The sequence below is a fragment of the Bubalus bubalis genome, chromosome 23 (assembly GCF_019923935.1).
Source record: "Bubalus bubalis isolate 160015118507 breed Murrah chromosome 23, NDDB_SH_1, whole genome shotgun sequence".
NCBI lineage: Eukaryota > Metazoa > Chordata > Mammalia > Artiodactyla > Bovidae > Bubalus > Bubalus bubalis.
In genome coordinates, this window is record NC_059179.1 from 36,723,644 (window position 1) to 36,840,405 (window position 116,762).

The 116,762-nt window shown below is 37.8% G+C and overlaps 1 protein-coding gene across 1 annotated transcript; it reads left to right on the top strand.

The window, feature by feature from the left end:
* The first annotated feature begins 437 nt into the window (after nucleotides 1-437).
* CCDC172 (coiled-coil domain containing 172) lies at nucleotides 438-62,160 on the top strand. Its single transcript, XM_006071677.4, has 9 exons — nucleotides 438-521; nucleotides 968-1,112; nucleotides 1,284-1,369; nucleotides 31,596-31,712; nucleotides 32,937-33,102; nucleotides 36,648-36,749; nucleotides 39,489-39,591; nucleotides 60,955-61,042; nucleotides 61,867-62,160. The coding sequence occupies exons 2-9, from the start codon at nucleotides 1,034-1,036 to the stop codon at nucleotides 61,906-61,908; spliced, it is 783 nt and encodes a 260-aa protein (XP_006071739.3). The 5' UTR covers nucleotides 438-521; nucleotides 968-1,033; the 3' UTR covers nucleotides 61,909-62,160.
* The last annotated feature ends 54,602 nt before the right edge of the window (nucleotides 62,161-116,762 follow it).

Below are 116,762 nucleotides of genomic sequence, written 5' to 3' on the forward strand. Positions count from 1 at the left end.
AAAAATACTTTATTTTTTAATATAAAAATCCCATACCAAAGTCCCAAAGGTGCCTTTCATGTTTAAGCTTTAATTAGCAACCACTTTGGTCTCTGACACATATTACGCAGATATTGAAGTGTTAATATTACCGCAGCTTGATTACAAAAGGCAGTGATTAATTTAAAAGCAGACAAAAAAGATATGCCCTGATTACAAAGGAATGATTAAGGCGAATGTCAGACATTGTACATTTATAGCAGTCTTTCCCATCGTCAAATGATAAGACTTTGCAAAAGTTTATATTTAGAATCACAGGTACTTTGTACTTTATTATAAGACTGGGTTTGTGCCTTGGAGACAGATCACTCCAACTCCCAGGACGACCTGAAGACTGCTGGAGGCCACATTGCCAGAGCGGAACCAAGCAAAACAACTGAACGCCGCGTAATGGGCCCAACGAGACACCGTAGGCTCAGTTCCCAGAGAGCCCCGCGAGGTGAGGCCTTCTGCTAGGTCTGCAGCCCACTATATTGTTGCAAGTACGTATTTTGCTGAGAGAGTGCTTTGAGGACTTTCTATTTGAGACTGGGTGTTGCGGAGCAGGGAAATGAGAGGCAAAGCCCGAGCCCAGAAAGGGCTGCTGTCCAAACTGCTCCAAAGCTCAAGCCTCGGTGACTCCATTTTTTTTTCCCCACCCCCAACGAGAACGAAAAAGAACCCCGCACAGGGGCCAAGGCCTTGTCTGAGGGGAGCTGTGCTCAGCCAGAGGAACAAGGCAGTTTGAGACAAGTCACAGGAGAAACGAAGGCGCACGGAAGGGAAAAAAAGTCTGTCCAACTTGAGGCCCTGGAGCCTTGGGCCTCACCTCACCCCGTAGGGGCCCCGTCCCTGTCGGGCGGGGGGCGGGGGAAAGACAGGCCGGGGACAGGCCTCTGGAGGCCGAACCAGAAATGACCCTGGAATCAGGCTTCTTTCTGCTTTCCAGGATCCTCAGACTCGGTTATAAAATATTTTAAGGACGAAGACGGGAGCGGCAGGAGCGCGGCCTGAGATGAGTCTGGAGTCTTTGTTCCAGCACATCATATTCTCCGAGCACCAGGCAGAGGAGAGTCGCCGCCTGATGCGGGAAGGTCAGGGACTCTGCTGTTTGAGTTGGGGGCTTGGAGCCGGAGGGAAGGCCAGGGGCAGTGGGCAGGGTAGTGAGGGGTCGGGGAAAGACAGCCGAAAGGTGTCTTATCACAGGCCCCAGAATAGGGACTCCAGAGAGATGGACGTGTTTAAGCATTTAATTTTTATTACAGTAAGGTCGGAAATAAGCAGATGTCGTGAGAAAATTAAGAAAGCAGCAGAGCAGCTGAATAAAGAGAAAATCCAGTTGGAATCTAAGGTATTGACATGCAGAACTTGCTCATTATCGCTTTAAAAGGTGTTTTTATTTGACTTTTTGAGGATTTGGTACTATTGAACTAGTTGTCCTTCCATGTGGTGGTTATGATAAAGAATCCTCCGGCCAGTGCAGGAGACCCACGAGATGCAGGTTGGATCCCTTGGTGGGGAAGATCCCTTCCAGGAGGAAATGGCAACCTACTCCAGTATTCTTGCCTGGAGAATCCCATGGACAGAGGAGCCCGGCGGGCTACAGTCCATGGGGTCACAAAGAATCGGACATGTATGAGCATGTACAAAGACACACAAACTCACACACAAACACACACGCACCCACCCACCATCATGAAGCATGCTACTATGTTAGTGAGTGTTCCATGCTGTCTGGTAATATTTTAAGTTCTGAATCTGGTGACACCTTCCACCCTAACATGAATTTGTCCTATAGAAACCAATGTAAGTCATGAAGAATTCATTGTCCGTGTTGTGGAATGGTTAACGTTTCAAAAGAGCATAATGCCATTGGAAAAAGAATGATTCAATTAAGTAGTTGGTGTGGGAAATAAGTTTAGAAGAATAAATAAATTAAGAAGTGTGTTGTGTTGATGAAACAATTGAATGTAACTTGCAAAGGAATCTCTACCTTTTTTTATTATAATGACTTTCTTTTTTTCACATTTTATTTTAATTGGAAGATAATTGCTTTACAATATTGTATTGGCCTCTACCATACATTAACATGATTCAGCCGAGGGTACAAATATGTCCCCTCCCTCTGGAACCCTCCTTGCATCTTACCATTTATTTTTCAGTTTTCTGCCACATTTTGGACATGTCTTTCATCCAGAGGAATCATTTTTTTTCCTCTAGCATTTCAGTCTTTTCTGCAGCATTTGTAAAGTTCTGTTATATTACACAGAAACAAAGGAATCTGATGATATCTTGAAGGTGGATTTTGAAATGTGGATAGAATTTTGGAGAGGCAGAGTGAAATATAATAGTAAGAGAAAAGTATTTGATGCAGGGGGGAATATGAACAAAAGGGAGGCATAGGCAAAGCATTTGTGGCGAGAAATCTCTCAAAGCAGGGGTTGATGCCTGGGAATAGGAAGAAACCATTGCAGGATTTTGATTAGGGAATAGTGTGATAAAAGTGGGTTTTGGAAGATCTCTCTGAGCTCTGGGAGGATGGGAACTAAGCACATCATCCAAATAGGTCACCCATAGCCTTGCTATGAGTGGAGGGTAGACAGCCATACAAAAATATTTATCCAGCTCCTAAAGATAAATTATGTGAGCAGTGTGCAATGGGAAATCTGTTTGACGAAATCTGTTTGCTAAAATAAGTCAAATAGGCTTAACACTGTGAGAAATTTCCAGTTGTCTTTTTGGATAAAATAATCATAGATTCTTTCTCCACCTCTCAAGCTTCTTCAGTTCTTCCTTTCTTGTTCAAACACCACCCGAAAGCCCTCCCTTGTACATCCTGGAAAGATTGTTTTTATTGTAGCATTTGGGATATCACTTTATCATTAAACAGAGCATACTTGTATTTGTGTTTGTATCCCTCATTCTTTTGTGGGCAGTGTATTTGGAATTTTTTTCTTAACCATCTTTTATTCCCACAGCCTGTATTCCATAACACACAGTATACATTAGTGTTTTGAATGAAAGAGTACTAAAGGGAGATAATAAGGAGAGTTCAGTTCAGTCGCCCAGTTATATCTGACTCTTTGCGACCCCATGGACTGCAGCACGCCAGGTTTCCCTGTCCATCACCAAATCCCGGAGCTTGCTCAAACTCATGTCCATCGAGTTGGTGATGCCATCCAACCATCTCATCCTCTGTCAGCCCCTTCTCCTCCTGCCTTCGATCTTTCCCAGCGTCAGGGTCTTTTCCAGTGAGTCAATTCTTGGCATCAAATGTCCAAAGTATTGGAGTTTCAGCTTCAGCATCAGTCCTTCTAATGAATATTCAGGAAGTACTGTCTTTTAAAATAGAATTTGGAAATATGGTTCAGTGAGACCTTAGGTCCTGTTTTGCCTGTGAGTAGTAGATAAACTAACTGCTAAAAATAATTCTAAAAGCTGATGGCATGGGCGAAGTTTTGAGAATGTCATGGTGGAGCTTAATTTCCTCTTTAAAAAGAATTAAGATACTTTCAGAATTGTTAACTAGAAGCTAATACAAGTAATAGGCAAAACATATGCAATTAAGTAATGCATAGCTAACACTTATTGCACACTTACTGTATTTTGGGCACTGTTCTAGATGCTTCCCTCGTATTAACTCTTTTAATCCTGCTGGGAATACTGTGATGAGGCACCATCATTAATTCCCCTTTTTGGGGGAGGAAAAAGAGAGGTTAAATGACTTGTTCATGGTATATAATTTAAAAACAAATGGCAATAATGAAAGTAGTAATTGAGTAATGACAGTGTATTTTATTAAAACATTTTTTAAAGCTCATCTTAAACTTTTTTATTCATGGAATTCATGTATAATAGGGTCTGAAGCTTTTGCATCTAGTCTAGGGCAGTATTTTTAGAAGGATAGTGATGTAAGTTTTTGTGCAAATGTGTATTTCCTGGATTGGCGAAAATATTGACCTGGCAGATAACAAATGTTAAGAAAAAAAAAGGTTTATTCTTGAATATCTTTAGAAAATAGTAGGTTTACTCTTTGTAATATTTTCTCAGTTAAAAGCCTATTTTGCTGAAAATGGAAATGTAGTTTGTTGATATATACACATACATAAAAAGCTGATTCAAATAGTTTTATTTGAGAGAAGAAAGAGCAAATCCCTAGCATTGCTTGGAAACATTTGCTGAAATTACTAATTAATATAGGCTCATGAATGCACATTGCTTTTTAATCAGCTCATCTATGTGGGTAATAATACAATTGCTTTTACTAATACAATTAACATATGAGGTTCACAGTTCATACAGTACTAATTTATAGCTGAAATAATTTGATTTATTATATAGTCAACATGGGGTGTGTGTGTGTGTGTATATATAAAGATCTTTAAAGTGGAACCACAATTACAATGTAAATGACGAATGGGAAGAACTGAAGAAGTAATCATAAATTGATTTCTTGTTTCTTTATTCTCAGAGTTAATTATATGTCTGCCAATAACAATGAAAATATATTTACTTGCATATTTGACTTGGCATTTATTGACCAGTTTATCAAGTAGAAGCAGCATAAGGAGAAACTAGAACATAATTTGAATAGGCCAAGTGCTTGAGCTATTTGCACAGTGATACATTCAGAAAGTATTTTGGGCATTTATTTTGGAAGTTGCTTTGTGGTCAAAAAATGAATTCAGGAAGTATAGTATTTATATTTTTCTGTTCTGTAAAACCCAAGTAGCATGTAATTAGAACCTGAATGATAGCATTTGCCTTTCAGGGCTCAATGAGTACTTTAAAATATATGGTTGCAAAAGTCTCAGATTATGTAGTATGAGTACTTTGTGAATTGGAGAACTATGATATGCCTGGTTAGGTTTGGTAATGTGAAAACAGAAAGACAAGAACATGCTCTGGATTTGTGTTAATGCTTACCAATACCTATAGCTTCTGATCATCAAGGAAAGGTTTTATAATATTGATGACAGGAAAAATCAAAATTAGGGACTCTAGGACATTTATTGTTTTTTTTAAGCATCTGAAAGAGTTTTTCTTTTAAAAATAGTAGTATATGGTTAAAATTGGGACATTTTAATCTTTAGAAACATATTACAAAAAACCTAACATAAATCCATCCTCCCTCAAGAGGAAGTAAATGGAGGAAAATCTGAGGCAGTTTTACTTTTTTCTTCTTCCAGTTTTAATCTATTACATAAACATCATAACACTAATGAAATAATATTTCATGAATTTTTAAAAGAAAATGGTAGTGAAATAAACAAGTAACTTAAGATGGCTTCATTTACTTCTTTACTTCAGAATGTATGCTTTCATTTTTTTTCAATTGATAAAAATTATGAACTCTCCTAGAACAGCAGGCAGAGTCTTAATCTGTTAGGACTGATGCTAAGGCTGAAACTCCAATACTTTGGCCACCTGATGCAAAGAACTGACTCATTGGAAAAAACCCTGATGCTGGGAAAGATTGAAGGCAGGAGAAGAAGGGGATGACAGAGGATGAGATGATTGGATGGCATCACCGACTCAATGGACATGAGTTTGAGCAAGCTCTGGGAGTTGGTGATGGACAAGGAAGCCTGGCATGCTGCAGTCCATGGGATCGCAGAGAGTCTGACACAACTGAGTGACTGAACTGAACTCTATTACCTAATTAGGGAAAGAACAAATCACAAATTATTATTTATAATACTGAAGCTGTGTAATTAAGATTTTTCCCCTTTTTAAGAAGTTTAATCAAAAATTTATATACTACTTATGTTTCATTTTATTGTTGATGAAAAGTTGCTTAAAACATAGATAAAAGAAAGGCATTTCTTTTCTCCAATTAACATTTGTTTAAATAACAATACATTTGAATTATTTAATCTTAATTTTGAAAAATAAAGTTCAAATTCTCCTTACCATAGTTTAATATATACCTGTAGCTGTGTTGATTGTGACCAAGACACTTTTGAGGGTTCAGTTCAGTTCAGTGACTCAGTCGTGTCCGACTCTTTACGACCCCATGAATCGCAGCACGCCAGGCTTCCCTGTCCATCACCAACTCCTGGAGTTTACCCACACATGTCCATCAAGTCGGTGATGCCATCCAGCCATCTCATCCGCTGTCGACCCCTTCTTCTGCCCCCAATCCCTCCCAGCATCAGGGTCTTTTCCAATGAGTCAACTCTTCGCAAGCTTCAGCTTCAGCATCAGTCCTTCCAGTGAACACCCAGGACTGATCTCCTTTAGGATGGATTGGTTGGATCTCCTTGCAGTCCAAGGGACTCTAAAGAGTCTTCTCCAGCACCACAGTTGAAAAAGATCAATTCTTCAGCGCTTTTGAGGGTAGTTATACTTAATTGCTTTTAATCTCTGACCTTTCCACATGAAATTACAAAGTTCTCTTGTCTTAAACATGTATAGCTGATTTTTTAAAGTTGTCATAGAAGTTTAGGTGTATTTCCCCTTTTTTATTCACCTTTGTCAGTTGTATAAGTCCATGTCCTTCTTGGAGCAGGGTATGGCAACTCACTCCAGTATTCTTGCCTGGAGAATCCCATGGATAGAGGAGCCTGGCGGGCTACAGTCCATGGGGGTCACTGAATCTGGAGTCTCTTGTATGAAAAATAATTTTTCTTTCACATCCAAGGTACCTCATAATTGATGGTTTGATGGATATTCTCTTCACTCCCCAGTGCTGCTTCTAGGACATTATTTCTCTACTTGCTTGTGGTGGTTAATCCTGTATTCTAGACTCTGCCAACTTTCCTCCCTGCTCTTTTCTGTCATTTTACTTACTCAGTGGGTAATCTCCCTTGTTCTTTAGAATTTGGCACCTGGCTGTCAGGCTTCCACTCTATCTCAGCTCTTGCCAGCATCTTGTATGATGTCATTGTCTATGTACTCTTCAGCTACCTTCCTGACCTGTTGGTTCTTTGGTCTCCACATGTTCAGTGACCTTATTCTTCATTCTATCTCAGCTACCTATTTCCAGAATTATAGGAATGGCTATAATTGGATGAGCCATTATATAAAATGGCTATATAAATGGCTATAATATAAAATGGCTGAGTCGATTATTTACTACTATGCCAACACTCAGGAAATTCTAGGAGACATTTGATCCAATATATATATACATGGATGTTGGCTTTAGTCTCAGCTGAGACCTCCACACTGCCTGGAAAACTGCTGCATTTCTCTTTCTCACTCTCTGCAGTGACTGTTGTAAACCTTTTACTCTCGTGTATTTTGTCCTTCTTCTGAACTACTTAACTGTCATGATAACTTTGCTTTGTGATAAAAAAAACAAACTATAAAAGTTACATAAGCATGATACCATTTAAAAACACACAGACCAAATAATGCATCTTGTAAGGGATTTATATGTATATAGTGAAATTATAATGCCACACATAGGAATGATAATAGCACATCAACTTAGTGATTATCTCTGATGGGAGTAGAAGGTAAATGTAATCAGGGAAGGATAAACAGGGTATTTCAGCTGTATCTATAATGTTTTATTTCTTAAGCTGGGGAACATAACTGTGAGATTAAAAAATAAAGATATGTCTTAAAAGTTGCAGAGCGGTGGCTTTTAGTCCATTCAAAAGGTTGTGCAACCATCACTATCTGAGCCCAGAATATTTTCATCACCCCAAAAAGAAACTGTACCCATATCAGTCACTCCTTCCCATATTAGTCACTCCTTCATCTCCCTCAAACCTCATGAGCTCTCGGTCACCACTAGTCTACTTTCTGTGTCTGGACATTTCATGTAAGTGTAATCATACAATAATGGCCTTTTATGGCTGTCTTCTTTCACTTAGCATGTTTTCAGGATTCATCCATGTTATAGCATGTGTCTGTACTTGATTCTTTTTCATGGCTGAATAATATTCCATCATATGGATGCACTTTGTTTATCCATTCATCAGTTGATGGACATTGGGTTATTTCCACATTTTAGCTATTGTGAGTAACGGTGCTGTGAACATTTGTGTACAAGTTTTTGTACGAACATTACATTTCTGTTCTCTTGGGTATTCCACCTAGGAGTAGAATTTCTTGGTCATATGGTTAATTATAGGTTTAACTTTTTGAGGAAATACCAAGTTTTCTGTAGTGGCAGTATTACATTGCCACCAGGAATATATGAAGGTTCCAGTTTTTCTATATACTCACCATCACTTGCTTTCTTGGAATTTTTGGTTTGTTTGATAGCCATCTTAGGGGCTGGGAGGTGGTAGTTCATTGTGGTTTGTATTTCCAGTTTCCTAATGAGATTAATATTGAACATTTTTTCAGGTGCTTATTGGCCATTTTGCAAATCTATTTTCTAGATGGCCTACTTAATTAATAGTCATATAATTGGTTGCAGTTCTTTTATGGGAGGGTCTTGTCTCTGAGAAGTAGTAATCTTTCTCTATATTAATATAACTGAAATGATTTTATTTCTAAATGAAATAAAATATTATTACATATAACATTTGTTGGACTCCTTTTTCTCAGCTTTGTTTTCATGATCTTAAGAAAATCTGAGTAATATTTCATGGTAATAGCAGTATAGAGCAAACCATATAACAGTATGCCAGATAGCCTTTCTATTTGCAAATGCGTATAAATCACAAACGTTGCACATTTCCTGGCTTGGATCCATAAAGTAGAGAATCTACTGCATTGTTTCTAATTGTTAAATCTACTAGTGTGCTTCTGTTCCTTTTTTAAAAAGAGCTGCTGCTAAGTCACTTCAGTTGTGTCCGACTCTGTGTGACCCCAGAGACGGCAGCCCACCAGGCTCCCCTGTCCCTGGGATTCTGCAGGCAAGAACACTGGAGTGGGTTGCCATTTCCTTCTCCAATGCATGAAAGTGAAAAAGGAAAGGGAAGTCGCTCAGTTGTATCCGACTCTTAGCGACCCCATGGACTGCAGCCCACCAGGCTCCTCCGCCCATGGGATTTTTCCAGGCAAGAGTACTGGAGTGGGGTGCCATCGCCTTCTCCCATTAAAAAGAGCTACTCTAAATAAATTGTTTACCCTGAAATGTTAGAAGCATTTTAAACAGAAAAGAAATACTTCCTATCCAGGAACTGAGACAATGAGCTTCTAATTAAAGACAGTAAGTTTGTGGCTCGGTATGCAGAAAGCATGAGGTTAACATTGCGTTTGCTAGCCTCCTAAGAATATACAGCACAAAAGAATACCTCTTAAAAAGTTTACCTTTTGATTTGTGATTTCCTGGAAAATCAATTAGCTATGCTCTTCACTTCTGTTATTCATTCACTCAACAAACATTCATTGAACAACTCTTAAATGAAAAGCAAAGGAGAAAAGGAAAAATATAAGCATCTGAATGCGGAGTTCCAAAGAATAGCAAGAAGAGATAAGAAAGCCTTCCTCAGCGATCAATGCAAAGAAATAGAGAAAAACAACAGAATGGGAAAGACTAGAGAGCTCTTCAAGAAAATTAGAGATACCAAGGGAACATTTCATGCAAAGATGGGCTCGATAAAGGACAGAAATGGTATGGACCTAACAGAAGCAGAAGATATTAAGAAGAGGTGGCAAGAATACACAGAAGAACTGTACAAAAAAGATCTTCACGACCCAGATAATCACGATGGTGTGATCACTGACCTAGAGCCAGACATCCTGGAATGTGAAGTCAAGTGGGCCTTAGAAAGCATCACTACGAACAAAGCTAGTGGAGGTGATGGAATTCCAGTTGAGCTATTCCAAATCCTGAAAGATGATGCTGTGAAAGTGCTGCACTCAATATGCCAGCAAATTTGGAAAACTCAGCAGTGGCCACAGGACTGGAAACGGTCAGTTTTCATTCCAATCCCAAAGAAAGGCAATGCCAAAGAATGCTCAAACTACCACACAATTGCACTCATCTCACACGCTAGTAAAGTAATGCTCAAAATTCTCCAAGCCAGGCTTCAGCAATATGTGAACCATGAATTTCCTGATGTTCAAGCTGGTTTCAGAAAAGGCAGAGGAACCAGAGATCAAATTGCCAACATCCGCTGGATCATGGAAAAAGCAAGAGAGTTCCAGAAAAACATCTATTGCTGCTTTATTGACTATGCCAAAGCCTTTGACTGTGTGGATCACAACAAACTGTGGAAAATTCTGAAAGAGATGAGAATACCAGACCACCTGACCTGCCTCTTGAGAAACCTGCATGCAGGTCAGGAAGCAACAGTTAGAACTGGACGTGGAACAACAGACTGGTTCCAAATAGGAAAAGGAGTACGTCAAGGCTGTATACTGTCACCCTGCTTATTTAACTTATATGCAGAGTACATCATGAGAAATGCTGGGCTGGAAGAAGCACAAGCTGGAATAAGATTGCCGGGAGAAATATCAATAACCTCAGATATGCAGATGACACCACCCGTATAGCAGAAAGGGAAGAAGAACTCAAAAGCCTCTTGATGAAAGTGAAAGTGGAGAGTGAAAGAGTTGGCTTAAAGCTCAACATTCAGAAAACTAAGACCATGGCATCCGGTCCCACCACTTCATGGGAAATAGATGGGGAAACAGTGGAAACGGTGTCAGACTAGTTTTCTGGGCTCCAAAATCACTGCAGATGGTGACTGCAGCCATGAAATTAAAAGACACTTACTCCTTGGAAGGAAAGTTATGACCAACCTAGATAGCATATTCAAAAGCAGAGACATTACTTTGCCAACAAAGGTCTGTCTAGTCAAGGCTATGGTTTTTCCTGTGGTCATGTATGGATGTGAAAATTGGACTGTGAAGAAGGCTGAGTGCCGAAGAATTGATGCTTTTGAACTGTGGTGTTGGAGAAGACTCTTGAGAGTCCCTTGGACTGCAAGGAGATCCAACCAGTCCATTCTGAAAGAGATCAGCCCTGGGATTTCTTTGGAAGGAATGATGCTGAAGCTGAAACTCCAGTACTTTGGTCACCTCATGCGAAGAGTTGACTCATTGAAAAAGACTCTGATGCTGGGAGGGATTGGGGGCAGGAGGAGAAGGGGACGACAGAGGATGAGATGGCTGGATGGCATCACTGACTCGATGGGCATGAGTCTGAGTGAACTCTGGAGTTTGTGATGGACAGGGAGGCCTGGTGTGCTGCAGTTCATGGGGTCGCAAAGAGTCGGACATGACTGAGCGACTGAACTGAACTGAACTGAACTAAATGATACCAAGAGTAACTGGCAAATAAATTATGTAACAAACTTCTGCCTTAAATAGAGGGTTGACATTAAGCAACTTCAGCTATAGAAACCTAACTGTAAATTCAAAATTCTTGATGTTCTCGCTTTTTAAAAATTCTGTAATTACTTTAAATTTTCTGTGTAGTTCTCTAAAGCAAGCCTTATAGTGTTTGTCATGAATTCTTTTCTAAAATGGGGAACTAGAATAATTCACCAGATATTTTAATGTAGCACTGGCATTTTCTAGTAGCTTACCACTAGAGATAATCTGATTTTCTAGGGTGTGTACCTTTGCAGTGGGTTTTTAAATTCTTGATTGAAAGAATGTTTTTGAATGTACCAGCCGTTCTTTGACCTCAGGGCCTTTGCACTTGGTGTCTTCTCTGCTTGAAATGCTTCTCTCAGCTATTGGTGTTTTATACACACTTCTTTTAGCTCTCTCCCAGTAAGGAGGCCAACCATTCTATGAGAATGTGAGACTTTCAGTTCTCACGTTGGAACAGTCACATGTAAATCTTGATGGTTGGTTACCTTACCTCTCAGCTTAGTTGGCACTTTAGAGCAGTGGGTCTCAAAGTGTGATCTATGATCCATTGTTGTTCTGTCGCTCAGTTGTGTCCAGCTCTTTGTGACCGCATGGACTACAGTACTCCAGGCCTCCCTGTCTTTCACTGTCTCTTGGTGTTTGCTTAGACTAATGTCCATTGAGTTAGTGATGCCATCCAATCATCTCATCCTCTGTTGCCCCCTTCTTCTCCTGCCCTCTATCTTTCTCAGCAGCAGGGTCTTTTCCAGTGAGTCAGCTCTTCGAATCAGGTGGCCAGAATACTGGAGCTTCAGCTTCAGCATCAGTCTTTCCAAAGACTATTCAGGGTTGATTTCCTTTAGGATTGACGGGTTTGATCTCTTTGCTCTCCAAGGAACTCTATGCCATACCACAGTTTGAAAGCATCAGTTCTGTGATCTACAGGAAGAATTTTGTGAGGTCAAACTATTTTCTTAATAATATAAAGCTATTATTTGTCATTTGCACTGTTCTGATATGTACATTGATAGTCAAAGGCAAATATTGGCACCTCAGAACAAATTAAGGCAGTGGCAACAAACTTTAGTAGTCATTGTACTATTCACTGCCACACGCTCACAGTGAGGAAGCAAAACCCACCAATTTCACTGTATGCCCTTGATTAAAGTGTAAAAAATATTGTTTTGAAACTAACCATTCTGTGTATGTATTTTTAATATTGTGTGGGATGAAATGGGAAGTTCACATAAAGTACTTCGATATTCTGAAGTACAATGATTGTCTCACAGGAGAGTATTTATATGATTGAGTTTCAATATGAACTAACTATTCTTTTTCTGGAGCATCCTTTTTACTTGAATAATTGACAGATAAGTGTAGTTATTTAAACTTGAGTATTTGGCATCATTTTCTCAAAAATGAATGAAATGACCCTGACATGTCAAGGCAAATATTATTATTTTGCCAGTGATAATATTCAGCCTTTCACACAAAAATTACAATGTTGGAAGACTCAGATTTGTCACTATATGTGCAGTTTACGTGTCAGTCTGTGTTCACTGTATGTGTCACTATTTGTCGCTACATGTACAGTTTCCCAGTACATAAAGATTTTTCTGAGTTAGTAGGTGATGTTAATAATGTTAGTTTTTAATATTGCATTATGGAGTGTATCAACTTTTGGAGGACCTGAATAATTCAGTGAAGGAATGTTTTCGAAATGACCAGCACATAGTTTTAATTGTACACGGATAGAAGATCCACTCAAAGCACAAAACAGACCAGTAGTTTTTATTGTAACAGGATGAAAAATTTATTGAAATGGTTTCAGATCCCACATTGCAACTAACCATTAAGGAACTACCACTCATTAAGTTCCTGAAGAATATGGCATAATTATTCAGTTAGGGTATTAAAATACTCCTCTCATTTCCAGCTCTACATATGTGTGAGGCTAGATTTTCTTCATATACTTCAACCAAGAAACAGTGCAAGAGATTGGATACAGAAGCAGATATAAGAATTCAGCTGTCTTCTGTTAAGCCAGACTTAGAAGAGATTTGCAAAAATGTAAATGCAATGCTTCTTCATTTTGCTTTGGAAAATGTTATTTTTATAAAAATACATTTATTTTAATATACAACAAATTTATTGTCATTATTCGTAAGTGAATTAAATATTTTCAAAGTTTCTCAGTTTTAATCTTTGATACTGAAAATATTTATAGATACAACTCACAAAAATAATTAAATAAAAATCCTCAATAATTTTTTAAGGCTATAAAATCTTAAAGACCAGAAGTCATAAGATCAAAAAGTTTGACCCTCCCCTAAGTCCATATATAAAATAACATATAAACCATATATAAACCTCATGCCATCTCTCTCTCTTTCCTGGCTTCTGCTTTATTTTTCTTTGTAGCTCTTAATTTCTTTTGACGTATTTTTATATTGATCTGTTTACCATTTATCTTTTCTTGTGCTGCATGTGTACTAAGGTGCTTCAGTCCTGTCCAACTCTGTGTGACCTTATGAACTGTAGCCTGCCAGGATCCTCTGTCCACGGGATTCTCCAGGCAAAAATATTGGAGTGTGTTGCCATGCCCTCATCCAGGGGATCATCCCGACCCAGGGATCAAACCTGCGTCTGTTATGTCTCCTGCTTTGGCAGGTGGGCTCTTTACAACTAGCACCACTTGTGAAGCCCTTGCTAATGTAATGCGAAGCCCTTGTGCATGTAAACTTCACACGGAATACATATTCATCTGTTTTGTTTACTACTGTTATTCTTACTATCTAGAACAGTGCCTGAATTACAGTAGGTGTTACATATTATTGAGTGAATAAATTAACTTTTTTTCTCTTAGAATTCACTGTTTCTCTTTGCTCTTCTGTGAATTCTGCTTGTGACATCTGTTGACGTTTTCACATGGTGGTACATTTTTTTATGAGCCTTAAAATTTTTTATTGTGAACTTACCTTTAGCAGGACTTTCCTTTCTTGGGAGTCCTACCTAGTCTTGATAAAAAAAGATGTTCCTAAGGAGCAGTTTCAGCCCTGCTGCCAGAACCATGCAGAGTTCATTTGTTCAGGATGAATTTTCATGTTAATTTTTGGGCTCAGTATTTCTGCACTGCCTGGCTAGGAGACATTTGAATCTCACACCCATGAACAATTCAAGTGTGGGTTTGGGGGTTCTACGGTATGATTCTTTTTCTATTCATGGATCAACAGAGGCAGCTCACTTTGCTGCTGCATCTCTAAACTGGTGGTGGAGTTTTCTTACTCCACGTGCATAGCCAGCATAGGCACTTTTTTTTTTTGCAAAGAACAAAAGTCTGATAGTGTTGAAGTCATTATACCTACTCCTCTGCCTTATTTCCAGACTGAGAGGTAGTCTCAGTCAGCAATTTCCTGTAGGTATTTTTAAAAATTGACATATGGTTAATTTATGATGTTGTGTTAGTTTCAAGTGTATAGCAAAGTGATTCTATTGCATATATATAATACATATATGTATATAACACATGTTATCCCTATATGTATCAGTTCAGTTCAGTTGTTAGTTGTGTCTCTTTGCTACCCCACGAACTGCAGCACACCAGGCCTCCCTGTCCATCACCAACTCCTGGAATTTGCTCAGACTCATGTTCATCGAGTAGGTAATGCCATCCAGGCATCTCATCCTCTGTCATCATCCCCTTCTCCTCCTGCCTTCAGTTTTTCCCAGCATCAGAGTCTTTTCCACTGAGTCAGTTCTTCACATCAGGTGGCCAAAGTAGCATCAGCCCTTCCAATAAATATTCAGGACGGATTTCCTTTAGGATTGACTGGTTGGATCTCCTTGCAGTTCAAGGGACTCTCAGGACTCTTCTCCAACACCACAGTTCAAAAACATCAATTCTTCCATGCTCAGCTTTGTTGATGGTCAAACTCTCACATCCGTACATGACTAGTGGAAAATTCATAGCTTTGACTAGATAGGCCCTTGGTGATAAAGTAATCTCTCTGCCTTTTAATATGCCATCTAGTTTGGTCTAGGGCTTCCCTCATAGCTCAGTCAGTAAAGAATCTGCCTGCAATGCAGGAGACCCAGGTTCAATTCCTGGGTCGGAAAGATCCCATGGAGAAGGAAATGGCAACCCACTCCAGTATTCTTGCTTGGAGAATCCTATGGACAGAGGAGCCTGGCAGGCTGCAGTCCATGGGGTCACAAGAGGTGGACACAAATTAAAGACTAAAGAGAGAGAGGATGGTCATAGCTTTTCTTCCAAGGAGCAAGTGTCTTTTAATTTCATGGTTGCAGTCACCATCTGCAGTGATTTTGGAGCCCAAAAAGATAAAGTCTGTCCCTGTTTCCATTGTTTCTCTGTTTGCCATGAACTGATGGGACCAGATGTCATGATCTTACTTTTTTGAATGTTGAGTTTTAAGCCAGGTTTTTCACTCTTCTCTTTCACTTTCATCAAAAGGCTCTTTAGTTCCTCTTTGCTTTCTGCCATAATGGTGGTGTCATCTGCAAATCTGAGGTTATTGATATTTCTCCCACCGATCTTGATTCCAACTTGTGCTTCATTCAGCCTGGCATTTTGCATGATGTACTCTACATATAAGTTAAATAAGCAGTTTGACAGTATACAGCCTTGACATACACCTTTCCCAAGTTCGAACCAGTCTGTTGTTCCATGTCCAGTTCTAACTGTTGCTTCCTTACCTGCATACAGGTTTCTCAAGAGGCAGGTCAGGTGGTCTGGTATTCCCATCTCTTTTAGAATTTTCCACAGCTTTTGTTGTGATCCACATAGTCAAAGGCTTTGGCATAGTCAATAAAGCAGAAGTAGATGTTTTTCTGGAACTCCTTTGCTTTTTCTGTGATCCAACAGATGTTGGCAATTTGATCTCTGGTTCCTCTGTCTTTTCTAAATCCATCTTAAACATCTGGAAGTTCTCGGTTTACATACTATTGAAGCCTGGCATGGAGACTTTTGAGCATTACTTTGCTAGTGTGTGAGATGAGTGCAATTGTGTGGTAGTTTGAACATTCTTTGGCATTGTCCTTCTTTGGGATTGGAATGAAAACTGATCTTTTCCAGTCCTATGGCCACTGTTGGGTTTTCAAAATTTGCTGGCATATTCAGTGCAGCACTTTAACAGCATCATCTTTTGGGACTTAAAATAGCTCAGCTGGAATTCCATCACTTCCACTTGCTTTGTTTTTAGTGATGCTTTCTAAGGCCCGCTTGACTTCACAGTCCAGGATGTCTGGCTCCAGGTGAATGATCACACCATTGTGGTTATCTGGGTCATTAAGATCTTTTTTGTATAGTTCTTCTGTGTATTCTTGCCACCTCTTCTTAATATCAGAGAAGGCAATGGCAACCCACTCCAGTACTCTTGCCTGGAACATCCCATGGACGGAGGAGCCTGGTAGGCTGCAGTCCATGGGGTCGCGAAGAGTCAGACACGACTGAGCGACTTCACTTTCATGCATTGGAGAAGGAAATGGCAACCCACTCCAGTGTTCTTGCCTGGAGAATCCCAGGGATGGGGGAGCCTGGTGGGCTGCCGTCTATGGGGTTGCACGGAGTCAGACACAACTGAAGCGACTTAGCAGCAGCAATAGCTTCTTAATATCTTCTGCTTCTGTTAGGTCCATACTATTTCTGTCCTTTATTGAGCCCATCTTTGTGTGAAATGTTCCCTTGGTATCTCTAATTTTCTTGAAGACATCTCTAGTCTTTCCCATTCTATTGTTTTCCTCTATTTCTTTGCATTGATCACTGAGGAAGGCTTTCTTATCTCTCCTTGCTATTCTTTGGAACTCTGCATTCAGATGTGTATATCTTTCCTCTTCTCCTTTGCCTTTAGCTTCTCTCCTTTTCTCAGCTATAACATATATATGTGTGTGTGTATGTGTGTGTATATATATTCTATTTCAGATTCTTTTCCATTACTGGTTCTTATAAGATGATGATATTCCCTGTGCTAGACAGTAGGTCATTGTTATTTATCTATTTTATTTATAGTAGTATATATATATGGTAATCCCAAACTCCTGATTTATCTCTCTGCTCTGTCCTACTCTCCCCTTTAGTAACCATAAGTTTTTTTTTGTGTCTGTGCATCTGTTTCATAAATAAGTTCATTTGCATCACAGATTCCACAGATAAGTGTTATCGTATGATATTTTTCTCAGCTGACATACTTCACTTAATATGATAATCTCTAGGTCTATACATGTTTCTGTAGATGATATTATTTAATTATTTTTTACGGCTGAGTATTATTCCTTTGTATTATATATGTATACCACATCTTCTTCATCCATTCATTTATCATTCTTGACATGCTTCCATGTCTTGGCTATTGCAGATAGAGCTGCTATGAACATTGAGGTGCATGAATCTTTTCAAATTATAGTTTTATCCAGGGATATGCCCAGGAATGGGATTTCAGAATCATATGGTAATTCTATTTTTAGTTTTTTAAGGCATCTCCAAACTGTTTTCCATAGTGGCTGCACCAGTCTTCATTCTCACCATCAGTGTAGGAGAGTTCCTTTTTCTCCACACCCTCTCCAGTATTTATTATTTGTAGACTTTTTAATGAAGGCTACTTTGACTGGTGTGAAGTGATACCTCATTGTAGTTTTAATTTGCATTTCTCTAATTAGTGATATTGAGCATCTTTTCATATGCCTCTTGGGCATCTGTATGTCTTTTTTGGAGAAATGTCTATTTAGGTCTTCTGCCCAATTTTTGATTGAGTTCTCTTCTGATATTAAGCTGTATGAGCTCTTTATGTGTTTTAGAAATTAATCCCTTGTTGGTAGCATCATTTGCAAGTATTTTCACTCAGTCCATTGGTTGTCTTTTGTTTTGTTTATGGTTTCCTTTGCTGTGTAGAAGCTTATAACAACCCATTTGTTTGTTTTATTCCTGACTTTATCAAGTTTCATCTCCCTTTGGCTTTGACTTTGAGTCATATTTGAGCATTTTTAAAATCCTAGCCCCTGTTGCCTGTATCCAGTCTCAAAGATACCCTTTGGACTTGAATTCTAGCGTGATGACTTCTGGCATGATATTTCTCTCTTGTTTTTTGGCTTCCCTATGTTAATGATATAGGTTTTAAATTATTTATATTTTATCCAGGATTTCTCTGTCTTTGAATAGAAAATGAGTCTTTGTTTGCTCTTATTTTTTTGTGGACATATCTTTGTTTGCACCTCTTGAGGACATCAAGTGGTTGATTAGCAAAAAAAATGTGTACTTTATAGTAAAATTATTATAGATATATATAGTATTTTATCTCTGTAATTCTCCAGGCAATTCTCTTTTTCTCTTCTGTTATAGGGTTTACATTGTTATTCTGTGAGAACTCTTCAGACTTACATTTTGCCAACAGTTAGCATATATAAATTGTTCTTTCCCCCATTCTTGTTTTCTTGAGTTCTTGAAGAATGAACTGTCTTCTTGGAACTAAAGCTGCTGTTTGACAAGTTGATGTGAATATCTCCAACCTGTTTCTAGCATTATTGTGGAATACTTGACTGAGGTCTGATCTTCTCTTGCTTGTGTGCCAAATTTTCTTATTATGAGCAGGAAAATGTATGTTTTAAAGAAGCTGTGACATTTTATAGATCTTCCGTTAAAAGCAGTACATGAAAATTCACTACCCTCAGCATTCCATTGTTTTATATCCTGACAGAACAGGAAAATGTAGTGATAGGTAAGGTAAGGTTCTGCTTCCTAAGTTGTCAAATTGTACAGAAGTCACCTTATTTCAAGTAGCTCCCCAGGGAGAGTCTTTCAGATTAAGAAGTATCATCACAGACTGTTCCTGGCCTACCACTATTTGTATTTTACTATTCTTTCCCTAGTCAGATTAATGCCTAGCTGAATCAGCAGTTCTCTGGAAATGGGAGTTTTATTTGAGGAAAAGGAGAAGAAGAATTTTGAAGATGGAGGGCTATTTTGAGAAGGTTGTCTATGGACTTTGGAATCCCAGATAGGTTCAGAAAAGGTGAACGAAAACGGTCAAAGGTAAACTGGCTATGTATAGCTGTGCCTGTCATCTCAGTGCTGCTGGGAAGAATTTCTTATAGCCTTTGGTGCTTGTGTGTTCTTATGAATTGTTATAGCCTGAATTAATATTTCAAGATTAGTTGAAAGTCTGCCTACCTCAGCTTCTTTGGTTCAAGCTAGTTCCATGGTTATAAATACAGTCCAGTTTTTCTTGGTTAAAATTCTAATCAATTCCTCCCAAGAGAAGACAGAAAAGTGGAAGGAATGGGAGATATGTGACCACCACAATAGGAAAATAGATTAGGCTATTACTCTCAAATGTTCTTTTCCTCTTTATTATCAACTCCTGATCCTCTCAGTCTTTTTTTTTTTCTTAATATATATATTTTATTGAAGTATAGTTGACTTCTAATGTTTCAAGTACACAGCAAGGTAATTCAGTTATACATATATACACATATTATTTTTGAGATTATTTTCCATTATTGGTTATTACAAGATACTAATTAGAGTTCCTGTGCCATACAGTAAACCTTTGTTGCTTAATAAGTGTCTTTTAAAATTAGGAATCTAGTATTCTGTTCTTATAAGTCAAACAAGTGAAATCAGAATGTCATAAATTTTTTAGCTAGGCAAAAATTCTTAAGTTTTCTAAAATACATGTACATACTATTTATGTACATATATACAAAAGCTTTTCTACTACACTTGATAAAGGCTTGAGAAAGAACACAAAAAAGGAGATGGAGAAATTGGAAAACATAAACTAAATGAAATGGGAGCACTGAATATGAAATAGAAAAGGTGAAACAACCTAGATAAAGTAAAAGATCATCATATAGTCGAGTTGCTTTCCAGTTGCTTTTAATCATGGCTGCTCATTAGAAACATATCTGGAGCTTTGGAGAAAAAAAGCAATACCTGGGCATTTGTATTTTTCAAAAAATACCAAGATAATTCTGATATGCATCTGGGTTTTTAAAAAGTGATTATAAGTTTTTCTATTGAATTATATAGATTTGGTGATATAGAATTCTATTATTTTTCTGTTGACCAATCATGATACAATGGCATTAAAGTGAGTAATAGTTACATAATCACAGTAGTAAAAGAGGTTTATCAGTTTTCACAATCAATAGCCAGACAAAAAATAAAATACAGTTGTAAGCCATAATGGGAACATTAACCTAACAGTATAAAATAATTACATGCAATTTGTGGGGTCAAGCAAAGTGATGTGGTAAGTGGAAATGCATGCATGCACATGTTTTCATCCACCCAGCCAGTCTGTGTCTTTTGGTTAGTGCATTTTAATCCATCTACATTTAAGGTAATTATCAATATGTATGATCCTATTGCCATTTTATTAATTGTTTTGGGTTTATTTTTTGTAGTTCTTTCCCTTCTCTAGTGTTTCCTGAGTAGAGACGTTTCTTTAGCATTTGCTGTAAAGCTGGTTTGCGTTGTGCTAAGAATCGTGTCCAACTCTTTGCTATCCTGTGGACCGAAGCCCACCAGGCTCCTCTCTCTATCCATGGGATTCTCCAGTCAGGAATACTGGAGTGGGTTGTCATGCCCTCCTTCAGGGGATTTTCCCAACCCAGGGATTGAACTCACATCTCTTAGGTCTCCTGAATTGGTAGGTTGGGTTTTTTGTTGTTGTTGTTTGTTTTTGGCCACTAGTGCGACCTAGGAAGGCCAAAGCTGGTTTTGTGGTGCTGAATTCTCTTGACTTTTGCTTGTCTGGAAAGCCTTTGATTTCTCCATCAAATATGAATGAGAGTCTTGCTGGGTAGAGTATTCCTGGTTGTATGTTCTTCCCTTTCATCACTTTAAACATATCATGCTGTTCCCTTTTGGCTTCTAGAGTTTCTGTTGAAAACCAGCTAATAACCTGACTAGAGTTCCCTTGTATGTTATTTGTCACTTTCCCCTTGTTGCTTTTAATATTTTATCTTTGTCTTTAGTTTTTGAAAAAGCAAGAGAGTTCCAGAAAAAAATATATTTCTGTTTTATTGACTATGCCAAAACCTTTGACTGTATGGATAAACTGTGGAAAATTCTGAAAGAGATGGGCATACCAGACCACCTGACCTGCCTCTTGAGAAACCTATATGCAGGTCAGGAAGCAACAGTTAGAACTGGACATGGAACAACAGACTGGTTCCAAATAGGAAAAGGAGTACGTCAAGGCTGTATACTGTCACCCTGCTTATTCAACTTATATGCGGAGTACATCATGAGAAACGCTGGGCCGGATGAAGCACAAGCTGGAATCAAGATTGCCAGGGGAAATATCAGTAACCTCAGATATGCAGATGACACCACCCTTATGGCAGAAAGTGAAGAACTAAAGAGTCTCTTGATGAAAGTGAAAGTGGAGAGTGAAAAAGTTGGCTTAAAGCTCAACATTCAGAAAACTAGGATCATGGCATCTGGTCCCATCACTTCATGGCAAATAGATGGGGAAACAGTGGGAACAGTGGCTGACTTGATTTTTTGGGGCTCCAAAATCACTGCAGATGGCGATTGCAGCAATGAAATTAAAAGACGCTTAACTCCTTGGAAGAAAAGTTATGACCAACCTAGATAGCATATTGAAAAGCAGAGATATTACTTTGCCAACAAAGGCCCGTCTAGTCAAGGCTATGGTTTTTCCAGTGGTTATGTATGGATGTGAGATTTGGACTATAAAGAAAGCTGAGCGCCGAAGAATTGATGCCTTTGAACTGTGGTGTTGGAGAAGACTCTTGAGAGTCCCTTGGACTGCAAGGAGATCCAACCAGTCCATCCTAAAGGACCTCAGTCCTGGGTGTTCATTGGAAGGACTGATATTGAAGCTGAAACTCCAATACTTTCACCACTGGATGCGAAGAGCTGACTCATTGGACAAGACCCCGATGCTGGGAAAGATTGAGGGCAGAAGGAGAAGGGGACGACAGAGGATGAGATGGTTGGATGGCATCACAGACTCGATGGACATGGGTTTGGCTGGACTCGAGGAGTTGGTGATGGACAGGGAGGCCTGGTGTGCTGCGGTTCATGGGGTTGCAAAGAGTTGGACATGACTGAGTGACTGAACTGAACTGAACTGAACTTAGTTTTTACCAGTTTGCTACTATGTGTCTTGGGGTGTTCCTCCTTGAGTTTATCCTGCCTGGGACTCTGCGCTTCCTGAACTTGGCTGACTATTCCCTTTCCCATGTTTGGAAAGTTTTCAGCTATTATTGCTTCAAATATTTTCTGAGGTCCTTTCTCTCTCTGTCCTCTCCTTCTGGGACCCCTATAAAGCAAATGTTGGTGCATTTAATGTTGTCCCAGAGGTCTTTTAGGCTGTCTTCAGTTTTTGTTTTTGTTTTTCATTATTTTGTCTATATTCTGTTCTGGGGCAGTGATTTCCACCATTCTGTCCTCCAGGTCACTTGTCTGTTCTTCTGCCTCAGTTACTCTGCTATTGATTCCTTCTGGCGTATTGCTATCTCTGTTTGTTTGTTCTTTAGTTCTAGGTCTTTGGTAAACATTTCTTGCATCTTCTCTTTTCTGTTTCCAAGATCCTGGATCATCTTCACTATCACTATGCTGAATTCTTTTTCTGAAAGATTGCTATCTCCACTTCATTTAGTTGTTTTCTCGGGTTTTATATTGTCCCTTCATCTGGGACATAACTCTCTGTGTTTTCATCCTGATTAGCTTTCTGTAATGTGGTTTTTGTTTTAGCTGCTGTGGAATTGTGGTTCTTTGTGATTCTTCTGTCTCCCTCTGGTGGATGAGGCTAAGAGGCTTCTGTAAGCTTCTTGATGGGAGGGACAGGATGGAAAAAACCAGGGCTTGATCTAGTGGGCAGCACATTGCTCAGTAAAGCTTTAATCTAATTATCTGCTAATGAGTGGGATTTTGCTCCCTCCCTGTTAGTTGTCTGGCCTGAGGTGACCCAGCCCTGGCCAGGTCTGTGGGCTCTCTGGTAGGGTTAATGCTGACCTTCAAGAGGGTTTATACCAAGGGGGACCTTCTAGGACTGCTGCTGCCAGTACCCCTATCCTGTGTTGAGCCGCTGCCAACCCACACTTCCACAGGAGACCCTCCAATGCTAGCAGGTAGTTTTGGTTCAGTCGCCTGTGGGGTCACTGCTCTCTTCCTCTGGTATTGGGGTGTGTAGGATTTTGTTTGTGCCCTGCAAGACTGGAGTCCCTGTTTCCCGCAATATAGTGGAAGTCCTATAATCAAATCCCACTGGCCTTCAAGGTCAGATTCCTTGGTATTTCCCAGTCCCTTCATCAGATCCCCAGGCTGGGAAACCTGACGTGGGGCTCAGAACCTTCACAACAGTGGGAAAACTTCTTTGGTATTATTGTTCTCCAGTGTGTGAAACACCCACCTGGCAGGTATGGAATTTGATTTTATCATGATTGTGCACGTCCTACTGTCTCATTGAGGTTTGTTCTTTGTCTTTAGATGTGGGACATCTTTTTTTAGTGTGCTCCAAACCAGGTGGTCTGGTATTCCCATCTTTTTAAGAATTTTTCACAGTTTGTTGTGATCAAACAAAGACTTTAGCATAGTCAATGAGGCAGATGTTTTTCTGGAATTCTCTTTCTTTCTTCTATGACCCAGTGGATGTTGGCAATTTGATCTCTGGTTCCTCTGCCTTTTCTAAGTCCAGTTTATACATCTGGAAGTTATCAGTTCAGGTACTATTGAAGCCTAGCTTGAAGAATTTTGAGCATTACCTCGATAGCATGTGAAATGAGCACAGTTGTGTGCTGGTTTGAACATTCTTTGGCATTGCCTTTCTTTGGAACTGGAATGAAAACTGACCTTTTCCAGTCCTGTGGCCACTGCTGAGTTTTCCAAATTTGCTGGCATATTGAGTACAGCATTTAAACAGCATCATCTTTTCAGATTTGAAATAGGTCTGTTGGAATTCCATCACCTCCTCTAGCTTTGTTCATAACAATGCTTCCTAAGGCCCATGTGATTTTGGACTCCAAGATGTCTGTCTCTAGGTAAGTGATCACACCATCATGGTTTTCTGGGTCATTAAGATCTTTTTTGTACAATTCTTCTGTGTATTCTTGCCACCTCTTCTTAATCTCTTCTGCTTCTGTTAGGTCCTTATCATTTCTGTCCTTTATTGTGCCTATCTTTCCATGAAGTATTCCCTTGGTATCTCTTATTTTCTTGAAGAGCTTGCTAGTCTTTCTCATTCTATTGTTTTCCTCTTTTTTTTTTTTTTTTTTTTTTTGCATTTTCCACTTAAGAAGGCTTTCTTATCTCTCCTTGCTGTCCTCTGAAACTCTGCATGCAATTGGTATATCGTTCCCTTTCTTCTTTGCCTTTTTCTCCATTTACTATACCTTGGATGTATCAGTAAATATATATCTAAGTAAACAATTTTTAATGGTAGCATAGTTTCCCATTAAATGGCTATGATATATTTTATGTAACTGATTTTCTATTTATAATGTGATTATTAATATCACTGTGATGATACTTTTATACATACATCCTTGTATACTTATTTTTTTGGGGTAAAGTCCTAGAAATCAAATTGGTAGATACAGTTGATCCTTGAACAACATAGGCTTGAACTGCATGGGTACGCTTACATGAAGATTTCTTTTAAATAAATCCTGCAATACTGCATGATCTGATTGATTGAATGTGAGGATTAGAACTGTGGTTATGGAGATCTAACTATAAATTATACATAGATTTTTTACTGTACCAAGGACCAGTCCCCCAACCCTTGTGTTGTCCAAGGGAGGGTCAACTGTATTCTTAAGGCTTTTGATAATTTCCAAATTGTCCTCAGAAAAGTTCCAGATTGCATTTCCACAATTTCACTATTTATACAAGAGAAATAATTGATTTTCTTTACAAATGTATCAACAGTGATGGCTTTTATGGTTTTAATTTGAACTTTTTAGGTTACTTATATTTTCATTCTTGAGGATTGTTCATAGTTACCTTATGTATTGCCTAATAATATCTTTTTCTTGTCTTTTTCTCACTGAATTCTAGCTTTTTATATGCAACAGATATTAACTCTTTCTTTGTCATTTGTTGCAAATTTTATTATTTGTAACTTTTTTAATCAAATTTTAGAATCTTTGTGTTACTAGAAATTTTAAGTCTTTTGTTTGTTTCTGAAATTCATTGTTTAACCAATGTCTTTTTCCAGTACTTTTACAAGTTTTTTTCTTACTCATAAATAAAAATGATTGCCTATTTTTCTCCTGGGTAAATGTCACATGTTTCTCATTGACTGGAAACACCATCTTTATGATGTAGTTTTTTATATATATATATGTTATATATATACCAGCTTGTGTTTTTGTGTGAAACTGTATATTTGTGTCTATTCTAATATATTCTGTATAATTCTGTTAACCTATTTGTTTTTTCACCAGTATCACATTCACTTAACTTATATTAGCTTTACAATATCTTTGATGCTCTGAAAGAACAATTTCTTTTTTAGAATTTTCCTGATTCTCTTTGTTTGTTTGTTTTCCAAAATGGATTTGAGATCATTTTATCAAGATCCAACAAATGTATTGCAGTTTTAATTAAGATTATACTCAGTTTATATGGGGAGAACTGATATGTTTACAACTATGAATTTTCACATTCATGAATACAGTGTATCTTTCTATTTATTTATACTTTCTTTTATGTTCCTCAGTATAGGTTTTTTCACATAGGTCTCAGATACTTCTTGTTAAGTTTACGTGTGGTTTTATTTATTTTGTTTTTTGCTGTTATAAATGGGATATTTTCCTTTTTTTTCCTACTTGTTGGTAAATAGAAAAAAATACTAGTTTTTGGTATTTATTTTGTTACTAGCCTTTTTACTGAACTCTTTATTATTTCTAACAGTGTCTTGGATTTACTAAGTATACAATAATCATATTTGCTCAAAGAAATGAAAAAGAGAGAGAACTGTGTGCCAGGTTTTTGAATCATCATATCTCTTGCAGAACAGACCTGCATAGCAGTGGTCTTATCAGGCATCCTTATAATCTTTAGTGAAAAGAGGAGAGATGAGCCACGACTTGACTGAGATGAAGGAATGAACCATGAGGAATCTGGAGAAAGAGATTTCTGCAGAGAATAGCCAGTTCAAAGGCCTTGAGGAGAGAGTGTGGCTGGATGTTTGGGGAATAACAAGGAGACCAGTGTGGCTAGAGAGGAGTGATTGAAGAAGAGACTGGTAGAAGATAAGATTATAGACGGAATCAGTTCAGTTCAGTTGCTCAGTGTGTCCCACTCTTTGCGACCCCATGAACTGCAGCATGCCAGGCCTCCCTGTCCATCACCAACTCCCGGAGTTCACCCAAACTCATGTCCATCGAGTTCGTGATGCCATCCAGCCATCTCATCCTCTGTCGTCCCCTTCTCCTCCTGCCCCCAATCCCTCCCAGCATCAGAGTCTTTTCCAATGAATCAACTCTTCGCATGAGGTGGCCAAAGTATTGGAGTTTCAGCTTTAGCATCAATCCTTCCAAAGAACACCCAGGACTGATCTCCTTTAGAAGGGACTGGTTGGATTTCCTTGCAGTCCAAGGTAATAAGCATCAATTCTTCGGTGCTCAGCTTTCTTCACAGTCCAACTTTCACATCCATACATGACCACTGGAAAAACCATAGCCTTGACTAGATGGACCTTTGTTGGCAAAGTAATGTCTCTGCTTTTGAATATGCTATCTAGGTTGGTCATAACTTTCCAAGGAGTAAGTGTCTTTTAATTTCATGGCTGCAATCACCATCTGCAGTGATTTTGGAGCCCCAGAAAATAAAGTCTGACACTGTTTCCACTGTTTCCCCATTTATTTGCCACGAAGTGATGGGACTGGATGCCATGATCTTAGTTTTCTGAATGTTGAGCTTTAAGCCAACTTTTTCCACTTTCTTCTTTCACTTTCATCAAGAGGCTCTTTAGTTCTTCTTCACTTTCTGCCATAAGGATGGTGTTATCTGCATATCTGAGGTTATTGATATTTCTCCTGACAATCTTGATTCCAGCTCTTGCTTCCTCCAGCTCAGCGTTTCTCATGATGTACTCTGCATGTAAGTTAAATAAGCAGGGTGACAATATACAGCCTTGACGTACTCCTTTTCCTATTTGGAACCAGTCTGTTGTTCCATGACCAGTTCTAACTGTTGCTTCCTGACCTGAATACAGATTTCTCAAGAAGCAGGTCAGGTGGTCTGGTATTCCCATCTCTTTCAGAATTTTCTACAGTTTGTTGTGATCCACACAGTCAAAGGCTTTGGCATAGTCAATAAAGCAGAACTAGATGTTTTTCTGGAACTCTCTTGCTTTTTCCATGATCCAGCGGATGTTGGCAATTTGATCTCTGGTTCCTCTGCCTTTTCTAAGACCAGCTTGAACATCTGAAAGTTCACGGTTCACGTATTGTTGAAGCCTGACTTGGAGAATTTTGAGCATTACTCAAAATTCTTTATTTACTGGAACCCAAACACTAATTTCACATCCTTAGTCATTCTCAATTTTCAAGTTATTTTGGTGGAAAAATACCTAAGGGTGTCCCAGTGGCAAGAGTAGTGAAGAGTCCCAAATAATGCCCATGCTGAAAACTGACCTAGTTGACTAGATAAGTCCACTCACAGGGAAAGCTACAAGCTCTATTGACAGCTCAAACATCCCAGGAGAAATAAGACAGGGGAAGAAACAAGCAAAATCTTTATTGCTGAAAAAGGTAAAATTAACCAGAGTATTAACACTGTTATAAATTAAAAATTTTCAAAACAGCAATATTTTCTGACAAAGCTTGGCTGTTTGATTCTAGAATATAATTTTACAGCTGCACACAGATATTTTCATTTCGTTTGTAGTCAGAGGAAGGAACAAGATGAGAAAGAGAAATCTGAACCTTCCACCCGTTTCTTTTTATTGTTTGTAGCCCCTTGAGATCCCTGGGTAATTTAGCAGATATAGCCAGTAGTTTCTTTTTGTAAGTAGGTCTTTTTGTTTGTTTGTTTCTTTGCTTTTATCATGGATGTCCAGGCTACTATGAGTGTAAGATAGTGCCTCAATTCAAACCTGACTCAGAGATAAGTTCAAAAATATCTTTTTAAATTACAATTTTGAATCTCTTTTAGTATCTTTACAATTCTGATTCCTACGCATACTTTTGCAAAAAAAGAAAGATGAGAGAAATCTCTAATGATGATTTATTCTGTGAAATGACCTTATCTTGTGACCCTATCAGTATCTTCAGGGTTATATTTGGAATATTTATACAGTAGTAGATATGGTTTTAAAAAGTCAGAATGTGAAAAATAATTTAAGAAATTAGTTGTGATAACAGAAAGAACAAAAGGAATAGCGAGAAACACATTCCACAAATAGGTGGTCTTGAAAAGCTTTTTTAGTAGTAAAATTAATAACTTATACTTGGTAGATGGAACTGGATGGATCCTAAAGCGTTTGACCCCTTAGTTACAATAAAATAGAAGGCCTGATAACATTAGACCCTATGTAGTTCCCACAGCCATAACTTATTGCCGTCCTCAGCTTGTGAGTCAACATATCATAGGCCTCTGTTCTTTCTTAACCTTCCTAACTTGAGCTTTTCCAAAGTCCTGCTTCTTTCTTCTATTGCTCTCTTTTCCCTACTTGCCAATTCTATTATGCATTAAATGTTTTCATCACAGATCCTAAGTAAATTTAAAAATTAATGTTACTGTAATCTTTCTGTAGTAATTGATTCTCTGGGACTTTTTAGGTCTTGATTAAAAGAGGAAGATGTATGAGAAGATAGAGTGTAAAACAGAAAGTAAGAATGAAGAGTACACCAATAATGAGTTAAAGCAAAGAAGTAAAAAGACCTCAAAGTGGATAATTTACATAGAATTTTAGGGAAGAGAAAATTTTCAGCTATACCTTTCTTACAGATCTTTTAAAAAGTTGTGTAATTTTCATTTGTTGTATTTAGATTTCATTTTTTTCAGGTTATGGTGAAACATTCCAATTAAATGACAGTATGTCTAATATCTGTCTTGAATTATTATTTTCCCTTTGAAGAAAGAAGACATGAGTTCAGTGATAATTTAGGTCTTAGTGATGGCTGTGGTAGCGCAGCTTACCTTCTGAGCCCTTAACATACGGCTTTTCTGAATCTGAGTAATGAATTTGTCTTATTTTAAACTTCCTTAGTTTACTAAATAATATTTTCTCCATTTTTGGTTTTCATTGCAGGTTTGACTACAGATAGTGGTAGAAGCAGAATCAGAATTTAGGAATTTTGATTCTGAAAGGCACGTTACATAAAATACCTAATTGGATTAAACCAAAATTTATCCAGCCTGATGTTTGGTCTCAAAGCATTTTTGTTGGCATTGATGGTTCTTGTTCATAATTGCAACTCTGAGAGTTAGGAGTATACTGCAAGCAACCTTTTCTCAATGAGTTCTGATAGATCTAGTATTTGGTAATTTTTCTGTCTCTTATCCTGTATACTTTGAACTTATACTGTTGTCAGAGACTGAAGTCCTGTTTTAGTTCCAAAAGTATCTTTATATTACTGTGAAATAGTTCTAGTATTTCCATAATAGGATAATGGTTTAGAAGCAATAAAGTCAGAAGAACTGAATATTAGTCCTGGGTTTTCCCCTAATTAATTATATAACTTTTGTTAAGGTATTAACATCTTTGGAACTCATTTTACTCTCATTTATATAATATATATTAGATAGCTTAGAAGTATTCTTATTTGAAATAAATGTGATAGAATTCATGATCATAGCTTTGCTCACCATTGTTACCAGTTTGTATATGATTTTATAGATCAGACATATGTTTTCTAATTTCTGTCTTCTCAGACAGTAAAACACTGCCCCATTCTCCCCTCCCCCAATTCTGAAAGTATTTTCTGAATCCCTTTGGTCATGTAAGTTGCACCTTTCTAATCTTTCTTTATTGATGATAGAGTTGATGACATCAGCACTAAGTGCTGAAGGTATGGGCAGATGTGCTATGATATTATATAAATGTAAGATCATATTTTATGTTTTATTTCAGCTGCTTATTTTTAATGCCAGTATTTGTAGGGCTTTTTAGCTATATCATTTCAAAAATGTCTTTTAGGCCAGCCCTTTGGGTCTGGACCAGACTATTCCTAAGCTCTCTACTATTCAATATCTTCTGGGACAGAGATTTCACAACCTGTCTCTCACCTTGAAGAAGCTCTTATAGCTAACATAAATCTTGCTTTTGCAATTTAAGTTCAGATTTATTTCCTTTTTCTTTTCTCTTTGGAGATGGGAACAGCCCCAAACTTGAAGTGATGCTTTCTTATGAGGGCCAGTACTGAATGTAGTGGAAGGATTGTTTCCAGTCTGGCATCATTTTTAGCTTTTATATATTAAAGCTTCCTGACTTTCATTTCAATATTCATGGTCTCAAGAGATGCTATTCTTTATAGCCCAAATGAAATAAGTTACCAATCTAATATTAATGTTTATTGTATCTTTTGCTAGTTAGAACCAAATGAGGTACTAAAACAAAAAATGAGTTCTCAAAACCCATTTGAGAACTTTAACAGATTTGTGTTTTATTGGGTATAACTATGGTCATGGGAGTGGATTTTTGCCTGTGGTTTGTAGATTTGATCTCATTATTTTATTAGTCATATTGTATACATGATTTCTCCATCATATTTTCTAGTAATAAGACTAAAAACTTGTTCTTTAAAACAAGCTGTCTTGAAGCGAATTTCAATGTGTGTCATCAAAAAGCTTTAGTATCTAAGCTACCAAATGTACTGCTGCTGCTGCTAAATCGCTTCAGTCGTGTCCGACTCTGTGCTACCCCATGGACTGCAGCCTACCAGGCTTCTCCGTCCATGGGATTCTCCAGGCAAGAACACTGGAATGGGTTGCCATTTCCTTCTCCAATGCATGAAAGTGGAAAGTGAAAGTGAAGTCGCTCAGTCATGTCTGACTCTTAGCGGACCCCGTGGACTGCAGCCTACCAGGCTCCTCCATCCATGGGATTTTCCGGGCAACAGTACTGGAGTGGGTGCCATTGCCTTCTCCCACCAAATGTACTAGATATCAGGAAAAAGCAAATGCATTCTCTGCCCTTGATGCGCCTATAGTTTTATTAGAGGAAGAGATTATAAAAATTATAAAGCACTTATAAAATAATTTAAGATAGAACATATAAAGTAAGATATTTAATGTGAATTTTATTTTGCATTTTAAAGGTTGATATAAGAATTTTTATACTATACAGATCTATTCTATTAACTAAGATACCCTGAAATGTCTAATTGTTTAATTCTGATTCCTTTTTTTTTTTTTTTTTGCTTTAAAGGTTCAGCAGTTTTCTGAAAAAGCCTTCCTCTTACAGCTTTTGAAAACGCATGAAAATGCCTTAGAAAGACAGTGCGATGAAATTACAAACCAAAGGAATATGCTTCTCCAAACCTTTGTACGTTTCCAGCCACTTGGAAAGTTTATTTTACTAATTGTATCAAAAATTTGTATAAAAATATGCTTTAGATATATGTTTAGAAAAATCATCCATATGCATATTGGCAGGTAGTCCTGTTGAGATATGGAAAATTATTAAGTGCTATTTTAAACCAATTGGTAGAGTAATATAGTTTGAAAGAATTAAATTGTCAGGATGCACTATAGAAATTATTTGCTATTGTAATAAGCATAAAATAAACATTGAAACTGAGTTGAATTGCTCAGGCTTCAAGATCTTGGTTTTAATGCTTTTGAAAGGCACAGAGGTTCAAACTTGTGGATGTGGGTGCAAAGATAGATTTTGTTTATTTTTTTAAATCATAAATCACAGCAAACAGACTCAGTAGCTTTAAATGACAAGAACAGCTTAGGAATATAATCTATAACTAATTGACTTTTTGAAAAAATACATTTTAAACTGTTAAAAATATATATCCAGAGTCAGAATCAACCACCAAATGGTTATGAATGGCATGGCAAGTTTCCAGCTGTAGCTCTTAGTTATGTTTCTTGGAAAAAAATTGGAAAACACAGTAATGTTTAGGTTCTACCATTGTCAAAAAGTTTAGGTTCTAGCATTGTTTAAAGTTTCTGGAAATTCTTATTTCTTTCTACTTCATGTTGAAATTTTATGAAATTTAAACTGTTATTTAGAACTGTATTTGAAATGACCATGTAATTTTACCTTGTCTACATTTTAAAAGATTTTCTTGGAATTTACACTCAAAGGACAGTAATTCCTTTGAGTGTAGATCTGCATGTTCAACTTTGGTCATTTAATTCTTTTACCATCCAGTTGCAATGTAATTCCTTTGAGTATAGATTTTCAACTTTGATCATTTAGTTATTTTACCACCAATTTTGCAATGACAAAATGGCATATATGCCTGTGAGTTTAATACACAAACAGACACATACATAATGTTTGGTGGTAAAATTTCTACCTCAATAATTCTCCTAAAATATTAAGGATAAATCTTTCACATGAAAATAGTTGGTTGTTATCATGTAATAACCTAAGTTTTTAAATTAATATTGCTGGAGGAATATAGCATTTTAGTACCAGGAATATAATTTTCTGTTTTGTTCTCAGTATTTCCAAATGATTGAATTTTAATCAGTAAAGAAGAATATTGTTGCAATTAACACCTATATTTGGTCCTGTGTTTCCATTTTTCAGGAGGCTACAAAGAGAAGAGTTACAGAGGAGGAAGAAAAATTTATTAAGGAAATTACAGACTTCAATAATGAATATGAATTAACAAAGAAACGAGAGCTTTTGATGAAAGAAAATGTCAAGATTCAAATATCTGACTTAGAAAACCAGGCGAACATTCTTAAAATGGGTATGAAAACATAGTACCATCTCATTTATCTGGCATTAATGAAGATAACTTATTTTGAATTAATGAATTTTCCAGAAATTTTACATTTTTATAAGTAAATTGGGTTATTGCATTGCTCTTTTTTTACTTTTATCTTAATTGTATGTCTCTTTTACTGTGAGCTGTCTCAAGCTCTTTAGAAGTAGGTGTGACATGATCATTGGTCATTTATTTAATGACCAAATTCTGTTTACTATCTGTTATATATTGGGCACCCTTTTAGGTCCTGGAGGTATAAAACTAAAATGTGGGGGGATGAAATACACAGGCAGATATTTATAGTACATTGTGGTAGAAACTATATAGGTGATATTGTTGCTGTGATCTTTATTCTACCATCAAAACAGTTTAGGAAACACTGTTACACAGTGGGGTAGGGAGAATTCAATTTCAGAAACACTAGTATGCAGGCAATTGCAGTCTGTAATAAGATCTTGAACTAAAGAAATTATCAGAGAGGCTAGTGGTGAAGAATCCATCTGTCAATGCGAGAGACACGGGTTTGATTGCTGGCCAGGGAAAATCCCATATGCAGCAGAGAACCTAAGCCCTTGTTCTGCAACTGTTGAGTCCATGTGCCTCAACTACTGAAGCTCACATGACCTAGAGCTTGTACTGTGCAGAAAGAGAAGCCACCACAATGAGAAACCTGCCCACAGCAACTAAGGGTAGCACCTGCTCACTGTAACTAGAGAAAACCCTGCACAACAATGAAGACCCAGTACAGCAATAAATAAATAAAATTATTAAAGAAAAAAATAGAAGTTACCAAAGAGAGGAGAAGACAAAGAGATTTTTAGGAAGAATGACCAATGTATCACTGACTAAACAGATATAAAGAAAGTCAAGCATGAACCACAGTTTTCACACTTCAGAGATTGGGTAGATATGGTACCAGGAGGAAGAGCAGAAATGGAGGTGAACTAGAGCCTTTTCTGGACAAAAAAATTAAGTTTTGTTTCAGTGTTTTTAGTTGGAGATGTCTATGGGATAAACAGGTAGAAGTGCCCAAGTAGCAGGTTGAAATTGGCTGTGAAACTGATACAAGAGATCAAGCTAGAACATTAGGTGTGGGATTCCAGAGAAGTTGCTAACATAATTCAAAGGGAACATGTAGAGGGAACATAGAGGGGTAGCAAAGACCAAAGGCAGAAAATGGAAAAGCATAGCATTTAAGGAAACAAAGAGAATAATGAGACAGAGATGTCAAAGAGGGCAAGAGAACCAGCAGAGAGTAATATGTGATTTGGGACAAGATGCTTAAGTTTTATTTGCTTCAGTTTCTTCATCTATGAAGATAGAGGATAATGATAATGACCTTAACAAGATTGTTGTAAGTACTCATGAAATAATATTTAATTACATAAAATGCTACCTGGATCATAATTAAACCCTTAAAATATAAGGATTATACTTTTTAATTAGCTTAATTTCATAGGTGAAAGAAATGAGGCTCTCAGAGATAAGTTGCTTTGTGTAGAGAGTATAGGACGGAGGTTCTTAAGGCATACATATAAGCATACATCTTATAGGCATACATCTGGGAAGTTCTTACATATATATATTATGATCAGGAAGGAGCACAATACAAAAAACTAGAACTAGAAGAAATGCATTAAAAACTGTTTTTAGATATTAAGGACAAGAGACTGTCCAAGGCTACGATTCCTAAGAGAAGGCAAACACATGAGGCATGATTACCTAGGCTTTTACCTGGTTGCAGTGTTTTGACAACAGGAGTGAGAGAGGGAACTTAAAACATAGTGGCCTGATTGAGTCGAGGATACGATACAAAGACTGGAGTTCAGGGAGGCTGAGTTAGCTGAAATTTTCAGGACAACGTACTGAGAGGAAAGAACTGCACAGACAAAACCTCCAGAAATCTACATAGAGGTTGCTTTGAGTCTTTGGCTATATATTATTCTTTGCATACCTAGGGGAAAATCCTCTAGACTGAATAAAGAAAAACTGCTGGGGAATCATAAGGTCAACAATTCTGTGAGCTGACCCAGGACTGGGAGACATTCATGTTCCATCCTTTCAGAATAGAAAGAGCTCATTAAACAGAAGAATCCTGCCTTAATAGTAGGATTCAATTAGCCTTCGACCTAAGGCTACTCTGCTGCTAAGTTGCTGCTAAGTCGCTTCAGTCGTGTCTGACTCTGTGCGACCCATAGACGGCAGCCCACCAGGCTTCCCATCCCTGGGATTCTCCAGGCAAGAACACTGGAGTGGGTTGCCATTTCTTACTCTGGACACCCACTAAATCTTAAAAGCACGGTTTGAACCTAATTATGTTACCTAACTGCATGCTAAATAGCAGGTATCAACATGCTTGAGGGGAAGAGAGCAAAATTCAAACATCAACAAAATAGTAAACAAAATGTCTAGTATCCAACCAAAAATCACTATATCTGTGAAAAAGAAATTGTATCTCATACCAAAAAAGAAATTAGGTCAACAGAAACATCTCCAGAAATCACAGAGAAAGACTTTTAAAATTGATATTATAAAAATATTCAAGACCATGAATATAATACAGATAAATAAAAGATATAAAATAATAATAAATTCAAAAAATCATTTGGCAAGATCCAATACCCTTTCATGATAAACACAGTCAATAACCTAGACATAAAAGGGACCATTCTCAACCTGATGAAGAGTATCTTTGAAAAACCATGGTGAATGTTATTTCTGATGAAAGAATGAGAATTTCTCATCTAAAATCAGGAAAAGATGAAGATATTCATCTATTCCTAGTACTTGTATCCAGCATTTTACTAGAGATTTTAGCCTGGGCAATCAGGCAAGAAAAAGAAATACAAGACATCTAGATTGGAAATGAAGTAGTAAAACTATCTCTATTTGAACATTGCATGATCTTATGTATAGAAATCCTAAGGAATCCATAGGAAAACTATTTGAGCTAATAAACAAGTTCAGCAAGGTGGCAGGTTGTTAGATCAATATACACAAGCCAAATGGACAATTTGTAAATTAACATTCAATTTGCAATCAAAAAAGAGTAAAACACGTTTAACCAAAGTTTAAGACTTGTATACAAAAACTACAAAAAACATTGTTGAAAGAAATTAGAAGTAAAGTGAAGTCACTCAGTCATGCCGGACTCTTTGTGACCCCATGGATAGTAGCTTGCACCAAGCTCCTCCGTCTGTGGGATTTTCAAGGCAAGAGTACTGGAGTGGGTTGCCATTTCCTCCTCCAGGGAACCTTCCCAACCCAGGGATCGAACCCAAGTCTTTCACATTGTAGACAGACGCTTTACCGTCTGAGCCACCAGGGACCTAAATAAATGGAAAGTCATCCCAAGCTGATGGATTGGAAGATCTAATATTGTTAAGCAGTACTTCCAAAAGTATATTGACCATACATTGCTTACATTTTTACTACACAAGAAAAAGTTAATCATTCTTGACAGACATTAGGCAGAGCCAAAAGTAGTTAATATGTTTTTTGTTTTTTTTTTGCATATTTATTTCTAGAAATGAAGTCAATGGAACATGATAGTGACCTGTTAAATGAACTTCAAAGACAAAAGAGTGAATTAATACAAGAATTATTTACTTTGCAGAGAAAGCTTAAAGGTATTACATATATGAGTTACTTTGCTGATGAATATAGTTATATATCTATCATTTGTTGTTCAGTTGCTAAGTTGTTGTGTCCGACTCTTTGTGACCCCATGGACTGTAGCACACTAGGCCCTCCTATCCTTCCGCTCAATTCATGTTCATTGAGCCAGTGATGCTATCTATCTATCTCATCCTCTGCTGCCCCCTTCTCCTTTTGCCTTCAGTCTTTCCCAGCATCAGGGTCTTTTCCAATGAGTCAGTTCCTATCAGGTGGCCAAAGTATTGAAGTTTCATCTTCAGCATCAGTCATTCCAGTGAATATTCAGGGTTGATTTCATTTAGGATTGACTGGTTTGATCTTGCAGTCCAAGGGCTCACAAGAGTCTTCTCTATTATCAGATCAGATCAGTCGCTCAGTCGTGCGCGACTCCTTGCGACCCCATGAATTGCAGCACGCCAGGCCTCCCTGTCCATCACCAACTCCTGGAGTTCACTCAGACTCACATCCATCGAGTCAGTGATGCCATCCAGCCATCTCATCCTCTGTCGTCCCCTTCTCCTCCTGCCCCCAATCCCTCCCAGCATCAGAGTCTTTTCCAATGAGTCAACTCTTCGCATGAGGTGGCCAAAGTACTGGAGTTTCAGCTTCAGCATCATTCCTTCCAGAGAAATCCCAGGGCTGATCTCCTTCAGAATGGACTGGTTGGATCTCCTTGCAGTCCAAGGGACTCTCAAGAGTCTTCTCCAACACCACAGTTCAAAAGCATCAATTCTTCAGCACTCAGCCTTCTTCACAGTCCAACTCTAACATCCATACATGACCACAGGAAAAGCCATAGCCTTGACTAGACGAATCTTTGTTGGCAAAGTAATGTCTCTGCTTTTGAATATGCTGTCTAGGTTGGTCATAACTTTCCTTCCAAGGAGTAAGCGTCTTTTAATTTCATGGCTGCAGTCACCATCTGCAGTGATTTTGGAGCCCCGAAAAATAAAGTCTGACACTGTTTCCACTGTTTCCCCATCTATTTCCCATGAAGTGGTGGGACCGGATGCCATGATCTTCGTTTTCTGAATGTTGAGCTTTAAGCCAACTCTTTCACTCTCCACTTTCACTTTCATCAAGAGGCTTTTGAGTTCCTCTTCCCTTTCTGCTATACGGGGGGTGTCATCTGCATATCTGCAGTTATTGAGATTTCTCCCGGCAATCTTGATTCCAGCTTGTGTTTCTTCCAGTCCAGCCCTTCTCATGATGTACTCTGCATATAAGTTAAATAAACAGGGTGACAATATACAGCCTTGACGAACTCCTTTTCCTATTTGGAACCAGTCTGTTGTTCCATGTCCAGTTCTAACTGTTGCTTCCTGACCTGCATACACATTTCTCAAGAGGCAGATCAGGTGTTCTGGTATTCCCATCTCTTTCAGAATTTTCCACAGTTTATTGTGATCCACACAAAGGCTTTGGCATAGTCAATAAAGCAGAACTAGATGTTTTTCTGGAACTCTCTTGCTTTTTCCATGATCCAGCAGATGTTGGCAATTTGATCTCTGGTTCCTCTGCCTTTTCTGAAACCAGCTTGAACATCAGGAAGTTCATGGTTCACATACTGCTGAAGCCTGGCTTGGAGAATTTTGAGCATTACTTTACTAGCGTGTGAGATGAGTGCAGTTGTGTGGTAGTTTGAGCATTCTTTGGCATTGCCTTTCTTTAGGATTGGAATGAAAACTCACCTTTTCCAGTCCTGTGGCCACTGCTGAGTTTTCTAAATTTGCTGGCATATTGAGTGCAGCACTTTCACAGCATCATCTTTCAGGATTTGAAATAGCTCCACTGGAATTCCATCACCTCCACTAGCTTTGTCCGTAGTGATGCTTTCTAAGGCCCACTTGACTTCACATTCCAGGATGTCTGGCTCTAGGTCCGTGATCACACCACCGTGATTATCTGGGTCATGAAGATCTTTTTTGTACAGTTCTTCTATGTATTCTTGCCATCTCTTCTTAATATCTTCTGCTTCTGTTAGGTCCATACCATTTCTGTCCTTTATCGTGCTCATCTTTGCATGAAATGTTCCTTTGGTATCTCTGATTTTCTTGAAGAGATCCCTAGTCTTTCCCATTCTGTTGTTTTCCTCTATTTCTTTGCATTGATTGCTGAAGAAGGCTTTCTTATCTCTTCTTGCTATTCTTTGGAACTCTGCATTCAGGTGCTTATATCTTTCCTTTTCTCCTTTGCTTTTCGCTTCTCTTCTCTTCACAGCTATTTGTAAGGCCTCCCCAGACAGCCATTTTGCTTTTTTGCATTTCTTTTCCATGGGAATGGTCTTGATCCCTGTCTCCTGTACAATGTCACCAACCTCATTCCATAGTTCATCAGGCACTCTATCTATCAGATCTAGGCCCTTAAATCTATTTCTCACTTCCACTGTATAATATTATAGGTTAGCATTATTCTTTCAAAATGTATTTACTCATTGGGATATAGGTGATGTTAAAAGGGAATTTTGTTGATGTGAAAAAGGAATAGGTAAAGCACTAAATTGATAAGTGTTGAATCTGGTATTTTAATTTCACAAATTTTAAGATCTTTTTTGTGTCTTTAATTGCTACATTAAAGTAGAAAAATAAAAATCATTAGTACATGTATTTTACATGAAACACCAAAATTTAGAGCATTGTTCTTATGAGTGAAGAAAGATAACCTTTATATTTAATTTTTTAAAGAGTATAAGAATTGTCTTAATTGTTTAGGTTTTGAAGATAAAAAAAATGAAGCCATTTGTACTACTAAATACCTAGAGGCAGAAAAAATAAAAATCAATGAAAAACCTCAAAATGATGCTGAATGCTTAAGGTAAGAATTGCCTATTATACTTTGATATAAAGTCTGGTAATTTTTCAAGTTGTCAAGTAGATTTCAACATAAAGCCAAATGCATAATTATTTCAAGATCATTTAACATGTATTTCCTTCTACGTGTATTCTGAAATATGTTAATAAGCAAATGCTTTACTGGCTAAAAACACATAAGTTTTAAAATGTATCAGGTTTGCCAAATATCAAAATGAATCCGCCACAAAAATCTAATACAGTTATGTAAAGTTTAAAAATAAAATAAAATTAAAAAAAAAAAATGTATCAGGTTGATAATATTGAAATCAGTCTTTTCCTTTTCCTCAAGAACTCTTGAGTTATTCACATCCCAAAAGATAAAATGTAGAATCATTTCCACAACTCTTTTTTTCTATTATCCCTAAGTTTTTGGAGTGAAATGACTGAAATTATCTTTTTTGGCCCTTCTAGATTTCAGGGGGAAAAATAATCAGTCTACTTTACTTGAAATCTGTGCTTCTGGTTTTGTGCCTAAAGATTAAAAATGTATTTTCTCTGTGGAATATTTAGATGTTTTCTGTGTATTTGGATAATGAAAGAATGGCTGAGGTCTGAAATGACATAGTTATATACAAAAGAAGAACATCTCCTCCAGTTTATTAATTTCATTGTTATTTCTTAATAATTCAGTGTTAACATTTGTGGGTTTAATTTTAAAGAGCTTACTATACTTTGTAGGTTTCATGTAAGAAACAGAAACCTCATTACTGAATCTATGAAGAGGCAAATGAGGCCTCTTGCACATAAATCATATGGGAAATATGTCCACTAGAGCTGAACAAGCGCTTCATGTTAGCATTGTGTTGCCTTAGGCCGTAATTTTAGTAGATTGTGAGAAAATATTTGCAATTTAATTTTATGTTAAGTTTTATAAGCATGAAATATCAATCTCTTGGGTGATATGTTTGATACAGAATGAGTTTCTGTAATGACAGTCTGCTCATTGATTTTTTTTACACTTTTAAAAATGGTCATGCCCACTGGTATCATTATAGTTCATAGTGTAAAGGCTTCCAGTATGAACTCCAGTTTTGTGGGTTTATCCCTCAGTCATAAAAGTTTTCCCTGGTTTAAAATTAAACACTCAAAGTCTGTTAAGAGGGCCATTTCCTTCAGAGATGATGACAGAGGAAATTAGGATAGAAAGAAACATCAGTTAATATGCCTAGTCCATTCTTTGCATTTTAGCAGTTACTGAATGAAATGCCAGTATTTATCAGTTCCCACTTTAAATTCTTTAAAATGTTAGTTTCCCTTCTGGTATGTTCCATAAAAATGATTTCGAGTATGAAGAATAGAGTCAAAGTACTAAGTATAGAGATTTTGAAAAAGAGCCTCATCAGTCTTATAAATAGCAAAATAACAAGGAGCTAATAATGGTAGCAAGAAATGATATGACATTTATTGAACATCACTAAGACCAATATTAAGTTGATTTTACCCCTAAATTTTAGAATAGAATCTTTTTCATATCTGTGTTCAAATGTATACTGAATTCTGTAGTAATGACCTTCATCTTAAATTTTCTGATTTAACTACTATTGGTATAGATACTGTTTTTATAGTAGGGTTTCTCAAACTTAGCACTGTGAGATTTTGGGCCAGGATATTCTGTTGTGGGAGAGCTGTCCCATGCATGTAGGATGTTTATAGGCATTCCTGGTCTCTACCAACTAGATGCCAGTAGCACTGCTCAGCCCCAGTTGTTAGAAACCAAAAATGTCTCCAGATATTACCGAATGTCCCCTGGGCAGAGACAGGTGGGCACAACTGTCCCCAGTTCAGAATCAGTCTTATTTTTAAGGTTTTTATCATTGTACTTCTACTTTTATTAAACTTTAACCAATAAGAAAGCAATTGCAAAAAATTAATACTTCATTTCTATGAGCTTATTTTTTTTCCTTTTTATAATTAGAAAAATTTTGATACCTATTTTATTGTCTATATATCATTGAAATTCTTTTATAATGATTATAAAGTTAAAGTTTTTTAAAGTTGATCTGCCATGTTCAGGTTATTTGTTGGACTTAATGCCATTCATTAATGAAGAGAACCAGTACTTTATATTCACAATGTTTATCTCTGCTTTAATTTTTCCCTATTTATAAATTATAAGATATTTGTTTATTTAAAAGATTCTGTTGTGAAGAGTATGGGATCATTAATTAACACATGTTAAGGCAACTAACTTACAGAATATTGCTATGCTTAACACCTAAACTAGAGGTTGGATTAATTTCTAAGAAGCATCCCTGAGAACTTTATAACTGATCAAGCTAGTGTTTTTCACATAGTCTGGGGAGGACAGAAGTGATAAACCTCAGGGTCTCAAGAGGCAGTAAGCACAGAGATTAAGGTTACAAACCCTTTGAACCCCAGCTTTGCTATTTACTAGGTTGGTGACCCCAGACAAGAAATTTAACATGTCTGTGACTCATTCTCTACATCTATCAAATGAAGTTAATAATGGCAACCACCTCGCAAGATTATAATAAAAATTAAATGACTTAATATATGTGTGTGTGTGTGTGTGTGTGTGTGTGTGTATATATATATATATATATATAGGATTTTACATATATATATATATATATATAAAGCCCTTAAAGCAGTGCTTGCTGCTAAGTCGCTTCAGTTGTGTCCGACTCTGTGCGACCCCATGGACTGTAGCCTACCAGGCTTCTCCATCCATGGGATTCTCCAGGCAAGAACACTGGAGTGGGTTGCAATTTCCTTCTCCAAAAGCAGTGCTTAGTACACAGTAGATACTCTAAATTATTATACATAATTATAATTGTATAATTAATTATGATTTCATTTGTACTTCTTATTATCCATATGGATTTCATGCCTTTCAAGCTTCTTTCTCATTTTTTTTTTCTATCCTTTTAATGCAGAGACTTCCTGAAAGTTAGTTATTGATTGGATTCTTATTTTGTACTCTCCATGGCTTGTCTCATCTGGTCTAAAGTTTTAGTTATAGTCTATAGATAATGCTAAAGCTGAAACTCCAGTACTTTGGCCACCTCATGCGAAGAGTTGACTCATTGGAAAAGACTCTGACGCTGGGAGGGATTGGGGGCAGGAGGAGAAGGGGAAAACAGAGGATGAGATGGCTGGATGGCATCACTGACTCGATGGACGTGAGTCTGAGTGAACTCCGGGAGTTGGTGATGGACAGGGAGGCCTGGTGTGCTGCGATTCATGGGGTCGCGAAGAGTCAGACACGACTGAGCAACTGATCTGATCTGAACTGATAGATAATTTTTCAATCCCTGTCACTAATCCCTCCTTCCTAAAATCCAGCTGAATTCTCAACAATTTAATTATTATTATTTTGTTCAGTTGCTAAGTCATGTCTGACTCTTTGCAAACCCATGGACTGGAGCATGCCAGGCTCCTCTGTCCTCCACTGTCTCCCGTAGTTTGCTCAAATTCATTCCCATTAAGTCCGTGATGCCATCCAACCATCTCATCCTGTGTTACCCTCTTCTCCTCCTGCTGTCCATCTTTCCCATCATCAGGGTCTTTTACATTGAGTCGACTCCTCACATCAAGTGGCCAAATTATTGGAGCTTCCTCTTCAACAGTTCTTCCAATCAATATTCAGGGTTGATTTCCTGTAGGATTGACTGGCTTGATCTCCTTGCAGTCCAAGTGACTCTCAAGAGTCTTCTCCAATACCACAATTCAAAAGCAACAATTCTTTGGTGCTCAGCCTTCTTTATGAACCAACTTTCACATCTCTGCATGACTACTGGAAAAACCATAGCTTTGACTGTATGGACCTTTGTCAGCAAAGTGATGTCTCTGCTTCTTAATACTGTGTCTAGGTTTGTCATAGCTTTCCTTCCAAGGAATAAGTGTCTTTTAATTTCATGGCTGCAGTTACTGTCCACAGTAATTTTGGAGCCCAAGAAAATAAAGTCTGTCACTGCTTCTCCTTTTTTTCCCTTCTGTTTGCCATGACATGATGGGATTGGATTCTATGATCTTAGATTTTTGATGGAGTTTTAAGCCAGCTTTTTCACTCTTCTCTTTGACCTCTTTCAATAATGTAATATAATCAAACAAAAACAAAAGTGTAACTTATGTTATCTCCCTGCATTTCTGTCACATACTCTATTCTACTAGCTCTTCAGAATATTATTTGTGCATTTCCAAATATGCCAGAAGACTTCACACCTCTGTATCTTTCTTTTTCTTTTCCATTAGCTAAAATCTGATTTAGTCCTCAAGGCATAGCTCACATGGCATTTTTCCTGGGTATTGCTCAAACCCAAAATGTGAAACCGAGAAGGACCCTGTGGGGCACCTGGGCACAGAAGTCTTTTGTGCCCCTTTTCTTGTAGGCATGGAACATCCCTGGTGGCTCAGAGGTTAAAGCATCTGCCTGCAATGCAGGAGGCCAGGGTTCGATCCCTGGGTCAGGAAGATTCCCTTGGAGAAGGAAATGGCAACCCACTCCAGTATTCTTGCCTGGAGAATCCCATAGACGGAAGAGCCTGGTGGGCTACAGTCCACAGGGTCGCAAAGAGTTGGACACAACTGAGCGACTTCACTTTCACTTTCTTATAGGCAAGGCTGTAACCTCCATGGCCTTCCCTGAGTTCCAAATGACAGGTTTGAACAGTTGTTAATCAAGAGAGGAGTAGCCAAGAAACCACCTGAGGCAAGATTAAAGGGACTAGAGAAGCTCCTCAAGATTAGGAGACTCTAAATGAGAGTAAAAGAGTTACAAGCCCTGCATATACCCTAATTTTGTCAGCAAGCCCACCCTTGAACTCCTGCCATAAAACTCCTCATCAAACCCTCCCATACTGGGACACATAGTTTTCAAGAGCAGGAGTCTGCTGCGTCCCCCTTTACTTGGCAAAACAATAAATCTATTCTTTTCTACTTTACCCAAAACTCTTGTGTCTTCATGATTCAATTTGGTACTGGTGCAGAGGCTGAGCTTTTGGCATGAAATGTAGCAGGTGTGTTTGATGTGTTCACAAATCATTTCCACCCTATTCCAGCCCATCACCAAATTTTGTTGCTTGTGCCTCCAAAACATTTCTTGAATCCTTCCACTTCTCTCTCCACAGCTAACATCCTATTTCTAGTCACTCGTCTCTCTTCCCTGGATCCCAGTAACAATCTCTTTTCTGCTTTTCCCTCATCCACTCTTGCTACCATTGCATTGTAAATTTAGTTGCATAATTTCCCTTATTAAAATCATCTGCAGTTTCATAATGAACTTAATACAACCTAAAGCTCATGCCTTGTCACCATATGGTATATGACCACCTCCCAGATGTTTTTCCCAACTGTGGTTACCAGCAGAGGTCCATCTAGTCAAAGCTATGGTTTTTCCACTAAGCATGTGTGGATGTGAGAGTTGGACTATAAAGAAAGCTGAGTGCCGAAGAATTGATGCTTTTGAACTGTCGTGTTGAGAGTCCCTTGGATCTCAAGGAGATCCAACCAGTCAGTCCTGAAGGAAATCCTAAAGTCCTGAATGTTCATTGGAAGGACTGGTGGTGCAGCTGAAACTCCAGTACTTTGGCCACCTGATACAAAGAACCCACTCATTGGAAAAGATTGAAGGCAGGAGGAGAAGAGGACGACAGAGGATGAGATGGTTGGATGGCATCACCAATGTGCTGAACATGAGTTTGAGTAGGCTCAGGGAGTTGATGATGGACAGGGAAGCCTGGCATGCTGCAGTCCATGGGGTCACAAAGAGTTGGACATGACTGAGTGACTGAATTCACTGACTGATGGTTCCCTTCTCACTCTGCTCCCTCAAGCAATCTAGGCTTTCTCCCACCAAAAACCTTTATCTATGCATTTCTTTCTCCTCAGGTTATCAGATTCAGTTCAGTTCAGTCGCTCAGTCATGTCCGACTCTTTGTGACCCCATGAATCGCAGCACGCCAGGCCTCCCTGTCCATCACCAACTCCCGCAGTTCACTCAGACTCACGTCCATCGAATCAGTGATGCCATCCAGCCATCTCATCCTCTGTCGTCCCCTTCTCCTCCTGCCCCCAATCCCTCCCAGCATCAGAGTCTTTTCCAATGAGTCAACTCTTCGCATGAGGTGGCCAAAGTATTGGACTTTCAGCTTTAGCATCATTCCTTCCAAAGAAATCCCAGGGCTGATCTCCTTCAGAATGGACTGGTTGGATCTCCTTGCAGTCCAAGGGACTCTCAAGAGTCTTCTCCAACACCACAGTTCAAAAGCATCAATTCTTCAGCGCTCAGCCTTCTTCACAGTCCAACTCTAACATCCATACATGACCACTGGAAAAGCCATAACCTTGACTCGACGGACCTTTGTTGGCAAAGTAATGTCTCTGCTTTTGAATATGCTATCTAGGTCATAACTTTCCTTCCAAAGAGTAAGCTTCTTTTAATTTCATGGCTGCAGTCACCATCTGCAGTGATTTTGGAGCCCAAAAAAATAAAGTCTGACACTGTTTCCACTGTTTCCCCATCTGTTTCCCATGAAGTGATGGGACCAGATGCCATGATCTTAGTTTTCTGAATATTGAGTTTTAAGCCAACTTTTTCACTCTCCTCTTTCACCTTCCTCAAGAGGCTTTTTAGTTCCTCTTCACTTTCTGCCATAAGGGTGGTGTCATCTGCATATCTTAGGTTATTGAGATTTCTCCTGGCAGTCTTGATTCCAGCTTGTGCTTCTTCCAGCCCAGCATTTCTCATGATGTACTCTGCATAGAAGTTAAATAAGCAGGGTGACTCTTACCTCATGGGACATATCTTATCCTTTAGATCTCAGTTGAACTATTTCCTCAGGGAAGGTTCCCTGTGATCTTTTTATAACCTGTTATTTTTCCTAATAACACACTGTATTTTTTCTTATCTAACACAGAATCCATTTTGTAATTATATATTTATGTGCTTTATTTTATTCATGTTTGTCTCATCACTCATCATATGCTCAATAAGGGGAAAGATCTTACCTACTTTGTTTACCATTGTATGCTAAGTGTAGCCAGTCAGTCGTGTCCGACTCTTTGCGACCCCATGGACTGTAGCCCACCAGGCTCCTCTGTCCATGGGATTCTCCAGGCAAGAATACTGGAGTGAGTTGCCATTTCCTTCTCCAGGGGAATACCTACTCTAGGCCAAGCTCTGTACAAATGTATTAGTATTAGACCATGGTATACTCATACTAATACCTTTGTACAGAGCTTGGCTTAGAGTAGGTATTGAATAAATAAATGAAGGAATAAATGAGAATAATAAATTGTGAAAGCATTCCTCTACTGTTTTCTTCTCTGTGTTCATAGAGATTATAATTCCATTATATGACTGATCGTATTCAATGATAGCTAGGTGTATCAGTCTCTCCCACTGAACTGGGAACTCCCTCTACTTCTTGTTGTTTTTCTGTCAGTGCCTGCATCTAACATAATCAAGGGCGCATAGTGTTTAATAAATATTTGTTCCAGTGAGTACATCTACATTTTAAAAACTTACTACAAAGAAGATAGAAGTTCCTCATGTATTTTCAATATTCTTTGCAAACACATGGTATATGTTAACCACTGGGATATCCACATGGAATTCTTCTTCCCGATCCTGATTGTTTTCTTTTATGTAGAAAAAACTTGACTGGTTAAACTCTCATAGCCATCCCCCCAGAACTCCTTCTTTCTTATTCTAAGGTAGAGAGGAGTGATTCAGTCTGATTGTTGAATTTGGAAGGATAAACTGAAGACCAGCTCCTTTCTTTGCCTTATCTCTTGGAGTCTGGCCTGCCTCACAGTGTGTGTTCTACTCTGCTCCTCTATCCTTTGAGTTTTACAGTGGTAGGACTTCATGGGAGAGAGCTTTTGGCATCTGCCTATAATGGTGTGAGTTAGGTTAGTCTAATTCTGGGTTCAGTGTTAGTAGTAAATCCTTTGTGTGTAGATACAAGCCACATTCTCTAGTGTCTGCTGTATTAGTAGCAAACATGACATCTTGGCTTTCCTTCTGCCTTCCTCATTTCTCAGATGCACAGAATTCAGGTAGCAAAGAATAGACCCCTTCAAACTTCCAGCACCTATTATTTGTTATTATTAATCAACACCAGGATAACCAAAATACAATTCTTCATAATGAATTTTTATTTACTCCAAATAGTAACATACCAGATGACTTGAAACATTTCGGGCTTTTTCTTACCCACAATACTTAGAATGGTTTTACATTTTTTATAATCAATGTTTGTACTGGTTTAATGCAACAGGAAGTTTGTTTCAGAAATGAAGCTGCAGAGTCAACAGCCTGGATTTTCTTTCTTAGCATTTGAAGATAGTATGGTTTTGTGAAGAGCATATTTGCAATGGAAACTGCACAAAAGTTAATATATACCTGCTGCTGAGAGACTCTAAATGCATTTATATGAAGTAATAAATCAATGCTGTTGCCTCTTCAATGAAAAAGTCATCCAGTTAAGTTAGTCATAGAGGTCACATTGATGGTCCTTAGTGCCGGGAGCCAGCGTGAGGAACTCTGCCCGTGGCAAAGGTCATGAGGAAGGAGGCTCGGCATACGCAAAGGTGGGATCGAGCCTCAGGAGTCCCCCTGGAAATTCTCGAGCATCTACCCCCAAAACCAGAGTCTGCCTACTTTACTGCTTTGTGCTCTCACCTACACATCTGACTTTATGGGGGCTGTCCCCCACCACCATTTCTCTCTCTTTCTCTGAAAAAGAGTTAATTTACAGCTCCAGTTAATAAAGTTCCTGGGTGTGACAAGAGTGTTTTAGTTCACAAACTCCTTTGGAAGTTCTCTAGCCTGCCTGAACAGGTTCTTCCAGCCACATGTGATTGTTCAGAGCCTCCCAACCGTAAGAGGCATGAGATGTTCTAAACTGTCTAAATACAGATTCCTTTGAGCGGTTAAAAGATTGATTAGAAATTGTATTGGTGAAGGGTTTTTCACTTCTTGGGCCGATGTTTGCTGCTAAGTTTCCGTATCCCTTACCTACTGTGTCCCTGGGAGTGTATTGATTAATATAATTGGTGTATCGGAATGTAAATAATAGCTTTAATGTTTGTAACCTTGGACCCTTGAGTTAATTCTTTTCTTGTTATAGCCCACCACACCTTTGCCCTATAGGAAAGCAACTTTATCTAATGCTTTTGGAGGGTGGCGCCTGACTTTAGAATAATCACCTTTAGAGAAAAAGAAGTTTTCTGAAGAAAGGATCATAAAATGTTAACAGGCCTCCTAGCCAGAAGATGATGTAAATCACCTAAACTTTTGCATATGATAAGTTTGCAGGAAGAAAGCCTGGCTTACTGCTGACTCTACCCCTTCCCCCATTATCCTCTATGCACAACTTAAGGTATAAAAACTACTTTGGAAAATAAAGTGCGGGCCTTGTTCACCAAAGCTTGGTCTCCCCATGTCGTTCTTTCTCTCACCTTCTGGCTGAATTCCCATCTGGAGCGTGGAGGCTCATCGAGCCTACTAATTTTGCCTGGGCTTCTAAGATCTGACCAGGGAGGCCTTAGTGTCTCCTCTCCTTCGGGAGAACAGGAGGACGCCTGTGGCCTACATAAGTGACGCAAATTCCTTGTCTTGGAATTTTATTGGCTTTCCACGTAAACCAAGTTATTCAGCCTCTCTTCTCCACTGAATTTTCTCACTGAGCTATCCTTATTTAATCACCCTTTATATCTTTAATTCTATCATATCCTGATCACTGAAGCCGTCTCCCCTTTGAATTCCTTGGATCCACCTGGGCTGGACCCCAGCACCTTAGATTTATAGGAAGGTATAAGCACATGATGATGTTAGAATACTTCTAACCTCTCTGAAAGATACACAGATAAATATGTATATTTACATATGTATATATTTTTTATTTTACCAAATATGAATAGTTTTAAATTATGAGAGTAGACTATGTTGATTAAATAAAACAAATTTAGACATTTCAAAAATGTAAAACATCAGTCTCCTCTCTCATGTCTTGTTAAAAGTTTGACATGTATCCTGTCAGAGTTTATAGTCTGTGTGTGTGTATGCGCACACATGGGCATTTAACATTGGTCTGTAGTTTACTTATTACTTAGAAAACAGATATTTCTCATTAATACGTACTGATCAACTTGATTCTTTTTAATGCTGATGTATAAAGATGCCATATTTTGTAAGCTTCCTCCCATTGATGGATGGGAGGAAGTTCTTAAATATTCATAATTAGAAGCATTTTTATAAATGTATCCTTAAATACTGTGGAAGTGTTTCTGTAACATCATTTAGCAGAGTAATAAGAATTGTTATCTAGTCTATATTGAGGAAATAATGCACATTTACATTGCAATACTCTTGATTATCACAGTAATAAACTCCAAGTAGGTGTAACAAAATCTCAGTTCTAAAGTTTCTAGAAAATACTAGTCAAAAATTAGATATCTGTAGCCAACCCCTATCATCTCTTTAGTTTTTAACATTTATAAAATATGAAAATCCTCATTTAATTCCAGGATCATTCTTAGCTATGTATTTTGTTGAATATTTCTGTTGACTCTGCATTTTTCTGGTCAAACTTCATCATTTATTCACTAGCAGAAGTGCCTTTACAGCATTGATTATGTAGCCTTCAAGCTAATAGAAATCCCCTGTTTCGTGAATTCCTGGCACACACAGTAGTTATTAAAACTTCAAGTAAATACAAGGGAAATTTTTATGGTAGAAGTCAGTTGATTATTTTAAATGTTATATTCTGATATAAATGTGCCTGTTTGTAAATGTCCCAAACTTTGAAATAATTTTGCTTATTATATGAACCATATATAATATTAATCATTTCCAAAGTTCATTTGTCCCTTTGATACCATAGTGCACATTTTTTTTTTCACTTTCACATGTTTATCTTTAGAAACAACCCCTTTTGGTTGTGGGATGGGGAAGGTGATAGAAAATACCTGGTGAAAGGCAATGCCTAATCCACCCAAACCAGGATTTGTAGTAATGGAGGTGCTGGTAGCACGCCTCTCTTTTACTTCCTTCTCAGTAGGTCTCATCAGTTCAGCCTTACCCACCTGTGAAGGTTCCTACCTGTCTGCTGATGGCCTGGACTGAAGGAATGCATAATTAGAAAACTGAAATTCTACTTTCATAGAATGAACTTTGAAACCCATGCTCATAAATAAATAGTGTATGAAAGAGCATGACATATATATCTTTAAAATGGAGTATTTTGTGTTTAAATGGCACTGAAATAATTTTCATATGAATTACTATAGAGAAATGATATTAAGAATGTCACACCGTGAAAAACTAGTGAAAAGTAGTAAGGATTGCTTATTAAACCTCTAGTGTGATTAAGGTAACCGAAAAGTGTAAGATTCATAGTCTTAACATGTTAGGTCTAAAATTCCATGTGTCAGAAATGGCATCCACATGGAATGATAATCTGAGAGAAATTTGTAGTACTTATGATGAACAAAGGGTAACAGTTTATCAAAAATTAACAGATAAAAAGTCAGCAAGAAAACACTAAAAATCAGTAGTTTTTAAGTTATGTATTTATCCAACAAGCATGTATTAAACACTTGCTTTTCCCATACACTTTGCAAGTTACAGGGATACCAAAGTGAATAAGACAAGGTAATTCAGTTATACATCTTATTATTTAAGTGCAGATTAAAACTACTGAATATCAATTTTTTATCAAATTTTGAAAGATATACTTAGATGACCATACTGAAAATTGGCCACAGTATGGTACAGAGATAATTTACTCATTGCTGTGGCAGTATACATTGCTTGTATTTGGAATGCAATTTGATGTATATTGCTTGTATTTGGAATGCAGTTTGATGTATACAAGTTATTGTAAGCATCTTTAAAATGTTTATGCCATGTAAAGCAGTAATTTCACTTAGCTGTATCCCAAGGGAAATAATCCAAAGCACAGAGGAAGCTTTATGAACAAAGGTGTTCATAGAAATTTATTTGTGGTAGAAAAAAAGAGGAAGAACTTAAATGCTGTACTATAAATGAATGATTAAATTAACTCTGTTATAGCCACTTAAACTACTATATATTTATCTTAAATGGTATTAATTGGCAAATGTAATTAACTGGGGGAAATATATATGACAGTATAAGGCAAAAGAAAGAACTAGAAGGCAAGATTACATAATCAATATCATATGGAAGCAAAAGACCTGAGATGAAGCATACCTACATTTTAATCTCATTGAATTTGTGTACTAGGACTTTGGGTGAAAATTGTCCTTCTTTCTAATTAAATAGTATTTGTTTATATTTCTATAACTAAAGAGTGTTCTTTTAGTTAAGGCTTCTCCATGGCACTAAGAGGTAACTGAAAAAAAATGCAATGGTGCAAGAAATTATAAAAATACATGGAACATACATTTTGCTAAACTATCAATGTTGGCCCATCCTCATCAATATCTGATGATTCAGAGAAAGGAGATAGTAACCAGTGCAAACTGCCCTTAGTTACTGTGCAGTAGGTGAAGGAAGCTTTTCTTGACTCCTATAGGCAATCAGTCTATGCACTGAAGCATGAGATCTGCTTACCATTATATAGCTCCAGCCTAGCTGCAAATACATAAATATTCATACCGTTAGCATCCAGCCTCCTTTAAAGCTAGCAACAGTAATCTTTCCTTTAAGTGAGATCTAAATTCTACAACTTGGTTATATGCTGAATGGTGAAATGCTTCCTATAATTCATCTTAAATGCCATCCTTAATTTCAGTAGTCTCTCCTCCTCCTTGTTAGCTAACTAAAATGGAAACCAATCACCACCCAATTCTGATGGGCATGAGAGCTCTGACCAAACCATTTGAACTGAAAGGTGAAAAAGGGCAAGTATTGATGGCATAGTGGGAAGAATGATCCCTACCGTTGTATGTATTTGAAAAGAGATATATATATATATATCCTGAAAGATGATGCTGTGAAAGTGCTGCACTCAATACGCCAGCAAATTTGGAAAACTCAGCAGTGGCCACAGGACTGGAAAAGGTCAGTTTTCATTCCAATCCCAAAGGCAATGCCAAAGAATGCCCAAACTACCACACAATTGCACTCATCTCACACGCTAGTAAACTAATGCTCAAAATTCTCCAAGCCAGGCTTCAGCAGTATGTGAACCGTGAACTTCCTGATGTTCAAGCTGGTATTAGAAAAGGCAGAGGAACCAGAGATCAAATTGCCAGCATCCACTGGATCATGGAAAAAGCAAGAGAGTTCCAGAAAAACATCTATTTCTGCTTTATTGACTATGCCAAAGCCTTTGCCTGTGTGGATCACAATAAACTGTGGAAAATTCTGAAAGAGATGGGAATACCAGACCACCTGATCTGTCTCTTGAGAAATTTGTATGCAGGTCAAGAAGCAACAGTTAGAACTGGACATGGAACAACAGACTAGTTCCAAATAGGAAAAGGAGTTCGTCAAGGCTGTATATTGTCACCCTGTTTATTTAACTTCTATGCAGAGTACATCATGAGAAACACTGGACTGGAAGAAACACAAGCTGGAATCAAGATTGCCGGGAGAAATCTCAATAACCGCAGATATGCAGATGACACCACCCTTATGGCAGAAAGTGAAGAGGAACTAAAAAGCCTCTTGATGAAAGTGAAAGTGGAGAGTGAAAAAGTTGGCTTAAAGCTCAACATTCAGAAAACGAAGACCATGGCATCCGGTCCCACCACTTCATGGGAAATAGATGGGGAAACAGTGGAAACAGTGTCAGACTTTATTTTTCGGGGCTCCAAAATCACTGCAGATGGTGACTGCAGCCATGAAATTAAAAGATGCTTACTCCTTGGAAGGAAAGTTATGACCAACCTAGATAGCATATTCAAAAGCAGACACATTACTTTGCCAACAAAGGTTCGTCTAGTCAAGGCTATGGTTTTTCCTGTGGTCATGTATGGATGTGAGAGTTGGACTGTGAAGAAGGCTGAGCACCGAAGAATTGATGCTTTTGAACTGTGGTGTTGGAGAAGACTCTTGAGAGTCCCTTGGACTGCAAGGAGATCCAACCAGTGCATTCTGAAGGAGATCAGCCCTGGGATTTCTTTGGAAGAATGATGCTGAAGCTGAAACTCCAGTACTTTGGCCACCTCATGCGAAGAGTTGACTCATTGGAAAAGACTCTGATGCTGGGAGGGATTGGGGGCAGGAGGAGAAGGGGACGACAGAGGATGAGATGGCTGGATGGCATCACTGACTTGATGGACGTGAGTCTGGGTGAACTCCGGGAGTTGGTGATGGACAGGGAGGCCTGGTGTGCTGCGATTCATGGGGTGGCAAAGAGTCGGACACGACTGAGCAACTGACTGATACATTAAAATGAACACTGTATAACAGCATCTATGGTATATTGTTCCTCTCTGTTTAACTTTACACTTACTTTTAAAAAATATTTTTTGCAAGGAATTTTATGCTTGTGTAAACATCTAATGCTCCAAATCATTAACTTTTTCTCTCTTTGCAACTTGAGCATTCCTTCAGAATTCTTATTCACTATTAAATTCCTACAAGTTCAGAACACAGTGAACTTCATATATATTAGGTATTGTTTCTCAATCCATTCTTATCACTATTGTGTTTTTTTCCCTATCTAGGTGTTAGTTCTCAAGTACAATAATATAGTGAGGACCTGTGAACTAGGCTAAAACATTACCAGTATCTTGCTATGGGATCCTCCATTAACCCACACTCCCTTCTTTACCTCAGATATAATTGCTGTCCTAGAGTGTTTCATTGGGGTGTGTGTGTGTGTGTGTGTGTGTGGTATGACTTACTTAATTCATTCCTTGCTTATATATAATTTTCTTTGTTACTTTATGATTTACTAACTTTATGTCATATATTCATATATGTAATCTACCTGTCATTTATATGCCTGCCAAAACAAAATATTGGTTATTTTTGCTTGTTTTTGAGTTATATAAAAAGGGTATCGTTCTGTTCGGGACTTGCTTTTTATTCACTTGTTTCTAAAGTTCATCCATGTTGTTGAGTATAGATATGTGAATATGCTTTTTCTCTTTTTAATGCACATTTGAGTTTTCAGTTTTTGTTGTTGCACACAGTGCTGTTTTGATCATCCTGGTGCACACTGCAAGAGTTTCTGTAGGATATATGCCTGATGAATTGCTGAATAAGACATGTAAATGTTGAACTTCACAAGGTGGCCACAAGCTTTCTGTCAAAGTGATTAAACCAGTTTATATACTTCCATTGGCACATTACCAAATTCCCCAGTGATCTATATTCTCTTAAATGCTATATTTTCAGACTTCTTATGCATTAAAAATCTCTGTCCCAACTTATGAAGTTTTTTGTTTGTTTTTGGTTTTCTTCATACTGTTGTGCTTGGGTACATTTCTTTCTTTTACGGTGGCTGAAATTATCAGTCATTTCTTTTTGTGGTTATCATTTTTGTGTCTTGTTTAAGAACTCTTTCCCTACCTTAGATCAGAAGGTTATTCTCCTGTATTTTCTTTAATAATGTTTAAGGTTTGTGTTTCACATTTAGGTCTTTAGTTTATTTGGAACTAATTTTTGCTTACATTCCACAGTAAGATATAGCTTTATTTTTCTCCATTTATTGAGTAGTTTCTCCTTTCTCTAGTGATCTGCAAAACCACATCTTTTATTTAAAAATAATAATCAGAATAACATTTGTGAATCTATTTTAAGATTCTGTTTTCTATTCTGCTAAATTGGTCAATATTCATTTCTTTCACAACTGTCTTAATTATTGTTAAATGCACGCTATTAACTTTTAACTACTTAATTACTGTTACTTTATAACGAATCTTAATCTAAAGCAGAACACTTCCCTTTATACTTCTTTGTCTTCATCAAGAATATCTTGGCTGTACTTGACCCTTTGCTATTTTATGTACATTTCCGAATCAGCTTAAATCCATGAAAATCTTTTATGATTCCACTCATCCTACAGTCTCTTTTGAGGGATTTTACATCTTTATTAAGCTGAGATTTCTCATCTGGAAACTTAGAATATACTGGTTTTTTTGTCTTAATCTTTTAATAAAAATCTTTTGTGAGTTTTATTTTTAGATACCTTGTAGTTTTAAATGTAAATTTTTAATGACATCAGTATTCTCTTTATTGCTGGTGCATAGAAATATAACAGATTTTTGTATGTTGATTTTTTGGCCACTGTCTTTGTTAAACTCTATTTTTTTAAGTTTTATTATAGAAGATTTAGAGCACATACAAAAGTAAAAAAGTAAAATATAGTGAATCCTAGATACTTATCACTTAACTTTCAGTTCAGTTCAGTTGCTCAGTCATGTCTGAATTTTTGTGACCCCATGAACTGCAGCACACCAGGCCTCCTTGTCCATCACCAACTCCAGAGTATACTCAAACTCATGTCCATTGAGTTGGTGATGCCATCCAACCATTTCATCCTCTGCAGTTGTCCCCTTCTCCTCCTGCCTTCAGTCTTTCCCAGCATCAGGGTCTTTTCAAATGAGTCAGTTCTTTGCATCAGGTGGCCAAAATATTGGACTTTGAGCTTTAGCATCAGTCCTTCCAGTGAACACCCAGGACTGATCTCCTTTAGGATGGACTGGTTGGATCTCCTTGCAGTCCAAGGGACTCTCAAAAGTCTTCTCCAGCACCACAGTTCAAAAACATCAATTCTTCAGCACTCAGCTTTCTTTATGGTCCAACTCTCACATCCATACATGACTACTGGAAAAACCATAGCCTTGACTAGACAGACCTTTGTTGGCAAAGTAATGTCTCTACTTTTTAGTATGCTGGCTAGGTTGGTCATAGCTTTTCTTCGAAGGAGCAAGATTTTTTAATTTCATGGCTGCAGTCACCGTCTGCAGTGATTTTGGAGCCCCCAAAAATAAAGTCTGTCACTGTTTCCCCATCTACTTGCCATGAAGTGATGGGACTGGATGCCATGATCTTAGTTTTCTGAATGTTGAGCTTTAAGCCAACTTTTTCACTCTTCTCTTTCACTTTCATCAAGAGGCTCTTTAGTTCTTCACTTTCTGCCATGAGGGTGGTATCATCTGCATATTTGAGGTTATTGATATTTCTTCCAGCAGTCTTGATTCCAGCTTGTGCTTCATCCATCCCAGCATTTCTCATGATGTACTCATGTAAGTTAAATAAGCAGGGTAACAATATACAGCCTTGACATACTCCTTTCCTGATTTGGAACCAGTCAGTTGTTCCATGTCCAGTTCTAACTGTTGCTTCTTGACCTGCATACATATTTCTCAGGAGGCAGGTCAGGTGGTCTTAACAGGTGGTCACTTTAAGAGTTATCAATTTGTATTACTTGAATTACTTGAAACATATCATACATATTATTATCTTATTATGTCTGTAAAAAAGTACTTTAAAAATATAACTAAAATCCATTATTAGACATAAGGTAATTGACAACAAATAATGATTCATCAAATATTGTCAATGTTCAAATTTCCAATTATTTATAAATGTCATTATTTTGTCTGTGTGAATAAGTTCCAAATAAGGTCCACACATGACAAGCAGCTGATATTTTAAATCTCTTTTAATCTAAAAGCTTCCTCTACTTAAAAAAATTTTTTTGACATATAATTGGTTAGTGATGTTGTGCATCTTCTCATTTCCCTGTTAAGCCATTCGTATGTCTTCTTTGGAAAAAATGTCTGTTCAAATCCTCTGCCCATTTTTTAATCAAGTTGTTCAAGAGTGTAAGCCATTGTAGCTGCTGCTGCTGCTGCTGCGTCGCTTCAGTCGTGTCCGACTCGGTGCGACCCCATAGACGGCAGCCCACCAGGCTCCGCCGTCCCTGGCATTCTCTAGGCAAGATCACTGGAGTGGGTTGCCATTTCCTTCTCCAATGCATGAAACTGAAAAGTGAAAGTGAAGTCGCTCAGTCATGTCTGACCCTCAGCGACCCCATGGACTGCAGCCCACCAGGCTCCTCCATCCATGGGGTTTTCCAGGCAAGAGTACTGGAGTGGGGTGCCATCGCCTTCTCCGAAGCCATTGTAGAATGTCTCTCAATTTAGACTCATTTGTTCCTTAGAGATTAGATTCAGGTTAAATAATTTGGGACAAGAATAATATATAAGTAAGGTTGTGTCCTCAGAACATTGTGTCAGAAGGCATATAATGCCAGTTTTGTTTCATTTTCAGTTATGTTAGGTTTGATCGCTTAGGTAAGATTGTGTCTGCCAGGTTACTCCAATGAGAAAATAGTCTTTTCCATGGATATTTACTAAATGATATAGGGGATGACTCAGACCTTGTGCAATGCCTTTTTCCCAGTAACTTTTCATGCAGTCATTTTAGCGTCCACTAATGATGCTTCCCGAGTCAATTATTACATAGGTGGTTGGAAAGTGGCAACTTTCTAATATTGGAATTCCTGTTCATTTGTTAGCTAGTAAAATTCTGGGGGAAAAAAGACAGAAGTTCCTCTTCTTGTTACCCCATTCTTTTAATTTCTCCTTTTTAGGGTTTTCTGTGGACTCATGAATTTCTTTTTATGTCAGGTGTTATAAATACATTATTGTCATTATTTTTGATGCTCAAATTGTCCCAGATTTTGATATAGGCAGCCCCTTGAACTAAATGTCTGTGTCTTTTGACATGTTACCATTAGTTTTTGGTCGATTTCCTTCCTTCTTGTGCAACAAACTATTCTAGGCTCACCTTGAATATTACCTACCTCAGCCCTGGGACAAATTATTTCAAGGAGTCCTGGTATCTTTTGTTGGTACTGGTTTTAGAAACTAAGATTAGCATGCTAGATGTGCTCATTACTACTGGGTGTTGCTTCCAAGTACTTTAAATGGACAGAAATAAAAATGCCATTTTTTTTTAAATCATAAATTTTTATACTGATTTCTTCCATTCAAAACCAAAATGACAGTTTTTTTTTCCTCCATCCATTTTCTATGTACATCTTCCTTTTCCTAGTGAAAACTCTGGTTTGTAACAATATCAATGTAATTATCCATTTCTTATAACTTTCTAAAATAATTTTAGAATAACTAGCTGTGTACCCTCACTAACAACAAAAGTAGTAAAATTTAAGATTCCTTTGTAATTCTTACTGCCTTACAACATATCTCACTGAAGGTATATAGACTACTATTTTTGAAAATTACTTGAGTTCTTTTTAATTTTTATCTGTGATTATTAGTTTGAAAAACTAATTTTCTAAATTTTTCTAAAAAAACTAGATTTATTCTGTTTGCGTTTAATTCAGCTGTCATTTTGTGTTAAACTTTATGGTTCTTTTTCTCAACTTTATTTAATTTTATTTGTCAAGTATATAAATAATCATCATAGTTCAAAAGTCAAAAGTGTATAAAAAGAGATACACGCAGATGAGTTTCATTTTATTCCTTATTATTGCACCCCATTTTCACTCACTGTTATAGGTGATCAACTTTGTTAGTTTCTGCTTCATCTTTCTGTGTTTCTTTTTATCTTCATTTTTTATACTATATAATACTCCATTATATGGATGTGCTATAGTTTATTCAACCCATCTCTTAAGAATGGACATAGGTTGTTTACAGTGTTTGGTGATTACAAATAATAATGCAGTAATAACTTTGTGCATATATTGTTTTGTACTTACAGGGTGTATTACTGGTGGTGAATGGTGAAGTCAAAGGAAAAATTTAAATGTAGTTTTGTTAGATACTACCAAATTCTTCTCCTTTGAAGTTTAACCATTTTAAATTCCCCTATCAATGTTTGAGTTCACATGTTTACCCACAGCTTATGAAAAAAAAAAGTGCCATCAAGTTTTTGGAGTTTTACCAATCTGATAGATGAGACATGATATCCCTGTGTAGTAAACTTTCAAGTCTTTATTATGAGTAATACTGAGCACTTTTCATATGTTTAGGGATGATTTTTATACTTTTTCTGTGAACTCACTTTTTATGACTTCCGCATTTTTTAATCAGCCTTTTGGTCTTTTTTCCCCTTGATTATAAATTTCCTTTACATATTAGAGAGATTAGACTTTTATCAGTGATATATGTGGCAAGTATTTTCTTTAAGATTGTCATTCATCTTTCTACTCTACTCATGTGTTTTGCTGTTAAGTTTTAAAAAAAATTGAATACTCTTATATTTCATTTATATTTTGAATCATAGTGAGAAAGTTCTTAAACACTATCAACTTATAAAGGAATTTCCCTGTTCTTTCACTTTCACTTTGTCCTTACATAGTTTTATTATTTTTGCACTTAAATCTTTGATCCAGTTAGAGTGTATTTTGATATGTGCTGTGAGATAAAGAGGCAGTTTTAGCTTTGACAGTCCATTTATTGTCACATAGCAGATAGCTCTCTAGTTATTCTAACACAGCTTATTAAAAAGTCCATCTTCTTTTCTTTTTACAGTGATTTTAGGTGGCTTTTTTAGCATATGCTAAATGTCCATTTGTTTCTTAAGCTACTTCTATCTTCTGTGTCCCACTGGTCTATTTATATGTCAGTACTACACTTTTTTAATTATGAAGGAGTGATGGTATGATCTAGTATCTCATAGAGCTAGTTATCCTTCTTTGTTTTCTCTTTTTATTAGAACTTTCTTGAAAAAAAATTCAAGATTTTTTCTAGACTGTACTCTTCTTTTAATATATGAACTTTAGAATCAATGCACCCAGCACCAGGGGAAAAAGTATTAGTAGTTTTTCTTAGGATCAAGTAAAATTTTATTTAACTGGGGATAGTAACCATTTTTCTGATGTCCTATTCATGGAAAAACCCTGAAGGAGAAAATGGCAACCCACTCCAGGATTCTTATCTGAAAAAATCCCATGGACAGAGGAGCCTTGTGGGCTACAGTCCAAAGGGTTACAAAGTCAGATGCAACTGAGCAACTAAGCAACTAAGCAAGCCATCCATAAGAAATTCAAGTTAGTTATTTGACAAGTTAGTTGGTGACAATGAAGGCTATTTATTTTTGTTTGCTAATTTTATATCTTGTCACCCTACTGAATTGTTTTATTATTTGAGTTGGTTTTATCAATGATTCTTGGGTTTTCAAAGTATGTTTTTAAATCACCTGAAAATTAGGTAGCTTTATTTCTTCTTTCATCTTTCAGATTCTTATTCCTTTAATTATTTTTGCTAGACTAATTTTAATGGCTAGAATTATAGAAAATTAAAATCTCTTTCCAAATTCTTTAATGTTAACTTAAAATTGTGATGAAAGAAGCTACAAATCTGCCACTATTCATTTAATAAAGAATTATTATAAAATTTATTGCTGAACTAATTACTTAAGTGAATTTTTCCTTTAAAACAGACTTAAAAAAGAATTAGAACTTTATAAGGAAGATGACATGCAAAGTGTTCATGATGCTCTCCAAACAGAAATAGAATTTTTGGAGTTGGTAAGCCATCACTGATTGTTTAACTTTTGTTTAGCATTTTTTTTTTTTTACCTATTGATAAGAATGTTTTTACTGTAATAAATTTCATGAAATTAATGTTCTGCCCTTCACATGGGTTTGCACTAGATACAAAAAACAAAACAGCAACAAGCAAAACTAAAGTAAAAATATGAACCTGTGAAATGTTTTGAGTCTTGGAGAATTGATGCTGCATAAGGCAAGTTATATTTAAAGAGAATATAAATTAAAAAAAATTTAAACCTGACCTCACAACATCCCCTTGACTGAAACTGTTATTAGAGGATTAATGCACTGAAGAAGTTTAACTATCATAATGCTTAAAAGCTTTTTGTTTTTCTTAGGAATAAATTATACTTCTATTATATTTGACCCTAAAACTTTCTTATTACAGATTTTTATGATTTCAAGAATTTTGGATCAATTATTGGAAACCTATTTTCAGATTGTGTGGGAACACTTCGAATTGCTTTTAACCTCTTTGGTTGTTTATAAAATGAACAAGTATTTGTCATGCTCTATTTTAATAGAGGACATATATAGCTAGCTTTAAAGCAAGTTAAAATATAGTTTTAATTTAATACACTTTGTTTTCTTTCATATTTATTTTCCAGAAACATTTTCTTGTTCAAAATTTTCCAGTAGATTGTGTTAGGAGTTATATTTTATAGGATTTATATCTTTATTAAAACTTTCAGTAGTAAAATTTAGAAATGCCCAGTTGTGCTAAATTTACATGAATTTTATGTAATTCTTTTATTAAGAATTTCATTTGTTTCATGAAAAATTGTATGTTTTTGTTTCAGACATTGGCACAGAAAGATCATCAGGAAACAAATAACTTGTAAAGAATTGATCAACTATCTAAGATTTGGTCAAAGCATCTTAGTGTCAGATCTTTGTGGTAGATACATGAATGATACCCATTACAACAGATTGTTGTGGAAAACTTGAGGTTAAAAATATTTAGAGTTGTTTGATATCTAGAACTGATATATTAGAACTCTAAAATATAAGTTCTGGTCTTGTTACCTACTGAAACTTAAGGGTTTTTATGTGGTTTGATTGTGTTTCTAAAGGAATTAAAAAGAAGAAACAGATATTGTGTTCTCAGATTTTTTATTCACCCTGACCCTTAAGCTGATTTGTACTTTCTGATGTTATTCATTCTTTGTTTGCAGCTTACCTTGAATCAAATCAAACACATATAGGTGGAAAAACTCAGATTATAGACCCAATTTTTGTCAGTGGCATTTGCACCAGCGAAGATGTTTACTTTGATTTTAATCCTTTGTAATCACAAGGTGATGTCTTTTGACAGAGGCCTTCTGAGGCCTTTCACCTTGAGTAGCCAGCTTTCTCCACTTTTCTCTAAATATATCTATAGATTTGAGTCTGGGGCACCTGCAGCCACTTTCCAGCACTTTGTCCTGCCAGTTTTATTCCTAATGCCAGTGTTGGTTAGAATGAACTAAGTCGTTTACTTGGGAAGTAACCAAGTCTTCTTGGTTGTTTCTTGGATGTTTCTTGGCCATCCAAATGTTTCTTGGATGGCCATAGTCTTCTTTTGCCCATCAGGATTCACTTTTGCTGGTGTCCTAAAATATTGAAACTGAAAACAGTGTACTTATGTTTGGATCTACCTTGGTACTGTCACTAAATTTCCAACATCAGATATCTTTCTGCTGTTGGAAGTCCTAACTAGGAAGAAAGGTATGTTTTCATCAGTTTCTTTAAAAATTTTAAATTATTTAAAAAAAAACAAAAACTTTGGAGTTTATTTACAACATTGTGTTAGTTTCGGGTGCACAATAAAGTGACTCAGTTAAACATATACACATATTCATCGTATCAGATTCTTTTCTTGTATAGGCTGTCACAGAATATTGAGTAGCATTCCTTGTGCTATACAGTAGGTCCTTGATGGTTATCTCTTTTATATACAGTAATGTGTGTTTGCTAATCCCAAGCTCCTGATTTATCCCTTCCCTCCATGTTTCCCATTGTGTAACCATAGTTTGTTTTTGATATTTGTATGTATTTTCATGTATAACTCAAGACTATATATTTGTGGTGGGAAGAAAGAAGGAAGCAGGAATAAACAAAGAGGAAGAAATAAAAGGATATTTATTACATTCTCTTTTTTTACCTAGTTGGAACTATCAGAATTAGAAGTCATATGTCATAAGTACAAATTACAAATATTATACAGGCTTCTGCAGTTCTGCCTGTGGTTATCATTCACTGTATCGATCTACATATAGCAATATAATCATGGCACAAAAAAAAAGTATATTGAAACTGTTCAACAAGGCCCTAAATTGTGGTTGGTGGGGAGGGAAACAAAATCTATTTAAAGATATATCTCAAAGTACTGAATGCAAATGTTTTGTGATTGTAGTTGAATTAGTTTGATATCAAATATGAGATGTTTACAAATGTCTTAGATATATTGATATTAAGGTAGTATTGTTTCAAATCAAATCTTATTTGGGCATAACTTTTTGTATAGGTTGCTTTATATCCTTATTTTTTTTTTAAGTAGCAAAGTTAAAACTCTCCTTTGAGATGTGTAGCAGTTGCCAACTGTTTAAGTAATTTGCATATTTAGAAGTTATTTTTATTTTGATTCTTTAAATATTTAATAGTAAATTACTTTTGCTTAAGAAGAAAAAAAAGTAATGGTACCAGGGAATTGCAGTCTATTTTATATGCAAATATAGAGTGGGAAGTGGTTACTGGGATTAGTCATAACTTCAGTTCTGTCTTATTTTAGTCCATTTATCTAACCACATTCTAAGTTCTGAGTCTTGTGAATATTTATTATTAAATGTGTATCATATCATTAATATGCAGGGTAAGTTTACATGTAAAGCCTTTTTATCAGTGATTTTTGTTCATTATTGATTTTGTAGCTAAAATATTAATGTGAAGTAGAGATCTGTCTATTATTTATATAACTTACACAGAATGGCATATATGCAGAATAAACTTACTGATGTAAAAATCTTTTCATGAATGTGTATATGGACTATCTAGATTGAATATTCAGTAATGGAGTCAGAATTCATATGAACTGAATTTAAGACAAATGGAAGGCTCAGAACATATTTTCATTATTTCAGAATGTTTAAAATGAATATTTTAAGATTTAAACTAATTTTCAAGCAAATGATTGTTTTAAGATTGCATGGTAGACTACACTGCTCAAGTAATACCAAACAGAGTAACTGGGCCTGTTTAGAATCAGGTAGTCAAAGGAAGAAGTTCACTGAAAAAAGGAAATACAACCATCAGTAGAAATTGCAGTGTAGAAAACTACAATATATTAGATGTCTGTTCTTAATTTTTTTTTAAGAATTAGTAATTCATTAAACTCTTACGTAGGAAAAAGTACCTGAAATTACCTAAGTAAAAATGTCTCAGACTGACTTTAATTACTCTAGAAGACGACATTGGCTATCCAAAAAGGCAGTTTTCAAACGAATGCTCATTCATTAAATGAATTCACTAAATTTTCCCTATACTTAGTTATAACTAAAGCCTAACTAACCCAGAGTAACTGCTACAGCGCTGAGGTTCCTGACTTGCTACCATAGTTCTTTCCTGTAATGGAAGTTATTTTAGAAGCAACTTACTGATTCTCAGCCCCCCACTTGGTATAATACTAGGATGTATAGATAGTTTGCTGCATGTTTTTCCTGCTGATTAATGGAGCTATTTGGCTAGGGGAAAAACAGCAACAAAATTACAGGATGTAGAGCATAACCACTGGACTAGAAATTCCTTTCTTTATTCCCTGGCCTAATTATTGAAATGGGAGGAAAAAAAGCAAAGAAAGGGAAAAGCTTTAAGGCCTGTATAATCAGAAAGATTTCTAAACTACTCATTGTTTTATCAATAGTTTTCTTCTGTAAAAGAAACAAAAATTGAGGATTGTCTGCCTATTCTTTTTCTCTTAAAACTTGATAAATCATTATGAGATTCTTAAAAGTCCAAGATAAGGGTGAAGTCATTGTATCATAGTGAATTGGAATCTAGAAATGACTCAAACAGAGTCAATTGAGATTTGATAATTTATTATAGAGTAGATATTATGCTGAGAAAAGTCTATTGAGTCTTTTACCAGAAGGGCAGTCAGTAATTCAGCTGGCTAACTGCAAATGGACAGACAGCATGCACTGGACAGGCCCTATTCTAATCTGTGATGAGGACAAAGTCCCTTTCTATTTCATACCAATCAGTCATACATAACTGTGTCACATTATTATGAATAAGTCATTTATTTGCAGTCCAGAAAACAGTAGCCGTTCAATGACATGATTAGAAATAAATTTGATATGCTTTTAAATCCTGGCTGTAGAGGCTAAGGTGTTCTGTCATTCAAATATTTATTTATAGTAAAATTTGATACTTAAAGTTGTTAAGTATACTAAAAAATATTTTAATGTATCTGAAGCAGATATATTTTAGTTGAAGTTTTATGTTTCTTCCTGACTTCTCTCCTTTGTCATCCTGAAAAACTTAGATGAAGCAAATATACTTTCCTTTCAGAGTCTTGTTCAGAGCATTTTCTGTCAAGGGAATTTTTTCCAAGACGTGAACTAAAAATGAAAAATATTTTTTGTCATTAGCCTAAAGCAGGGATTAGGTCTCGGAGTTTTGTGGCCCTTTTATCTTAACACACCAGATTTTTTTTTTTTTTTTTTTTAATGAAAGAACGGGAAGAATGAAGTTATCTTTGAAAATGTTGGAGGTAGGAATGTATAATTAGTTGCATTTATGCTTTCTAAAGTTGTATTTATGCATATATGCTTTCTAAAGGGCTTCCTTTGTGGCTCAGCTGGTAAAGAATCTGCCTGCGATGCGGGAGACCTGGGTTTGATCCCTGGGTTGGGAAGATCCCCTGGAGAAGGGAAAGGCTACCCACTCCAGTATTCTGGCCTGGAGAATTCCGTGAACTATACAGTCCATGGGGTCGCAAAGAGTAGGACACGACTGAGCGACTTACGTTCACATGCTTTCTAAACGTTGTATTTCAAATTTAACTCAACTTTTGCTTGGTCTGGTAATAATTAAATCATCCTACCAGAGAAGAACCTTTATTTTCTTACTAACTTTACTGACATTTGACAAAGGAATGATACTGAGACAGCATCAACTAATATATGAATGAAATAATACAATAACTCTGTCTCTGAGGGAAAATAGGGATATCATTGGTTAGTTGTTAGAATGAACTAAGGGTCACATTCATTAAACATGAGGAAAATTTAGCAGGGTAATGCTAGTTGTAAAAGCATATTTACTTTGATTGGAAAGAAAGTCGAACGAGGAAAGGCATGACTGATGGTAAAACACTGTCCTAGCTGCTCCTATGCAAAGTATTAAGAGCAAAGCTGACAGTACCGAATGCTATTTAAACAGCTGCTTTTGATATATAGCAAATTCATCTTAAAAAGACCTTTGTGAAATTGACAGCAGCGGATTTCAAATGTCTGGGAAAATAAAGAGTAAGTAAAAATGTGAAATTAATAACAATGACTGATATTAGTAGTTGTGGGAAATGAGGCCCATAGAGTGCGAGAAAAATGATTTTCTTTTTTTTCTTGCAACCAGAAAAGCTGTACTGTTCTGTGAATTCTAAGTTAATTGTTGTCATACTGGTAATAAATTGTCATTCTAATTAGTTGGTAAATAAAATCTTGTTAAAATAAAATCCTCTTAATCTACATTTAATAGACACAAATACAATTACTAATGAATATTTCTGGGTAGGGCTTTGTGATTGCTGAAAGTGTTTGTAAATTCAAACCACCAAAGTACATGATGTTGATGGCTTTTGTAGCCTTTAGACAAAGAAGCTCCTGGTTGGAAATGGGTGACACGAATGCAATCATAGCGATCAGTGCAATGTCAGCTGTAAAATATGGTGCCACTTAAAATCTGTAAAATAAAGGCTGTATTTATAAAAATATTTTTATCCAGTAAAAGCAAAGCTCTTTATTGAGATTCTAGTTGGAGGTCTAACATATATTGCAGTTTTTGCAGAAAAAGCTGAGATTTTGATGTCTGATTCATGTGAGATTGGAGAAGGCAGTGGGTCTCTTTATTTACTGTTTAATTTCTTGGACTTCAGCCATCTTAAAAATACATTGTTTTTGAAAATGTGCTTATAATAAAATCTTAACAGGTAAATATTAGAAGATAACAGAAATTTGAAGATCATTTAAATCACCCTTTTGCTTCCAGAAAACATTGACTAATCAGAATCAGTTAATGTGAATCTTTAATTAACCAAGAATATCCTTTAGACTCCGTGAGAAGTACAAAACAGACTCAAATCAAGTATTATTGAAAATTCACCTTCTGGGTATCTCTTGAAATTAATACCTATTCATCCCACTTTTTTACATTTTCTGCAGATTTTTTTCAGTACTACCCTGTAGTTATTGATAATTTAAGGTGATAACCTGAAGGATGGCATCTTCTTAAACTCATACATAATGAGGTGTATTCCTTTCTTTAGTACCTGCTAAGGCAAGAATATGGACTAATGGAGAACATCCAGAAAGATCAGCATGTAAAAGAATCTCTGATTAACCTAAAATCAGTGCTCTTCATATTTCTTTCTTTTTCCCTTTCTGTTGTTCCTTCCGTCCATTCTTTCATCCATTCATCCTGGCTCCTAGCTACCTCTTAGAACTCAGGTCATACCCTGTCCTCCTTGCACATTCCTCTCCAGCCACAACTGCCATTCTTTCTGTTCTTCCTGCTCCCCAAAGAGCCCTGACTCACTCTGGCCTTGGGTTCATTTCGAAGCTGTGTTCCCTCTGCCCAGGATGCTCCTCCTCCTGGTCTTTGTATGGCCATCTGTTCTGTAGTCCATATGTCAGCTGAAATGTCACCTCCTGGGAGAAACCTTCCTTTAAATAGTCAGTCTGAAGTAGTCACATGATCACATCACACCATCTAGTTTAATTCTCCTCATACTATTGTGATTTCTGAAATCGTTCCTGTCTGTTTTTGCGTATAAAACCACAAGTTGCATGAGCAGGGGTGTTGTGTGTCTTCTGCACCACTTTTTTCTCAGAGCCTAGAGCAGTGTCAGCATATGGGAAGTGTTCAATAAAGGTGTGTTGAAGTATGGCTTGAATAAACTTGTTCATTAAGCCCATATTTAGTAATTGAGGATTTCTTGGTTATCCAGTTCTTAAACTGGGTTCATTTATTGTTTATTTTCTTTCTTAGTTGAATTACCATATCCAAAATGGCAACCCACGCCAGTACTCTTGCCTAGAAAATTCCATGGATGGAGGAGCCTGGTGAGCTACATACAGTCCATGGGGTCGCAAAGAATTGGACATGACTGAGTGACTTCACTTTCTTTCTTTCTAATTTTCTTACTCTTTCTGAGCCTCTGTTTACTTAGTTGAAAACGGTAGTAATAATGTTTCCTAATTTCAGAACCCATCTATATAGAACAACCAATAAAAGCATGGAAGAGAAAGTGGAAGAAAAGAATGATCCCATATGCGATCATAATAAATGTTTGTGAGTCTCTCCATGGTCACTTACAGCCTTCTATTATAAAGCTGTTGATTGGCAGGTAATGATTATGAATGCTTACTTTCTATGAGCTGCTAGAATGGAAGTGAAAATTGTAAGTTGCTTGCAAGCTACGAATGTGCATTAAAGCAGCTTAAAAGCATTATTTCTCCACAATAATAGAAAATTTTCAAATGTGTTTGCTTCCAACTATGATTTATTTGGTCTTTCTGGCCTGAAATACAAAATTTAAACAATTCTGTTTTTAATTCAGCATCCCATTTAGAAAAATGTATGAGTGCCACCTGCTGGATTTCTCTGGTACAGCCTTGAATAAGATCATGTCATGAAATTGGAGGAAGTTTGGGAATAGCAAATGCTTGCAAAAGAGTGACGCTTCTTCCTTCCCTCCCTCCCTCCCTTCTTTCCTTGTCTTCTTTCTTCCTTCCTTCTGTCTCCATTTATGTAGATATAAATTTAAAATTTCTCTATATATACATTTTCCTGTTGTTCCATATATAATTTTCAATACTATGTATTTGATACTTATTTTCAAATTAGTTTCACATGTACCCTTGAGAAACTATAAAGTGTAAGGAACATAAAAGTGAAATTTCAGTAGCATTACTGTACTGCTTTTACTTTTGCTAAACTGAAAAGAGCCTTATTGGTTTAATCAGTACATTTTATTTTTGAATTAAAAAATACAAGTAAAAGCCTTTCACCCTGAGACCACATGAAAAGTTGATGTTAAGTTGTTGATTATTGAAATAACTTCCATGTGTGTTAATCTTGATTATTTAGTATTTTTCTTTAGTCTTCAAATATTGGTCCATCAAATAAAGTGAAGGCATTCTATTTAGGATCTTTGATAATTGACCTATCAATCAGCTTTATCACCAGAGATGTGTTTCCTTTAAAGCTTTACTTTAAAATTCCTATCTCCTTGTCATTTAACATATAGGGAATTCATGATATCAGAATTTTTGTTGTTTCATGAATTAAGTGAATGAGTATCTCCTAGTGCAGTGCTGTTGAAGGGAAATTGGTTATAATATCTATTGACTCCAACAGTATCTCAATAGTTGGATATTTGACAATATTTCATGTGTCAAATCCATCAGCAAATTCTGTTTGAACCTTCAAAATAGAGGCAGAGTCTGGAACTTCTCCTCTCCATACCAGGACCACTGCTGTGGTGCAGGTTCCCTGGTACTTCCTGTGTTTTCTGCTTTGTCTCTCAACACTTATCTGATGTATTTTACTTTTTTATGAACTGTGTCATATTCACTGCCTGTCGTTTAGACTAGTATGTAGGCGATTTTTGTTTCTTGTTTGCTGCTATCTCCCCAGTGCATTAAGCAGTGCCTGAAACATAGTATGTACTCATATATCTTATTTTGTATACAAATGGATTTGCTTTATTTTCTTCTTTCTCAAAGTATTTTTAAAAAGTGTATTAGTAAGGACATATTCTTGGTGCTTTTGTCAACTTTAAATTAAGATGTCCAAATAAGTATAACCTTCTTATTATTCATATACACTCAGTACAACCAATTCCTAGCTGTCATTCACGATAGCACCTTGATAGTGTTTAAAGGGGACTGGGCAATAGTCCCTAGTAGGGGAGCATTTCTAAAGGAATGGAGGAGGCATCTTGAAAGAACATCTGATGATAGACTGATGTAGTTAAAAATTTAATGTGTACATACAGACCAGTGGAAGTTCTCAGGAAAGGATGTTTTGGTAACCCCATCCTGCAAGGGAGAAGGCAATGGCAACCCACTCCAGTACTCTTGCCTGGAAAATCCATGGACGGAGGAGCCTAGTAGGCTGCAGTCCATGGGGTCGCAGAGAGTTGGACACTACTGAGTGACTTCCCTTTCACTTTCATGCATTGGAGAAGGAAAAGGCAACCCACTCCAGTGTTCTTGCCTGGAGAATCCCAGGGATGGAGGAGCCTGGTGGGCTGCCATCTATGGCGTCACACAGAGTCGGACACGACTGAAGTGACTTAGCAGCAGCCGCATCCAGAAGTGTGGAAAGAAGCAGACTTGGTTGAACCGAATGAGTATTATGCAGTGACAATATTGTGTTAAACAGGCTACATTTAATTGTTTAATTCAGTTCTATTTTTTGTTTTTATAAAACCTCATTGCTGCTGCTGCTGCTAAGTCACTTCAGTCGTGTCCAACTCTGCGACCCCATAGACGGCAGCCCACCAGGCTCCCCCATCCCTGGGATTCTCCAGGCAAGAACACTGGAGTGGGTTGCCATTTCCTTCTCCAATGCATGAAAGTAAATAGTGAAAGTGAAGTCGCTCAGTCGCGTCTGACTCTTAGTGACCCCATGGACTGCGGCCTACCAGGCTCCTCCGTCCATGGGATTTTCCAGGCAAGAGTACTGGAGTGGGGTGCCATTGCCTTCTCCGAAAACTTCATTAATTAGGTTTAACTGGAAATATAATTGGGCTTCCCCGAGAGCTCAGTTGGTAAAGAATCTGCCTGCAATGCAAGAGACTTCCTGGGTCAGGAAGATCCCCTGGAGAAGGGATAGGCTACCCACTCCAGTATGGAGTATGTAATTATTTAAATGTAAGTTGTTTACATTACAGTATGGAAATGTAATTATTTAAAATAGTGAGAAGCAGAGTCAGTTTTTGTTAACAAAAAAGTGATGATTTTATTTTTACTTTGCACGCTCAGTTAAATGAGAGTCTGTTAGCTTGCTTCGGAGAGTAAGACCAACAATGAGTTGACATATATTGACTGCTCAATCCTGTTAGTTTCCTGTTGACCCTATACACATTGCCACAGGTTTAGTGGCTTAAGACAGCAACTGTTCAATTTTACAGTTCTACAGATTAGATGTGAGTCTTTGGACTAAATGAAAAGTGTTGTCAGGGCTGCGCTTTGGCAGGAAGCTCAGCTGATCAGCAGACTTAATTCCATTTGCAACCTGAGTTCCTCTTTGCCCTGTAACTGAACATATTCATAGGTTTTGGAGATTAGGGTGTGGACATCTTTGGAGGGGGCATTAATGCACAGACCAATAAAATATTTGTCTTTTCCAGATGGGTTAAGCTGTCTTTTAAATTGGGCAACATATTTTGTGTTGGTTTTCCTAACAAGTCCTTTTAAATGGAGTGAACAACTCAGTGTTAGTTAATGACATTTTACTTTGTATGACTCTATGACATATCTCTTGGCCTGACATAACATAAAAATGTATAGCTGAGTAATTTTTTTCCCTCCCCAGGAAACAGGATCCTGTGGTCCTGTAACAAAGACATTTATTTCACGGGCAGTTGTGAGCACATTTTTTTCCTTTCCATCTCCTCCTCCTCCTAATTGTTAACATCTCTGCGTTTTCTTTTAGAGCTTCTCCCAAACAAGCTTAAAAAATATTTTTTTCTTTTATTTTTCACCTCTCCTCCTGTTGCCCACACTCTTTTATCTGTCTACTGGATTGCTTCCACTCTAGGGTAGTAAGTGAAGCTGTGTTCCTTTATTTTTTAGATTTTAACACTTGATTACTCTCTAGCTGAATCTCCCTTTTCTGATTAAATTCTTCATTTAGAAGTCTCCCTAGAGAACATAAAACTTCAGAATGACCTATATAAACTAAAGCAAGAATATCCACCCTGAGAATATCCTTTGAGAAAACCACTTTGTTGGTTCAAATGCTTAGAATCTGTTTTTGTTTTAAAAAAACAGAAGATAGTGCAAAGTAATGTTAACAAGCTCTGTGTCTCTCTGAAGGCTTTTCTGTCCTGTTGATTCTTTTGGCAGAAATCCATCTCATAACATACCATTTATATTTATAATAATCATAAATGAACTGGTTCTTGTGTATTACTCATAGAGCTACTAAATTATAAGTCTTCAATTTAACGATATTTTGCTCTATTGGGTGCTGTATGGGTCCCACACGTACAGAAAATAAGATGTGGTCCAAATCTGTAAAAAACTTCAATTCAAATGTGCTGTGTTACATTGCAAAATGAGCTTGGTTTATTACAAAAACAAAATTTATTTTATGTTCAAAATAAATGTTTTTATTTGATTTTAACTCGTGTTATATTAAAATGGTTATGTTGGGGCTTTAGAATAAGATAAGCCTACAGTTCTGTTCTGCTCTGCTCTTCCTGTATGGCCTTCAACTCGTTTCTTACCTCTTCTAGATATCAGTTTCCTAATTGGTATTAAAAGATTAAAATACGTAATGCCCATCTTAGCAGATTGTGTAAAGATTTGATGAGACAGAGTACATAAAGGAACCACCATAATTCTGACACTGGATATTTGTTCAGTGAATTATAATTTTAATTGTTGTTGGGCAGAAGATAATATGAAAAAGAGAAGAATATCTTAGCATGGTATTAAAGATTTTATTGTTGCTCTTTATATGCAAAGATAAACGATCTTGTTCACATCCTTTGGTTTCTTGCTTTGAGTCAGCAGTATTTCATATATGTAGCTTGTATTACAGACCTGTGCCACACTGGCTTTGGGAGAGTTGCAGTCTAAAGCTGTGAAACAGATTTTTCGCTATACAAGCATAGTTGATTTCTTTTGCTGAGTCTGAAACGAATAAAACTGACCAGCCTAGTGTAACTTTTGAGGATGGTTCAATGTGCTTTGAGTACATCCTGTTTGTTTTATATTCTGAGATACAATCAGAGTCTGGGAACATGGTTCCCATGTTCACTCTTCTAACTTCCAAATGAAGTTAGCAGACTAAACACAAACCTTTACCTCTGTTTCTCTCCCAAACTCCACTGATATGATAGTAAAATGATTTTCTTTTAAAGTCCTAATGGATAAAGGGAAGATGATGTAGAGAGTTGATAGCAATATGATTTTGGAAGTTGGCAAATAGATAGATGAATGGGAAATGACTCATACAATTTGATCAGGTAGAGCCCAAACTGGCAAAAAGATGAAAACCACCTTGACTTGCCCCCAAAGCATCCTCAGAACACTTGAAAATTGGCAGTGCTATGTACTTCTGGAAATGTAAGTGAAAGTGGGATTGAAAACAAAGGGATTGATTGAATATATGCTTAAGAAACACTGAGAAGCTCAGTCCTATTTCCCATCCCAATTAGGGAACATCCCTTACTCTGGCAGAATATTTAAGCCTTATTTTCTGGAGACCGTAAAACAGAGGATCTCTAGACAGAGCAGTGTAGGCGCTGTTGAGGACAGTATAGTTATTGGAAACAAAGGGATTTTGAAACCTTACATTCTGAAGATTGTAATCCCAATACTTTAACTGAGGTCTTGTTTTGGGCAATCCAGGCCAGCCAGTGTTCTCAAAGTATGTTCCTAGGACCTGCAGCATTAGTATTATCTAGGAACTTGTTAGAAATGCAAATTCTAGGTCCCTATCCCAGACCTATGAATCAGAATCTCTGTAGGCGGGGCCCAGTGTTTTAACAAACCTCATAGCTGATTCTATGGGCTTCCTAGGTGGCACAGTGGTAAAGGATGTGCTATTCTGTGCTCAGTCACTCAGTTGTGTCCGACTCTTTGTGACCCCATGGACTGCAGCCCGCAAGGCTCCTCTGTCCATGGGGATTCTCCAGGCAAGAATATTGGAGGGGGTTGCCATTTCCTCCCCCGGGAGATCTTCCCATCCCAGGGATCAAACCTGCATCTCCTGAGTCTCCTGCATTGACAGGTGGATTCTTAACCATTGGGCTTCTCTGGTGGCTCAGATGATAAAGAATCCACCTGCATTGCAGGAGATCTGGGTTCGATCCCTGGTTGGGAAGATCCCCTGGAGAGGAGGGCATGGCAACCCACTCCAGTATTCTTGCCTGGAGAATCCCTAGACAGAGGAGCCTGGCAGGCTGTAGTCCCTGGGATGACAGAGTTGGATGTGACTGAGCACACACAAGCACTAGCTGATTCTGATGCACACTCACATTAGAACCATACTGCTCTAAGCAAAAGATTGAAATATTTTAATCTGAGGAATTTTACAAGCCCAAAAGGAAAGACTTAAGGAAAGAAATTTTTCAATGAAGCAGTTCAGCCACATAATCCCAGAGTTAAACTCATGGTTGACAAGTACCACCTATGCATCTAGAGCTTCAATTAACCTTTTACACTTTCACTCTTGAATAGAGACAGTCTGTATTCACACAACATGCCTTTCACATAAAGAGGACCTGTCCAAACAATTAGAGAAGAAAGCAAATTGCATTGATATCCTCAGAGAGATGAGAAGATATCTGCCATTATAGGATACAAATAAATGAAATGTAAAATGTTTTCAAAAAGTTTCAAAATGTTTTCAAAAAGTAATGAGAGTTAAAAGACCTAAAGAAAGTTGAGGAAATCTTTCAGAAAGTACTGCAAAAAGACAAGAAAAAATGGGAAATATAAGAGAGGTTCATTTTGCTCAACATCTGAATAACAGAAGTTTAGAAGGGGCAGAAAAAAACAGAAGAGAACATTTTCAAAAATTAAAGGATACGAGTTTTTAGATTGAAAGACTCTTAAAGGCCCAGTGGAATCAATGTAAAACCTGCTCCGAGTGACATCATTACAAAATTTCAGAATATAAAGTGAAAAATGAGTCATCTCTTAGGGATCAAGAGTCAGAATGCTTTGGACTTCTCAACAGCAATACTTAAAGAACAGTCCAACAATTGATTTAACAATTCGCAAGGGAGGTGATGAGAATCTCACAGATAGGGGGAAGGTAAATTCCAGAATCATAACTGTGTACCACCCTGGAGAGCAGTCAGTCCAGATGACAGCAGCCTCCAGAGACGTGTTTCCCAGAAGGGTAAATTGCTGAAATACAAAAAAAAAAAAAAAAAAAAAATTGCTGAAATACCTGATATGTTGGAACTATTGAGAGAAATTTTAGATAATTGGATATAATTTTTGGTATAAATCAGTGATAAGTAAGTAGAAAACAAGGCAAATTAAAAAGGCATAGAAATACCAGTAACTCCAGAGAAAACAAAAAGTTGTGCAAGGAAGGAAAAGTAATACTAATCATAATACTAGACAGCTCAGGTGTGAATATTTTCATAACCATATTAGTGTAAACACTGAATATCGATCTAACTAAAAGTGTAACACAACGTTGGAGGCAGAGGAGTGGTGTGGAATGTGGTTTTGATGTTGGCAGGTTTTCTGTGGGAAAGAAGACTGAGTTCGTATCTTCCACAGTGGGAAACAGTCAGTAATGTCAAAACCGAAAAAATAAGTAGCAGCAGCATGAGCATGTCATGAGTGACATGAAGGCACATCCAAGATTCAACAGACAAAAGATCTGAATTCATTGTTTGCAAGAAGTGGTAATAGGATTAAAAGGGGAGCAGGGAAGGAGGTCTTGATAGTCTCCATTAATACAAAAAATCTGTGTAGAACTATATCTTGGAAAGTTTATTGACCACAACTCTAGACATGACGTGCAATGCAGATCTTTATTTTAATATAAATAAATCATAAATCCAGTTGTGTGCTGATAAACTAGCCCTTGGGTGGGAGCTGGTTTGGGGAGATCTGACTTCTACTGTGTTGTAAAGACTTCTGCCTTGGGTGATTTTGAGCTAACAATAGTTTTAACAGCTGGCTTGTAAAGTTCTTAAAATTTTAACAATCAGCTCTTGCAAGGCGGTGTAAATCAACTTACAAAGACTTCAATAAATGTACATGTGTTTTCTGAGTAAGAAAATCCTCTCTGACCTGCATAAAAAGCTGTGTTGCCATGCAAAACATCATTCTATATTTTTCTTTGCTTTTTTTTCTTTAAATTTTAATCAAATTTTGAAATGTAAAAGTAAAATAAAGTGAAGTCGCTCAGTTGTGTCCGACTCTTTGCAACCCCATGGACTGTAGCCCACCAGGCTCCTCCATCCATGAATTTTCTAGGCAAGAGTACTGGAGTGGGTTGCCATTTCCTTCTCCAGGGGATCTTCCCGACTCAGGGATCGAACCAGGGTCTCCTGCATTGCGGGCAGATGCTTTACCATCTGAGCCACCAGGGGATCAACCTGAAATGTAATTCACATACAATAAAATGCACAGATTTTAAGTGGACAATTTGATGAGTTTTGACAAAGGTTATCCCCTATGTAACCACCACCAAAACTGAGGGATAAAACAATTTCATCACTCCTGAGACTTTCCCATGTCTCCTTGCAGTCAGTTCTTACTCCCACCCCTCAGGTAACCCACTGTTTTTTGTGTTTTTTTTTTTAATGTTTGTTTATTTATTTGGCTGCACTGGGTCTTAGTTGTGGCGTGTGGATCTAGTTCCCTAACCAGGGATTGAACCCAGGCCTCCTGCATTGGGAGTGTGGAGTCGTAGCCAGTGGACCACCAAGGAAGTCCTCGTAACCACTGTTTCGATTACTATTAATTTTTTTTTTTACTATAGATTAGTTTTTCCTGTACTTGAACTTTATATAATGAATTATACAGTGTAATGGCAACCCACTCCAGTACTCTTGCCTGGAAAATCCCATGGACGGAGGAGCCTGGTAGGCAGCAGTCCATGGGGTCGCTAAGTTGGACACGACTGAGCGACTTCACTTTCACTTTTCACTTTCATGCATTGGAGAAGGAAATGACAATCCACTCCAGTGTTCTTGCCTGGAGAATCCCAGGGACAGGGGAGCCTGGTGGGCTGCCATCTGTAGGGTCACACAGAGTCGGACACGACTGAAGTGACTTAGCAGCAGCAGCATGCACTTAAATCTAGCTTCATACAATGTCTATTGGATTCACTTGTGTTGTTGCATAAACAACATTTCAATCATTCAGTTTACCAAGTATTTCATTATATGTATACACCTCAGTGTTTATGATTTTATGCTGGATACTGTGGGTGATAACATTGTGATGAATTTTGATTATGACATCCTCCTTTAAAGAGTGTTTCATTTTTATCCCAGCATTTATTAGATTGCTTGGAAAATCTTTGGATCCTGTTAGTCCTGTTTTTAGTGTTTGGGCAGCTCTGTTTTCATTATGAACTTAGTTTTAGGGTGGGGCCCTTGCTCTAGGGTGTGGCTTAGAGCTGTGTAGCTCTAAGCTATACTGTGTGGCTGTGTGGCTTTCCTGACGTCTTAACCCCACCCCTACTTCTTACGCTGCACCCCCTACTCAGGCCTCTTTACTCCCACTTTAATTGGGTGACAGCCTCCTCTTTAGTAGCCTGCCCCCCAAATTAGAGGCTGCTTCAGCTGCCTGGAACTTGGGTGGGTCTGTGCCTTCTCACTCAGGAAGAGTGAGTGCCTACCTCACCTGTCTTGCTAGGCTTACCTGTCTGTGCAACAGAAGCAGAATTGCCCCAGGTTTACCACTACTTGTCATTCCTATCCCAAAGGCTGTGATTCTGATCTCCCTGTTCTCAGCGCCTGAAAAAGTTGTCTCATATATTTTGTCCCATTTTCTCCTTGTTTTCAGTGGGATTGCAAGTCCAGGGAGAGTCCCCTTGGACTGCAAAGAGATCAAACCAGTCAGTCCTAAAGGAAATCAACCCTGAATATTCATTGGAAGGACTGTTGCTGAGGCTCCAAAAGTTTGGCCACCTGATGCAAAGAGCCAACTCACTAGAAAATACCCTGATGCTGGGAAAGATTGAAGGCAAAAGGAGAAGGGGACGGCAGAGGATGAGATGGTTAGATAGCATCACTGACTCAATGGACATAAATTTGAGCAAACTCTGGGAGACAGTGAAGGACAGAGGAGACTGGCATGCTGCAGTCCATAGGGTTCCAAAGAGTTGAACATGAGTTAACGACTGACAGTAACAATAATTCTGTCATGACTAGAAGCAAAGATGTATAGAGGAATTTGACTTAAGTTATAACTTGGATAAAACTAAAAACTGAGCAAAAACAACTGACTTCTTTTCATTCCCTTTTTTGAGAAGAATTCTCTAGAGCTTCTGAGCTCCTAGTGAGAGAGATGGTGCCTCATCCATTGTTTCCATTGTTCATATTCCAAGGCGGAGCACTGAACCCAGCACTGTCAACTGTCAGTGCCGATTACGTAAGTGAATGATGTGCACATCACTCAGGGACTAAATATGCAGCTATGCTAAAAGCCTTGAGAAATATTAAAGCACAATATATTTGTCCTTTGATCTCCTCTCCCCCACTCCATAGGATAAATGAAGATAAGGGGGTGGTTAGTTTAGCTGGAGGCTAGGTGTAACTGATGTTAGGTGGTGAGGGAGCTAGTTTAAGGATCATTTATTTACTTGTTAGAACAGGAATGAAGATGGAAGGTTTTTCTTTTTCTTTTTCTTTTTTTTTTAAGTTTTTGTTCAGCAGTTGCCAGCTATGGCCCTGAAATTCTTGTTTGTATTTGGCCTCTGTAGCAACACCTCAAAATTTTTCTCTTATCGAAGAACGGTGAGTATGTCAAATGAATCTTCTTGGAGGAGGATGCCACCGGTGTAATTTCATACCTGTGCTCCTGGAGGAAGGTGGATGTGGTTAAGACCTTGTGCTGTGGCAAAACTACAGAGGTACCCCACAGGTAGCCTGGAAAAGTCACGATGTCCCTTTGGAGGTAAAGGCAAACCACAGCTGAGACTCTGTAGAAGTAGACACTGAATAGAACATGTTAGCCAAATCTATAAGAGCAAAATACTGAGAGCTGTTGACCAAGTCAGTAAGTTTAATAATACTGAGTATTGATAGGGGGCCATAATGGATAGGATACCAGTGTTAAATATCAACACTGGTTAAATATTAACTAACACCACCTCGGATTCACTCCAAGGTGGTGTTAGTGGTAAAGAACCAACCTGCCAATGCAGGAGACAAGAGGCACAGGTTCGATCCTTGGGTTGAGACGATCCCCTGGAGGAGGGCATGGCAGTGCACCCCCGTATTCTTGCCTGGAGAATTCCACAGACAGAGGAGACTGGCAGGCTATAGTCCATAGGGTTGCAAAGAATCAGACACGACTGAAGCGACTTAACATGCACATGCACGTCAAGTATAATAGTGATCCACCTTGCAATGCCCTTTATTTTTTCAAGGTTTAATACCAAGTGAATTTGGTCTATTAAATATAGAAGTCATGAGAATGGTCACCCCTTCATTAATTAGGTTATATGTAATACATTTTTATCCTTGAAGGCTTTGTTTTAATTTGCATTGGGCCTTATTAACTGTTTTAACTAGAAGTCCATAAGGTCTCACTTATCAAGCTACTTTATAAGTGAAAACTTCAGTTTTCATTTGTTATTCACTGTGTTGGAGCATTTATATCCAATATGGGATATTTTAGGGCAGTGGGTACTATGACTATGGAAAATTTAGGCAAGGCTACAGTTGAAGTGTTGGTGATGGACAGGGAGGCCTGGCATGCTGCGATTCATGGGGTCACAAAGAGTCGGACACGACTGAGCGACTGAACTGAACTGAACAGTTGAAGAGAGGCATATCTATTTGTTAAATTTTACATTTAGCTACCTTTTACAAGCATATTGTTTGAATTTGGTGTGATCTTCAGGTATAACTAAAACTTGAGCGCTGGTGTTGATGAAGTCTGTGAACCTCTGTCAGTGCATTTTAGCAACTGCTAAAGTTAATAATTTATGTTTGAGCAAGCTCTGGGAGGTGGTGATGGACAGGGAAGCCTGGCGTACTGCAGTCCATGGGGTCACAAAGAGTCGGACACTACTGAGAAACTGAACTGAAAGTTAATTTAGAATCAGGGTTTAAGAGTTACAAAAGCCAATTGATGGCCCTTTTCATATATTTGTTATATAAATTCTTTAGTATATAAATTTTGGATTTCTAATTTTAAAAAAGAGATGGGTGTGCTATAAATAAGATTGTCAAAGATAGACTGTGTTTGAATTATGTTAAGAAACAAGTGAAGGTTTTGTGTGTATGGAAAAGCTGCAACATCGAAATTACACAGGATGAGCTCAGAAGATATAATTTCAATACATGTGTAATTTGATAATGCGGAAGAAATAGTGAAATCATGCCCTCATGAATTGGCAGTGCTCTAATCATAATGCATGTTGTTTGAATATGACACAAGTTATGCAGATCTTTTGGTTATAAATAAAGAATAGGAATTGTTCCCTGGTGCTTGTCAAGAAGAAGTGACATCATAATGGTTGGTGTAAGGGTTGATTCTAATAGCTTAATATAGATATAATGAATAAGTTCTGTAACCTTGCCTTGAATCTTTCTGTTCAGAGCATGAACAAAATGCATAGCCTTCTTTGAACAAAACCGAACAAATCATTTCTTTGTAGTATACCATGATTCTTATGTATGACAGTTTGAGGGATGAAGAAGGAACCTTAAGACAGGTGCTTTAAGAGACATCAAAAACCTTGCATCTGTGGGGTGCAGAGAACAGAAATGTAAGCTGTCCAAAACTTAACTTCCTTTTTTGCTTATGCTGTTTATTTCTTTGACCTACAGTCTTGTCTCAAGTTTTCTGCCCAATAACCTGGTATACTTTTTAATAAGTATTTATTGAGCACTGAATAAGCTGGGCACTGCTTACAAAAGACCAGATATTCCACTCAAACTAGCTAAAAAAAAACAAAACAAGAGTGTGTTGTCTGAGGAGATGGATAAAATGGCCTGGGGAGAGTGAGCAGACTTAGAAGGCCTATGACAGTCTCTGGAAGAACCACCAAAATTTAAGAGTCCGAGAGAGGAGGAGGAGTCCACAGAGAACAACAGGAATTGCCCTAAGAGATAGGAATGAAAGACAGGGGAGTTTGAGGGGCAAGCATTGAGGAAGACTTTGAAGAATAGAGCTTTCAAGAAGAAAGAAAGGGGCAACTGTTTCAACTTCTGTCAAGAAAAGTAAGAATTAGAACTTGTCCATGCTATCTGTCACCTAACTTTTACCGTTCTTTAATTCATCTGTCAAATGTTTATTAAACATCAACAGTTGTGTCAGGCTCGGTGCTAGGTACGAAGAATACAAGACTAGTAAAAACTTGTTGTTCAGTCACTCAGTTGTGTCCGACTCTGTGATCCCATGGACTGTAACACACCAAGCTTTCCCTGTCCTTCACTCTCTCCTGGAGTTTGCTCAAACTCCTTTCCATTGAGTTGATGTTGCCATCTGACCATCTCATCCTCTGCCACTCCCTTTTCCTCCTGCCCTCAATCTTTCCCAGCATTAGGGTCTTCTCCAGTGAGTCAGCTCTTCCCATCAGGTGGCCAAAGGATTGGAGCTTCAGTTTCAGCATCAGTCCTTCCAATGAATATTCAGGTTTGATTTCCTTTAGGATTGGTAAAAACTTTTAGGAAGTGGTTAATAGATACCTGTTGAATAAATGAATAATTGAGCTGTTTTTATTAAAAATTCAGATAAGGCTGCTTGAAGATAGGATAAAACATGTAAAGATACACATAATTTTATGACTAATATTCACCCAACTTTCTGCCTCTCCCAGTGGTTGAACAGTTTCAGTGACAGATAACTGTTTTGGGCTTAATTAATCTGGGCCAAAGAAAGGTGTCATTGGTAGACAGAAGACTTATTAGGAGAGTATACAGGAGCAGTTAGTGTCTCTCTCTTAAAAGATCTGTTTGCAGGTATAGTCAACTGTCAGATCTCACACTCTCTTAATTCCTCATGGGAGCTCTACCACTTTTTCATCTAGGTTCACACAGAACCTGTGATTCTTCTAAAAAAAAATTTCCTATATTATCTAATAGCACCTGCATAATTCTTTGTATCATTGAATCAAACCAGGTAAGATAGTTAACCAGCTTCTTTTCCTGTGGCAGAAGGTGCACAACGAATACAGTGAATACCATGAAGAGTCTTCATTTTTTGTCCGGGCTATGTTATTTCTCATCCCAAGAGCACGAGACAGCGACTGCAAGGCCAACCAACATACATTACACCTGTGTTCCGTTGTCTAAGGACATTTTGTTCTCAAGATGAATCATAAGAATTTAAATTATTTTCTGATGCTTGTCATGAAAGATGGTATAAATGTCTTAGTGTGAGTTGGATTGAATTAATTAAAATTCAGTTTCCTGGAGATTTAAATTTAGCTGAATTTGTTATTGAATTTAAATTTAGCTGATTTGTTAGCAGAATATGGCAATAAGAAAGCAATATTCTTCATGACTGGCGGGGGAGAGGAGTCTCACCGAAATCAGAAGTGTATAGAAAATGAAGCATTAGCTTCCTAAAGGACTTTAAAGTAGTACAGACTCATTGTGTTAGCCATTTCCAAGATAGAATTAATAACAACAGTTTCATACATTGAATGCTTATTATACACTGGATATTATGGCCAGAATCTTTATAAACATTTATCTAACTCTAATAGTTCAAAGTATCAATAATAGAGAAAGAAATGACTGCAAGGAGATATGATAAACTTCCTGAAGTGATGAAATTGTTTTATTCCTTGGTTTGGACGATGGTTACATGGGTGTTTACCTTTGTAAGAAGTCATCAAACTGCTCCCTTAAAATCTTTGCATTTTGTTGTATGTGAATTATGTCTCAAATAATGACTTAACAAAAAACATCCAACACACAAACACATATGCACACCCAAAACTTGGAAGACATATTTGCAACAAGTGATAAGTGAAGAGTTAACATGAATAATATAGAGAAAACTTCAAAAAGTTCTAAAAAGGTAGCATTAGAAAAATGGGCAAGGGATATCAATAATAGAAAAAGATACAAAGGTTAATATTTATATGAAAATATGCTCATTTATAATTAAAAGCAAATAAAAACAAGATGCAGTGTTTCCTGTAAACTGAAAAAAATTAAACAAAAAGATTATGCCAGTATTGGTGAAATTAGAGGAAGAGGGCATGAGTATTTTTGGAAAATCTTTATCATCCTTTTAATTTATAATTTAGCAGGTACTACAGGTGACCACCCAGATAATCACAATGGTGTGATCACTGACCTAGAGCCAGACATCCTGGAATGTGAAGTCAAGTGGGCCTTAGAAAGCATCACTACGAACAAAGCTAGTGGAGGTGATAGATTTCCAGTTGAGCTATTCCAAATCCTGAAAGATAATGCTGTGAAAGTGCTGCACTCAATATGCCAGCAAATTTGGAAAACTCAGCAGTGGCCACAGGACTGGAAAAGGTCAGTTTTCATTCCAGTCCCAAAGAAAGGCAATGCTAAAGAATGCTCAAACTACCGCACAATTGCACTCAGCTCACATGCTAGTAAAGTAATGCTCAAAATTCTCCAAGCCAGGCTTCAGCAATATGTGAACCGTGAACTTCCTGATGTTCAAGCTGGTTTTAGAAAAGGCAGAGGAACCAGAGATCAAATTGCCAACATCCGCTAGATCATGGAAAAAGCAAGAGAGTTCCAGAATAGCATCTATTGCTGCTTTATTGACTATGCCAAAGCCTTTGTGTGGATCACAATAAACTGTGGAAAATTCTGAAAGAGATGGGAATACCAGAACACCTGATCTGCCTCTTGAGAAATCTGTATGCAGGTCAGGAAGCAACAGTTAGAACTGGACATGGAACAACAGACTGGTTCCAAATAGGAAAAGGAGTACGTCAAGGCTGTATATTGTCACCCTGTTTATTTAACTTACATGCAGAGTACATCATGAGAAACCCTGGACTGGAAGAAACATAAGCTGGAATCAAGATTGCTGGGAGAAATATCAATAACCTCAGATATGCAGATGACACCACCCTTATGGCAGAAAGTGAAGAGAAACTAAAAAGCCTCTTGATGAAGGTGAAAGTGGAGAGTGAAAAAGTTGGCTTAAAGCTCAACATTCAGAAAACGAAGATCATGGCATCCGGTCCCATCACTTCATGGCAAATAGATGGGGAAACAGTGGAAACAGTGTCAGACTTTATTTTTCTGGGCTCCAAAATCACTGCAGATGGTGACTGCAGCCATGAAATTTAAAAGACGCTTACTCCTTGGAAGGAAAGTTATGACCAACCTAGATAGCATATTCAAAAGCAGACACATTACTTTGCCAACAAAGGTTCGTCTAGTCAAGGCTATGGTTTTTCCTGTGGTCATGTATGGATGTGAGAGTTGGACTGTGAAGAAGGCTGAGCACCGAAGAATTGATGCTTTTGAACTGTGGTGTTGGAGAAGACTCTTGAGAGTCCCTTGGACTGCAAGGAGATCCAACCAGTGCATTCTGAAGGAGATCAGCCCTGGGATTTCTTTGGAAAGAATGATGCTAAAGCTGAAAGTTCAATACTTTGGCCACCTCATGCGAAGAGTTGACTCATTGGAAAAGACTGATGCTGGGAGGGATTGGGGGCAGGAGGAGAAGGGGACGACAGAGGATGAGATGGCTGGATGGCATCACTGACTCGATGGACGTGAGTCTGGGTGAACTCCGGGAGTTGGTGATGGACAGGGAGGCCTGGCGTGCTGCGATTCATGGGGTCTCAGAGTCGGACACGACTGAGCAACTGATCTGATCTGATGGGACCAATATGGGTTGTGTGAATGTTTGTGAACAAGAATAAAGCATTATTTGTAGTTTAAAAAAATTTGGAACTGGCCTAAATATGGGATCAAAGGAATACTAAGCAACTTTAAAAATTGAGGCATATCTGTATTATCTGTTTTGGAAGATATCCATGATATATTGCTAAGTTAAAAAAAAAGCAATTTAGAAGATACAGTACAGTAACATTTTAAAACCTGTAGTGAGGAACTTACATGTCTGTTGATACTATAAATAAGAAAAAATAAAAAAAATTCAAAAGTTGATCCTTTGAAAGATTAATAAAATTGATATACCTCAACAGGCCTGATCAAGAAAGAGAGGAAACACAAATTACCAGTGTCTGGAACGACATTGGTTCAATGAACTATTTGGTGCCCTAAATGGATGCGCTGCTGTTACATTCCACAACACAGGTGAGTTTCATAGGCATTGTATGAAGCCAGATTCAAATGAATACATATAAAGTTCAAGTCCAGGCGAAACTAATCCACAGTAAAAAAAAAAATAATAATAATAAAACAATGGTTACATGAGGCGTAGGCAGGACTGGGAGTAAGAAACATAACAAAAACTCAGCAACATGGAGGCAGACAACCCGATTAAAAATGAACCAAAAATGAACTTAACAGACTCCTCCAAAGAAGATATTCAGACAGCAAGTGAACATAGGAGCGATGCTCCACCTTGTAGGGGAGTTAATGTTTAGTGGGTGCAGCTTCAGTCTGGGTTCTGAAGTTGGAGATGGATGGTAGTCATGGCTGCACCACAATGTGAATGTACTTAATGCCATTGAACTGTACTTTAAAATGGTTAAAAGTGATAGATTTATGTTACCTGTAATTCACCACAGTTTTGTAAAAAAACTCACTGAAATGAACACTTAAGGTACATATATTTTATGGGATACTAACTATACCTCAATTTAAAATATTTTTAAAAAGGAGAAAATGCTGAATAAAGCAAATGAAAACCAATGCCAAGGCTTTAATGCTCCCTGAGTAACTCAGCTACATTGAATATTCAGTTAAGTCTGAGAAATGCTTTAATGATTCTGGTATTATTTGGTTCTCTGGGGGAAACATATTCCAGTGGGCCATTTCAGAGTTGGATTCCTCAGCACCCATGGCAGGAGACAACCCTGGTAATTCCACAGTTTTTTGCAAAGATCTGCTTGTTAAGAAAAAAGCAAAAAAGGTGGAGCAGACTTAGTGATCGCCTGTGAATTCTCAGTTTGCTTAGAGACAGCTGACACTGAGCAAGACACCATCTTGGTGTCTTCATTGGACAGACTTTGATTTTTAATATAGGACAAGTGATACTGGAGTGATGAGAAACCCAGTGAGTCTTAATGGTAATTTTCTTCAAAGTGATGATCCTTGTTGTCTCCATCATCTAGTCTGCTTGACTAAATTGCTAGTGGCAAACATGCTGCTGCTGCTAAGTCGCTTCAGTCGTGTCCGACTCTGTGCGACCCCATAGACAGCAGCCCACCAGGCTCCCCCGTCCCTGGGATTCTCCAGGCAAGAACACTGGAGTGCGTTGCCATTTCCTTCTCCAATGCATGAAAGTGAAAAGTGAAATGGAAGTCACTCAGTTGTGTCTGACTGTTAGCGACCCCATAGACTGCAGCCCACCAGGCTTCTCCGTCCAGTGGCAAACATGAGGACAGTTCAAATAATCCCTTAGTTCACAGACTTCCCAGTATCAATATAGACAAACTGATTCACTTATTCTGACTCTGAATCAGAAACCATCCGACCTAGTGATCTGTCAGTTGCAAGTAACAATACAACTATCACTGTGTCACAAAAGTCTATTTTGTTGCTGGTGGCTAAGAGCCAAAGATAATAACCTTGTTTTTACTACCTTTGAGATGCAGTCCTATGAAGGGTATTGTAGAAATTGGGGAAGAGCGGATTATCCTGATTTATCTATGTATCTCTGTCTGTCAGTTGTTTTTGTGTTGTGGTGTTTTCTTCCCCTGCCCCCCACCACCCCCAGTCCCCCGTAAGTCTGCAATGCTTGGTTCTCTTGCCTCTTCCTGGCCTCCTTTCTGTTTGGAGAATAAAATTACTGGACACTGTCCTGGCTATTAGGGGACTTATTCCCGAACCTGAACCTCCTCTCTGCCCAGACTCTGACACTCGACTGCGTGTGAGTAAGACTGGCATTCGCCTTGCTCTTCCTGTCAGAAAGTTCAGGTCCAGTTTATCCAACTACCCATTTCCTACTCCCACTTGGCTTAACTATTTACACTAAGACTTAGAATGGCTTCTCTCTGTCCACTAGTTCAAAGCACATGCTGCATCCTTGTAGCCCAGAAAGCAACTTGTGATCAAGATAAATTATATAGACATAATTGGACATAATTCTAGAACTTCTTAGCTCTGAAGTCGGATCAAGGGCTTCCTTTATTTGGTTCCATTTTGAAGATGACATTGTCCTTTAAGAAGAGTATTTGCTCCCTCAGCACCGTCTGATTTCCTAATGTGAAGCAGAGTGATTGCAGCTTGTGTTTGTAATGTTCTGGCACAAATTCAAGACTCAGCACCTGCTTGATATTCCAGAAAGCATCTCTGTGCTGGTGAATTTAATATCATGGAACAACATTTTTCTAGTGGGCTATAAAACAATTCAGCAGTAGTTCACATTTATTGAACAAAAATACAGTAAAAAACTGAGTAGCTTGAAAGCACTAAATATAGGTTCTTAAGTTCTTATTTGATGGATCACTGGTAGTCTGTCAACATGTTCCTGTAGTTCTGTGTTTGGGACCTTTCTGAAGGACTTGGTGTAGTCTACTGTGGGGGGGGGGGGGTCCCACTAGTCTGAGGCCCTCTTTTTTCATTAACTTAAGTGATGTTCAGCTTTTACACCTTTAGAACAACAGATAACATATTTTAGTTTTCAAATAAACTGGTGTAATATCTGAATCCAGGTGAAGCTCCCAGTTCCCTGGATTATGTTTTAGGAATTTGTGAATCCCTTCTTTCCCAGACACTTTAGGAAGCTGTCCCCCTGCCTGAGTTGCTGTTGCCCTTCTTTGCACTCTTTTTAGCTCCACCAGACTCTGCGCTTACCTGTGCAATGGACCACGTGGGGACGTTGTCACTGTTGATTGACTTGCAAGACCTGCAGTCGACATTGCCAAGTCATGGCGATTTCAAGGGCGATTGCTAATGTTTCCCTGCCTTGAGGTCTATGCCCTAGTGTAGACGCCCTGAGTAAAAGCCTTTTACAGTTGAGATCATATGAATATTCATATCCACTCATGAAATTCATTATACTGTTGCTGAAGTCTTCATCCTAATGGCAGGTTCACTGAAAGTGGCACTTTCTGAGAAAACATACATACTGTATCCTTGAATTTGTAAGTTAAGTTCTAGCTACCACAGAGCCCAAAGCCTGATATTCTGATGCATGCGCTTCATGTGTTCTGCTGACTCTGTGGTCAGCAGCTTTCTCCTTGTGTAGTATGGACAACATTAATATTGGGATATGTTTCTTTAGTTATTGTGATGCTTGGTTATGTGGTCTCACCAATTGGGGAATTTACCCAGGCTGAGTTCAGTCAGAAAGTATTTGGAGTGGATTTTATTGTTAACTCCATGTTAGATTTTTGTCCTTTGTTATCTAAGAAATGCAAAAAAAAAAAAAAAAAAAAAAAAAATCAACCCTGAAATGTTGAAAAAGATGTGTGGATCTTTAACCTAAGCAACTTAGTTCTTGGTTCCATTTGTAAAGGGGTAACCCTGGTGTCTCAGACAGTAAAGAATACACCTGCAATGTGAGAGACCCGGGTTTGATCCCTGGGTCGAGACGATCCCATGGAGAAGGAAATGGCAATCCACTCCAGTATTCTTGCCTGGGAAATTCCATGGACAGAGAATCCTGGTGGGCTGCAGTCCATGGGGTCACAGAATCAGACACAACTGATTAACTAACAGCACAGCTTTTGAGAAATGCCTGATGTTAGGCTCTGATGATCAGTGCTACTACTATAAAAGAGAAGTAGTAGTGATGGGAAACCTTATCAAAATACGTGAGCAGATTCCATAAACTGCTCAGAGACATCTAGGGGTTTTTTTTGTGTGCAAAGGATAGCCATCAAAGAAATCCTGGGACATATGCTGACCAACATCAAACTCATCCATGTGTCCCAATCTGCTCATTTTAAAACAAAGGATCTACTAGAGTACCAGGTTGGAGATCAGGAATAATGAGAATTGAGTTGATTATACCTGACTATGTCCAGTTTTCTTTTCAACAGTTTTCTTCTATGTGTCCATAAAAAAAGAAGATAAACCAGTTCTTCCAAGTAATTTTTTATTGGGTAGAAAGCAATTCTAATATTATCTTGTTCTAAAATACTGCCATATGCAACACAGGAATTCAAAAGGAACAAAAATTCTAACAGTTGATCAATGGTCCTTGACATGCAAAATGTTTGTTTAGTTTCTAATCCCATGATATTTCTTTCATCCATAGCCTGTAGTCAATCAGAAACCAATCCAGACTTTTAGATCTCAAGAGATGAATGCAAATTTTTAAGTGATTTTCATTAATTATTTTAAATATTTAAAATCAATAATAGTGATTTCTCTAATTCTTTAGGGCTTACCCTAAAGTCCTAGTTAATGAGATGTTGTCATTTATCTTCTAAAATGACTTATGGCCATGACTACAAATAGAATTTCAACTATTGGTCTTTCACCCATTTATTAATTCCTTCAACATTCATACTAAACTTCCCAATTCTCTTCCACTGTGCTAGGTGTTGGAGGCAAAATGATGAATAAAACAGGGCCCTGCCCTTGAAGAACTCACAATGTAATGTGGTAGTTAGACTTGTGCACAACTTTAGTTCCTGCCAATTAGGAGGTTACAACTGAGAGGTGGCAAGAATACATTATCTTTTTTCTTTTTTTGAAAATTGACCGGACATGCTTTAATTTCCTGCATTCCCCTATTGCCTTGTACCCACACCATCCCCTGAATTAAAAAAAAAAAAAAAAAGCGATTGAACTCTTCTCTGTTAAAAGTTCATCATAGTCAGCTATGGAGAATGATACTACATTCTAGAGTAATAGAATAGGGGAAAAATATTCCCTTTTAGGTCCACACTTGAATTTGTAGAGTCAGGGAGAGAGTGAGAGCTATTAATATTATTTAGAATTAAAGTAATCAAGTGTTTTCATTCTGTGTGTCTTAAATGATGGAATCACCTTTGCTTAGCAGTAAGTATTTCATACTTGTGTATTCATGTGTGTGCCAAGTCGCTTCAGTCGTGTCTGACTCTGTGCAACCCCATGGACTGTAGCCTGCCAGGCTCCTCTGTCCATGGGATTCTCCAGGCAAGAATACCAAGTGGGTTGCCATGCCCTCCTCCAGGGGATCTTCCTGACCCAGGAATCGCACCCACGTCTCTTGTCTCCTACATTGGCAGGTGGATTCTTTACCACTATCGTAAAATAGCCTGGCAAGCCTGCGTATTTTATAAATGGACATAATGTGAAAACGGACAGATTAACTGGATGACACGGTCTATAAATCCAAACTTTTCGTTTGTGAGAATTTACAGTTTGAAACATAATGCAAACATTTAAAACAATTATAACCAGTTTTATGTGTGATTATTTAAAACAAAGATAAATCTCTGTAGATTTTTAGTTTTAGCAGATGTCAAGACAGAAAAAGAAGAGCCCATAGGTGGTATGACACGTTATTCTTTTTCAAAAAAGAAAAAGAAAAAATCTTAGCAACAGTAGCTAAGCAACACATTTAAGATGATTTTGAGGAAAAGAGACCTGTTCATTGTTGTATGAAAAACTAAAAATTTTCATAATACTGTTGCTAAAGATTTCTGTGTTATGTATTGATAATACATTGTATTATTCATTCTTTACTTACTTTAACCTAAAATGTAAGTTTATCCTCCAGATTAATGCAAGAGAAAAAGATTTCATTAGAATTAGAAAAATATAGTATAAAAATTGTCCCAGTCATAGTTGATTTTTTTTTTTCTGAGAAAGCCTTTGAACTAGTTAAAGATGAGAAATTTCATTAAAATGACTACTTTTTTTAAAAATTAAACTTGATCTAATCAGACTGGATCACATTCTTTGTACACATTGATGATTGTGAACATGGCTAAATTTTTTATTAGTAATGTATTAAATTTTTGGATGAATTTTAAAAGCTTATGTATATATTCCACTACATATATATATATATATATATATATATATATGAATGAATATATTCTATATATTCAGTAATTCATGTGAAGCTTTAAAGAGAACATAGGAGGTTGGTTCAACAGGTGATTGTCTCCATTTTATGTGTGAATAAAATGAGCATTTAAATGTGTTTCCTGAGACCAAGGATGGAGAAGGCAATGGCACCCCACTCCAGTACTCTTGCCTGGAAAATCCCATGGATGGAGGAGCCTGGTAGGCTGCAGTCCATGGGGTCGCTAAGAGTCGGACACGACTGAGCGACTTCACTTTTACTTTTCACTTTCCTGCATTGGAGAAGGAAATGGCAACCCGCTCCAGTGTTCTTGCCTGGAGAATCCCAGGGACGGGGGAGCCTGGTGGGCTGTCGTCTATGGGGTCACACAGAGTCGGACACGACTGAAGCGACTTAGCAGCAGCAGCAGCAGAGACCAAGGACCTACTGAGAATGTCACTATTGGAACTGGGAAGGCTGATCATCTCTTATGGGGTAGATCCCTGTGTTCATCTGAATACCTTGACTGATTTTCATATGAAAGTTTGAGGATGAAGTTGTAAAAAGAAAAAATTAATCTGCATAATGGAAGGAGAAAAACTTGGAGGTTCCTGGGCCTGATCAGGAGAAATTGTTGTAAAGAGATTAGAGAGAAACAAAGAAGAGTCTAGAGAACTAGATGGTAACAATAACCCTGTGTACGAGACAGCAAAAGAGACACTGATGTATAGAACAGTCTTATGGACTCTGTGAGAGGTGGGAAGATTTGGGAGAATGGCATTGAAACATGTAAAATATCATGTATGAAACGAGTTGCCAGTCCAGGTTCGATGCACGATACTGGATGCTTGGGGCTGGTGCACTGGGATGACCCAGAGGGATGGAATGGGGAGGGAGGAGGGAGGAGGGTTCAGGACGGGGAACACATGTATACCTGTGGCGGATTCATTTTGATATTTGGCAAAACTAATACAGTTATGTAAAGTTTAAAAAAAAAAAAATAATAAAAAAAAGAAACATCGCCTTCCTCAGTTTCCTTAAACCTTTGATAGTTTTACTGATTTTCTAAAATACTTGATATGACTGTACGATTTGGAAAACTAAACTTTCTATGATGTTGATTTTCCTTGAGCATTCACCTGTCCTTTCAATAATTAGTGATAAACTGATATTGGCAAGCCCTGCTTCTGGTGCTATGGACACATTGAAAATCAGACTCACTGCTCACCCTTGTGAAAATATCATCTGCTTCCAAGTCAGCAATCTATAGCCTGCAGGCCACATGTGGCTTACACACTAAAAATGATTCTTAAGTGGTTGAAAAAGAATCAAAAGAAGAATAATATTTTATGGCACGTGAAAATTATGTGAAATTCAAATTCCAGTGCCATTATTGTAACATGGCCACATTCATTTGCTTATGTATGTCTATGACTGATTTCATACTCAAGTGCAGAAATGAGTTAGTTGTGACAGTCCATCTGGCCCCAAATGTCTAAAATGTTTACTATCTGCTCCTTTACAGAAAAGTTTTCCAAATCTGGGCTTCCCTCATAGCTCAGTTGGTAAAGAATCTACCTGTGATGCAGGAGACTCCAGTTTGATTCCCTAGGTCAGGAAGATCCCCTGGAGAAGAGGTAGGCTATCCACTCCAGTATTCTTGGGCTTGCCTGGTAGCTCAGCTGGTAAAGAATCTGCCCGCAATGCGGGAGACCTGGGTTCAATCCCTGGGTTGGGAAGATCCCCTGAAGAAGGGAAAGGCTACCCACTCCAGTATTCTGGCCTGGAGAATTCCTTGAGGTTGCAAAGAGTCAGACACAACTGAGCGACTTTCACTTTCACTTTTCCAAATCTAACATATAGTAGATGCTAAATAAGAGATTATGATTGTACATAGTAAATTACAGTAAGAGAATTCAGGGTTATATGACTCATATAGCTTGTCAAACAACTCAGACATAATTGGTAAGATGAGTTATCTGTACTAGTCAGAAAAAGTCAAGACTCTGCTTGTCATAGAAACCCATCCTAAACCAGCCTAAGCCAAAAAGAGAATAGATTGGCTTATGTAACCAGAAAGACCAGGGAAAATCCTGGCTTCACAAATGGCTGGATTCAGCAATTCAAATGATATTATCCAATTTGTCTGTTTTCTTCCAGCATTTTTTTTTTCTTGGCTTTGATATCTTCCTCCATGTTGGCATGACTTGAAGTAGACCCTTCCAACAAGGTGACAAAAATGACCACAACAATTCTAGACTTCATTGTACTTTCAGGTAGTGAGCCCTAAGGAAAGAATCTCAATTGTCTAAACAAAAACCTGGGATGGATTCTGACTGGGCTGGCTTGGATCACATCAGTTCAGTTCAGTCACTCAATTGTGTCTGACTCTTTGTGACCCCATGGACTGCAACGTGCCAGACTTCCCTGTCCATTACCAACTCTCGGAGCTTGTTCAAACTCATGTCCATCAAGTCAGTGATGCCATCCAGCCATCTCATCCTCTGGCCTTGTATCTTTCCCAGCATCAGGGTCTTTTCCAATGAGTCAGTTCTTCGAATCAGGTGGCCAGAGTATTGGAGTTTCAGTTTTAGCATCAGTCCTTCTAATGAATATTCAGGACTGATTTCCTTTAGTGTTGACTGGTTGGATCTCCTTGCAGTCCAAGGGACTCTCAAGAGTCTTCTCCAACACCATAGTTCAAAAGCATCAATTCTTCAGTGCTCAGCTTACTTGATTTATAGTTCAACTCTCACATCCATACATGACTACTGGAAAAACCATAGCTTTGACTAGATGGACCTTTGTTGGCAAAGTAATGTCTCTGTTTTTTAATATGCTGTCTAGGTTGGTCATAGCTTTCCTTACAAGTAGCAAGCGTCTTTTAATTTCATGGCTGAAGTCACCATCTGCAGTGATTTTGGAGCCGTCCCCCCAAATTAAGTCTGTCATTGTTTCCTTTGTTTCCCCATCTATTTGCTATGAAGTGATGGGATCAGATGCTATGATCTTCATTTTCTGAATGTTGAGTTTTAAGCCAACTTTTCACTCTCCTCTTTCACTTTCATCAAGAGGCTCTTTAGTTCTTCGCTTTCTGCTATAAGGGTGGTATCATCTGCTTATCTGAGGTTATTGATATTTCTCCCAGTAATCTTGATTCCAGCTTGTGCTTCATCCAACCCAGCATTTCACATGATGTATTCTGCATATAAGTTAAATAAGCAGGGTGACAATATACAGCCTTGACATATTCCCTTCCCGATTTAGAACCAGTCTGTTGTTCCATGTCCAGTTCTAACTGTTGCTTCTTGACCTGCATATTTCTCAGGAGGCAGGTAAGGTGGTCTAATATTTCCATCTCTTTCAGAATTTTCCACAGTTTATGGTGATCCACACAGTCAAAGGCTTTGGCATAGTCAATAAAGTAGAAGTAGATGTTTTTCTGGTACTCTCTTGCTTTTTCGATGATCCAGCGGATGTTGGCAATTTGATCTCTGGTTCCTCTGCCTTTTCTAAATCCAGCTTGAACATCTGGAAGTTCACAGTTCACATACTGTTGAAGCCTGGCTTGGAGAATTTTGAGCATTACTTTGCTAGTATGTGAGATGGGTGCAATTGTGCAGTAGTTTGAACATTTTTGGTGGTGGTTTAGTTGCTAAGTCATGTCCAGCTCTTGTGACCTCATGGACTGTAGTCTGCCAGGCTCCTCTGTCCATGGGATTCTCCAGGGAAGAATACTGGAGTGGGTTGCCATTTTCTTCTCCAGGGGATCTTCACAACCCAGGGATCAAACCTGGATCTCCTGCGTTGCAGGCAGATTCTTTACGGACTGAGCTACACCTCTCCTTAGGTCATTCTTTGGCATTGCCTTTCTTTGGGATTGGAACGAAAACTGGCCATTTCCAGTCCTGTGGCCACTGCTGAGTTTTCCAACTTTTCTGGCATATTCAGTGCAGCACTTTCACAGAATCATCTTTTAGGATTTGAAATAGCTCAACTGGAATTCCATCACCCCCACTAAGTTTGTTTGTAGTGATGTTTCCTAAGGCCCACTTGACTTCCCATTCCAGGATGTCTGGCTCTAGGTGAGTGATCATGCCATTGTGGTTTTCTGGGTCATGAAGATCTTTTTTGTACAGTTCTTCTGTGTATTCTTGCCACTTGGGTCACATGCCCATCCACAAATCTCAGAACTGTGGCTAGCCTGCAGCACATAACATCTTCTCTATGATGGTAGATGTACCTCGTAGGGACATTCCCACCAGTAGAAAGAATGTATTGGGATAACAAAAATAAGAGATTCACACTATAAACTCACATCTATAAAATTTTTTGCAAATGTTTGAAATGTTGGAGAATATATAGCCCTCCAATCATGGTAGTCAATGTAGTCTCTAAAATTTTATGAAAATATCTAACAGTGTAATACAGAGATTGCATACTGGGCTGTTTCAGCTTGCTGAACTATTTTGTCAAGCCTGTTGACTTGGAGTGCTTTGTTGTTTTTGTTGTTGTTTAATTGAGCCAGTCATTTTCAGGTTCTCTTTTCACAAGTTGGTTTTGGCAATACTAGACTTGCATTTCTGCATGAAAATTATCATATCATATCATATAGAGCAGCAACGTTTATTCCCTTAGATGGAACATTTGCTCTTTCCTTAGCTACAATCACTATAATTCCTTATTGTATCTCTAACACTGGAACTGATTTTAGTTCCCACTTGCACTTGTTTCTCCTGTAAAAAGAAAAGAGTTTCTCTATACCCCATCTCCTGAGAACTAGTGAAGGATAGAGGAGCCTGGCATGCTACAGTCCATGGGGTTGCAAAGAGTCTGACACGACTCAGCAGCTGAACAATAACAACAATACCCTATCTCCACTGAAAGTAGGATAAGGATGCTTGATTCAGGCACGATGGAAGATAACATCTTTTCTGATGAAGTGGACAATTTTATAAAATAATATATATTATGTGTTCTACATGGAGGCAAGCATTTGTAAATTTAAGTCTTACTGGAAATACTATTAACCAACAAACTGAAGTCATGTCTTAGCACTTCTAGAACAGTTTTTTGAAATATGTTAAATTGGCTGTTGCTGCTAAGTTGCTTCAGTCGTGTCCAACTCTGTGCGCCCCCATAGACGGCAGCCCACCAGGCTCCCCCATCCCTGGGATTCTCCAGGCAAGAACACTGGAGTGGGTTGCCATTTCCTTCTCCAATGCATGAAAGTGAAAAGTGAAAGTGAAGTCGCTCAGTCGTGTCCGACTCTTAGCGACCCCATGGACTGCAGCCTACCAGGCTCCTCCATCCATGGGATTTTCCAGGCAAGAGTACTGGAGTGGGGTGCCATTGCCTTCTCCACATATTCTATTCCATAAAAATAAAATGGGTGATGAGAGCACAGATATAAATGACATCACATAGTCAGCTATATTAAATTGGTGATATTGACAAAAAATTTTTGTGTCAGAAGATAAGGAGGCTCTGACTAGAATTTAGCAAATGGCTTGTCTTTGTCTGTAAAAAATTTTGAAAAATGTAATATAATTGTTCAAGATGAGTAAGTGTGATTCAACTTCTGAAATGGACATGGTTACTCTGAAAACTTAAACTCAAGAAGGAAATATTTTCCAAAAGACATAGAATTTAAGTCTCCTGATTTATATCACTTTCCAGGAATGGCTTTGTGCTAAAAAATGTTAAATGCAATATACCTGAATGTACAAGTAATTTAACAGTGTAAACTGGATAAAATCCCACAGTGTGAAACCCAGGTACTCCAGGCCTTCTTTTTATGAATCAGATGTATGCTGTGATGGCCTGTTATAGCACATGGATTTATGTGACTGAGTGTTGAAAGATATTTTTAGACACTGTTTTGTTACTGAAGAGAAAAATCCTTACTCAATATTTAACAGTAAAAATTGAACTTCAATCTTGGCCTTTGAGTTGTTGTTAGAACTTATCAACTTTGTATAGTTCTCTGCAAAGGCTTTCACAAACACTACACAAATGTACAATTCAGTTATCTCTCTTGAAATGAAATTATACCTTTAAGAAACTAATTTGGCAAGGAATAACCTCATCTATTACCCTACACTGAAATCATTTTCCTGAAATGAAAGTCATGGCTTAAGCCACATTACAAAAGCTATTGACTTGAAACTCCAAAAAGAGTCTCTGATTTTAAACTTTATGAAAATAAACTAACATTGAAACATTAGAAGGCCTACCTTTATAATTTTTTATTGATACGAAAAAAGAACTACAAATTCAAATTGTTCACCTGCAAAACAATAAGTGACTGAAAATTAAATAGTGATGTTAGACCAAAAATAACCTTCATATAGAGTCTGTACATAGTAGCACTGATGTTTGTAAATTCCATTTTGCATATGAAATTGAGTGAATCATACTACTGCACCCAGTTGAAGCAGGATTTGTGGTTTAGGTTCACATGGTCTGATGGTGACATACTAGGTTCAGTAACAATTGAAGAAGCAATAAATTATGCGAAAAGATTTAAGTAATGAAATACTTTTATTTTTTCAATTTTATATATTTCTAAAAATCCCATACATACCCATTTATACTGAATTCAGGCAGTATGAAGGAAATTTGATTGTTTTTCTGACACTTGACTTTCTCACCTCTCATCTGCTTCACTTATTTCTATGACTGACTGGCCCTTGTGGGCATTTGAATGAGTAAGCCCTGCCTTGACCTAAGCCTCTATATGGTGTGTAATCATCCTTTGATAAAAGATTATATTAAAAAGAATGACCTGTATGATGTCTATAAACAGAGATTCGGAAAGCAAGAATTTGTCAAAGTGTCTCCAGCACTGTCTAGAGGAAAAATATACCTGACCAGTGGCCTCAAGGATATTGTTACTGCGGAGATAGATGCACCAGTCCTTTCCTAGGTGGATAACAGTGGCCATAAATATCATCCAACTAGCTGTCCTTGATCAGATGCTATGCTCATCAAGCAACAGGAACATTATTGATCTGGCCTAAGGGAGAGCCCATAATTATCAGACATCAGGATATCTTTTCTCCTTAAAAGTAATTTTTTCTCTTCCACATTAATACATTTTCTTTTCAGTTTACATAGCATCTTCTTGACAGTTTGGGTGGTTAAATCAGTTTCTAGAGCCTTGATACTAGAACAGAGTAAGTATCTCGATCCATGAACAATGGACCTGCTACTTATTTATAACCGAGTGTTCTAAAAATGGATAGACCACGCCCACTACCATTCAACTGAATTTATAATATGTATGACTAGTTAGGAACAACAGTGAAGGCTCCCCTATCACAATAATTTAGAAATAAAAGTAATCTTCAAAAGCCCATGTAAAATAGATGAGCTTAGGCATTGGTGAAGACTTTTGGAGAAATTTGGGAACTGTTTAAAATGCTAATCAAAGTTGCTAGTGAGAAGTTCCAGGAAAAGATAGTTACATTAATGCCTTTTTTTTTTTTTTGCTTTATTTTAATCTAATCCAGTGACTTTACATTTTGAAAAATGTACCTATGGATTTACTGATACACGGAAGTCACATTAAAGAAGATTGTAGGCTGAGCCTGCAGGGCCTCCAACCATGGCCTGCAGCTGCCAGAACTTCACTAAATAAGGCACAGGCCAAGTGGGTAATGGCCCTGGTAAGCTTTTCCTCAATAAATTAATTAATATGGGTTTACGTTCTTCTCAGAGAGAATCAGCGTTCTCTGACATGCACCCATTAATATGAGACAGAGTATTTTAATTATATAATCACACCACATAAGACTTTATAACTTGTACCAAGACTGTCAATACTGGAGTCAATCAAAGTTGAGTGACTGTGAAATAAGATTCTGAACAATTAATCTTAAAGCTAAAATAGTATGAAGAGTGAATGGAAATTATAGATGTATGTAAGTGTATTATATTAGTCTCATTTCTCTGGTTTGTATTATATAAAATAATTAAGTTTTCCGTTAAAAAATCCATCATGATTATATTGGAAAGTATGTTAGTACCTGCCTTTTTAGAAATAGTTTTAAATATGCTCTATCGATTTTTTAAAACTGATTGAATTCTCAGACATGTTTTAAGTAAATTAATTAAGAACATTTGTTTTAAGAGCTTGTATTGGAAAAATGATTTCCTACATTTATGCACGAAGAAAATATCTAACTAGCTGTGAATGAGACAGAAAATCAGACAGTCCTGTTTTTTTTTTTTTTAATTCCTTATTGTAGTAATAGTTTTAATAAAACCACAAAGCATTTGTTGGAAAGGACCCTGAAGGTCATGTAGTTAACTTCCTACCAGATGTAAGAACCTCTCTTACGTCACCCCAGATAGTCAGGCAGCCTCTCCTTGAACAATGCCACCACCGCTGGGTTTAGTACCTTTCTGCTCCCTTCATAAATTTTACCTTCTGTCTGGTTTTAGAGTTCTTTATGTATATGTTGTATGACTTCTACCAGACTGTACTCTCTTTGAGGGCAGATTCAATATTTAAATCCCTAATATCCTGTTTACAGTAAGCTTTCCTTATAACAATGTTCTCAAATGTATTATTGAAGTAATTAATAGGTTCCAATTTGAGGACATGCAGATGGTGACTGCAGCCATGAAATTGAAAGACACTTGCTCCTTGGAAGAAAAGCTATGACCAACCTAGACAATATATTAAAAAACAGAGACATTACTTTGCCAACAAAGGTCTGTCTAGTCAAAGCTGTGGTTTTTCCAGTAGGCCTATGGATGTGAGAGTTGGACTATAAAGAAAGCTGAGGATCGAAAAATTGATGCTTTTGAACTGTGGTGCTGGAGAAGACTCTTGAGAGTCCCTTGAACAGTGAGGCAGTCCAACCAGTCCATCCTAAAATAAATCAGTCCTGAATATTCATTGGAAGGACTGATGCTGAAGCTGAAACTCCAATGCTTTGGCCACCTGTTGCAAAGAACTGACTCATTGGAAAAGACCCTGATGCTGGGAAAGATTGAAAGCAGGACGAGAACGGGATGACAGAGGTTGGATGGCATCAGTGACTCAATGAACATGAGTTTGAGCAAGCTCCAGGAGTTGGTGATGGACAGGGAGGCCTGGCATGCTGTGGTCCATGGGGTCTCAAAGAGTAGGACATGACTGAGCAACTGAACTGAACTGAACTTATTAGAGAATTACTCCTTAAGTTGAACTCGTCAACATCTGTCAACTGGTCCTATCCTTTCTGAAGAGCTTCCTAGCCCAAGGTTGGGGCTTCATCTTTAACGTAAAGCAGCTCCTTATCGTTGCTTCCTTGTTACTCCCTTCCACAGTGGGGGAAAGAAGCTGGTCCCAGTTTATGGGTTTCTTTAAAATAAAAGCGATACTCATTTTCCTCATTTTCCTTGCCACTGCAAGGTCTCACTGCAAGGTCTCAGATTTTTGTTGTTGTTCAGTCGCTCATTTCTGTCCGACTCTTTACGACCCCATGGACTGCAGTACTCCAGGCTCCTCTGTCCTCCACTGTCTCCTGGAGTTTGCTCAAGTTCATGTCTATTGAGTCGATGATGCCTTCTACCCATCTCTTTCTCTGTTCCTCCCTTCTCTTCCTGCCTTTATCTTTCCCAGCATCAGGGTCTTTTCCAGTGAGTTGGCTCTTTGCATCAGGTGGTATTGGAGTTTCAGCTTCAGCATTGGTCCTTCCAATGAATATTGAAGGTTGATTTCCTTTAGTATTGACTGGTTTGATCTTCTTGCTGTCCAAGGGACTCTCAAGAGTCTCCTCCAGCACCACAATTCGAAACCATCAATTCTTTGGCACTCAACCTTCTTTATGGTCCTACTCTCACATCTACATGACTATTGGAAAACCATAGCTTTGACTATATGGACTGTTGTTGGCAAAATGATCTTTTCTTTTTGATATGCTTTCTAGGTTTGTCATAGCTTTCCTTTCAAAGAGCAAGCATCCTTTAATATCATGGCTGAAGTCCCCATTTTGCAGTGATTTTTGGAGCCCAAGAAAACAAAATCTGTCTCTCTTTCCACTTTTCCCCCTTCTATTTGCCACAATTTGACTTGGATTTGACTGAACCTAAATCAACCCTTTTACTTACCAAAGCACACTGGTTCTTTGGGTTTCTTTTTTTTTCAATTGCAATCCTAGTTGTTTTCCATTCTTAAAATTACTTCATGATATCCTGCCCCAGGAGAAGAGCTCCTTTCTGGGGAGTGCCAAGAATCACCACCTGGCTATGGTAAACACTGAGTCAGTATAGATGGTAAGAAATAATGACACTTTAGATGGTTTTATGGTTATAGCACCAGAATTATTGTGAGAGAGTTCCCCCTTCCCCTCGGGAGAAGAGCTTACTCAAATATTTATGAATATGACCCTTAAAACTCAAAGTATAGACTGTTTTAGAACCACAAAGGGTATTATATGACAGAATTCAACTTCCTCATTTTATAGACCAGGGGTCACACTCAGAATGTATTTTCCTCGGTTAGCTAGTAGTGCTGGTATGAGAAGCAGAGACCAGAACCTTTTATTTATGTTCTCTCTCTGTGTCCAGGGTGCTTTCTCATACAGCTTTCTTCAGTTGTCAAATTTTGTCTTTTCTGTATCATCTATTGTCACATAAAATTTAAATATAAAATCTGACAGAGGGAAATAAGTTCTTTGGTAAAAATGTATTTTGTGATTTATCAATTAAGGAGCTTAAGGATATGTATTCAATAAACCTCAAATAGTAGTATGTCATTCTGTCTATAGCAGCCCATACTGGCTTTCTTGTGGAAAAAGAAAACCGAATTATCTTCAAGTTGCCCCTAAGTCATCTTTTTCTCAGAAAATTTAAATTCATTAAGGTAGCAACTAGACATTTTGGAAATATGGAAGCACAAATTAATAAAATTGAACTAGTTAATGGATAATCCAATATTTACCCTGATTAGAAATAAATGTTCATCAGTAACAAAGTTGAATTCATGGTATTATTTGTTGTAGGAACACACATATTTGTTATATTAGGATACATATATCACTTTTATTATCTCAGTGAGAACAATACATAATAGTGATCCTTGGATTTCAGAGACTAGGAACCGGACCTGAAGTTGATTTTTTTAAGTGCCTGCCTATACTAGAATATGTTAAGAATGGAAGAATAAACTTGTAGGATTGCTTCCTTCCCTGTAAGTTGTTGAAAATTACAATTATAGGAATATGAACCATAGACAAGAATTTTACTTTTTGATATATTTAAACCCATCTGAGTTCATTTAATATTTATTTAGATAGTTTCTTTCCTTTCTTTGCTCAGTTTTTCATTTGCTTATTTATTTATAAAAGGTCTGTTAAGAAGTACTGGGTGTCCACCAAGTGACAGGCCCCTTACCTGATACCAGGAAACACAAAAATGGCTATGGACATTGATTTCCTTAACCTCAAGATGGCAATCAGTTGGCATAGTCCAATGTGCGACTAACTATAATGTAATAATAGCATCAGAGTTGGAGATAATCTGTGGATAAGTATGGAGGATCCTAGAATGAGTGATAATTTCCAATTTTGGGGTTAGGGTGATTTCACCTAGTAGATAATAGTCGAGCTGAATCTGGATGAAGGATTAGGAGTTTACTCAGTAGAGGTGTGGGAGAGAAAATGGTGTAGAAATAGCAAAGATGAAGGCACAGGGGCATAGACATAGATAGTGTGTTTGCAGGGCTCTAAGTGATTGCGCTTGATGTGTGCTTAGAGTGAGGAATAGTGGGAGAAGCACAAGGGAGAAGTTTCAGGAAGGCCATACATTACATGCTGGTGAGTTTGAACTTTATCTCATAGACAAAGCAGGGGAATGGAATGATCAGATATGTGTGCTAGGAAAAAAAAAAAAAAAACCTGTACTAATCAGGTATCACAATAAGCATATAATTCCATAGTCTTGGCTTTCAAGTTTACAGTTTATTAATGGAGATGAAAAAAGTAACATGAATTTTTTTACAGTTATGGGAAGGATAAAAGATAATTATATGCATTATTTACAATAGCTAAGATATGGAAACAACCTGTGTCCATTGATGGATGAATGGATAAAGAAATTGTGGTATTTATATACACTGGAATATTTTTCAGTCATAAAAAAGACAGAAACCTTGCCATTTGCAACAACATAGATGGACCTCAAAGGCATTATGCTGAGTGAAATCAGACAGAGAAAGATGGATACCATACGATTTCTTTTTTATGTGGAATCTAAAACAAAACAAACTAAAACAAACCAAACTCATGGATACAAAGAAGAGATTGGTGGTTGCCAGAGGAGGGGGGCAGGAGGTGGGAGAAACAGGTGAAGGGGGTCAAAGATAAAAAGGGGAAAAAAGCAAGAAAATTCTTTGGAAATTGTCCAGTATTAAAAATGAAATGATAAAAAAATGTAATAAGTAGGATAAAAATAATACGAGATGCAGTGGATATCCATAAACTGCAGAATCATATATGACTAAGAGGGATCAGAAAAAATATTCATGAAAGGTATTGTCATACTTGAACTGGTTCTCAAATTATGAGAATGGTTTTGCACATCGTGAAGGGTGAGGAAGAACTGGCAAGGCTGAAGAACCAGCATGAGCAAAACCTCAGCAAATGCAGTGGGTGTGAAGGGGTGTGGACTTGCAGGCACAGAAGCTAGACTGAGGAGAGGACAGGAGGTCCTTTATGCAAGTCAAATAATTTGTTTCATTCATTAAAAACTTTTGAGGAGAATATGATTAGAGATGTGATTCAAGATGAATAATCTGTAAGTAATGTCTAGAATATGTGATTGAAGAGACAGAAGCCTGGGACAGCAGCAGCATTTCAGGCAAGAGATTAAACCCCGAGCAGGGATTCTGCAGTGTGTTTCATAGTAGGAAGCGAATGAGGGAGACACCAAAGAGGAAGCATCAACAGAGCTCAACAGGACTCTCTGGAAGACAGGGACCTTGAGGGTGTCAAAGACCATGTGCACATTTCCTGCCAGTGACTCAGTGAATAGAAATTCCTACAACAGGAAGGGGAAGGCTGTGAGGAGAAGCTATTTGGACAGAAAAGAGTTTCTCAAAACTTGAATATGGTAACTTTATGATTCACATAAGACACCCAGTTAGAAAGGCCCAGTAGACAATTGGTATTGCTGGGCGAGAAGCTTTGGAAAGAGGAGGGAAATCTTATAAAGAGACAAAAGGTGAGTTATAGGAGGGGGCTCTCTTGCCACACGTGGAAATATCTACACATCTACAAAATATGGAGAAAAGAGATGACTCTTGGGGAATAATTGTGTTTGAAAATAAGAAAACTGAAAAAGTCGCCAGCCATGGAACAAGAGAAGCTGTAGAAGTAGGTGGGAAAACATGATTTCAGGAAACTTGTTCAGTGCCAGGGACAGTAAGTGCAGCCGAAAGACTGGGGAGAATCAACAATCTGAAAGGCTATTGAGAGACATTGTAGTGTTTAGGGTTTGTACTGGGTGCACATCAGCTTTCCTAATTATCGTGGGGATTATTTCTTTAACATATGTAACTTCAGCTTCCTTATCTGAATAAAAAGTGAAACATATCAGGGTAATTGTGAGAACAAAATGGGCTAATGTAAATGTAACATCTAATACAGAACCTGATTAGTAAAGGGTAATTAACTCACATCATGAGTCTTTCTGGGAAGAGCAGGGTAGGCTCCCATGCTGGTCTAAAAATGGCTGGAGAGGGGAGAGAAAGGATAATGACTTGGGACTTTTTGGTGGTGAGGAGGTGAGGCTGGGACAAGGGTTTCCATTCCTACATGCAGGGGCTTCCATGGCTTGGACTTCCTATTCATGCCGAAAGAGGCTTTCTCAGCCCATTCAGGCTTTCTTAACTTGCCTAGTTGTGGGGCAGAAAGGACAAAGCTAATGGTGACTCTTAAAAGTTGTCAGCAGTCAAACATCAAAAAGTGGAGTCAGACTCTTACAAAGAAAGTGTTCATTGCTCAGTCGTGTCCAACTCTTTGCAACCCCATAGACTGTAGCCAACCAGGCTCTTCTGTCAATGGGATTTCCCAAGCAAAAATACTGGAGTGGGTTGCCGTTTCTTTCTCCAGGGTATCTTCCAAATGCAAGAATTGAACTTGGGTCTCCTGTGTTGCAGGCATATTCTTTACCACCTACGCCACTAGGGAAGCCTTTCTTTCTTACAAAGTGTTTCCCAAGATCTCCCTTAGCTCGACCCCAGAAATACCCACTGCCACTATAGCACCACCCTAAAAAGGGGAAGTATGATGGAAGGAAAGCCAGAGTGGAAAGAGACTTAAAAGTCTTAAACGATTGCAGTCAAAGTATCTTAGCAAGTAAAACATTGCTAAGGCTTGTTCCAGGGCCTTGAAAGCACTGATATGAGAGATGAGCCTTGAAATCCTTTTATGGAGGAGCATTTAAACTATTTTAAAATGTGTTTGGCTGGATTTTCTCTACTTACGCTCTTGTTGTCCTTTTGATGGGTGGAAGAATGTGACAGAAATCCTAGCAAAGGGTAGAAATGCTGTTGGTAATGGAACAAGAAGTGTGTAGGACAGAAGTTTAATCCACACTGAAACAAATAATCACCCTCTCATTTCTTACCTATAAGTCACCTTCTTGTCCTTGGACCTACTTTTCTTGTTCTTCCTGAAATCCCTGCCCATCAACTAACCCTTTGCTCACCCGTATCTACTTACCTCATCATATTTCCTCCTGAGCCGGTCTTCTAGGACTCTCCCTGTGGTTCATTTCTGTTGGGTCCACATTCCCTCATAATTGCATAAGCCATTTACATCCAGACTTCCCTATTGTTATTTCACTTTCTCAGAACACCTACCCATTGATGATCCTCTCTTCCAGTCCTGCCTTTGTCCTAGGCTTGTTTGGACAAGTACCTAGCCTTTCTCAATGACATTCACTGAGTATCTCCACACATTAACAGGAGCCTGGATTGAACCTACAAATGATTATTATAGCTCCTAATTATAGAATGTTTACTGTTTGCCTTATGCTAAGCTAAGCCCTATATGAGCATAACCTCATTTTATCTTGACAGTAATACTCTATGGTATATAACTCCATATCACTCAGTCATGGTGATCATTTCATGATTTATCAGATCAGATCAGATCAGATCAGTCGCTCAGTCATGTCCGACTCTTTGCGACCCCATGAATTGCAGCACACCAGGCCTCCCTGTCCATCACCAACTCCCGGAGTTCACTGAGACTCACGTCCATCGAGTCAGTGATGCCATCCAGCCGTCTCATCCTCTGTCGTCCCCTTCTCCTCCTGCTCCCAACCCCTCCCAGCATCAGAGTCTTTTCCAATGAGTCAACTCTTCGCATGAGGTGGCCAAAGTACTGGAGTTTCAGCTTTAGCATCATTCCTTCCAAAGAAATCCCAGGGCTGATGTCCTTCAGAATGGACTGGTTGGATCTTCTTGCAGTCCAAGGGACTCTCAAGAGTCTTCTCCAACACCACAGTTCAAAAGCATCAATTCTTCAGTGCTCAGCCTTCCTCACATGATTTATAGGTATATCAAATCATCACACTGTATACTTTAAATGTATACAATTTTACTTTTCAGTTATACTGAATATAGCTAAAGGAAAAAGAAAAATGAATAGTTGGACTAAGGATAAAAGGCAAACAGTAATATTCAAAATAAAATTAGTGCAGGCAAGATATTGAGACATATACCTACTACTTAACATACAGAGGGAATCTGAGGCTCAGAAAAATTAACTAAGTTGTCAAAGATAGTGCTGCTAAAGAAGTCCTGCCTGGCTTGAATCCAGATCCAATTCTAAAGTCCAGGCTCCACATCACCATTTCTTCCAGGAGAAACTGCTTCTAGAAGTGAAGCCTTTTCAAACTATATTGAAATCCCACACATGATTTGCCAATTCTTAATGCAGGTATAAATCCTCCCAACCTCTCCTTTCTTTACAATTGCCTCTTCGATGGTGACATTTTTCTTTATTATATTATTCTGACTTTGCTGAATGTGAAAGAATTTAACTTTCCGAAGTGTAATTTTAATATGCCACATTCTAGTATGGCAAATTACTATTATGAAAAGTGTACTACTTGGAAACTTCAAGTAGCCTTCTAGAGTAACTTGTAATTATAATGAATTGTGTTGATGTTATGTGCATTTTTATTGTATATAATTTAACAACTATGTGATGACTATCTAATTATAGTCTATATAGTTCACAAAGTAATAGTTTACAACAATATTTCCTCAATAGAAGTTATACTTCCACAGGAGGTTCTTGTTTTATGTCTGCATACAAGTGGTGTATTACTACAAAATGTGCATACAAATAAAGCCTTACTAACAAAAAGAAAAAGCTTTAGAAGCATAATCTGTTTTAGAAACTTATTTTCCAAAATTTGCAGAAAAAAATACATACCTTAAACCAATCAAAGTAAACAATTCATTAAAATATTTTTGTCCTGTCAAGCATTGTAAGAAATACCCTGGCAATAATTATGAAAAAAAAATACATTATTCAAGAATAAATCAGAAGAAAAAAGTAAAATTTTCTACCTCTGCAAGATGCACTGGGTATGTGCCTCAATCATTACATCCCTTAAGCACTAAATCCAAGAACAGAGACAACAACAAAGGAAATCTTGTTGACTGTGTCTTCAAACTACATCCTGAGCCCATCCACTTCTCACCACCTCCATTGGTACCTTCCTGTCCAAACCACCATCATCTTCACCTGGATCACTGCAGTAGCTTCCCGACTGCTCATCTGGCTTCTTCCTTCCCTTTTCCTACAGTCTGTTGTTAACAGAGCAGCCAGAAAGCCCCTGTTATAACCAAAGTCTAACCTCTAGTTAGAGGCCGCCACTGGCTTTCTTTTCTCTGAGAGGAAAAGCTGAAGTTGTTACCGTGACCAGCAAGGCCTTACCCACTCTGGCCTCCAGGCACCTCTCTGACCTTGTCCTCTATTATTCCCTCCTTCTCCCTCTGCCCCTGACACACGGGCCTTTCTGCTTTTCCTCACAAATATGAGGCAGATTCCTGCCTTTAGACCTGGGCTTACCTCTCCTTTTTCTGGAAGTGTTACTTGATCACTCTCTTTTGCTCACCTTGTCAATGAAGCCACCCTGGACCACCAAAATGAATAGCAATCTACTCTGCCAATCAGTTCCCAAATGCCCCAACCTCCTTTACTCTGCTTTATTTATTTCTCAATAGTTTAAGCCACCTTTTCACACACTTTAGAATGTACTGGTTTACTGTGTTTATTGGCTGCCCCTGGTAGCTCAGTTGGTAAAGAATCCTCCTGCAGTGTGGGAAACCTGGGTTCGATTCCTGGGTTAGGAAGATCCCCCTTAGGAGGGCATGGCAACCCACTCCAGTATTCTTGCCTGGAGAACTCCATGGTCAGAGGAGCCTGGCAGGCTATAGTCCATGCAATCACAAAGAGCTGGACGACTGAGTGGCTTGCACTTTCCCTTTCCTCACTATAATATTCAAGAGGACAGGGTCTTCGTTTTTTCGTTGGTGTGTCACTAGAAACCAGAAGAGCACCTGGCACATAGCAGCCACTCAGATATTTGGCGAATGAATGAATGAGTGCCAAGATTACTCAGGCACATGTCTTTGTACTTCACTCTTTCTTTGCTTCCCCAAAATAGCCATGATGCCAGCCTCCCTGAAATCTTGGATAATTCCAAGAGCTGTGCATTAAGAAATAGTCTAAAAAGTTATTTAAGAAATTATAGCCATGTTATTCAGGGTTCTGACATTAATATTGAAATATTCATCATGACACATTGAAAGGTTCTCTGCCTTACTAAATTTTAAAAATAATTTATCATGCCAAGGACAGAATTAATTGAATTATTTTCTACTCTTGAATCAAGAATTCAACTGATTTGCTATTTTTCCTCATTTTTGGTGTGCTGTCATACATAAGCACAGATCTGATTTTGTGATGAGCTTTTAAAAGCTATTGTTAACTCCTCTATGTGACATTTTTCAAGCAGAACTGCCACAATTCCAGTGAGCAAATAGGATTCACCAGTATCTGAACCTCGTTAAACATAATTGTTAAAGTATAATGAGTCTTTAACTCTCAGCATGATAATCTGTCTAGAGGAAGAATTTCCTTGAATGATATGAGATCAGTGAAATCTAAGACTACATTTTTTTCTCAACAAAGATTGACCATATGTCTACTATGATAGAATTATTGCTAGATGCTGGAGCCCAAAGATGAACAAAAACCAGCCCTTCTCCCAGAATGATTTAGTCTGGGAAAGGAGACTAATAGGTAATTGCCTAATAAGTCTGTGATATGCTAAGTGTTATAGCAGTTTCATTGAAAAGTTCTGTGAAAACATTGAAGAGAGAATTTTTTTTTTCATTTAAACATGTTTATTAACCACCTTCAGCACTGTGGTGCTGGAGAAGACTCTTGAGAGTCCCTTGGACAGCAAGGATATCAAACTAGTCAATCCTAAAGGAAATCAACCTTGAATGTTCATTGGAAGGACTGATGCTAAAGCTGAAGCTCGAATACTTTCTTGGCCACCTGATATGAAGAACTGACACATTGGAAAAGCCCCTGATGCTGGGAAAGATTGAGGCCAGGAGGAGAAGGAGCTGATCAAGGGTGAGATGGTTGGATGGCGTCACTGACTCAATGGACATGAGTTTGAGCAAAGTCTGGGGGAGATAGTGAAAGACAGGGAAGCCCGATGTGCTGCAGTCCATGGAGTCGCAAAGAGTTGGACACAACTTAGCGGCTGAACAACAATATTAATCACATGTTCATGTAGACATGAATAAGATGCTGTCTTCTGAGAGGTATTGATTATGTTATTCACGCTGATCCTACGTGTGTGACTGAAAACATTGAATCTTGAAATGCCACTTGGGAAAAATGTCCAGTTATAACTGGTGGAACTTTCAGAGCACACCTTTTTTGTGGTGTAGTTACTGGACTCAGTATGCCAGGCACTGAGCTTGGTGCTGCTGCATGGTTTAGGCTCTAATCACTACAGTCTGCTTGCCAGGGTAGACTGGCCACTATGAGTTCCGGGAAATATTGCACCAAAAAAGCACCCGAGACTCATAACTAGTCTTATTCAAAACCTCTCCTTTGTCTGATTCTTGCTTGCACAGTGTTACAAGTTTTATATAAAAAGGCTGAATGCTTCATAAATAATTACAAATTTTAATGCTATTAGGGAGAGAGTAAAACATTAAGAAATACTAAGAAATACTTTCAGCCATCTTCCATGAACATTTAAAAATTGAGAAACTGACCAAGGGATATCTGTGAGTTGAACTGCTTATCATTTAATGAAGTAGCCAAAAAGGCAAATTTGTATTACATTCAAGTGTATGAATCCTATGTACAATGATGTATACTAAGTGTACAAGGGTATACTTAGCTATATGTGAACATAAACTTGCTCTTTTAACTATTAACATACTTGAAAATGACAATAATAAAATTTACACAATATAGTACTTACTGTATATTAGGTCGGAGAAGGCAATGGCACCCCACTCCAGTACTCTTGCCTGGAAAATCCCATGGATGGAGGAGCCTGGTAAGCTGTAGTCCATGGGGTCGCTAAGAGTTGGACACGACTGAGTGACTTCACTTTCACTTTTGACTTTCATGCATTGGAGAAGGAAATGGCAACCCACTCCAGTATTCTTGCCTGGAGAATCCCAGGAATGGGGGAGCCTGGTGGGCTGCCGTCTATGGGGTCGCACAGAGTCAGACACAACTGAAGCGACTTAGCAGCAGCATATATTAAGTACTATTCAAATAGTAAGTAATTCAGTCATCTAAATGACCATATTAGGAACCAGGATTATCCCTGGTTTTTTACAGGCAGAGGAAAGCTCAGTGAGCTTACTAGCCCAAGGTCATTGCTAATAGTGGCATAGCCAGAATTTGAACCCAGGTGATCAGGCTCCAATCACCAGGTAAATTCTATGCTATATTGCCACACAGGTAAGACAGCCAAATAAGCCATGTTCATTATTTAATTCATAGCATAGTCTAGTAGGGCCTATTTGTATTAAGTGGATGTTTGCACTCAGAAATGTGTTAGATAATATTCCATTGTTCCCTTTCTTTATCTATTCATCCATCAGTGGACATTTAAGTTGCTTCCGTGTCCTGGCTTTTGTAAATAGTGCTGCAGTGAACACTGGAGTACATGTATCTTTTCGAAGTATGTTTTTCTCTGGCATAAAAAAGAATGAAATAATACCATTTACAGCAACATGAATGGACCTAGAGATCGTCATCCTGAGTAAGTCACACAAAGAAAGACAAAAATTATGTGAAATTGCTTATCAGTTCAGTTCAGTTGCTCAGTCGTGTCTGACTCTTTGTGACCCCATGAACCGCAGCACGCCAGGCCTCCCTGTCCATCACCAACTCCTGGAGTCTACCCAAACCCATGTCCCTCGAGTCTGTGATGCCATCCAACCATCTCATCCTCTGTCGTCTCCTTCTCATTCTGCCCTCAATCTTTCCTAGCAACAGGGTCTTTTCAAATGAGTCAGCTTTTTGCATCCGGTGGCCAAAGTACTGGAGTTTCAGCTTCAGCATCAGTCCTTCCAAAGAACACCCAGGACTGATCTCCTTTAGGATGGACTGGTTGGATCTCCTTGCAGTCCAAGGGACTCTCAAAAGTCTTCTCCAACACCACAGTTCAAAAGCATCAATTCTTTGGTGCTCAGCTTTCTTTATAGTCCAACTCTCACATCCATACATGACCACTGGAAAAACCATAGCCTTGACTAGATGGACCTTTGTTGGCAAAGTAATGTCTCTGCTTTTTAATATGCTGTCTAGGTTGGTCATGCTTTTCTTCCAAGGAGTAAACGTCTTTTAATTTCATGGCTTCAGTCACCATCTGCAGTGATTTTGAAGCCCAGAAAAATAAAGTTAGCCACTGTTTCCACTGGTTCCCCATCTATTTGCCATGAAGTGATGGGACTGGATGCCATGATCTTAGTTTTCTGAATCTTGAGTTTAAGCCAACTTTTTCACTCTCCTCTTTCACTTTCATCAGAAGGCTCTTTAGTTCTTCACTTTCTGCCAAAGGGTGGTGTCATCTGCATATCTGAGGTTATAGTGGAATCTAAAAAAATTGGTACAAATTAACTTATTTATAAAGCAGAAATAGAGTCATAGATGTAGAAAAAAAATTTATGGTTGCCAAGGAGGAAAATAGGGGGTGAGGGATAAATTGAAAGATTGGGACTAACATAAACACACTACTACATATAAAATATATAATTAATGAGAACCTACTGTATTACATAGGGGCCACTTCTCAATACTTCGTAATGACCTATATGGGAAAAGAAATCTAAAGAAGAGTGAGTGTAGTGTTTGTATCACCAGTTCACCTTGCTGTACAGCAGAAACTAGCAAAACATTGTAAATTAACAATTAAAATTTAAAAATTGATAAAAACTTAAACAAAAATTGAAATAAAGAAATGTGTTAGGGAAAAATACACATAATGTATAATCCTAGTTTGGAAATTTTTTGCTTGTTTTAATGTTTCTTAACTATAATACCATCCCAAAGTACTAAAATAACTTTCAAGAGAGACTCAGTTTATGACTAACCAAAATATTGCTAATGATGAAACAGCAACACCTCAGAAGTTTTAATTACCCATCACATAACGCAAGGCACACCCTGCTAATTATATCACTTAACGTGAAGTTAGCAGTTCAGACTATGACACATTTACTTCACAAGGCAGAAGAATTAAAGGTAGTGTGAGTCCCATGCTCTTCTGGACCTAGAACTTAAATACTAATTGATACCATTGGAAAACTCCTTGATATTTTTATAGGTCAGTGATTTTGCAAGCAAAAATTTTCAAGATTTTATGTGATTTTTTAAAAATCAACTCAGATGTTTGGAATTTGGATTGCTGCACTTTTATACTTTGGCAAATCACCAGGTAAGACTCATAATTTATAATTTCTTTGAAACAGAGTATATTGACATCTTAAATGTAATTGACATGGACTTTGAAATATTAGCTGTTTTTATATTTTATTCTTCATAAAATTATCTAAAGGAAAATGCACCATTTTCATAATAATGAATCTGATGTGTATATGAAAAGCATCTATTTCCAATAAAATAAAAGTCACTGGACAGTCTTGTACTGGGCCTCCAGCTTCATCATTTAGTAGCTTTATGACCTTGGACAAAAAATTCATCCATTGAAGTCTCAGTTTCTTCACTTCTAAGATGAGTATGTAGCAGTAAATGAGTTCATGCATATTTCCATTTTCAGTACCTGATTCACAGTAGATGCTCAATAAATGTTTGAATGAATGATTAATGCTGATTGGAAACCTCACATTGATTTTTTTCCCTTTGTGTCATGATCTTACACATTAGCTCAATATTTATTGACTTCTGAACTTTATATTGTAGACTCTTTATGTACTAACATTACCTATGTAGTAGTTATTGGTTTCTTTTGTTCTTATCACCCTGCTTCAACATTGTACGTGTAAGCACAATAAAAGTTAGTTGATGCATTTTAGCCAAAATAGAATCAAAGGATTTCAGTGTGTTTTAGTCCCTCTCTCCAGCTCTCCCTATGGAATAAAAAATAAAGGGATGGAACCTTTGTTAGTTTTAGTATATGGCCAGGAACTGTGCTCTATTTTCCATGATTTTCCTACCCCAGGACAGTTCCAGTTGAATGCTAAAAGCAGATTAATGAGTTTCAGAGCAGAATTAAGAAATGAGTCAAGTATGCCCTGGTCCATTTTCTTGTATTGTCACATCTCTTCTCAGTGGTATCTCCTCCATCTAGACTTCAGAGGCCTTCTTGCTATCTTTACTCCCAGCCCATCCCTCAAAATCCTCTCTGAACAAGGATCCGAATACATTTTTCTTTTAAATCAACAAATACAATTGCCTACTTTGTGCCAAGTACTGTGTTAAGCTCTGGAGACCCAGTTGTGATTGGTAAGTTCCCTATCCATCAGAAATATGTGTTTTTCAAATATTGGCTTTTCAATAGGGAGTGACTTCTGTTTAGAAGCTCACTGAATTAAGCACAAAGTATAAAATGGCAAGTACCAGAAGACTGAATACAAATACTCTGTTAAAAATTGAATAGATGTGATATAGTTTATAAAGCAAATATGGTCTCAGTTTTTAAATTATGATATGTATGTGTAATAGAAATATATATAACCTATACATTTTATATAACTATTTTTAAAAAAGCATTTTATTTAGAAGCTAACTCTCTCCTCAGTCCCCTCCTTACCCAGCTTAAATGTGATCAGTCATGCTCATTCCTTGGTGTGCACACTAGACTTCTCTGCTGCTCTTGATTCCCTTGGCTCAACCATGACCCTGATTAAATCTGATGCTTTGCAGTGTTTTGACTGCACTTGTACAGCTGAATGTGCCTGGAGAAAAACACATGCCATGCTGACAGTCTCACTGTGAAATCATGGTTATTAAACTGAAGTGGAGCATGAATCTGCCAAGCCATCACATTCAGCTTTCCTGGTTGTTTCATTCTCCCAGCTTCCTGGGTTACTCATTCTTCTCCATTCTTCTCCCCTCTACTCAAACCTCCAGTGCCTTCCTGTCCACTAATACCCTTGGCCAATGGGCTTGTTTCCTATTTCAAAAAGAAAATAGAAATAAAAAGAAGAGTCCCTCCATAAATTTCCAGTACCACACTTACCCAGTTACCTGCATGTATTTCTATAGTAAAACCTATGTATTCACATTAAGTGGAATAAAGAATATATATATATATATATATGGCTTTTAGACCCATTTTTTTTCTGCCAAATGAGTTTGCTGAAAACTAAAAAATGAAGAAATAAAAACCCCACTTTTTTCCTCAAAGACTTGTAGATTTTGAACTTGCAGACTAAGGTGTCGTGGACCCGCCTCTCCCCACACCCCCACCCTGGTTCTTCAGTTCCGTTCAGGCAGCCTCCTCGTAATTCTTCTTCACACCAGCTGTGCTTGTACTTCTTCCCTCTGCCTGGAATGCCTCCCCGGAAATCCGTAAAGTTTACTCCTCACCCGCTCCAGGTATGGATTCAAGTGCCACTTTTCTTAGCTAGGTCTTCCCTGGCTACTCTATCCGAATTGTAACCCCTCCTGACACAAACACACACGCACCTTCACCCCTGCCATGTTTTGGGTTTCTCCCAGCACTTGCCACACTTAAACATATACCACATTTTATTTATTCTTATTCATTGCCTGTCTTCTACCCCCCCAACTAGATTACATACTCCATGGGTGCCTGAACTGCTTTTTCCACTGCTGAGTCCTTAGTGCTGAGAACCACCCCGGCACATAATAGGCACTCAGATAAATACTTCTTGAATAAATTAATGAGCCTATTTTCCAGCTTTTCTATGTCATTGAAAAAGTCTGTACATGATACCATAAAGAAAAGACTCATTTAGAAATTGAAAATTAGGGAATCTGGTCTCATCTCTTCATGGCAAATAGATGGGGAAACAATGAAAACAGTGACAGACTTTATTTTCTTGGGCTCCAAAATCACTACAGATGGTGACTGCAGCCATGAAATTAAAAGACACTCCTTGGAATGAAGGCTATGACCAACCTAGACAGCATATTAAAAAGCATATAGATTGCTTTGCTGACAAAGGTCCATCTGGTCAAAGTTACGGTTTTTCCAGTAGTCATGTATGGATGTGAGAGTTGGACCATAAAGAAAGCTGAGCGTCAAAGAATTGATACTTCTGAACTATGGTGGTGGAAAAGACTCATGAGAGTCCCTTGGAATGCAAGGAGATCAAACAAGCCAATCCTAAAGGAAATCAGTCCTGAATGTTCACTGGAAGGACTGATGCTGAAGCTGAAATTCCAATACTTTGGCCACCTGATGTGAAGAACTGACTCACTGGAAAACACCCTGATGCTGGGAAAGATTGAAGGCAGGAGGAGAAGGGGCTGACAGAGGATGAGATGGTTGGATGGCATCACCAACTCCATGGACATGAGTTTGAGCAAGCTCCAGGAGTTGGTGATGGACAGGGAAGCCTGGCGTAGTGCAATCCATGGATTAACAAAGAGTCGGGCCCGAATGAGCAACCGAACTGGCTGAACTGAGGTGGCTCAGCAGGTAAAGAATCTGCCTGCAATGCAGGAGACAAACGAGACAGGCGTTCCATCCCTTGGGTGGGGAAGATTCCCTGGAGGAGGAAATGGCAAGCCACTCCAGTATTCTTGCCTCAGAAATCCTTGGACAGAGGAGCCTGGTGGACTACAGTCCATGGGGTTGCAAAGAGTCAGACATGACTTAGCAACTGAGTGCTCATGCCAATTTATGATTTGTTAACCAATTAAAGCTAGTTTCATATAATGTGCTATATTTCAGATGCTCCTTTA

What these genes read in the sequence shown, in the direction of transcription:
- CCDC172 (XM_006071677.4), top strand. Translation starts at nt 1,034, where the DNA reads ATGAGTCTGGAGTCTTTGTTCCAGCACATCATATTCTCCGAGCACCAG. An exon ending in GGCGAACATTCTTAAAATGG is followed by an intron (nt 33,103 to 36,647) that starts GTATGAAAACAT and finishes ATTTATTTCTAG; the next exon opens with AAATGAAGTCAATGGAACAT. An exon ending in AAATAGAATTTTTGGAGTTG is followed by an intron (nt 61,043 to 61,866) that starts GTAAGCCATCAC and finishes TTTTTGTTTCAG; the next exon opens with ACATTGGCACAGAAAGATCA.